The sequence below is a fragment of the Lacerta agilis genome, chromosome 4, assembly GCF_009819535.1.
Source record: "Lacerta agilis isolate rLacAgi1 chromosome 4, rLacAgi1.pri, whole genome shotgun sequence".
Classification (NCBI taxonomy): Eukaryota; Metazoa; Chordata; class Lepidosauria; order Squamata; family Lacertidae; genus Lacerta; species Lacerta agilis.
This window is the reverse complement of record NC_046315.1, coordinates 18,170,390-18,314,568: the sequence shown is the minus strand read 5'-3', so window position 1 is coordinate 18,314,568 and position 144,179 is coordinate 18,170,390. Positions and strand designations below refer to the sequence as shown.

The following is a 144,179-nucleotide window of genomic DNA, read 5'->3' as shown; positions in this document are numbered from 1 at the left end:
ACCTCTTTTGAGTGGAAATAGTGGAGCGAGAGGAGCCACTGAATAGATTTGGTCTCATAGTAGCAGAACAAACTCTCCCTCTGCTGCAACCAAGTACAATGGCAGGCAGCTAAAAGATGACAATATAGATGCATCAGGTGCTCCCCAAACAGGTCTAGGAGTGTCCAAACACTTTAAATTGCTGTTTCCAAACACACACACCCCACATGCCATTTGTCACATGGAGCATGCGCTGACGTGGAACCACATAGGGTGTGATAAGGGGAAGCAGCTGCAGCAGTGAGATGAACAAACACGGAATTATTTAGTTTTGACACCCTGATGCAGCACCTCATTTAATTTTTTAAAAATTTTCACAGGATCTAGCAATGTTAGGTGCTTAAGAAACATTTTAAGAAGCTCAGCAAAAGGTTCAGAGTTAGAATCATTTGCCGCCTTCAAAGTTGTCCTTATGCACTGCTAGCTACTTGGCTCATGTCTTTTTTGACCAGCCTGCACCAGAAGCCTCAGCAACTCTGTCACACATGCCAGTTTATACTTATGAGTAAGAGCCCAATGTAGCATACATGACATTATACTTAAATTCCTTTGATCCATTCAAATTTTTCACTCACATTGCACATGGAGTGCTATTGGACTCATGTGCTCTTTGTGGGCTTCCCATAGGGATCTGGCTGCCCAGTCAAGAGCACAATTATTAGAGTGGCTGGTCATTTACTCTGATCCAGCAAGACTTGAAATATATCCAACACACACACACACACACCTCACATCTTCCCAGCAGACGGAAGAGGGTTTAATTGATGCAGTACGTGGTCATGACTGTTTACATCTGAATCCTGCTTTTCCAAATAATCTGACAGCATGCATCAAGGGTGGCTAACATTTGTCCCTCCAGATGCTGTTTGACTGCAATTTCCATCTTACTGCCTTCTCGGTAGTGGCACCCACCCACCAGGTGTCAAAAAGATCAGACAACTGCACAACTTTCTGAAGGCAGCCCCATATTGACAAGGTTTTTAATGTCTAATGTTTGGCTGTTTAAGTTAAAAGCCACCCAGAGGGGCTGGATATAAATAAAAATATAATAATAATAATAATACACAATGTTGGCTGGGGCTGGTGGAAGTTTTGAGTCCAGCAGCTGCAGAACCCTAGCATATCTTACAGTTATTACATCGAAATTATTCTCACTTAGGGGCCTGAAAGATGGGTCACTTGCTATCTCAACACGATGTTATAACTAGATGGGGATTCAAATTGGGCAAGCCAAATGCATTATCTACTACAGATACGTCCAACCGGTAGATCACTGGGCATCTGTGGTAGATCACTGGTAGATCACTGGCTCCCCCCCAAAGAAGCTCAACAACTTTGGCTCCCCTAAAAAAAATGATCAACATTTTAGCCCTTAAATACCCCCCCCCCCGAAAAAACAGGCCATTCCTCCTGCCCCAAAAAAGCTCAACTCTGACATGAACCCCTAAAAATGGGCCTTCCTAAAAAAAGCTTAACTTTGACCTGAATCCCACAAAAGGGGGTAGATCACTGCCAGATTTTAACTCTGAGTAGATCACAGTCTCTTCAGAGTTGGCCACCCCTGATCTACGACAATGGCTATCAATTACCCCTCTCCTGGGGGGGTGATGCTAGAAAAGCTCAGGCTACTTCCAAGTAAGAATGTTTATTAGGACAAAGATGTAAAGCTATTGTTAAGTGAACTTTATTATCAAGGAGCACAATTCCAACAATATTGGAAGGTCTATATGGCCACTAGAAGGCAAATGCCTGAAATCAAAGGAACACAAGGGTGAGGGTACTGTAGCGACTAGCTATTGTTTAAACACAAGTATTTGGGAGCTGCATCCTAATTATGATTTTAAAAATGCATGTACAGATCTATAATACGGACTGGCATTTGTATGTGAAATCAAACCTGTCCACCAGCACCCGAAAGCATAAATGGGACGTACCAGTGTCTAAAACAGTTTTTTCTTCCCTTTAGTCACTGTAATGGAGCAAGTCTGAAAATGAGGCTGAAAATAAATTCCAACAGTGTTCCTTGAATAACTTTTACTATTAAGTTTATTTCACAAAGAATTTTTAACATTATCAGATCATGTATAAAGCAACGTAACACAAGCCTTTTGCATTGCACCTTGGTGGTATATAATCTGTCCTATGACCAACTCAAGCAATTCCTGCATAGATGCTTCAATGACCAAACTTTTGCTCATAATTCAGTCAGTTATCAGGGATGGGGAACCTGCAACTTCCTGGGAGCCATTAGACACCAGCTCCCCAGTCACTCACAGCCAGCAGGGCCTATGGCGAAGGTTAATTGGAGCTGCACTAAAATAACATATGGTAAAGCTACAGGTTTCTCAAATGTGGTCTATATAAAATATATTTTAGACTAACCAGTTATATGTGTCAGAAAGCTTCCCAATAGGTTAACAAATAATCAACAGCTACTTTTGTGAACCACAAACTGTAACACACCCTGCAAAGTTGCTCACCCCCATCTTTAGTAACATTTGGTTCCAAGGCACTATGGAGCTAGACTGGATTAGCAATCCAGTCATTTGAGACACACCCCAAAAAAGTGTCCACTGGGCTGCAGTGTGAGTATCTTGCTGATCAAACTCATCTTATGCCCTTCATGAAAGAAATGTCCGCACTGTACCCTTGATTGTCCCTCTGCAAATAGGGCATTTTCTAAGGGAAGGGGCACATTCTTTGCACACAACTAAGTGGCCACATGGGATGAAGACAATGGACACTTCCTTGTCCATGCAAACTTTGCATGTTCTCTCTTCTTGCAATCGTCTCAGCTGTTCTTCCATGGGCAGGCCTGCAGGGGAGAAAACATGTGTCATATATGTTCTGAACTGCTATATTTTACAATACAAAGAAATACCATGGTTTCCAAGCCTCTTCCCCTCCACCCCCCAAACTTCCTTTGTTTTCTTTTTCTGCATCCAACAATACATGTTGGAGTTATTCTAACTGACAAAGAGACTTCAAAATCAGAGCTATATAGTTTTCCTGGTGTACAGGTGAAACTCGAAAAATTAGAATATTGTGGAAAAGTTCATTTATGTAAGCAATTGTTTTCATTAGCTACTGGAGTTTAATGTATGAGATAAGACTCATGACATGCAAAGCGAGATATGTCAAGCCTTTATTTGTTATAATTGTGATGATTATGGCGTACAGCTGATGAAAACCCCAAAGCTGAGACTTAATTTGGGGTTGATAACAAATAAAGGCTTGGCATATCTCGCTTTGCATGTTGTGAGTCTATCTCATATATTAGTTTCACCTTTTAAGTTGAAAGAAATGAACCTTTCCACGATATTCTAATTTTTTGAGCTTCACCTGTATATGCCCAAAGGTATACCCATTCAGAAACTGCTCGCAAAAATGAGTCAAAAAGAAAATGTGAAGGTGTGCTTCATGATACTATTCTTGCAACAAATGTGAAGGTGCCATTTCCTATAGGGGAAAGAGGTGGAGGCTCCAGATAACAAACTACCAGGGATGTGCAGAAGGCAAGTTTCCATTTCATTCCTGTTACAAGAAGAAAGGACTGGAATTTACTCACAATCATGGCACCTGCCTAGACTTCTTAAACTGTGATTTCAAACTGCAGAAGTAGGAAAACTTTTATACAGTGGCACCTCGGTTTTCAAATGTCTCGGAGGTCAAACGTTTTGGCTTTCGAACACTGAAAACCCGGAAGTAACTGCTTCAGTTTTCGAACGCTTTTCGGAAGCCGAACGTGCCATCCGGCTTCCAGATTGAGTTTTCCGGACGTAAATGCCTCCGGAAATGCATGCTTCAGTTTTTTAATGTTTCAGAAGTCGAACTGCCTTCTGGAACAGATTGCATTTGAAAACCGAGGTACCATGGTATATGGTGCTTCTCTATACCAAGTATCTGAAACTATTTAAAATGCAAGTTTTAAAATTTATTTTTATAAGCGATCCTTATTATTTCAAATGGTGCCCAATGCTATTTTAGTGAATTCAGTTTTTACCTGAAACATCTTCTGTCGGAATATAAGGCATTTTCTTCTCCTCTAAAAAAAGAAATTAAAAAAAATAGTTATGCTCAATAAATTTAAGACTTCCTGCAAGCACTAAGCTGCCATACTAATCAACAGGGTTCTATGGTTTCCGGCATACAATCCCTAAAGCAAGGCCAATGAACTCTATTACTGCTCTGAATTATAACATGCTATGGCTGTCATCTCTCAGAGAAGTGGCAATTAGATGTTAACCAGCACATTCTTTTCTCAAACTCACCGAACAAGTCTTTGTATAATACAGAATCGCACTCTTGTAAACAGTTTCTGAATATGTTTGCAGCTGTGTTTCCTTTCACCAAGATGGTATCAATCAGTTCTCTTGCTTGCAGTGGTGTCTGGGTTTTTTGTTTAATAACATGGTATTCAACGTCAGTTATTACTTTGGATGTTAATAAACTTTCAAGGATAGGAAGCACACATGTCAAGCGCTGAAACAATGCATTTCGGTTCTTTCTGATTAAGGACAGATCTAAAATATAAATAATGAAAAATGATTATAGTTCAATTTGTTTAGCATTGGAAGATTTAAGGAGAAATTTTGAAATCACAAGAGGGTGGGGGAGAATGGAATTGAAAATAATTTATGCTTCTGAAACAAGTTTAGGTATGATACAGAAAATACAACATTTCAACGTTCACAAAGCCTGCAGGTCTTCCTCCCCAGCCTTCCCTCACCTGAAAAATGAATGTCCCAAAAGGTTGGAAGAAAGTTGAATTATGTTTAAGAACAATTTTCTTATGTGTTAACTTAGCATATAGAAGAGTATACTGTCTGGTGTACTGATAAAATGGATTGGGAGTGAATGCAGACAAAGCATTTGCATTTTATCATATTTACCTAGCTAGCCTATTTTGGACCAACTGAAGTTTCCAGGCCATTTTAAAAGGCAGCCCCACATTTAATAAATTGCAATAATCCAACTATGAGGTTACCAGAGCATGGATAACTGTAGCAAGGTTCTGTCCAAACAGGGCTGACACTGGCAAATCAGTGAAAGATGACAAAAGGCACTCCAAGAGCACTTCAAGTTATGAGTCTGCTTCTTTAGGATTAGTACAATCCTATCCAGAGAAGACTGATCACTACCTAATTAGGTAAACCAACCACCAAGCAACAGTACCTCCAACTTGTCTGAACTGAATTTCATTTAGGCTCAAAGATAGAATAATAGTTTCCAAGTTACAAGAGGTAAAAGTCACAACTTTATTTTGCATTTATTTGACACACAGAGTCCAATGCCAGGTACCACAGTTTAAGAAGAATGTAGAAAAAATAATGATTTTGGAGGGCAACAAAGATGGCTAATGTTACTGGAAGTAGGTCCTATGCAGAAACACTGATGGAACTGGATATACCATATTTTTCTGTCTTATTAGAAAAGGTTTCTCAACTAAAAAATCATGTCAAAAAACTGGGGTCATCCAATACATGGATAGTGGCATGGGGGGGGGGGGAGCGGCGCACCGCCAACCAAATGGAGTGCGGCTTCCCCCGATGCCACAGCGAGCGGGGAGCGATCTGGGGGGTGTTGCGTTTCCTGCCTGCAACTGCATGGGGTGCAGAAGCTGCGCACTGCCAGCTAGCTATCTGACGGGCATGCAAATTCACCCAATGCCGCTGCACACAGGAAGCACTCCCTGGATCGTTTCCCATGCATGGCAGCATCGGGGGAGGTTGCGCTCCTGCAAACCGGATGGCTGGAGGGAGCGCAAATTCACCCGATGCCGCTGCACATGGGAAACAATCTAGGGAGTGTTTCCTGTCTGCAGCTGCGTGGCGGGAGAGGCTCAACAACTTTGGGCCATCTCCCCTCATTTTCTTAAAATTTAGTCACCCCAAATGGGATGCGTGTCCGTATACAAGGGGGCGTCTTATAGACAAAAAAGTGCGGTATTTAGCTCAGAGGTTGACGGAAGAAACAGTAAGACGATTCAAATACCTGATGGATTGTCATCTAGCAACGCTAGATGGCAGGACTATATCTAATGAAAGCAATTTGATAATGGAATCCTTGAGGGCTGTGGGCTCTTCCCTTCTGGGAGTCTTCCAAGTGGAAGCTGGGAAGCTATTTTTCAGGGATGATTATGAAGAGAATGAAGCAACATACCAGATTCTATCACTAGAGCTTTTGACATACCTGATGTCACTTCCTCTGCTTGCACCACCTTCTCTTCTTCATTCTTCTCATCTCCTGCAGCAATGAGGTCGGATACAAGATCATTTACAGTTTTATAATTCTCTCCAGTTGCTAAGATTTTACTCTGAACAGTCTGCTTGACTAGTCTTTTGCTGAATCCCATCTCCAAGGCAGCTTCAACCACTGGGGTTTTCATCATGATTGCATCTTCTGAAGCATTCTCACCAGGTCCAAAATGAATAACTGCTCAGAGAAAAATTCATGACATTGCTCATTAGATCCATATGGATTTTGAAGATTATGTTTTAAATTTAAATTAAAACAGAATAAGATCATGTCTACATCAGGTTCTATGTCTAACACTGAAAAAACCTTTGCTTTACTCTTATGCAAATTAGCTTTTTATATTAGGCTATAACTAAAGGCTTTTTCACACAAGAAGCTTATGGATGTGAAAATATTAAACTGTTTTATACTAAGTCAGACCACAGATCCATTTAGATTAGCAGTGACTCAGAACAGAAATACAAAATCTCAGCAAAGGCTTTTCTGAATTGTACTATCAGGGACCTTTTTGACTAAACGTACCAGGGACTGAATCTGGAACTGTAGGCACACAAAGAATGTGCTCACCTACAAAGCAATGAGACCTCCCCTTCAGAAACATACTGACCCTATATCTTGCTGCAATAGGCAAGAACCAGCCAGCTTCTACTCCATAAGTAGAAACACTAACCAACTTACTAGGTAGGGTGTTTGTAAGTTACAGCAGCTGATATAGGAACTATGCTTGACAGCAACACTAATTAATTCACTAGCTGTATTACTTTGGAAAAGCAGCTTTTTAAGGTCCAGAGCAAGCTATCAAACAAATATTTCTAGCCTCTATTATACAGTCTCCATAAGCGATCTTGGCTTTCCCCAACTTAGGTCAGATCAATTCACAGGATGATACCTAATGTTGATCATATTCAAGTCCATTGATTTCATTGGGTTTACCCTGAGTATAACTTATTTGGATCACCCAAAGTAATTTCAAAGCTATCCACAATAATTTTTTGCACCACTAGGGGGCCCCTATGAAAATGTTGAGAGGTTTTGCTAGCAATCTCAATGAAGACCTTAAGACGAAAACTACAGTCTTATCTAAGTGTGCATTTTCAGGAACTGCTCGTTGAGTTTGGGGTTGTTTTTTTAGTGTTTGCCATTGTTGCTGAATTCTCATTTTTTGCAGTTTTTGTTATTTATTATACTTGTTGTAAGCTACTCTGAAGGTCCAATTACAGGTGGAAGAGCAGGGAAAGTTATTCATTATGTTCTTGCCAAGTTGTGGCAAGATATGAGCTGCATCAACATTCCACTTAGTAAGCAATGCAATGCAAATGAGAATAGGACAAACAGAAGTCTCCTCATTTTGAGAGTACAATACTAAGTGACAAAAAAGTTATTATTGTTTATCCATATTTAAGTTGCTTTGTAAGACACAATTGTTGTTGTTGTTCAGTCGTTCAGTCGTGTCCGACTCTTCGTGACCCCATGGACCAGAGCACGCCAGGCACGCCTATCCTTCACGTAAGACACAATACTTCTAGCTAATTGATTAAAACCTGATAGTGTTAAGTGTTTTTGGTATTCCCTATTTAACAAACAGTGCTTTCATATTCCAAGTGTCCATACCAACTTAAATATCTTGTAAAAAATACTTACTTGGATCAACATTTTCATCCACTGGTGTATCTGAAGTGGATAACAGCTACAAAACACAGAAAGAGTGTTTTAAAATGAATGTAATTTTTGCGTATCAAAACAGCAATGAACACAAGAAGTTTGCCAAAATTTAAACCACTTCAACAGTCACCCTAAACATCTGCATGCACACTGTCCTGAACACGACAGCAATGTTCTTGTTAGACAGTTTGAAGGCCGAACTGTTGCTGTCACAATACATTGTCAACTGCCAGAAGAAAGAGGAAGCCCTCATCATCATCACTGCTTATAGATCCTATATGCAACTTTGATTGTTAGCTGCAGTGAGCACAGTAATAGATCACACATCAAGCAGTTTGCTCAACTAGCCACTTAGTCACTCAAACTGTCTTAGGAAACCATCACAGTTGCCATGTGAAATTGATGAGTTTCTACTGAATCACAGAAAACTCAGATGCTCTCTAGAAGACCATGTCCTTTGGCCTTGTCATTTAATCAATTTACACAGTACAGTCACACCTTTATTTGTAGCCACTTTCAGCAAGCCTAACACATGGTCGGCTTTTATGTGATTAGGGGGAAGAGATTAAAATTAAAGGCTCTCCTAGAGAGCTTAGTTTGAAAGTGTCCAATTTATGTATTTATGAGGTAATACACAAGAATACTGCTGAAATGAGAGCAAAGTAGTCATTTGAATACCTGTTCAAGAAGATGGGGGAATCTCACTTGGATTTGATGGACAAACTCTTGTCCTTTCATATGCTGCAGGTACTCACATCTAGAAGATAAAATGCAGTGTTTCAATTCTAATATACAGATTGTACATTGCTCCAGATACATGCAGACCGAGGTGCCTCAGATAAGCCATATGCCGTATGCATGCCCAGTTCTAAATGTTTACACTCCTCTTAAAATAGATCTCGTTGGGATACTAGTTTTGCCTTTGAGTTCCAAATATATTAAGATTAGGACCATAATTGCTATTTCAAAGAAGTTTAGATGTACCTTGGAAACCATTTAGCATGTTCCACCCATGGATCATCCCCAGACTCCCAACACCTGAGTCCACCATCACAGCAGAAACATTTAACATCATCATTGCGACCTGAAGAGGGGAGGGGGAAAACAGTTTATATAATATTTTTACAGATACATTCAGCAGTCACTGATTAAACTGTTTAAAAAAAATTAAATAGAGTCCAAGTGACCAAAAATAGGCTGCTCTCTTACCCACATAATAGAAGCCAGCATCTGCAAGCCGCGGTGGCTGAACTGGAACTGCAGCTGGCCAGGTTTTGAAAGTGCTGAGGCGCATTACGTAGGTTTGCATGCTCATATTGGAGACTGTGAAACTGGTCTGGTCACACATTTGTTCCACAAAAGGGCAGTTTGGAAAGTGCCTCCGATGTTCCGACATGGCATTATCCTTAGGCTCCCAGTTACTCAGTTGACCACCACAGGCAAAACAAGCCACCCTGTCCACAGGCCCAATGTAATAAAATCCAGCTTTTGCCAAAGAAGATGGTGACAGAAATGTCAGTGGCCATGACTCAAAAGTGCGCAGTCTGACTTCTTCTGTGCTCATTGCATAATTGACTGTTTTAGGTCTCAAATGGGACAAGTCTTCAATTGCCCTGGATGTGACTGGATCATGAGGAAAGCTTGAAAAGCTTCCACTGAAATAGCCAACTTGATCCATATTTGCTGGTGGTGTCGGGGAATGTGAAGAAGAAAAGCCAAAGGCAGTTGGAGGTGAAAAGGCAGAATTAAATGATGAACCGAGATTGTTCAATGGAGTCAAACTCTTAACAAAGCTGCAGCTAGGATAGAGTTGCTTATGCTTGTCCAGAGCCTTGTCACCTTTTTTCCAGTTATCCAACATCAAGCCACAACTAAAACATTTTACTTTATCTTTCACACCAGTGTAGTAGAAACCGGCGCGGGCGAGACTCCTTTCAGATACAGGTACATTCCGAGGGAAAGTCGAAAAGGTGGACATCCTGTAGAGTTCACACGACATATCGTATGTCAGTTCACTTACATCACTGCTATTCCTCAGTTTGGACGGGAATGAATCATATATGTTCATGACGATGAAATAAGATAGGAGAATGGGACGAGTCTGAAGCCTGGGAGATAGTTTTGTGCAAATCTGATTAACTTCCAGGCCATAATAAAATAAAAACCTGAAAGCAAAACATTGCATGCAATTTCTTTATAAAGTATCTTTCATTCAGTACTTTCATCTTTCTGGCTAAACATAATTTGTTCTCTTTTTCAAAATACACACTTCCTTAAAACACTGTAGTTCCTTCTTCCTTACAAGCACTAATGTTCCCCTTCTTATAATGGCAGAAGGGAGGAAGCCTTAAAAATAAAATGTCAAGAAGAAAACTAAATATTTAGTCCATAGCCTGTAAACTTGGACATGAGTCCCACCCAAATCAAAGGAAGTCCAAATAAACTAACTTAGTGTCAGGCTGCAACATTAGTTTCCAAATCCTGTTACTATGTAGAAAATAAAAGTGCAGAAATGTAGGGTATTAAGGAAAAGTGGAATCTGTAGGCATATGTATGACTTGCTTGTAGTTGGCTACATATGCTGAGAAGCCTTTTCCCCTTTAAAGTCAAATTAAACTAGGAATTTATGGGTTGTACCCAACTACGTTTTACTTAGAGTAGACCCACTGAAAGTAGTGGATGCAAATCTCCATTGATTTCAGTGGTTCTACTCTGAATTTGACAAATATAGGATACCACCCCGTGTTTTGAAACTATGGTACATAAATACATCTGCTCCCTCTTAAGATTAGTTTAATTCTTGCCAAGAAGATACTCAAGGATTTCCCCTCAAATACATCAATGAAGTTTTGGAACTATTAAGCTAAGGGTGATCTCGCCCTGGACACCAACAAGCTTTAATCAGCCCCGGAACATTTTCTTTCCTTATGTTGTTGCTGAAGTTTTATAGCATAATTTTAACCAGGTTGCTTTAATATTATTAGAAGTTTATTGTGTTTAACATAATTATATTGCTTAGGAGAGGAAAAATGGAACATCGGATGAAGGGTTGTATAGAAATTTAATAAATAATAATAATAATAATACTCATTAGCTAAAATATTTAGGCAAGTCATGTCTACTAAATAGTAGATGCTCTCCTTAAAAAAAGCAAAAATAATTTTAGTATTTATGCACAAAACTATCTCCCAGACTTCAGACTCAAGTCCCCTTTAAGGGGCTTAGGCAGCCATATTGCAATATTGGGTCAAGAAGGAGAAACAGTAAATGTAATGTGTGATAAAACACAAGGTTACCAAGACCTGCATGAAGAGAAAAAGATATATGAGCTTCTTTTAAAAAGTTACAGTATACTGTATGTGTACACAGCTGTAAAGCACTACAAATATTCAATGGCAATAAACTTGACTGTTATATTTTTAGCCAGAGTCTAATAACTTGTCTATGCCAACTGTTAGAATGGACTGGTGTTGAACTGAAGCCAATTTAGACCACAAAGCATCCTTTGTGCCTATACTGAAAGACCATAAAGGAATCAGTGTTAACACCACTGATGTATAGTTGAGCAGTTCAGGTTAGCTGCAAATTTCTCAGAATGGGGGTGGGGTCAAGATTCCCTGCTAACTGTACACAAGAGGAGGCCATGTATGAAGGCTCCCATAAGTTGATATTCACCTGCACATAGGAAGCATTCATATCTGCCAATGTGTAAACTTTCTATATAGGGATTTTCATGTGGAAAACAAGGCATCCTCTGAAAGCTTACTGACATTGATGTCAATGCTTCCAATTGCGCTGTGTATTTAACCATTTCAAAAGTTGTTTGGAATTGGCTGCAGATTACTACAAGTATTATTACACCAAAATTATTTTGGTTCACAGTGCTTTGGTCACAATCAATCAATACTTTTCAGAATTCCACCTAGTTCTCTTTTGCACCCTAGATCACATAGTACAAAATTATGCATTTGATTGTGCTTAACATGTGACCTTTTATACACAGACTTTCCATCTAGGAAAGTGCCTGTGCTGCATGATGTATCATACACCATCATGGAGTGAACACGCACATATTTATATCCAGGGCAGAAGGAGATCTTAAGTTCACAGTTCTTCAGAACTCAGAAAATAGCATTTCTGAAGTATGGGAACACAGAAAATTCATGAGTTAATTAGAAAACTAAACAACCTGTTAAGTAGTATCTAAATGAGCTAGCAGCCGTAAATTAAGTGCATCTCAGCTACTGCCTCTTTGGAGGAGCTAAGGCATATTTTAAGTGCCTGATGTAGGAAGGCATCCATAATACTCAAGTCTCGCACATCTACACTTTCTGAGTAATTAGCAAATCATTTTAACACAACAATACACCATTGGCTGTCAGCAGGGATCACTTTTTTCCTATGACAGACAACTCTAAGATTATGTCAACTTTCAAAAATAAATGGCACTTTGGATTTTTAGCATCTTCAAATAAAGTTATTTTTTATTTCCTATGACTCTGTCTGTGGTAGTCTAGATAAAATCCCATACTCAAATATATTAAATTACAGACCCTTATTAGCCTATTCCATTATTTGACACCATAAGGCTAGCACATGAACTGCGGCATAACCTTTCATACATCCATCAGATGTTTGAAGAGCCAACTTCAGAGGCTAGGTATATAAAGCACATAGTGTATGAAGAAAAAAAGGTATTTTAAAAATAAAACAAACTGAGGTCAAAAGGAAAAATGTTACAAGGGATGATTTACAGAATACAAAATGAGATCTAGGCAAAAACAATAAAAGATCCAGAATGTCTAAACTAGTGATGAGCTGACAGTAAAAGAACAGCACACATTAATACCCACAGTGGGGCTTACAATAACAGAGATATGGAAAGTCTATCAAGTAACCCTGGCTGTGCTACAAGTACATACCTATGTGCCTATACTGTGTTCCTACTACCGGTATGTGAACCGCCCTGAGACCTCCAGGTATAGGGCGCTATATAAATTCAATAAATAATAATAATAATATTTTAAGATGTTTAAGTATACTCAGCTGAACTAAAATGGAACAGCAGTCTAGGATATAAAATAGCACCTGCTTATTAGACTTGCACTGCAGGATTGCAAAATAACAGTGCAGTCCACCTAGGTCAAAGGAACATCAAACCAAAGGATTAAAGGTCTGGTGTGAGCAAATGGAAAACTACAAGTGTGAGGCCATTACAGGAGGAATGAATAAAATGTTAATAGACTGTGTTACATTCCAAAAGTAATAACTAAAAGGAGCAGTAGAATCAAAGTACCAGCAAAGTTTAGTAGGTTTAGTAGCAGTTGTTAAAGCAGGATAGCAATGAAGTGATAAGGTACCCATCATCTACTGCTACCGGGTATCTTCATGTCCTGCTCTGAACCACTGGAAGAGTATCTGGCAGCTGTTATAAACAGAATGCCAGACTTTGATTTTATCATTTACAGGTAGGTAGCCATGTTGGTCTGCCATAGTCAAAACAAAATAAAATAAAAAATTCCTTCCAGTAGCACCTTAGAGACCAACCAAGTTTGTTCTTGGTATGCATGCACACAAAAGCTCATACCAAGAACAAACTTAGTTGGTCTCTAAGGTTTTATTTTGATTTTATCAGTTGCTCCCATCAGCTGATAATGTGAACATGTGGCTCTGATCTAGGTAGCCACAGAGACTGCATGCCACTCTGTTTAGCATTAGCACACCAATTTCTTTTCATCTCTGAATCCAGCTGTCGCATCAATAACAGCCTCCAATTCATGTCTTCCACTTTCATGTCCCATTCCTAGTAATTCTCCCTAGTCATCACAGAAACATGAAACCACATTAAAACTGTTCTAGGAAACTTATCATTAACTACAGACAAACTTCTCAGAAAAGAAATTTGGCAACCTCTAACTAGCATTTTCCTGCAACGCAGGAAGAGAGGCTATGTCCTAAGACCCTAGTCTTCAAATGACTGCCCAGTTGCTTATAATCTCATTCTGTTTGTAAACAGCTTTGAGGGGGGGGGCTTTTTAAACAATCAAGCAGCATATAAATTATATTAAAAATAAAAATAAATGAATGTTCAAGTTAACTTTGTAAGCTAACTTTGAGATGACTCAACAAAATAGTACGCTCACATAACTTACATAATATGCTTACTCACCTAAGCCCCACTGTGCTCTATGGGGCTTTGCTCACAGGGCAGTGTGAAGACTGCAGCCCCACCCCCGCCCCTTTCTCTCTATCAACTGCCGTGCATTACCGATTTGTCAACTTTGTGGCTAAACTGTGAGGCTTTAATTTCGTAACAGCCCCCCCCCCCGCAAAATAAAAATAAATGCACACCACGCCTGTTTTGATCGCGGCACAGCACTTACGTGTCTCCTCCTACGAGGCTAAAGTTTCAGCTCCCCGCCCGGTTTAAATCGCGATAGTTGGCAGTGGCCCGATTTAAAAAATAAAAAAAAAATCGCTTATGCAGCTGCGTGTGTCTGTTTAAAATAAAACTGCTCCTAACCGCCGAGTCCATCGCCCTAATTCAAACGCTTTGAGGTTCCTCCTTTTAAAGCTCAAGCGGCACAAGGAGATATATGCATGGTTCTGCACTTAAACCGAACTTCGCATTTTTAAAGCCCTGGGAACGTCGTGTGAACGAAGGGCGAGCTACAGATGATGATGATGATGATGATAGTAGTAGTTGTAATAATAATAATAATAATGTATAATTATAACAGTATTATAATAAAAAGAACAGCAGTAGTATACTATTATACGGTAATATTATTAGTATATTGTTATACAGTAATAAATGATAGCAGCAGCAGTAGCAAAGTGTAAAAAGAACAACCCCCCCACAAACACCCTCCAGCAGATTAAGATCCCCCACCCCACCCCGACCCCTCGGCCCCACTTACCGCCAGGCCCACCCAGGCGGACTTTGAAGTCTCCGCCGGGCGACTCCCGTCCCTTATATACCGGGGGAGGGTGGGAAAGGCGCTCACGAAACAAGAGAGGCGGAAATAACCGAAGAGCGGGGCCAGGAGGCCGAGCGGGGCCCGCCCCAAATGAGGGAGGGGAAATAACTCGACAACGGAAATTCCTGTCACCAACCGCGATCTCTTCCTCCTCCTCCTCCTCCTCCTCCACAGGCCTCGGAAAAAGCCCCTCGCAGCAGAACGAGCCGGGTTCTGCGGCCGTTGCGGCGCATGCGCGATTAAGCGCCCTGCGCGAGGAAGGCGTTTTAATATTTACCTCAGGCGGCGGCGGCTCGGCTGGATCCGAGGGAGGAGCAGCGGCGGCGTCCTGGGTCATGACAGGAGCTGAAGCGACGCCTGCCCACAGCAGCGTCGCCTCAGGTGGACGCCAGGCGCTTGACGGTGGTGTGTGGGGTTTTATTTTTTTATTTTATTTATTTTGCCTTCACGTTATGTTTTGCTTTGCTTGCTAGTTCCCGAGTGCTGCTGCTGCGTTTGTAAGGGGGACGCGGTTTAGGCCAGGAGGCGTTCCGTTTCTGAGGGGAGGCTTTTATTTATCGGAAGCCGTTTATGAGGAAGCGCTGCAGGCCCAAGACCTGCCGCCTGAGGCGGACCACAAAATGGCGCCTCTCCTGCCCCGCCGCCAGGGAAGAAGCGGAGAGCGAAGATCGACCTCGGGACCCTGCGGACCCCCCCGCCTGAGGCTGTCGCCGCCTCACCTTGTCTCGTGGGTGGGATGGCCCTGATGCCCAGTCACGTTTAAAGATAGAAGCCATAATAAAGAAGGGGAAGCAGGAAGGGCGTTGATGTTGCCCATCATGGGTGAGCAGCTGGACGGCAGACTCCGCAGCCAAATGCAGGTCACATAGTTCCCCCTCCGTGGTGAGATATATCCTGCTTCTCTGGATTGCAGTTGCTGTTTCTACATTTGTGTCTATGTAAGACCAGGAAGCTGCCTTATACGGAGTCAGACCTATTGAGGCATCTAACTCAGGGTTGTTCTGCATTACTGACAGCTGCTTTCTCCTTGGGGTTTCAGGCAAGGGGACATTCCCATCCCTGCTTTGGAGTTTCTGCATACAAAGCAGATGCTCTGCCCCTGAGCTGTGGCCTTTCCCAAATGTATAATGTGCAAGTCTTTCCCCCTTTCTTTTGGTGATAGCTTTCCTCTTTTTTTGTGCGTGTAGTTTGAGGCTGAATTCCAGTCGTTGGATTGGGAGCATCACCCTCAGGCTGCATGGCTAGTGGTCAGGAATGATGGGAGTTAAGTCCAGCAACATCTGTTGGGACACAGATTCCTCACCCTAAGTGCATCTAGTCCCATTGAAATCAGGGTGGTTTATTTCTGAATAGACATACAGTACTGTACATGATTGCACTGTAATTCTTTTAGGGGGAAGGGAGGTGTGTGTGTGCTAAATTAAGGTTGGCAATGCACTGGGGAGGACCACAGGTTGTTATGAGAGACAAGAAAAACAAATACAGTGTAACACACTCTTGCTCCTGTCCAATTTTCCCTACCCCTTTTCTTGAGAGATTCAAAGTATATTTTATCAATTAAGGCTAACTGCACCCAACCTTGGTGAGTGGAAACCCCTACTGAGTAAGCATGCATAGGATTTGGCTGTCAGATTCTAAAATGGACAAGACCCAAGAGTGGACACTTGCAGGGGTGAAGTGGGAGTTGATCTGCTGCTTTTAGGAGATAAGGAAGCAGTTAGCCTAGTCATGTAGTGTCATCCTGCTAACGGTGCAAGGTTCTTTCTGGAACCTAGAATCCCCTGCGCACTGAATCAGCCTTCCTGCTGCTCTATCGGCAGCCTTGAAGCAAGGTCATTGCTCTGTGTAGGTTGCAAAACTCTGCCAAGTTGCAACATACCTGAAAAAACAGTCAATTTTTAGTTGCCTGAATTCTATATATGCCCAAACGCATGAAGTTTACATATGAAGACATGTGCAGCTGTTAATTTTGTGTGTCTGTGACATAACTGGAGGAAGGAAAGGCAGGGGGAGGACTCTATGGGTGTAATGCTCCTAGGCAACAGTGATTATGTACATGGACGCGATAGCTTAACCTTGACAGGTGCAACCTGTGTATTTCTTGGTGCAATTCAAAAATCTTTAGTTGTAAATCATTGTAATAACAAGATAGTCATTACAATATTTTTTATGTCCCTGTAGCATATTTATTCTGTGCTCCAAGACATTTCATTCTCAAGAATCCCAACAACCTTGTAATGTAGGCCAGTGTTACTGTCTGCATGTTATAGATGGGATGGGTCTTACAGTGAAAGAGTGGCTTACATATGGCTGCCCAGTGAGTTCATGTGAAATTTTCCTTTCAGAAACTGAGAAGAGTTCTGGTGAATACAGTACAGTGAAAATCTGTCACTGCTACATAGTAATAACAAGGAATGGGGGAAATTCAATTGATCATAGAAAGTAAACACCATTATTTCTTTTAAATCAATGCAAATTAATCTTGTACCACTTTGGCAGTATTTGCCAAGGACATTAGGTACTTTTTGTCTAGGGGAAACCCAGCTGAACTATATTTTCACTTCACATGACCTTTTACGAAAGGGGGAATTCCACTCACTGAATTATTTCCTGTGTGTCATGCTATTCTGGCAGACAGCCAGGTTTGGGGTTTTTTCTTTTACAATGCTGAAGATTTGTTTGAAATGACATACAAAAAGATTGTCTGACTACCAAAAGTTTCTTTTTAATAAAATTCTGGACTCTCCCCAGTTTTCCCTTATCCCTTTGGTTTCACAATAATTTTTCTTCCTTCAGTATCTGACTTCATGGGGTTTTATATGCAACAGTGAAAAGTATATTTAAGATCTCTTATGCTAGTTGTGAATTATTGTTATTACTCCATTTCATACTTCCCCTTTATAAGGCCCAAGAGTGGGTTACAGTAATTAAAAATGCAATATTTTAATTGCTGCCGCTGTTATTTACGTTTTTTTACTATCCTTCAAATTTTAATGCATCTGTAGGACAAGGATGTGGTCTGAGGCAAATCACCCATTTCTCAGCCCATATTGCCAGGAAGCTTGGCAGAGGGAAAAGAGAGTTTTGCTGCCATGTAGTGAACTTTAATCCTTCTGGCACAGTGTCAATCCTCCCCCCCCCCAAAAAAAAACCCATAAGGGAAATTTTGATCAACAATAAACCTTTTAAAAGGATCACTGTAAAATATCAAAATGAGAAATCCAGTAAAATAGAAAAAGCAATCTTGTGAGTAGATATTTTAGACAAAGTTTCTTCCTGCATGTAAGATTTGGGGGAAATTCCATGACAGAGCTCAATGTAGATAAATGATTATAATTGTGTATTTTTTAAAAATCATTAAATAAGGCACATTTTTAAAAGGCAATGATTCTGTATAGATAATTAAAATCACAATGTAATTTCTTGTATAAATATGTGGCTGTTAATCTGACACTGATACTTGAGGCCAAATCCCATCTCTCTTTAAAATACAGACAGTAGGTTTGCCCAACTCAGGTGTACCTAAGACATGACTTAAACACTCTTAGATAATGAAGTAGCAGATTTCAAGTGTCTAGCCCGGGGGTCAGCAACCTGCGGCTCCGGAGCCGCATGCGGCTCTCTGACAGGTCTCCCGCGGCTCCGGCATGCCCCCTTTCAATGCCCTTTCAATAATAATTAAATGGTTATCGGCAAAAAAAAGGGCCAAAAAAACCATGAATAATCCGCATCAACGTTGAACAGCTGGGCGGTCTTTCTCAGCCCTCTCGGGGTTCCCGAGGACAGCCCCAAGATTGATGTCCACCTTGACCACTCCCAGAGAGAGGAAGCGACTTCTTCACACCAATAAGCGTGTGGGGAGGGCTGAGCTTTTACCACCTCGGCGTGCCGATTGGCAGGACAGATCGCCCGCCTTGGCGCATAGGCTCGGAGCCGGGGCCTTACCGCCGAGGTAGCCACTGAGGATGAAGGCGGGAGGCGGGCACGGGAGAGCGATGCTTCGTCCAGCCAATGAGCCGCCGGGATGCCTGTTCCTGTTTGAGGGGAACATGCCAATGAGGGTGGCGTTAGGGCGGGGAGAAGAAGGAGCTGGGCTTTGCGAGTTATTGAGAGAGAGAGAAAAGAGTCGGGATAATAAAGGCGGCGGGAGGTGGCGGCGGCGATTGGAGCGGCCCCTGTTCTGAGCGGCCCCTGTCGGGCGGAATCCTTTTCAAAGCGGCCGGGCGGAGCAGGCGGGCCAGGTGTCGCCGTGACGGGAGGGCGGTGATGGACGCCGACAGGATGAAGTAGAGCTGCTTTGGGTGGGGGCGGCGAAAACGTCCGGGCTGCTTCTGAAACCTCCGCCAACCGGTGCTTCGCCAGCGCTCGCTGCGGGCGGTGTACATGCTCAAGACGGCCCCAAGGGCGGCTCGGGGGCCCGGAGCCCCGAGGCCGGCGCGCTGCAGTGCCTGCCGTGATCCCCCCCCCCCAAAAAAACCTGTTTTTTGCTTTTTGGCTTTTTGCCTTGCTCTCCCACCCCCCTCTCTTTTTCTTCCTCCCCTCCTTTTTTAATCCAAGGGGAGAAATCCCATTTTTAAAACAAACAAACAAACGAAAAACAAACAAACACCCCCCCACTGCTGCAGCCACTCTATTTGAATTTTTATTATTACCCTTTTCTCCCTCTATCCCCCCTTTTTCTTTTCTCTTCCCCTTTTGTTTTTGTTTTCAAAAAAAGGAAAAAGAAGAAAAAGATTTTCCCCCTTTATTTTTATTTTTTAAACTACTACATATTTTAATAGATATTCTCCCCACCCCACCCCACCCCCAATTTATATTTTTCCACCCCACTTTTCCATTCCCACCCCCCCTTTTTCTTTCTTTATTAGTTCGCTTGCCAACCTATCTTAGAGGGGGAAGCTCTCTCTCCCACCCACCACACCCCCCCAAAACAACTTTGAGCTGAACCCCAAAAAACGGGGGTAGATCACTGCTGAAAGTAGATCACAGTTTCTTGGGAGTTGGCCACCCCTGGTATAAGACATGTAACTAGAATAAAAATTTAAAAAAACCAAGCAAATAATTGTAATAACTACTGTAATAAAGCACTGCTATAATTATATATAATTTCCCTAAAATTTTGGTTTCATTCGCCTTTCCGTGCTGAAATATCACAACCTGAATGACCATGGCTTGCCCCCCCCCCTAGTTTTGATCCTGGGTACACCCCTGAGTCAATGCAAAAAAGTAATAACTTATTCTTGTTGTTTTTACTAATTATACTTTGCATTGGCTCCTATACGTTATTTATTATTATTGCATTAAGGTAAGAAACAATATATGCAGCGTTATATTTGTTTTAAATGTCGCAATGGTTTTGCGGCTCCCAGTTGTTTTTTTCCCTTTGGAAACGGGTCCAAGTGGCTCTTTGTGTCTTAAAGGTTGCAGACCCCTGGTCTAGCCAATACACTATTTGTAGATTCAAAGGTTTAGAATAAGTGGGCTTTCAAAAATTTGATGAGCTTCTTCAGTATTGCCTAATAATTTCTGTAAATAATTTACTACTCTGTAAGGGGACGACAGAGGATGAGATGGTTGGACAGTGTTCTCGAAGCTACTAACATGAGTTTGGCCAAACTGCGAGAGGCAGTGAAGGATTGGCGTGCTCTGGTCCACGGGGTCACGAAGAGTCGGACACGACTGAACGACTGAACAACAACAACAACAACAACAACAACAACAACGTCCCAGCATCCTATTGTAACTGTACCTAAGCCTAAGTACCGGTACAACTAACCAACTTGGTACCTAGTGCAGCTCTTTCAAGAGTGGTGTAACATGGTCACAGTTAGGTGCCTCAGTCAGTAGGATAGCTGTTGCATTCTGCACCAGCTGCAGCTTCTAGGACAGCCCCACAGGGTAATCTAGTCTGGAGGTGACCAGTGCATTTCTGTCCAGGGATGATTATAGCAGTGTTTTTCAACCTTTTTTGGGCAAAGGCACACTTGTTTCATGAAAAAAACCACGAGGCACGCCACCATTAGAAAATGTTAAAAAAAATTAACTCTGTGCCTATATTGACGATATATAAAGTAATTTTTCAATTTTTCCCACGGCACACCAGGCAACATCTCGCGGCACACTAGTGTGCCACGGAACAGTGGTTGAAAAACACTGGATTATAGTTGTGTATCAAAGCAGCCAAATATAGTAGAAAATGCTCCTTGCCACTGAGGCCACCTTAACCTCCAGTGGCAATGATGGGTCCAGGAGCACCCCCACACTACGGTATGTACTTGCTCCTTTAGAGAGAAGTGCAGCCCCATTTCTGAAGGAATTACCTACTGTATATTCTGGTGTATAAGACTACTTTTTAATTCAGGAAAATCTTCTCAAAAGTTGGGGGTCGTCTTATACGCCGGGTGGAGAATCTGCAGTCGAGTATATCTCAAACTCTATATTTTAACTGGAAAAGTTGGGGGTCATCTTATACGCCCAGTCGTCTTATACGCCAGAAAATACGGTAATTCATGGACAGAGAATCACAACCCACAGGATCTCCCATCTTTTTGGGATTTAGCTTCACCTAATCATTCTTCCATTGCATCCAGGTTCTGGTCCAGAACTTGTACAACCTCACCTGACTCAAATGGAAGAGAGAAATAGAGCTGAGTGTCATCAGTATATCAATGACACCATGTTCTAATTCCCCTAATGGCCCCTCCTAGTGGTTTTATATAGATGTTAAACACCATTGGGGACAAAATGACATTTTGTGATACCCTATAGTGTAACTGCCAGGGGCCTGACATAGACTCACCCAACGCCACTCTGGAACTGACCCAGTGGGTAGGAGTGGAACAAATGTATGCATAACTGCATGCCTGCAGCTACCAACTCATGGAGTCAGTCCAGTAATAGCCCATGGTCAGTGGTATTAAAAGCTGCTAAGGGAGCAAGCAAGAGCAGCAGGGTCACACATGGTGCTGTACAGAAAAGGAGGAAACAAAGGAAAAGGAAATGTAACAAAGTCTTTGTTGTGAGTTCCAGTTAAATGACTAGCAGAAAACCGTGCACTCTACATTTCTTGCTAGGAAGCAACTTTGTCATCTTATTTATTTGAAATATTTATAAACTCAACATACAGCAGTGTACAGCAAGAAAATATAAGGCAAAACAAACTGTTTCCAAGGAGCAATTTGATACTATCTGCACACTGATTCATTCTTTTGAAGAAAAAGAACTTTTAGCATCCAGTGGAATGTCTACTGTGTTGGAGATGGTCTAATTTCAAAATGCTCTGTGTTGGAGATTGTCTAATTTCACAAGGTAGGTGCCACTGAACTGAAGGAGCAACCACCATGGATTGGCACGGCACCACAAGGGAGACTTCCTTAGATGACCACGGTAAACAGGTAGGTATAGAAGGGGTAAAGCAATCTCTCACATCCTGGTCCCAAGTTATGTAGGGCTTTATACAGTAGCAGTAAGACCTTACATTTGGCTCAGTAACATAGTGGCAGCTGGTGAAGTTTAGTGCTGATGTTATTATGTGTTGACAGACAACAACCCTAGCTGCAGGGGCAGCCCAAGACCTCACTCATTTCACAAAATCACTAAGAAGGTGCCTGCACATTTTGCCCCCATTTCTTTCTTTCTAGGAAAGTTAGACACTTCTTTTTTTAAAAAAATGAAAGCTCAGAGTCTGGGGCACCTGCCCTGGGTCACTAATGTAAGTCTTCATGTGTGCCAGGATGGCAACCCCTGTCTTAAAATGATGTTTTCATTCTCTTTGATTAGTCATTGATTGCTTCACATGTCTTTTAAAGACTTACTGCTTTTTGCCCAGACTACCTGACTCATAAGATTTGGCCCTGTTGTTACTGATTTCATCTTCATTATTGATCTTCATGGTGTATCTTTTTTAAAATACTGCATTTTTTGTTTACCATGTAGAGATTTTTTAATATTAAGCAGTTTGGAAATGCTTTTAAATAAATAAATAATCTATATTTACTCTCTGTGCCAGTTTTGGTTTGTGTTTTACTGGATTCAATGTCATGTTTGTGAATATGGTTTTTTGTTTTTAAATTTCATTTAAATAAAACAATGAATATAATAAAGACTAACAAATACAATAAACAAGCAAACATGCCAGTCCATATGCCTAGAACAGCCACCTCTCAGGTATGTTTGGTTCAGCCTCCCAAAATCCCGTGTTGCTTTCATGTTACCTGTGTAACAAATGCCTATCCTTATCTGTGGTCTCTGTACCTGTGCAGAGTAGGCTTAAATTGAATTTCTTTTCAGGGTGTAATTTGTGCCTCAGCAAACGAGATTAGGGATAGAACTCTTTATTCCTGGGGTGTAGTTCTGGAAAATGTAAAGCAATAATAAGTGATTTAGGCCGTAGCCAAGGGCATGCTTCCTAATACAGTAGCATTAAGGCACGTGACAAATGGGAAAGCATCATACAAATTTGCATAAAGACTCCATGATGTGCATTAGCCATTCTCACTGGTTGCAGAAGGGGAGGTGGGGATACCATAATGATTAGTCATGTCCACATAGTCTCACAAGTATTTGCTGCCCACCCAAAAGGTCATTAGATGCAGATTTAGGAATTTTTCCATTACATGTCTTGCAGTGCAGGTCAAATGCTCCTACACAAATGAACGCCAGGCACAAATTTTATATTTTCTACTTCCCCAACTGGTAGTGGGGAAATTCTTGAGGATAAATTTTAAGTAATAATAAAGAAACTGGACATAAATAATGTGTGTTTCGAGTTTCCTGAGATGACTAAACATTCATGCTTATGTTAAGAAATGACCCTCAAATTTAAAATAGTGCATTATTATTTTATATTTCTGAATTAAGATTTTGTGCCAAAGTGATGGTCCTTCTAGACTAAATGTCCATTTATTCATTCTCTCTGTTTCCTGCTACTTAGCAAATTCCTGATCCACAAGATGATCTCTCTTCATATCCCTTAACTGCTAAGCTTACTCAGGAGTTCTTGATAAGGACCAAGTACACTATCAGCTGAATCATCTCTATTTATATGCTTGTTGACACTTTCAAAGAACTTGTAATAGGTTTGGGAGATAGGGCTTGCTTTTGCAGAAGCCATGCTTGTTCTTCTTCAACAATATTCCTTTTTTATGTGTTTAGTTATTTTATATTTAAATACATGTTCCACCTGTTTTCCCTAGGCGGACGTTAATCTAACCTGTAATTTCCAGGATCCCCAAATAGATCCCTTTTAAAAAAGGGGGTGCAAGTGGCGCTGTAGTGTAAACCACTGAGCCTCTTGGGCTTGCCGATTGGAAGGCTGACAGTTTGAATCCATGCGACAGGGTGAGCTTTCATTGCTCTTTCCCAGCTTCTGCCAACCTAGCAGTTCAAAAGCATACCAGTGCAAGTAGATGAATAGGTACCACTGCAGTGGGAAGGTAAACGGCATTTCCGTGTGCTCTGGCACTCATCGTGGCACCAGTAGCAGTTTAGTCATTCTGGCCACATGACCTGGAAAGCTGTCTGTGGACAAAGGCCAGTTCCCTCAGCCTGAAAAGCGAGATGAGTGCTGCACCCCATAGTTGCCTTTGACTGGACTTAACTGTCCAGTGGTCCTTTACCTTACCTTTGTTACCCTTTTTGAAAATAGGTATTGCTTTGGCTACTTTCCAGTTATCTAGTATGGAGGCTGATCTGGGAGAGGAGTTACATATATTTGTTAAAGGTTCTTTGATCATTTGGGGGGTGATGCCATCTAGACCTGGCGATTTCTCAGTTTTTATTTTGACTATTAGGCCTAGAGCTTCATCTCTTAGGACTACTCTGCCTCAGTTCCTCAGATTCCCCTCCTGCAAAAATTAATTCAGTTAGTTGTGAAGACAGATGCAAAGAATTCGTTAAGCTTCTCTGCAATCTCCTTTAGCACAGGTTTGACTCCCTTATCATCCAAAGGTCCAAGTACCTCCCTAGACTGTCTCCTGCTTTTTGTTTGCATCTCGAGAGACAATAGAGTGAGCTTCCAGAAGTGAAGTCAGACAGCACCAAAGTGACCTCCCTGGGAGACTTCCGGCTGGCGACGCCATAGCGGGTGGTCGGGGCTGCTTCGGCTGCGAGGCGCCCGATCCATCCCGGGGGTTAGGAGCCGCGCTACCGCAGCGCGCGGCTCCGGTTGGGGTGCGGGAAGAGCGTCCCGCACCCTGGGCTCCCCGGCTGTGCCCGCGGAGGCTCCGAACCCTTCCCCTACCCCCCTGTAAAGGGGGAGTGGGGGTGAAGGGACAACGGAGCCGGGCTTACGGGGATATGCCCCAACCGGGATGCAAATGCGGCGGCAAAGCCCGCGGTGAGCGTCCAAGTTCTACCTGTGAAGAATGGAGCTAAAGGAACCCGGTGGTCGTGAGTAAATAATCTTGGCAGAAATCGTGTTTTTGGAACGATCCGGGGGGAAGGAGAAAGGCAGCCTGCCTCCCTCCCTTCGAGCCTAAGAAATTAACCAATTTGAGGGATTGCTGCCACAGAACTGGTTATAAAGTATCTAAAATCGATACATGAGACTGGCAAACTTTTTTCTTGGGAAGCTAACTAGCGGAAAATATCTCTATTTAAAGTTGCAGTGTTTGCGCTCCAGCTTAGGAAAATGGCGACGAACAAAGAGACAGGAGAAGAAATATGATACCCACTTCCTCCTCCTCTGCCAGTATGCTGGGTTTCGTCCTTGAACTGGTATTGAACTCTGGACTAACAGATGAACAAAGGCTCACTGCCTTGAAGGTGGAACTAATTTACAGAAAAGTCAAAGTCTTGTGTGGGGGTCTGAAATGGAACCAACTGCCCACAGAGGAGGCTAACAAAACTTTTGACACTTTGGAAGGAAATCTTGTCAAAGAGCTGAGAGGATGGATGGAAAGATGGGAAGAAATGAATGAGCTACTTCGGAGAAGAAATTCGCTTGTTGGGGGTGGCAGCCCCAAGGCGATGTTAAGATTTGCTATATCCAGTCCCCGAGGTGTGAGCTCGGGGGCCAGGGACAGAGAATTAAGGTATTTACAAGAAGAAAAGGAATGCTACAAAGAACCGGAGAAGCTGAGAGAGGGAGAGTTGGATACCTCGGAGCTCGTGGCAAGGAGAGCTTTGGACTGTGCCTGGATCTGTGGACGTTGGGAGAGGGAAGTTGCATGGAAGTTCAGTGCTGATGCCATCAGGAGAAGAAGAATGGACAGAGGGGGTGTGGGGTGAAGTATTAAGTAAAATCTAAAGCAATCTGTTATGGTATTTTGAAATCGGAGGGTGAACACTGTCAACAATAGTTTGTTTTATTATTTGTTTGAATATGAAAAGAGATATTTCAAGTTTTTATGTTATCAGCAGCAGTTCAAAGGATAGAAGAGATAGATTTGATGAGGATGATTTGTGAGGACTTATAAGGATGTAGTATAAATGAAGTCATTTTAAGTGGTTTAAGTTTATAGATTAAGATGATTAAGACTAAGATGAAGATTAAGATGAATGTTTTACTTTATATATATAATTAAGTTTAATTTTTTTTTTTAAATGAAGAGGTTAAAAAGTAGATTATGGATATAAACTCGAAGGTGAAAAGGCAGGGGAAGTCAACTGTCAAGATTGGAAAAAGAAATTTTTTTTTTTTGTAGATGTCTAATTAAGAAGAAAAATCATGGCAATTTTTGTATAAGATGTGTAATTGTATTTGTTTTGTATGTGTATAAATGTAGGTGTGGTTAAGGTTGTATGTTGTTATAAGTAAAAATGTCAATAAATTCTTATAAAAAAAAAACAAAGTGACCTCCCTGGGGTCCAAAGGAAAACAGCAATACATTTGGTACTAGCTTGGTTGCAGGAAGGAGGTGTGCAAGGCGCCATCCAACTGTCTTAAGGACTCCACTCTGGATTTGTGTAGGGTTTACTTCTTAGCCTTTCTTGTGAAGATATCCCACAAGACAGCGGAGGGGAAGGTCTCCTGCTACTAGCATATTTAATAAACATCTTGTTGTTGGTCTTAATGTGGTTCTGCTCTATTTTTTAAAAGATGTGTAGGACCAGTCTTTAAAAAAAAAAAAAACTACCAGTATATGCCATGGGGAAAATTAACACCTGCAGACAAAGAGGGATACATGTATTTAATTAGGTTTATTCATAGGGAGTTGGGCAAATACCGTACATCCTTGCCTGGGTTTAATCTCACAATACAACTCTAGTTACAGATAGGTAGTAGTCTTGGTTTGCCGTAGTCGAAACAAAATAAATTCCTTCTAGTAGCACCTTAGAGACCAATTAAGTTTGTTATTGGTATGAGCTTTCGTGTGCATGCACACTTCAGAAACACGAAAGCTCATACCAATAACAAAGTTAGTCTCTATGGTGCTACTGGAAGGTTTTTTTTTGTTTGTTTGTTTGTTTTTTGCCTCACAACACAACATAAACTGGGGTCTGCTTTGGTCTATGCTGTGAGCCTGAGCTTGGGTCTCCTGTAATCCACACTTGGCATACTGTAGCTTTCATGATGACAAATGAAGGTGATGATGGGTGCTAAAGCTTTCGCTGGACTTTTTAATGAGCAAACTCTTGACTTGGCCTAAAAATAATTTTGACTAAGTGGAAATTATTTGGTCTACTGTCCCCTCCCTCATGAAAGTTAATCAAAGCTGATGAGTATATTTTTAGTGAACTGTTGTTAAGCATATCAGTTGCAGCCTTCTCAATTTTAACAGTTTCCTTACATTTTAAGAGCAATACAAACTGTCCCTGCAGCTTAAACACATTTGTAGGTGGTTTTTGTTCAACAGTGAATAGGTTTCCTTAACTGAAAATAATAGATTTTTTAAAAAATTGACAGGAAAATTATACCATGCAGGAAATGTATGACAAACATAAGGGAGATTTATACATTTTCCAGGCGCCTTCCTTCATGACATTTAACAATATAATTAGATGGTGATGTCACTGTGGAACTGGGTTGGGAAAAGGAATTGAATACACAATTGCATCCTGCACATTTCAAGCCACACCTATACAGACCCACCCATCCACAGCGTTCAGGACATTGTGTTTCATAAAAGGACAGCATGATACTTCCATGTTCAGCAAATGGGACAAAAAGTGCATGTGGGCAAATAGGATGCATTGGTAAAATGTTAATTAATTAATCTGGTAATCAGTTTTGCAGATCTATTATACACATAGATATGGCAGTGAAAATCCACAGTAATGATTATTCTGCACATTCTGCATGTCTACAATAGCATTGATTTAATAATCTACCCAAGGAAATAAGTGAACCAAATGCCATCCGTTAGTTTCGTTTCACAAATAATGACTTCAGGCTGAGGAGAAAATGAAACTAATGTGATGTAATCAGTTGCAAGACACAGAAAAGAAATGCTGGTGTTGAATTAAGGCAATTCTTTTCCCTTTCTCTTTGGTTTAGTCATTCTAAAACGGCTGCTTACAAAAGGGCCGCCATTCAGTTGATGTAGGGATAATTTTTGATTCTATGTGGTGAAATGCCACAGTTTTTTGACTAAACCTTCATTAGTAGATACAAGCAACAAGATAAATACATATTTCTACATTAAGTGTGTAATATTTCTTTGTGATTATACTTAAGACACATGCAGAGAGAATGATCTATAGCTTCTCCTTGTTACATCAGTAATAAAATATACAGGGTTCGGTTGGGAGACTTTCAGGTAGTTTGCTCTTGTATAGTAGGACAAATGTCAGATACCTTAATGCTAAGTCAAGAAAGATAGCCACAGCCTTATCCTGATAACTATGGCTGGGAAATTGCTCTCAGCACAGAAATGTACATGCATCCTTGACCAATGTGGAAGAAAAACAGCAACCTTTGTATGTTGCTGACCTCATCGCTCTTAAGGTTTTTGCATCTAAGTTTAGAAAATGCAAACTGAAAACTTGGTAAGCTGTTGAAAGTCTCTTGAGCCAGGCTTGGATACAAACAGCACTGGCTCATAAAACCCCTACTTCAAAGGAGAGGCAAGCTTCTAAATCCCCTGAAATATTTGCTTCAGGTAGAAATCCAAGCCAGAGAAGGATTCTACTCCTCCCTACCAGCACTCACTGTCCCCAACTCCCCAAACTCTGCTGTTCCCTGTCAAGCATGCTGCTACCCAGTGTGTCAGGGTGTGTGAGAGAGAGGGGGGTGGGTGGGGACATAGGTGCCAAGTCTAGGGGGCCAGGGTCACTTGCCACCCCTGTTGTAAGGAAAAATCTGCCCTTATTCCCTTATGGGGTACACATGAGCCCTTGCAAAGTCCTTTGCAGATTCTCCATTGGTATGAGTAAAAATCAGAGGCCAACCAGAGAAAATTGAGAAGCAAAGCAACTAGTAAGCTTGATCTTTATTGAACGGTGTTTTCAGGGAAAAGACCCAGAACAATGCAGGCATGCTCTTATAAAGACATTTCAAAATCCCTCCTGGAGTCTAGCCCACCCCCAGAAACATCATCCAATCAACAGAAGAGATGTAACCCAAGACCAGCAACCCCCCCCCCCCCCGCATACATCAGAGCTACATCACAAAATAGGAGGGTCAGAGGAGGAAACTTGGGAATTTTCCACACCTGTGCCATCTCTCCTTGACCCCTCCCAGACACAGATTTCTGCAAAACAAAAGGTTTCCTGCCCTGGCTGGTAGGGCTAATGGCTGTCCTTTGTGAGGGAAATGGCCCATATCTGGCACTCAGGCAGAGACTTTTCACCTCCTCCCTGCAGATGTAAACACTTGGCCAGCTAGGATCAAAATGGAGTGTGGCCTGTCTTCCTGTGCTGTTTTCAGACATGTGGCCTTATTTGTTTGGTACATTAATAACAATTATTATATATGAAAGACCTTAAAATTCTTATAACACCCCTAACTTTTTTTTTCCTGTGGACTCGGCACCCTTAATATTTTCTCCCCAACCTGCACGCCTTCCTGCCTCCCTCACTGACTGAGGGCAGCTGACTGAGGGAGGGAGGCTGAATGAGTGCCCTGGCCATGTTGCCAATGCCCACACTGCCACTGACCCCTATGTTTTGTTCAAGTTGGCTCCACTGGTGGGGGGGAAGGCCTTCCTCCAGAAGCATTTCATCACAGCAATAACTTCCTAGTATCTCCTGTGCAGCCTCTCTCTGTGTGATTGCCATTCCCACCACTACTTAACAGGGCAAGGGAGAGACTGTGTGTGTGTGTGTGTGTGTGTGTGTGTGTGTCCATATGTCCATGTGAGAAAGGATTAGCAGGGAGGAATTTCGAGGTTGTCAAGAGCTGGAGTGGATGGGTGACAGCATTTTCTGAAATCCCCAGATTGACTTGAGGAAACAATGGGAGTTTCTTTGGAAGATCCGTATCATTTCCAAGTTAATCCAATGAGAGATTTCAAGAGCTTGCTCCTCTCTACACAAAGCCACTTTATGCCAATTTAAGAACCCATTGGTGGGGCTGCTTCAAATTCTTTGTTAGAGATCCCTAGTTGTCTGAAAGAACTACCATTGTCAAGGTTCCCTCTGAACAAGTTTAGACAAGACATTTAAAACTAGTTTAAGCCCGTACGGTAAATAAGACCTGGACCGCAATCTCCTGGCTGCCTGCTGCATGTTGACAGATTCTCCATTTGCCTGGTAACGCAAAGGTGGTTGGAGTTTGTGAGGGTAAAAACTCCCTTTGCTGTTTATAGCAACGCTTAGGAAATGTCCAGTCCTTCTTGGACTGGACTGGTTCCAGAAAACTCTTTGTTGGCAATTTGTTAAAGTCTTTCCACGTAATGAGTTTCTAGCACAACTCACAAATTATTTATTTCTTGTACCCAACCAATGTTGTGGTAACATTACATTTTCAGAGCAACAGTTTTCTGAGATTGCTGTTTTTACTTGGTACATGGCAGGAACATGAATCTAGTAGACATTATTTTCAAACATAATGATGTAACTCTCTATGTGTAGATATGCACACCCACATAAATCCGTAGGGCTTAGAAAGTCCTAGTACAAGAGCACTCAGCTAGCGCTAAAAAAAAGTGGAGACTGAAGCAACACCCCATAATTTTGTAAAATGCAATATTTTTATTAACAGGCCATTGAGCTATGATTATTCAAAGGCAAGTACCACACAAAGTCTAAAATGTACGGTAGTAGAGGTGTGTTTTGAAAACTTAGATGGAAAAAGCTTCTAGTTACAAAACAGAACACCCAAGTTTACACAATTAAGGAAAATGATATATATTCGAAGAGAAATATGTACTAAATCCCAAGGACAGAATGTTCCTTGCTGCCATGGGCTGGGGGGGGGGGGGCATCGGTATTTCTTTTACACAATATTGACAAAGTTCACGAGGGCAGAGGAGAGTCTAGTTGGAAGTTCATATGTGTCGCAACGCTGATAAACGTCTTAGAAAGATGGCCATCCCTGTACAAACTCCTGGGGATAAGAATGGAAGCAAACCTGGAAAGAACTCAATGACTTCTGCCTGTTTGACAGAACTTCCCTTCCTCCCTGCCCCCAACTCTGCTCTGGATGGCTGGGGCACAGAATGTGTAGGGAGATTCCTCAGGAATGCAGAGTTGGGGGCAGGGAGGGCAAACAGGCAGAAGTCATTGAGTTAATGGGATTTTGGGGTTATTTGTTGGGGCTTTTCTGCCTAGCATTCCAGATAAGAAATCTGAGGAAGTTGATACCAAGAGGTACAGCCTGGCTACTTGGGGTATTCCCCGATAGTAGTATTAACAGAATTAGGAGTGTCTGTCATTAAAGGGGAAGGGGAACAGAGCCGTCCCTACCATTAACCAAAGCAAGGCAGCTGCTTCAGGCACCAGATGGAAGTGGGGATAGTGGAGGCATTTTCACCTTGTTCCTCCTGAGGCCATGTGGCATGACTGACTTTTTGCCCTGAGGTGTGGTGCAGGATGCTGCCCCATTGCTGGTGCCGATGTAAGGTTTAACTGCAAGGCAGGTCAATTTCTGCATCTGGAGTAGGGGGCAGGATGTAACATCATTTGCCTCAGGCAGCAAAACGTGTTGTGTCAAAAACTCTGGCAAAGGAGAGAAAGGAGCAGAGAGTACTGGTACTGGTAGTTGATAGGGATGGGGCTTACTGACCCAGCTCTTGTCTTATTTGTCCCTCAGAGTTTCTAGTCCTTATGCCAGGGAGGATAGTCTCCAATCACCCTGCAGATTTTGCTCTGCTTTTCTTGAAAAGGGATGAAATCTTTCAATCTGTTCCAATCTTTCACTGGTTAGTTAATCAAGGGTGTGTGTGTGTGTGTGTGTTTTCAATTGGTCAAAAATAACCCATCATCATGAGACCAAAGACTCTCTTCTTTCTTCTGTGTGGCTAAACTGATCCTTGAAAGGTCGTTTTCAACTTTAACACAGGGTGTGGGTGTGCATTTTATGGCGCCAGGAAGATGTCTGCACTATACTGCTTTGTTTTAGCACCACCATGTGGTGTGAAAGAATAAAACCAAAAGCAAAAGGAAATTGCTGGCTAATATGACTTCACTATTTAGAACATGAAATTTGAAACCAAGTGTCACTGTATCATAAGAAGAAAAACAGGTTCTCCTTCTTTGGCGATCACTCGTAGCCAAATAAGATTGTCTTCCATGAACACGGTCTTAACAGTGAGTCCGTAAGTGACTGTGGAGGCTAATTCTGGATCCACAATTCCTTCCACAGTGGGGACATAGGTTTTCGGGTGGGAGTTGATCATGGTGAGGATTTGCCAAACGTGCCTTTCTCTTAGCTCATTTCTCCTTTTCACCCTGAGTTTGAGTGTCTTCAAAGTCCATGACACCTTTGGTAAAGGCTGTTCTCCTATTGGAGCACTCACAGGCCAGTGATTCCGTGTTATCAGTGCTTATACCACATTTTTTTTATATAGATTTGCCTTGAGAGTGTCTTAAAACCTCTTGTTGTCCATCAGTATTTCATTTTCCATTCTTAAATTGGGAATAGAGTAGTTGTTTTGGAAGACGATAATCCGACAACCAAACAACATGACCAGTCCAATGAAGTTGATGTTGCTAAGTATAGGTTACTGAACTCCTCAATAAGATCCATCCCCACAATGATAAGGTGACTTGAAGACAGATCAAAAGAGATTGTCAGGTGCAGATGGTAGCTTACTATCACAAGTCTTTCACCCTTTTGTTAAGCAAACAGGAACAGGATGAACAAAGATAGGCAAGGTAAGAATTAGGTAGGGGAAACTGGATTATAGAAATTGTAGGAATCGCTCATTTCACAGCCCCCTCCCATATACACTGGCATGACTTGGCAAAAATATATTTAAAAAACTGGAATCAAAGGCTAATTAGCTGTCCTAGCTCCTTGGGACTCTGCACACTTTCACTTTACTTTAGGGACAGGTATATTTTCTTCCCCCCTTCTCCTTCTAGTGAGGGTTTATTAAAAAATTGCCATGCCTATGCTTCCGTAGGCCTTTAGAATAGTTAGGGAATCTTTTACTCTTTAATCAAGGTGTGTATGTATAGTAATTTGTTACCTGCTTAGACTGTAACTTTGCTGTCCAAAGCAGCATTTTTATATATTCTGTCCCTCCTATTTTCTATAATAAGCCAAGCTTTATTTGTGTGAGAGCTTCTTGCGGGCATAAGATTAAGGGTTGACAGACATCCATAACAAGTGCCTGTCATAACGCCAGCAAAAGATCCAAAACCTCTCAGCAGTATGTATATGAACATACATGGGGGTTGGCTGTGCACAGGTGAGTTGAGGTACACACTCGTAACAGACATGGACGATTGTTCCTGGATGCTACTCGGAGAATTTCCTCTCCCAAATGCAGGTCTTCCTCAAGCATCTGAGGAAGCTAAATAAATTCCACCACCCAACAAATCATGCTGCCTTCAGGATCAGAGATGGATGGCATGCCTCTGAATACTAGTTACTGAAGAGCATCGCTCCTTCATGCGCAGCTTCTGGGCTAGTTGACCACTGTGGCAAACAATATTGAACTAAATAAGCACTTTATCTGATCCAGCAGCTTAGCCATTTAGGATTCTGCTTTCAGTTCCTGTTTTGAAGGTGAAGGAGAGTTGGGGAAATGTATTCCCTCGACGTCTTTCTCATCATCAGGGCACATTGACAAGAGAAAGGGCTTACAGTGCCATCCTCTGGATGCTTGCTCAGAAGTGAGCGTTCAGTGCAGCTTGATCCCCAGTTAGTATGGTCAGGGTGCAATCTTTAATATAATGGGATTTCAGAGTAGACACAGCTGGTGGTAGTATTTATGCTGTCATCAGTACCCAGAATCAAAAGATTAACAATGTGAATTCCTTCTTGCGTGGACCACTTCTCTAAGTACTACACATAGGAAAAGCAGATAATGTACCTTGTGAACTGCCCTGAGATCTTCAGATGAAGAAATAATAATAAAACGCTTCAAAGGCCTACTTTCTGCATTTGCCCTCTCGTCATTCTTACTTACCTCCATTCCCTACACAATGGCTTTCCATGCAAACAGAGCCTGCCGCTTCTCTGATTCATTCAGCAATTTCACAAGCCTGTGTGACCTTCGAGCACCCAATCCTCCCTTGGGAACCAGCTGATTAAAGAGAAGAGTGACTGATTGTGTTCCTACCCAGCTGTCTCCCAGGAACCAGAAAGACAATGTAGGAGAGGACTGAGCACAATATTGCCATTGTTAAAACTTGCCCAACTGTAGCAGTGGCTTCTCAGGATATAAATGGTTGCAAGTTTCCTTAATATTCTCTATAATGATCTTTGAGAGATTAAAGGCCAGAACATGACTGGCTGCACCAGCAAGCAAGAATTCAGAAGGGTGCTTGAAAAGCCACTGTGCAGGTGGAAATATTATAAGCAGCGATGCTATGAGCCTATCAAGATCATCACACAGGTGCCGCAGAATGGGGTACTAGGCATCATGACTAATAGCCAGTGCTTTTCAATAGCAGCATTAGATAACATACTAGTTCAGTGTTGGATAGATGGTGGCAGAACAGGAGATACGTTTTCTCATTCCAGCACTCAACTCCCAGCTGAGTTCAATTCCAGGATCAGCTCAGTTGCGGAGAAAAGCACCTCAAGGATAGTGGGGTTTTTTTTTTTACAACCCTTGGTAATTTCAAAACTGGATTGCTGCAATACAACCTAGGTGAAACTTCCCTTGTGGAAAATGCAGCTGGATTGCTGACAGGAGTGGGTCTGTCGGCAAAGTTCTGTATCGGCTGCCGATTCTCTACCGGGTCAAGTTTAAGATGTTACTATTGGTTTGCTAGCAATTCATGGACTGCCTTACCCCATACTCAGCTGTTAGATCATTTCAGTATGCAGAACTTGCAATTTTTTACAAGTGTGACCCTATCTCTGTCAAGTGCTTGCAAGGGGCTGCCCCATTTTTGTGGCAGGACTTGAGCTCTAAAAATCCCTGACTGTTGACATTAGGCATTACTATACTCTTTCAGACACCTGTTAAAAGTCTCTAATCACCCTACCAAATTAAAGCACAAATTTAATCTCTGGGAAACAAGTAACATTGCATACTCGCCAACATTCCTCCTATGAAAATAGGGACGTCCCATTCCATAATGATAATTTTACTATTTATACTCCACACATCTTACTGGATTGCCCCAGCCACTCTGGGCAGCTTCCAATATATGAAAACATAATAAAACATTGAACTTAAAAAACCCAAAAACCTTCCCTATACAGGATTGCCTTCAGACGGCTCAGGAGTTGAATAACTACATACCCGCCAACGTTTCTCCAATGAAAATAGGAAAAGCAAGACATTCAGGGATCAAATCAGAAACCAAGACGGCTTCTCTAAAGCAGGGACGTCCCTGGAAAATAGGGACACTTGGAGGGTCTGCCATTACCACTACACAACCATCTGTATATTATTTCTTGCATTGGCAAAAACGTTTCATGCGAGTTAAGCTATAGGCTATCCCCCCACAACAAAAAAGGCAATTACCAGGCATGGTTTGCAATGTTCCAGCCAGGCCTAGAAGCCTTAGTTGCTCCTCTGTGTGAAATATACATGCATATGCACCAGCTGTGTGTGTTGCGTTTGCACTGGTACACAGAATAGGCTAGTTTATGGGATGGTGGGGGCAGTCGGGGCACGATCAGTCAGTCACACTTTTGGTGTGTGCGCTTGGCCCATTTTCAAGGTGTAGTTTCGTCAGCTTACAAGGTCGAGGGATAGCTAAGGTGGAAGAAACAAGGATATGAAATATGAATCCATGCCTAGGACAGGGTTTGCCAAACTTTTTGGACCAGAGGGCACATTTGTGATTTTTGAGAAAGTGCCGTGGGTGCCAGTCATAAAATGGCTACCCTGGGGTGTGTGGCGTAGCACGAAAGGACTCCCCTTTTCTGAGTCAGACCTTTGGTCCACCTAGCTCAGTGTTGTCTACCTGGACTGGCAGCAGCTCTTCAGGGGTTGACAGGAGACATTCCCAGCCCTACTGGGGTCAAAATAGGGACCTTCTGCATGCCAAGCAGATGCCCTCAAGTTCTCTTTGTGGGCTTTCCTGGTGAGCCACTATGGGAACAGGAAGCTGCCCTAGATAGGCCTTTGAAACGATCCAACAGATTATATTTTTACGTAAGAACCTAAGGAGAGGCTCCTGGATCAGGCCCAGGGCCCATCTAGTCCAGCATCCTGTTCTCACAGTGGCCAACCAGATGCCTGTGGGAAACCCTGCATCTTCTGAAGGTGGACTAAGGGGTGCAGTACGTCTTCAGAGCTTGGTTATTATAGGTTTGGGAGACACTGACACAAATAAAACCTAATCAGTTCAGTGGGGAAGAAGGAGAGTTTGTTTAAAGTGGCAGCCCGTCTGAGGAGAGCAGTAGCACTAACAGCTAGGCCTGGTTAGGCCAACATGTCCAGACCTGATGTTTCACCTTTGGCTGTTTGTTCATGGAACATTTGGTTCACAAAAGTAAATCTGAAGGGAAAGGAAGGGCGTCCTCCTGAAATATGTTGTTGCCCATCTCCTTTGTCAGCTGCACAAGAGGGAAAAAGGCAAATAAATAGAAACACAGCTCAGTAGGCGGCTCAGAGGGTTAGTGTGCCTTAAAACCACTTTGGGCAAAGGGCTGCCTGGCAAAATCAAGAACAGGCTGAGCATGTTTTTAAAGCACAAACGCAGGTTCAACAAACCCATGAAGGGGTTTGTGGACAAGCTGAGAGCCTAGTGACCCCTTTGGCCTTCCACCATCTAACTATCCTCCCAGATGGCTTTGCACAATAATGCATTGCAATAGGTGCCTGCAAGCTGAACGAGGATGTTGCAGACCACGGCTTTATCAAATTCCCAGTCTCTCCTTCATCGCTCTCCTGCTCTGTGAATCCAACCTGCTGTTGCCTGGTCTCTGGCTAGGTGCATAACTTCCTGCTGCGCATCCCTGCCTTTGCAGCCCCATCTGAAAAATTAAATCTGCTGCTGTACCTGTTCTACTGGAAGACGACCAAGCTTTCTCACACGGTGACAATACCTACAGAACCCAGCCCTTTCCTGGATTTGTGGTTTCTAGAACAAATGTGTTTCAAGTCAAGAGGAAAATGCACTTACTGCAATACAGCTTCCTGAAACTTTGTATGATAGGGATGGCAACCAGTGGCCCTCCAGCTCCCCTGTAGGGCCAGCCAGTAATCAAGGATGGTGGGAACTGGAGCCTAAAAACAAAGAAACCAAGCCTTATGAGGAATGGTTTAGGGAACTGGGTATGCTTAGCCTGGAAAAGAGACTTAGAGGAGATAGGATAATCATCTTCAAATATTCCAAGGGTTGTCACATGGAAGATGAAACAGGCTTGTATTCTTCTGCTCTGGAGGATATGACCCGAACCAATGGCTTCAAGTAACATGAAAGGAGATTCTAAGGAAGAAATTTTTCAGCAGTTCAACAGTGGAATTGTCTCCCTTGAGAGGTGGTGGACTCTCCTTCCTTGGAGGTTTTTAAGCAGAGGTTGGATGGCCATCTGTCATGGATGCTTTGGTTGAGATTCCTGCATTGCAGGGGGTTGGGACCAGAGGACCTTTGGGGTCTCTTCCAACTCATTTTATGATTCTATGAACATCTAGAGGGCTCCAGCTCTGCCTTAGCAGGACGTGTGAGAAGCATCCCTTCCCCAGCTGAAGTGGCTCCTTGGGTCACTTGGTGGGACCTTCTATCTCCATCAGTGGCATGTAATATAATCTTGCCACGTAATCAATGGCAACCAACCCTGATGGCTTTGTTCTGCTTCCACCATTGGAGGCAGAATGCTCCTGAACACCAGGACCCACAGGTGTGCAGAGTCCTGTTGTACTCAGGTCCCATTTGCAGACTTCCTAGGAGAACAGGACTAGATGGACTGCTGACCTGATCCCACAGGCTCCTTCTTATTTCATATGTCATACTTCAAGCTGCACTTTCCATGGGTTCACCTCCTCCCAGTCAGAACACAACGAAGCAGAGCGCACCCTAAAAAGGCAGTGTGCTTTTTGACAAAATCTCTCCTGCTATAAATCTGGAAGCCTTCTTGGTACACAGCACGGCCGTCCACTTGAAAATGCCACACACGCTTGTTGTGCTGAAATTTTTTAACAGCCCCGCGGTTCTTGCCAGGCCTGTCAGCGAAGCAGCAAGTTTTACAACTCTGTTGCTGTGCAACCAGATAGATGTCAGCTTGCTTGTGTGTTCTGTTTTGTCTGAACCAGAATTCTTGGCAGAGGCTGTCTGGCTGCCCCATCCCAAATTCAGCCTTGAGCTTCTTTGGTTGAAGCGCCTCTGGATAGGCGCTTCCAAAGCAGTGATAGCTGAAAACCTGAAGAGAAGCAGGAAGGACCTCATAGGAGGCGGGGGGGGACAGACGGACTGCCAGTAAAGAGGTCCAGAGTAACTGGGTTTTCACAAGAGCTGCTCTGTGCCAGCATGTGAAACATCAGCCTATTCGACATCTGGCTTGCAGGTGCCAGGCACCTCTGAAAACAGAATCACTTGATAAACCAAACATCTGGAAGTCTCCCTAGAAAAACATCTGCATCTCCAAACACAGTCAGATCTCTCTCTCACCCCCCCCCCTTAACAGTTATGTCAAAACCCAATTCAAATGCAACAAAGGAAGTCAGGGAAGCAGAAGGAAGAGCATCTCACTTTTTTCTTTTAAAAGTTCCACATTCTGGGCCTAGAATTCATTGTGCTAACTATGTCATTTGCATACATGTAGTTATCATATAGTTCTTATTCATAATTTGAAGCCATGGGGAAGAACCGGGGGGGGGGGGGATCCCATGCGGAAATATTTTTTTAACTTCTTTCTCAATTGCTTTTCAAGGTTGGAAACTTTCCAAGGCAGTTTTCGATAATAAAAGCAAACATACCATTTCATAGAATTGTAGAACTGTAGAGTTGGAAGGAATCTCAGCTAAAACAGCGATGACAGGTGGCCACCCAACCTCTGCTTTAAAAAGCATTCCAAATATATTATTGTTGTTATTGCTATATTTAGATTAATACAATATAATATAATGCCAGACACTGAAGTGAAATAGCCTGTTTAAAAGGTAAGGTGGCTACTGAAAAATGCAATTACGAACTTAGCCAAGCCCCCAAAATGTAGGAAGATAGGAAGCTGCCTTATACTGATTCAGACTGTTGGTTCACCAGTCTCATGATTTTCTACACTGGCTGGAGACCTGAGTTTGGGAAACCCTGGTTGAGACTGACAGGCAACGGCTCTGCAGGGTTTCAGCCAGGGGTTTCTCCTAGCCCTATATGGAGATGCCAGGGCTTGAACCTAGGGGTGAGCTATGGCCTCCCTTCCCCTAATTTAAGTTAAACCAGGATGAACGCAGGAACAGCCAGATAAAACAAATAGGCCACAATTGATGGAGCCTGTTGTATTTACACCTCTAGATACGACAAATAAAAAAAGAACAAGAAATGCTTGCTTACAGGACACAGATAGGACACATCCTAAGTAATATGATTGTGTAGAGCGAGTAATGCTTCTGAGCTGGGCTTCTTTCAAAATTGCCCACAGGAGCAAGAGCAGAGGTATTCCTTTTGCTGCAGACGTGTTTATTTTGACATTTCAAACAGGGGTGTGGTCAACGGAGTAAGGACTTGGGAGAGGCACTTTTTTTAAAGGTTGCTTCTTATTCCAAGTTAATAAAAACAAATGTAGCCCTTATCTAGGGAGTTCTGTGTATTAGTCATGCAATTGTTGACAGTTTTATTTAGCCCTGATAAGGTTTCAAATTATTTAGGGCCTTCCTGCAACTCAGCTGAACGTCCCGCTCCCCTTAGAAGACACGCCAATAGCAAGGCTGATGTCATAAACGTGGTCAACCACGTAAGGTTTCAATACTATGAATTCTGGAAAGGAAAAAATAGAATCTTAAGAGGGATTTTAGAGATTGTCTAATCCAAGCATAGGCAAACTCGGCCCTCCAGATGTTTTGGGACTACAACTCACATGATCCCTAGCTAATGGGACCAGTGGTCAGGGATGGTGGTAATTGTAGTCTCAAAACATCTGGAGGGCCGAGTTTGGGGGTGCCTGGTCTAATCTAATGGTCTCCCAGAGCTGGAAATCCACTGCAACAACATCCCTGAAAGGGAGTACAGTGGTACCCCGTGTTACGCACACGATCCGTTCCGGATTGCACTACGTAACACGGGCGTGCTTAACACAAACGCCCCCCCCAAACCACGGAAGTAGTGCGATTTGAGCATGCGCGAAGTGCACAGAAGCGTTCTGCACATCCTGGGGGTCGCGCGCTCCAGAAACGCTTCCGGGTTGCGGGCGTTCTTAACTCGAAAGTCCGCAACCCGGGGTATGACTGTAATTTTAGTAGTGCAGTTTTATGTAAAATTTGATTGCTTTTTTTTTAAGTATTAAATGTCTAAGGATTCTGCATTAGCTGTCAAGACCTGGTACAAAATTCCTCATGCCTCTGCATTACGATATGTTTAAACGTGGAAAAACCAAACAAGACACTGTAAGCGCAAAGTATATATTTATATCATGTAAAACAAAAAAGCAATGGGGGGGGGAAACGTATTACATAAAAGAAAATGTAACAGAATTTACTACGGTACCTAACAGAGGCATGCTCTATAAAGAAAATATAACATTCATAACTTTATATATATTTGCAAAAATTGAGTTTTAGGGTTCTCTAATAGAAAACATTTTAAAATATGGAAGTTTTTCACCCTAAAGTGTCATTTTAGACACGCACATGCACGCACGCACACCTGCATCTTGTATAAAAAAATCCCACTATGATTGCAAGTGAAGTCGTTTTAATATGGATTCTCCAGATGTGCAAAAACTAAGTTACCGTTAATCACTCCAAAACTGTCTTTTCACCTTTTGCATTGCTTGAGCTCCAACACTGACTGGTACAATTTTTGATCCATATGATTTATAGAAACAGTACACATTCCAAAGAAGTTATGCTGTCAGACATACACAAGAATTCATAAGCTTCAGTTGCAATCTGAACATAATTGTACTTTAAAAAAAAATCTTGAAGCTATAAAGTTAGGACAGTGATCTGTTTAAATATATACACCAATCAATACAAAATACTACTCATAACACTTTTCTTCCTTCCTTCCTTTCTCTTTCTTTCTGCATTTCAATACACACACAAAAGTTAAGCCACTCTGTCAAGTGATCAATTCGAATAAAAATCTAGACTGGCTTGTTTTTCTTCTCCTGTTAACGGTACAAATAATCTCTAAGGCACATTTCCCATCAAATGAAGAGGCTTATAATGTAACTTGCGTTAAGTTCTACATAAACGGCTTAGTGTTAAAGAGAAATTCAAGAATTCCCAGTTTTATGTCGGTACCTCTCCAGCAGTGCTACTCCAATACAGTATAAGCTGTGTAGTGTATGTACAGCAAGGGGGAAAAATAATTAAAAAGTTCCAACCTTAAAGCTGTGACCAAGAAAAGCAAACAGAAACTGTTTCTGTGCACTTCTATGCAATACCCAGAATAGGAATTCAGCAATTTCTACTTGAGGCTCAAAACAGATATAAGTGGTCCTCCAATATCTGGATAGAAATGAGCTCACCGAAAAGCAGGAATTCTCAATGTCCAACTTCTCTTCATTTATACAACTGCTAAAGTCCAATTATATTTTGTGTCAGTTTGCCTTTTGAAAGGATCTTTGGGGAAATGTGGGGAGAATAGGAATAAAGGAATCCTCTTAATGGGAGTATGATGTGTTCTTCCGGCTACGTCGCAAGTTATTGACTTAGGAGTTAACATGATGTTGCAGAAGGGAGCCATTGAGCCTCTTGGCCAAAGCTTCGCTTTTAGGTTTCATCCCACACGTCAGCTAGGGAGTGGGGTAAAATGAACCTAGGAGATATTGTTGACATTAAAACTTAACACACAAAGTTTCAGCCTGAAAGGTCTTTTGATGGCCAGGTTATAAACCCTTGAAAATAAGGACAATGAATGAATGGGAATGTTGAAAGATCCAGATGGTACTAGCTGGTGCCAACACATTAAAAACTTCATAGCTTATACTGTAACATTGATTCATGCTCATTTTGTTCACTTAAAAATACTCTTTGGAAAACGTCACAATTCCTACAAACAACTTCGAGGACAATAATTTCTGGTAAAAATAGTTCATGGTTTCAAGACGTACTCGGCTCCTCGACTTCAGTGCTAATCTCTACTACTAAAATACACTACTACTTGCTCACGTTACAATCTAACACATATCTTTACAATCTTCTATATGCACCATGGGCTTATTCGTCAGTATGCTTCTGAATGCACCTTAACTTTTAGTGTTCATGTTGCTAGTGTTGTAAACTCAAGATGACAGTGCAGGTGATATCATAAAAATAACTATACGAAAGCATCTCCGTTTTTTTATCCATCAGGGACTTTAGAATCTCAAGCCACCAATTTCATCAACATTTTAAAAAGCTCTCTCAAAAATGGCAAGAGCTGTCCCATGATGAAGAACCATAGTATACTTTTTTTCCTGTGTTTAAAACTCATGATAAAAGCCATACAGGTTGGTCACTCTTAAGCGGTAGTCCTAAAAACATTTTGATGGATGTAAATTCCTCTGAAATTATTGGTGCGAATATTAGGAATAGTGTTCAGTAGGAGTTCCAACTTTTAAAATTTGCTTTGAATTCTGGTACAGGCACAAAAGATAAGCCACCGGTCCTTTAGTCTAATAATACATTCAAAGCTATCTTTTAAAAAGTTATAAGCAAAACATAGAACTATAGATATTCACTGGCTATACTAGTTAGGTATAAAAAAGTCAACCATTTCAGACTTAAATAAGACTACGTGAAGTCAGGAAATTTAGTTTTCATTATTTAAAAATATGAAACAACAAAAACACAAAACTGAAAACAGTTAACTTCTTAACCTACTGCTATATTTTTTTTTTTTAAAGAAGGCCTAGAATTTGAAAAAAAGCTAAAATAAGAGGCAACAATCAAGATTCTAATGATTTTTTGTGTGTAAAATGAATCAATTATGGTGCCATAAAATGTGAACAAGCTAATAAAGAGAACTTTTAAGTAGATAATGATGGGCTTAATCCAATAGAAAAATCACTGCTGTGCATATTTCATTCCTTTCAACGTTGATCAAGCAGCCATAGTGTCTGATGGACTGTGCCCAATAGTAAGATCTCAGCCTTCTTCTGATCCTTATCTCCAAATCCGTATTGACTTCTATTCCATCAGATACATCATTTTTGGCTTACTGGACCAGTAAGTCACTTTTTTGTGTTTTTGTTTTTGTTTCTTTGCAGCTTGCCACAGGCAAAAGAGCAAAACTCCAAGCAAAGCATAGCCAGCTACAAGAAGGGATGTGCAGAGTTGAATTCATAAAACATCTGCATTATTAGATAAAAGGGCATACAAAACAGATAGCGGGACAAAAGGAATGGCAGTCATCATCCAAAACAGGGCCCTCGCCACTTCCCCATCCTTCCCTCTCTCCATTAACGACCATGTGGAACAGTAGTTGCAACAGCAAAAAAAAAAAAAAAAAAAAAAGATATAACAAAACATCTAATTCTTCAGAGTCAACTGTGAAAGAGGTCAGCAGTAAAACAGCAGCGTTTGGACAAGGAGGAACAAAACATTGGATGAAAAAGAATCTGGAGTATTTTGTTCATTTACTTGTTTTCCTCTCTGATCATAAGCCAAGAAGCCTTTGCCGTACAGGCTTGTTTTCAACATCAGGTACGTGTCTTATCTCCTTAGATCCTTCCAAGATTTCAAACTCCATCTCCCTGAGGCCCCTATAACCAGGTAAGAAAACTTTCTTTATCTAGCTTGGTGGCTGCCAATACGGATTCCATGTCATTAAGGATGTCAGAACTCAAAGCCTCCTGTAGGCTTGGCATCAGTTCCTCTCCTTCTATATTCATTGCATCTCCTTCCAGTGTCCCAAGGTCCACGTTTGTCCCCGGAATGGCTTCAAGGTAATCTGGAAAGCGGTTCTGATGGGAGGGTATGTTGCTTTGGTTGATAGTGTCACCTGGGTGCAGAACAAATGCAAAACAGGAACATCACATTCACCGAAAGAGATCATCTAACGTCATATGAGCTGGAGAAATTTGAGGACTTGGTCCCAACATGGAAGCCAGCGAGCTGCATCACATCTCCAAAGACTCTCGACTGACCCGTTCTCTTCATTAACCTTTGCACTCTACATATGGGCAACATAGGTTTTTAGGGGGGGAAACAACCAACCTCCAGTGGCCAGACTTGGAGAAAAGGTAGTGGTGGACAACCTTTCTGGAAAGCAGCTTGTAAGAAAAGACCACATGCAAATCCAGTACATAAGTGTGTGCCCCCCTCCCCTAATTTATTGTGATTTTGCTGCTAGTCTACAGCGGTTTGTGTGAGTCCGCCGCAGCCAGGCCATGGGCCTCCGGGCTGCTGTGGACAAACGGCACACTTCCCTGCTGTCTTGTAGCACCATGGGGCAGGCCATCTGCACAGCTGGCACCAAATGCATAGGTCAAGTATTTCCCACAGGGGTGGTGGGAACCACTCTATGACTCATATTCACAATTCAATCAAATTCAATCATATTCACAATTCAATCAAAAGTTTCGCATCAACCTTAATTTATATATGATGCATTGTTTAAAAAATATTTAAGCAAACAAACAAAAGCTAGAAGCAATATTACCTACTGTAAACCTTCAGCAAAGGGTCAACCCACCTCCCTCCTAGGCAACTGTTTCCCTTATTAAACTGCTCTTATCATCAAAAACCTTTACATGTTCAACTGAAGCCCCCCCCCCCCGTAACTTCAGCCCATTGGATCTAGTCCCCTGGAACTGGGCACAGCAACGGCATAAGAGAATTCTGACATTACCTAGAAGTGCAGTTTTTTCTCTCTCTCTCTGTTACAAGTCAGGCAAGCTACCAAAAAAGAAAAAAATCTCAAGATTTCTATTAGAAGGAAAGGATGCAAACCTGTATCCATTTCATCCACACTGTTGAGGAAGTCATCTGGAGTTCTGGGGACGCTGTAACTGCTCATGCTGAGGCCACTGTCTGTGCTCTCATCTCTCGAGTGGTAAGTTCCACTGTAAAGGGGAAATCATCTTAGTTTTAACCAAGAACACTGAAGCACTCATTACCCCCAAAGCATAAAGGCAAGTTTAATTCTGTTCTCACATTTTTAAAGAAAGACATTACAAAAACAAAAAAGAAGTTTCTTTGGCTTCTCGATTCTGCGCGGAATATTCAGTCCTGCAGCAACAACAAAAGCACATGTATCCATGCCTAAAGCTAACACCAAAAAGGACCCGGCATTTTTTTGGAACAATTTCTTCAGGCTGTTCAAGTGAAAAATCCAGCCCCAATGTTTTTTTTGCTGTTGTTGTGGATACAGTTTGGTCAAAGTGTGGTACCTGTGGTGATGGGGAGAGGCAGATTTGGAATGTGGATTTCATAACTGGTTGTAGATTGTGAACCAAAAAAAGAGGTGGGGGTAGAGGGGGCGTTCCCTGAGAAGGGGAAATGTGGCTGGTAATTGGTGTGGGAAGGACATAGGTCTCTTCCTGGGATCCTTAGGATATGCCAGCACTTTATGTATTTCCCTAAAAAATAACTGATATTTTCATGTCTTCCAGACCTAAGTAGCACGCCCTCCAATTAAAAAAAAAAGTTCCCACATGTGTGTGTAACACACTTGAGACATGCGGGACACAGATTTCAAGTAACAAAAGGCAGGTCCTTACAGGCCTGCATCACTCTCGGAATGCTCAGGCTTCAGGATGCTGTGGCAGAAGGAAAATGAGACCAAGACAATGTGGCTTTGGAGTTATTTAACAAAGTGATTCTACTAGTGCAAGGACTTTAGGCTCCCCTTCCCTCTCATCTCCCATTCTTCCCCTAAATCTGTTCTGGGTTCCTCCCGCTAACTCCCGCTTTCTGGTGCAGATTCGGGGAAGTGTGCGGAGAAAAGGGACGGGAACTTCTGTTGCGCATCCGAAAGTCCTTGCGCTGGTGGAAGCATTTGGTTGGATGCCACCCGAGAAGTGGACAATGTGCTTACTTTTGCTGTGCAGAGGGGACGGAGCCAGTCTGCTGGGATCACACCCTCCCACAGGACCCTAAAGAACATATTGTGAGGCTGCCGTAACTCAGTGTGGGCCCCACCTACAGTGATGGAATGTGAAAAGCTGCCCAAAGGCCAAGCAGGAGAAGGAAGCAGTTGGAGAAAGGCATGCCATTCCCTCCTACATCCCCCAACTCTCAAATCCTTGCTTAGAGCCACCTGACAAGAGAAAGGGAGAGAAAGGAAGGGAAAGGAGGTGGCAGAAAGAGAGAGAGAAAAGGGAAGACTCAACATCTCTTCATAGAAAAAAAGGTCTGCTATCCCTGAACTAAATAATGCAAAAATGGCTTGCAGACCTTTCAACACACACATGAAATGCTATAAGCTACAATATCCACATTTATGCTCTGGAGTTATTGACCATAGCAGGAGTACATTGTAACATAGACCAGCGACAGAAAGTCTGCATATTCAGTCGTAATGGATATAATCTGCACATCCTGTGTGTGGGAAGGAAGAATAAGGCAACAATTTGCACTGTCCTGGCATCTGGTACTGCCAACATCCTATAGTCAATGAAATCGATTAGGCTGTTGAGATACCAGGAAGTTCTACTGAAATATATGCAAATGTGGTTATGACTGAGAAAACTTAAATCAGGCCTCTGAATGTCATGTCCTCAGTGTAAGACGTCAGGAGAAAACTTATATACATATATCCCCCATTTTTCTGAGCTCCTCAAATCTATATATTTACCGTTTTCAAGTGTATCTTTGCAATGATGAGGGCTAGGGACATTTCTTTAAAATTAGATGCACAAAACAGTTCACAAGGATCTATCTGAACAGGCTGCACAAACGAATGCCCGCCAAAATACCCTGTTAGCCTGTAAGCTCTGCAACTTGATATGTAAAAACCTTATCACTGTTTCCTCTGTAAATGCTACAAAGGATAAAAATAGAACCAGGGCTGCTGCAGAAATTTCCTTAAAGTGAGCCCCGCGTTAGATCTCATTGCTAAACTTTTGAAAAGCTTTTCTGAGTCAGTAATTCTAAACGGCTGTTCATCAATTGACTTGCGCCGGGGCAAACATGTTATGACTTTGAAGACGAGCCCTTCCTACAAGTCTGAACAGTTGGCTTCCTCCCGCAGGAGACAGCTTTTAATCCTCAACTTAAAAAACAAAACAAAACAAAACAAAATCTGGACTTTCCATTTAAGGAAAGATTCATTTACAGCTGTGGTTCTTGGAAAAGACAGATGTTCAAAACAGACGATTACATGCACCAAACAGAATCTGAAAATGATATTTCTCTCTCTCTCTCTCTTTGCAAAGCAAAACCACCAATAGTAGTTACAGCTACTAACCTGTTAAGAAAAGGATCCGAACTATTTGTGGTCATTGTTCTCAGTTCTTGAGACATTCCAGGAGAGGACACTGGATTTTGCGGAACTCCATCCTGTTCCATGCTGGGAAGCTGACTGCGAAGAGCCAATTCCTGCCGACCAAGTTGTAGCCGCGTTAGTATATTCTGTGTACAAAGTTCAAAATCCATCGGCACCACTAAAGAACAGGCAAGAACAGGCATCCACACTATGCACAACCAGAAGGGTGCCCATTTCACCTTTGTTTCACATTGTCCCAGCACATATTTTAATGCAAATCCTGCAATAACAATAACAATTATTATTTTATCAATTATATGCCGCCCATCTGGCTGGGTTGCCGCAGCCACTCTGGGCATACCTATGTAAGAGTACAAATATAATTCCTCCCTCTAGTCTAGAATTCTGCATCTCGTCGCATACCTGCATTTGCAAAATGGTTCAGAGCTACACATACATATTCCAAGTAAATCTGATACAAATTGCCAAGGGAAGGGAAGGAAGGTGATCCTGAGATGGGACTGTAGAGTCAACAGGTTCTAACAACACGAAATAGGGGTTTAGCAGTGGAGGCACAGAAAGTCCATGTCTGCCTATTTAGCCAATGGCAGACAGGCAGGCTGTGGCACTAGCACAATCCTTTCACATAAAGAAGAGAGATTTCCAGGAGGGCTCTGAGTAAAAAAAATTTGGTAGGCCAAATAAGTTTGAGAACCTCTACCCTAGCCACTCATTGAACTGCTATGTTACAGGAGTCTGGAAGTTAAAATTGCTGGAGTTCTGGTTTAATAATTCCCACTTGAAACAAACCTGGAGAATTTCAAGAGCAGCAGCCAATGCAGTGCTCTTCAGATGTTGCTCTGTGATTTTCTAACACAAATTCCTAATGTGTACAATATCCTCTGTTTTTAGTATTTTCAGGAAGGGGGTGGATCTTAGACAGCAGTACTTATTATTCTGGGAGTAAATTAACTCAATGGGGCTTACTTCTGAGTAGACATATATAGGATTGCACTGCTGGGAAATGTATGGTACGTTTTTATTTCAACACTTCAAAAGCATATTGGAAAGGTTCAGATTTTTGTCCTTGTTTCAAAACTATGTACTATTCTATATATAAAACGTAACATCTGAAAAAAAATATGGCTGAAAACTATTTTTATTTCTTCATTGCTTTTTAAACAAAAAAAAAACCTATGTCAAACTTTTCTAACGGCCCTTGGGAAAGAAAGAGACTTAACACTCATTGTTAGTACAAAATTCTAATTTTGGATATTGAAAAATGAGCCAAAACAATCCATCAACCCCTTAGAGAAGCTACTCTAAAAATGAGGTTAGCTTTTTGAAAACTATCCAATTGGTCTCTTAAAGGCATTTAGTTGTGTGTGTTTCTCTCTCTCTAAAGAGTCAGAAGGTCTACATAACTTTACTGCTAGTCCCTAAATGTGAAATCCTTAGCTTGGTTTTTAAAAAAGGAGGGGAAACAAGCGTCTTCTAAACATTTCCTTTACTCAAAATTTCATTATCTGGCATTCCACAGTTCTGGCTTCTTGTATATTCATTAATAGATGCTACAAAAATCTGCACAAATGTCACAAGTAAAATACTTCACAGGATCAAATCCCCATGCTTCACTCAAGCTCAGCCAATAAATAAGCAAGTGTTTGGCTAAAGCCCCGTCTGAGCCACACCAGGAACCAAATTAGAACTCTGGAAAAACATCTACTCCAACGGCGAAGAAGTGAGCCTTCAAAATATGACTTGCTGTTTGTTTTGGGGGTATCTGACAAATCCAATTCAACCCTCACCCTTTAATATTTGCTTTAAAGGGTGGAATGTATTCCATATACTGTATAACAATTGCTATTTTTTAAAGTACCTATCTTAGTAATTAACATGTGCAAATCCATTAAACTATGTACTGTATCTTCCTCAGTTTGTCGGTGTCTAATTGCACTCAGTTTTTCCAAAACAAAATAAAAAATAAAAAAATTCCTTCTGCTGAAACATTTGCTAAAAGGCTTCCCTATTACAGTAACTCTGGATTCTTTAATGGTGCTGTTGTATATAAACGGACAAATCATTTACAGCCCAGCCAAAAACCAGGATTAACCATTCCCAAAATAGTTTTCCAATACTGGTTGTGCTTTTTACATGCTCCACCACAGGTGGAGAGGAAAAATCACATCGGGCAGCCTGACATTTCCAACATCAGAAAACAGTGGTATGATGTAGCCTATTAAGTTTTGATGGCATCAGATACCATCTATATAACACTTTTATATTTAACTTCTCTCGTAGTGAAGGAGACATTCTATCCAAAGCATTTATGGCAATCTACACTAATAAAGTGCAAGTGTCTCTGCGTCCAGTCCCTGTGCCCGTGGGATTGCGCTACTGCGCATGTGCCCCACGGACAGCCGTTGGGACTTGGAACGCAGAGACTTCGCGCCGCGTGCCACCCAACGACCCCGAGAGCAACTACGGTGCCTACCAGGTGGGAGCAAGGAAGCGCAGGGGCCCCGGGATCTCCGAGGGATCGAGCAGAAACCCCCAGGCGGCTCTTTCCTGGGGGCGGCCCAGCCACGAAGCATGGTGGGCGAGGCAGAGAGGGAGCCGGCGGGCGGAACGGAAAGGCCGCACGGCGAGGGAGCCGGGGGGACCCATGGTGGGAGCGAGCGCGGCCGGGCGGAAGACCGGAAGGTAGCGAGGGAGCACGGGTGGAAGCGAAGCGGCGGAGGAGAGAGAGCGATGGAAGAGACGCCGGAAGGAATGTTCTAGCGCCCGTTAATTTAACGGGTTTAAAGCACTAGTGAATACATAATTTATATCATTCCCATAAATGCTCTGAAATCACAATTCTTAAATCTTTGCACCACTGGATATTAAAAATTACTGCTCATGTTTGCAAATTCATCAACGTACTTTCTAGGACTTAAGCAGGCTCCTTAAATTTCCATTCCTAGTAATTTTTCACAATGGGACACTGGATACAACCCATAGTGATTTTTGCAGGAAGTGATCTCAAAAGCTGGCAGGAACCTCATATATGGTTCTATTGCCATATTCCCTGCAGGAACAAGAATGCAAAAACCAAATGCAAAACATTTTTCTATCAGCATATAGCAACATATAAATTCTCACCATCAAGACAAATAACAGGTGATATTAGATGGGCTTTAACAATAAGCTGTCTTCGCAAAACTTAATAAAAACATCACCAACAACAATTTCCCTTACTTATCCTTCACCATAGGGTCCCAGGGCGAGTTACAACGACGACATAAAAACAGCTTAAAATCGGTTAAAACAATTTACAACCAGAAGAATAGGAGAGGTCCTAAAATCCATCTCAGTTGTCATAGACCAGGATCAAATTGTGCATCTCAGAATCATACAACAAAAGCTGTACAATGAAGGTGCCAAATGTACCTTTGTGGGGAGAGATCGCCACTCCTTGTGGGCTTCTACAGAGAATGCCCTTCCCTGGGCTACCAACCCCTCAACTTAGAGGGAACTCTGCGGAAGAGGTGGTCTTTCAAATATTTGGAGGCTATATCTTTAGGCTTTGCAACACTAATTAATTTGAGCACTTTTTAATCGGACCCAGAAACAAACAAATAGATGTTCTGAAACAAGTAATAATAATAATAATAATAATAATAATAATAATAATAATAATTTATTATTTATACCCCGCTCATCTGGCTGGGTTTCCCCTGCCACTCTGGGCGGCTTCCAACAAAATATTAAAAATACAACAACACATCAGACATTAAAAACTTCCCTAAACAGTTGTGCAAGTTCTAAATGGGGTCCAAGCTTGTAATCTCGGATCAGTTGAAATTTCCGAGTCATTGTCCAGGGCAGCCTCAAAGAGAGTGTGCTGCAACAATCCAATGTGGAAGCTGCCATTGCATGGAATACTGTGGCCAAGTCACCTGTGGCCAAAGATGACCTAACTGTAGATGGAAATAGGCACTCCCAGCTAGTGACAATGTTCGAACGATACAAGTACCTTCATGCTAGTAGGAACCTGTTTCTTCAAGGGGAGTGCAACCCTATCCAGAACAAGCAGTCTACCCACCTTTCAGACTCAAGAACATGAAAAACAACCTACCTTATCAAGATTCAGATTCAATCTGCCCTATTCAATAATTATCCAACAGGAGTGCAAGGAAGGGACCTTTCCCTCCCTATGAAATAGCCTCTGCAGAGGGGGGAAAGTGCTGAAAGCTTACTTCTCAACAGGAAGTGAGCTAGATTCCACCTTGGTTGAAGGACTGGCCAAATGCATGTTCTAGAGAGGTTTATACTCTATTTTGTGAATGGAATCATGAAATCACACAACAGAATAAAGCAATTGCATATGGAATTGATTTACAACTATGTTTATCACGGCATACAGAATGCTAACCAATTCTATAAATACAGTAAGCCAACTGTAGGTATGTATCAAACTTTATTCTACTTTTTATGTGTCTGAATGCCACAAGGAATACAGTTGCCAAAAATGAATGGAAACTTCCAAATTACTTTCAGCAGAACTGCAGAAGACTCTCATTTCCCATAGAATTGGATTATGTAAATTTGATCCAAAATAAATCCACCCTACTAATGGCCCTAAATCTTTTTAATGCTATTTCTAAGCCAGGCATCCCAGATGTTTTGGGACTACAACTCCCATCTTCCCTAGCTAACAGGACCAGTGGCCAGGGATGATGGGAATTGTAGTCCCAAAACAGCTGGAGGGCCGAGTTTGGGGGTGCCTGTTCTAAGCAGCGGCTGTGGAGAACTAGCCCAATGCCAGGTAGGGGTTAAATTTTCTGACAGTTAGAACCCTCAGGGGCGGGCTCAGCCTGGGTATAAAACACCCCTCCCAGTGGTCAGTAGAGTGAGAAGTGTGGAGAGTTAGTTGAGCAGTGTGAGTCAGGAGTGAGAGCTGGGAGTTTAAGAGTCTGAGGTGGAAGTTAGCAGAGAGGATAAACAGATTGTGAAACGTGTTGTTATTGGCATTTAGTTAACTGTTAGAGGTAATAGGCCGGTATCATTTAGAGGTAATAGGCCGGTATAGGACAACTGTTATAAGCTTATTGAACAACCTTTTATTTATCAGCAACCACAAGCTTTGTACTCAATAAACAACTTTTTAGTTCACAATATCCTCGTCTGTGGTGAATGAAGTAAGCAGGATCCAGCTAGTAGTCTGGAGGGCTGCAGCTGGGGACCGTTTGTCGTTGGTGCAGCACTCATAGACCGTAAAATGTCCGGGGGTGGGCTGTACAGGGCGAAGGGCCCGCGACAGCGGCCCCTCTCTCCTACTGGTGGCCCATTTGCCCTGGAAATGACTGAACAAAGTTTCAGGGTTTGTCTGCATTTGAACAGTAGCAGATTATTTCAGAGAAGGACTGAGGTTCAAGAAATGAGGCCTGGATTATTCTACAGGATTATGTTCAGCCACACCCTTTTCCAGCATCATTGGGCTAGTTCCCAAGTCTTAAGACAACGAGCCAGTGATTGGCTAGTGCTAAAAAAAAACTGCTCATACCAACAGTCCACACACATGGCCAGTAAAAGTACTTTCCATTTGAAAGAAGCTCTGACCTCACAAGCCAGTTTGCATCTTCCATGTTTACACACTGCTCATGCCAGGTAGTTTAGCACAAGTCAGCCAAGGGCATTTGGCCAAAGTTACCTTTCTCTGCATCTTCATCCATGCAGACAGAATGCTAACAACTTCTCGCAAAACTACAATCATCTGCGGAGTCCTAAGACTTTCTCCTGAAACAAAGAGGGCGACCCACTTCGGTGTCATGGTGAAAATAGTTCACAGATGCTGAGTACTACCGTATATACGTGAGTATAAGCCGACTTTTTCAGCCCATTTTTTGGGCTGAAAAAGCCGCCCTCGGCTTATACTCGGGTGAAGCGGGCGGCTGCAAAGGGACAAGCGGCAAGAAAGGGATCCTTTCTTGCTGCTTGTCTCCCCTGCCCTGCCGATCCCCCATCTGTGCCTGCTCTCTGATCCCTCGTCCTGTGCCTGCTCTGTGCGAGGATCGCCTCCTCCTCCTCCTCCCGTCCCTTCTCCCCGAAGGGGAACAGAGGTAGCGACGGGGGCAGCGGGAGCAGGACAAGTTCACAAGTATCGAGCAGGCGCGCGAGCCGGCTCAGCCCCAGAGAGCCTGTTGCTTTTGCCCCCATCCCATCCCAGCTCAGTCCGCCATAGAAACTGCCCACCCTGAAACTACCCACCCCTGAAACCTTCCCAGAATCTGCTCCCTTAATTCCTCCCTGAATATGCCCCCTCCCCCTGAGCCCTCCCTGTAAAGAGACCCTTTCTTTCCAAGCCTTCCCTCTTAACCCCTGCCCATCCCAGCTCTGCCCACTGTAGAAACTGCGCTGAGACTCTATGATCCTGTGCCTGCTCTACCCCTGCCCATCCCAGCTCTTCCCACTGTAGAAACTGCGCTGAGACTCTATGATCCTGTGCCTGCTCTACCCCTGCCCATCCCAGCTCTGCCCACTGTAGAAACTGCGCTGAGACTCTATGATCCTGTGCCTGCTCTGCGCAACGCATCGGGGAGGGAAAAGTGGGGAGAAAGTGCTCCTCGATGCTTTTCCTCTCCTATGCCTTGCACAGAGCAGTCACTGCTCTGTGCGAGGATCGCCTCCTCCTCCTCCTCCTCCCCCCCCGTCCCTTCTCCCCGAAGGGGAACAGAGGTAGCGACGGGGGCAGCGGGAGCAGGAGGAGGACAAGTATTGAGCAGGCGCGCGAGCCGGCTCAGCCCCAGAGAGCCTGTTGCTTTTGCCCCCAGCCCATCCCAGCTCAGTCCGCCATAGAAACTGCCCACCCTGAAACTATCAACCCCTGAAACCTTCCCAGAATCTGCTCCCTTAATTCCTCCCTGAATATGCCCCCTCCCCCTGAGCCCTCCCTGTAAAGAGACCCTTTCTTTCCAAGCCTTCCCTCTTAACCCCTTCCCCCATCCCAGCTCTGCCCACCCTAGAAATTACCCACCCTGAAACTTTCCCAGAATATGCCCCCTTGCCCTTGATGCCCTCCCTAAATATGCCCCAACCACCCCTGAAACCTTCCTAGAATCAACCCCCTTCCCCCTTAATCCATTCCAGAATCTCCCCCCTTAATTCCTCCCTGAATATGCCCCCTCCCCCTGAGCCCTCCCTGTAAAGAGACCCTTTCTTTCCAAGCCTTCCCTCTTAACCCCTGCCCATCCCAGCTCTGCCCACCCTAGAAACTGCCCCCATCCCAGCTCTGCCCACCCTAGAAACTGCCCACCCTGAAACTTTCCCAGAATATGCCCCCTTGCCTCTCATGCCCTCCCTAAATATGCCCCACCCACCCTGAAACCTTCCCAGAATCTGTCCCCTTCCCCCTTAATCCATTCCAGAATCCCCCCTTAATTCCTCCCTGAATATGCCCCCTCCCCCTGAGCCCTCCCTGTAAAGAGACCCTTTCTTTCCAAGCCTTCCCTCTTAACCCCTGCCCATCCCAGCTCTGCCCACCCTAGAAACTGCCCACCCTGAAACTTTCCCAGAATATGCCCCCTTGCCTCTCATGCCCTCCCTAAATATGCCCCACCCACCCTGAAACCTTCCCAGAATCTGCCCCCTTCCCCCTTAATCCATTCCAGAATATTCCCCTTGCCCCCTGAAATGTACCCACAATATGCCCCCTTACCCCCTGAGCCCTCCCTGTAAGAGACCCTTTCTTTCCAAGCCTTTTATTGGTATTTATTTTTATTTTTGAAATTTACCAGTAGCTGCTGCATTTCCCACCCTCGGCTTATACTTAAGTCAATAAGTTTTCCCAGTTTTTTGTGGTCAAATTAGGTGCCTCGGCTTATATTTGCGTCGGCTTATACTCGCGTATATACGGTATATACTTGAAGCTAAATTTCCACTTAAACACACAGCGGCTCCCTTGAAGCCCAATTTTTCATTCAAAAAAAAAAAAAAGTGCTCCTGGCTTTTGAAAATATTTTTAATAAATCAAGTGTTTCAGATTTAAATACGAGGGACTGAACATAACTTAGGCACAGAAAAATAAAAGAACACGGCAAAAGCTAAAGAATCCCACAACAGTATCAGTTGCTAAGCACTCTTGATTTCATCACACCACATGTATTCAAAACCCTAGACATGTTTCCTCTATGTTTTAATTTACTCCGTATCACACACCTTACCTGTTCCATTGTTCCATTGTAATTTGTTACTGGCATGTTTCCTGTTTTCCATCACAAGAGAATCAATAAAAAACACATATATGTGAAAAATTAAAGTGGCAATAGCCACAAAAGATACAACAGTTAAGGTGGATTTGCTTTTCCAGTGAAAGCTAACCAAAATCGGAGCTGGTACAGAATCTTTACTTAGTCATAGCACCAAACTATGTTTATGCTTTGAGGAGCTGAGTGCTCCTTCACCTCCCTCCCCCTCCCGGCAAACACATAATTCAAGCGTTTAGAAAAGTGCCAACCTATGGTTTGCCTCAAGCCAGACCAGGAGCACGGAGTCACCACACGCAAGCAAAGGAAGCAGGAGGCTTCTCAAAAGATTGCACACATACCACCAAATTATGGTTTGGCAGCACATGAGAACAGTATGAAGCTTGCTTACCCATGAAAATAGCTGCTTATGTGAATGGACTAACATGGAAGGAGGGGATTCATGAAACAGTGCAGCTTCTCTTGAGCAGTTAGAAAATATATTGCCTGCAAATAATTGCTCACACAAGTGATCTGCTCTGTGCGTTTTTCCAATCACAGGAGGAGGAATAACAATCTACCAGGAGTCTTTCTGTGGCTATACTATTGACATGAATGGGCCATTCACATGAAACAGGTCGTAGTTAACTCCTGCCCATTTCACAATGTATACATGCTTCTGTCAGTCAACATACTGCTTTGAAGCTAGCTACATAGGACTCACTTTCTCCCTGGGGGGAAAAAGAGAGAAGAAAGCCTTGTTTATTTTTCTGAAGCACTACCTGTACGTAGCCATTTCTCTCTCTCTCTCTCCAGAAAATAACTTCTTAGTGTTAGATTGCATCAAGCAACTCCTTCATCAGTTCTGAACAGCCTAAAAACTGCTCAGCAACCCGGAATGAATAGTATGCGCTTCTGAGGTCTGGCAAAGGCTTTGAGCCACATTGGGAGAAGATGGAACACCATGACATCTGACTCAAAATCACTCACTCACACACTTATTAAAGCTTTATTATTATTATTTTGCTGGGAAACTGAACACAGAAGGGCTCAGTTTTGCACTGAAGTCCCGAGTGGACACACAACCTCACTATTCACAACACCACATGTAATATATGCAAACACATTGGGTGGAATATGGATAGACTTCAGGTCTGGGCTCTGGCGCATTCGCTCCAGGTCCATGGTTTTAGTAACAAGTAAAATTTGCCTAGTCTGCCAGGCCCACAGCCAGATGCAGGCGAGCAAACAGCATTTCAATAAAAAAAAGGTTATCAGAAAGAAGTCCAAATACTTTTAAGATAGATGTCTACCCATACTGGTTTTTACAAATGCAAATTCCTCATTTCAACTAACCTTGGTTAAAAGCATCAGCTACTTGACAACAGGACAGACAAAAGGGAATTACTTTTTCACACAGCACATTAGATTATGAGTGGCTGTGTGTTATGATGATTTTGCTATGACAGGCAGTTGGTGGGGAACGTGACCAAAATACTACTATTGCACTTACGTCCTTCTTGTGGGCTTCCCACAGGCACCCAAATCGCCAGGCTAGGAACAGAATGCATGGCTTAGATGGGCCTTTGGATTCATCCCAGAACATCTGTCACCATCCATTTGAAGCACATTATTATAGGGCAGGCGATGGCGACGATGTCCTTTAGTCCAAGAGCTAAGCTACATATTATGCAAATCGATGTGGTGGAGTCCTTCCTGGATTGCACTACTTTATAGACTGCAGGTAGGATATCGTATTTTACAGCTTTAAAGGAGTTGCTGCTGAATTGCCCATTACATCCAAACTGGCCAATCGGTTTATTCTTGGGAGTACATACCAACACAGCAAGAGCATTAGTCAAGCAGAGGCTAATGGCTATCGAGAGGCAAAATGACTTAAGTAAAGTCCCTCTTTTTTTAACCCCAGAGGAGCGGAGATACTTACAACTCCCAGCTAGGTATTTTACTCAGCTCGAGGTCCCATCCCACAGAAGGGCGTTCACACTGGCCCGAAATCATGTCCTGCCATCTGCCGTATTGGATGGGAGGTATAGGGGGGTTCCTTTGGGCGACAGACTCTGTCCATGCGACTCCGGAGAAGTAGAGACTACAGACCACGTACTTCTCCGTTGCTGCTTTTATAGGGCTTTACGGAATGAACTTATCTCTCCGCTATTATGTGAGTCTCCTGGATGTCCCGAAGAACACTACGCCCATTGGCTCCTCTCAGATGCCAACCCTAAGGTCACAGCTGCGGTGGCAAAGTTCTGTGCTGTCACTATTAAGCTTCAGTCCGCACAATTAGGTGGCTCCTGATCCTTCTTTTGATTTAAGTATTATAATAATCTGAATTGTTGACTTTTTAATTAATTTCTAAATTTATTCTTTTAAAGCAATAATTATTAATTTTAATGTACTTTAATTTTAATACGGCCAACCCCTTTTAGATCAAATCTCAGATCAATTTTAAATTGCACTTATTATTGATTCTGTATGTGTCTTTTTGTGTATGTATGTTCTGGTCGTTGACCGTAATAAAGTACTTACTTACCAAGATACGAAAAAAGGATCAGACAGAGTCTGTTGCTGATTTGCATCTCCAGCAATGAACATATTTTAGACCATACACTTTCTTAAAAGCGGTGGAAATTTAACACAACTGATACATAATCTTTCTGTATTCCATTAATTCCATTGTTTTCCTTGATAGGTATTTTCAGTGATATGAAAGAGCCTGTTTTACACACATTATTATTATTATTCCCCTCCCCAAAAGGACTGTCCTCTTAAGGGCACATTTTAGCCATTTTGTTTCAAGGCTCAGTAGCCAGCACAAAAGGCTGCAAGCAAGGCAGCATGCAAATGTAATACAGTGATACCTTGGGTTACATACGCTTCAGGTTACAGACTCCGCTAACCCAGAAATAACGCTTCAGGTTAAGAACTTTGCTTCAGGATAAGAACAGAAATTGTGCTCTGGCAGCGCAGCGGCAGGCCCCATTAGCTAAAGTGGTGCTTCAGGTTAAGAACAGTTTCAGGTTAAGAACAAACCTCCAGAATGAACTAAGTTCTTAACCCGAGGTACCACTGTAGTATGATAGTAAGCCCCACTTAAGATTTTGATCGCTGCATCACCTTAAGACCTGCTTGTGTAGACTGACAAAACACAGACTGATGACGTACAATCCCACTGATGACGTACAATCCAGGACAGACTAGCATAGATTAGCAGAATGTATAATGGTCCTCAGCTAATACATTGCTTGTTACAAGCATTTTAATATGGTAGACTGTTAAAAGGGGGGGGGTGAGGCTTGTAGTGGAGATAACTTAAGAGCTATTAAGGTAAGCAGGCCAAGCAACTGCAAGTAGAGCACAAAATCTTCAGGTCACTAACCAAACTGATGTCTGGGGAGTGGATTCCCCCCCCCTCCTTCACAGTGTGTGGCAAGGAGTGAGTTTACTTTCATTGTAAAAACAACCACCACTCTACATAATGACTTCCACCTTACGATTTGATTCTGTGTGCTGCAATCCAGATTCTATCCCAGGCGGGTATTTTTACTGGGGGTGCAAAACTGACTTCACTCTTCTAGCTGTGGCAGAGTAAATGTGTGCCAAGTCTACACCAGACCATTTCCATTTGTTTGAGGTCAATGTGCACGAGCCCAATAGCTCAAAAATGGAAAACATTTTATTTCTGCAAATTAATGGCATACATTAACGTGGGAGGGGAAGTGAATCACCGATTTTATAACACTAGGCAAGGACAGGCACCATCAAAACAGGCTGCTGCAGAAACCTAAAGGAGAAGAGAGGCGGTGCTCTGTTCCAACATTTTAAAGAATCAGCATTGGGTTATTTTGCTCATCTGCTTGCCCTAAGGTAGGATATCTTACTTACCTAAGCATTCAGTAGACACCTGCCAGCTCAGCCTGTTTTTCTTTAAAACTTTCAAGGAAAGGTGCTCTCTACAACTTACCTGGGCAATTAATTTTGTCGCCGCCCCCACCCAGCTTCTGTTTGAACCTTTAAAAAAATCTACCCCCCTACAGTTTCAAACAGTTACTTCTTGACCCCTGTGATCAGTAGAATGGATGAACAGTTGTTTAAGAGTTGTCTAACCTTAAAATGTTTTTTGAACAAACGAACCCTGTCAACATGCTTCCTTAATATTTCTTTAGAGCAAATATTTGCTGAAACCCAACTTGCCAAAACCTCTGTATGCTGCTTGTGGGTTTCCTCTGCGTTCTTTCAAACGACTTTCTTCAATTAGCCAGAATGGGTTATACAAGGACCTAGTACTTATGGCAGTATTACTTCCCTGTTGATCCAGGTAAGAAGATATAAGGAGCACTAAGAGGGAGAAGGGATTGGACCACTTTTGGCTCCTGACACATGAAGCCAGGCATGGAAAATCATGACTCACTCATTAAAATGGGTAATCATTTGTATAAGATTAACTTGAGGGGTAGCCATTGTGGTGTCCCCCTTTCCCGATGTTGCTGGACTACAACTCCCATCATCCCTGATGGGACTTATGATCAAACAATACATTGAGGGTATCACTTGGCTACCCATAGTTTAGCTGTTCTTTCCTAAGCCATACATCATATACAGGTGAAACTCCAATAATTAGAATATCGTGGAAAGGTTCATTTCTTTCAGCAATTCAACTTAAAAGGTGAAACTAATATATGAGATAGACTCATGATATGCAAATCATCAGCTGTACACCATAATCATCACAATTATAACAAACAAAGGCTTGCCATATCTCGCTTTGCATGTCATGAGTCTATCTCATATATTAAACTCCAGTAGCTAATGAAAAGAATTGCTTACATAAATTGACTTTTCCACAATATTCTAATTTTTCAAGTTTCACCTGTACATGGCACAATGCAGTCATACCTCATGTTACATACGCTGCAGGATGCGTATGTCGGGTTACGCACCGCGGCGACCCAGAAGTAACAGAACGCATTATTTCTGGGCTCGGCGGTTCGCGCATGCGCAGACGTGTCAAATGACATCATGGGCAGAAGTGCCAAATCACACTGCGCACATGCGCAGACATGGCACTTCATGATACGGACATCACGGGTTATGAACGGGGCTCCGGAACGGATCCCGTTCGTAACCAGAGGTACCAATGTAAAAGAAGGGCAATTAGGGTGTTTGTTTGTCTCAAGTCAGAGATTACTTTTGCCCAGCCAATAAGCCAATAATATCTCCTGAGACTTGTTCCCACATTGCACCAGTAATGTATGGGGGGTTTAGATAACCTAAGTCAGTGGTTTTTGTGTGTGTGCACGCGCACACAGACACACATGTGTGGACCACTTGCAAACTGCTAAGCACTTAATGATTTTTTCTGCCTGCTGTAGAAATTGTAATGTACTGTTCTAGATGCTGTGTGATTTTTAATTTTATTGCTACATGTATCGCATTCTATTGTATTCCAGAGATTTCAAGTTGTAATACAATAACATACAATATATGAAATAACAGAAACAGTGAAAATGCTATTAAAATCATTATGACTAGTTAATGCAATGGATGTGTCATTTCCTGTCTTTAAATCTGCAGACTCCTGAATGAAGCTCATGGATCACTGGTGGCCCAGGGTTCAAGATTTCAGAACCTCGGACCTATTTTTTCCCCATGCAATGTGCTTCCTCCCTTTGCCATGGGCAGATGATGCAGGCTATCCTGTGACAGGAGAACTAGACTTGTTGTGCTGACACAGTAGAAGAGGATGGCTTGACTTTGTGGCAGTTTGAATAAAGCACACAGCAGAATTCCTACCTTTCCAAGGAAAATATAATATAAGCAGTTAAGTTAATAAATAAATAAATCTTGGGTTTATGGTAAAGCTTGGATCCAACAGCTTTGGTTCTCACACACATTCAGAGAAGGATGCCAAAATGTGCAAACCGCAGGAGTTGAAAGGCCTGACAAATGTATTTGAAGGCAAGCAATTGGCTCATGATGCCAAACTTGAGAAGATGGAAGAAACTGCAGAGCCACTAAAAGGTACAGAAATGAGAATGGAGGTGGCAAGGACAGAACACAGCAGACAACACAGTGTAGTTTTGCTTTGGTTTCTGTCCCTTGTCTGTTACACCGAACAAAGGAATTTATCAAAGGAATTTCAAGCACCTTTAAATATAAAAGCTTAAAGTTTCTTTAGCTAGCACCAATATGGAACATACAGCCTACTGGGATCAATGTTTCATGTCTTGCAGCTTTAAAGACAACTGCAAATATGAAAGGTATATTTGATATTAAGAGTTCTGCTAAAAAGGAAAGGAGGAGGAGAAAGAACTCACGTGGATCAAATTTCCTTTTCCAATCATGATTTAATCAATCACTTTATAGATCTAGGAAGTATTTCTTCTCAGATGAGACAATTTTGGATGTTGTGATCTTCCTTTCTTCTATATCACCTTGTTCACAATCTTATCAAGAACTTAGCAGAATTCTACACTTATCTCTAATTCCTGCTACCTGCTTACAGCACAAAGAGAGATAACCTATCAATTCTATGATTCTATCATGGCCATTATTGCATAGTGGATCTTGTACTAAATAGCTTAATATGTGAATTCCAACAGGAGATGAAGCTGCGCTTTAGATCTCCAAGTGCCTCTGAAAATGTTAGACCAAAATCCTTTTAAAACACAAAATGCTAAATCAACAGGATCTCACTAAAATGTAGAAATCGGAGTCAGCATCACTAAGAATTGGAGTCACAAACAGAAGCAGTGCTCAGCAAAAGATAGCTCTAAAACTAACAGAAATATTAGGCTGATTATCTCTAATAAAAGCAAAAAACCTGATAAAGGGTATCAGCATTGTGATGTCCCAATTCTCGCAGTGAAAGAAGGAAGAAAATATTGTGCACTTTGCTTAGTGATGCTCCTAAGCTTTACAAGAGCCTGCAATGGGAAGTTTAAATTGGCCAAATCCAACAGCTTGCCCTGACAAATAGAAGGCAGCTCTGAGTATAAAAGCTCTGGTGGTAACGAATTCCAAGCAATAAGGGCCTTGGTAGATTCTCCAGAGCTAACAAATGAATTTACTGAGCCAGATTCCACTATTTACTAGAATCGGATTATTAAAAACAGTATGGGGCGAATAAAGCACAGCACTGAGGTTGAGTATGTTGTTCTGCACACAGAAAAACAAAACTTCATTGCCTGACAGCAGAGCAAAGCCCATGAACTGATGAGATAAAAACAAACTACTGGGTTGAAGCAGCAAGCCAAAGTGAGTTGGAATGCCATGTGATGACACATAAAAGATCATGAAGACAAAACCAGTGTGCTGTAGCAGATGGAATGCTGGCCTGGGCCAAGGAGATCAGAGTTTAAAACCCAGCTCAACTATGAAGCAAAGCAAATGATGTTGGTGAAGCCACTAACTCTCAGCTCCATATTTCTGAGAATTTTTTTGTTTAAGGGACAACCACATCTATGTCCCCCTGAGCTCCTTAGAACGAGGCCACTTCTATGATGAACAGAACAAAGTTTTCAAGAGTTCAGCTTGCATGATGTTGTGTTGCCTCGCTCCCGCTGTAGCCTATAAAATAATAGTTTTACTCAAGGCTCTGCGGCCACCACAAGAAGGTAAAAGAATCCAGGTCTGCATCAAGCTGATGTTATACCCTTTTCACTGAACAGCTAAAATTATGAGGCATCTCAGCTGCCACAAAGGGTTTTTGTGAGATATCAGATTTGTACAGCAAATCTAAAAATGAGGGGAAAGGCAGTTAATATAAAAGCACCTACCAATCTTGATATTTAGTTGAGCTTACTTGATAACTGAAGTTTTATGGCTGTGTGTCCATGTTGAAGCGAAAGGAGCTAGAACACTGTTAGAGGAGGAGGAAGATTTGCAAGACTGACTGGGAGCCATACTGAATAGTGCTGATGCAACATATACTCTTGAAGCTGGAACAGAAATCTTGTCTTTTCTTCCTACTGGAACATTTTAGGAGTGCTGAGGTCTCAAGTACCCAAGAGAGAACTTTACAGCAATACAGCTTTGTCTTCAGCATTATTCCTGGCAGTGAGAAATGCTATCTGGGAATCACAGCATCATGTTTGAGGAAAAACACAGAGCAAGCAAGACGGTGTATTTTATTCAGCCAACTAGCCAACTAGAGCTCCTTTTTCAGGCATGCTGAGGTTACTGGCAGGCTGTGGTTCATAAAATACAAACAGCTTCATATAGCCCAAGCACCATGTACAGCTGATCTAAGTTAAAAAATGTTTCTTATCTTGCTGAAACATTTGTTAGGAGCCTACCTGACGTTTTGGAGAATTTGCTGTGCTGGGATTGATATTCCGCAATGCCTAAGAGTAAAAGAAATAAGATGGGTAAGCATTACTCTTTTTGTCTTTTCTTTTTTTGCTGAGCGTGGTTCGGGTAGCTAGGCTGATTTGACAGACACATCACTCTCTTAGCATTCTGACGAGGCAAGTTCCTGAGACTGAGACAGCCAAAGATGACAAAAGGGTAAGGGAGTTAAGAGCTGACAAAAGCTGCTGCATAATGGAACAAGACACTTAGGGGTGCTTACAGAGCACACGAACACATGTCATTTAACAGATAGGGGACATCAAGGTAGAGAACACGGTCTGGCCTGAAGTTAGTCAACTTCTCAAGAGGAAGTTACCAAAGAAGAAATCCAAAATTAGAAGCCTTATCTAAAAGCATGCTGGCACTGCGGCATATGAATTTGTTTGAGGATTAATAGCAAAGCAGTTATAGGAAAAGCTTAGACCATTTCAGCTGAAAAGACCCTTCTTTTTAACTTGTCCAGAGAAAAGTCATCATCAGTTTTGTTTTTAAGGAAGTGACACACATTCTGCAATAATCCAGTTTACACAAAGTAGTTGTGCCTGCAAATATTCCTTCGGTACAGAATGTAGTGCGAGAGTTAGACTCCAGAATAAGGGCAGTTAAAGCAAGAGGCGATGAAGTCAAAAGCCTGAGGAAGCGATCTCCCAAGAGCATGAAAATATTTCATGATGCAGGACCCATCACCCAAAGGGGAAAAGAAACTGAAAGAGGTTAGGATGTCTGCGATGCCCCATAACCTTCACAAAAGGTGATGCCAGACATTTGAGACAAGGAGCTAATCAATAATTAGCAAAAGATCTAGGACAGGAAGCGCTGATTGAGAGCGACAGTTCTAGAAGGTAAGCTTAATTGTCTCTTTGGGGTTCATGCCTCCAGGGTTATTAAAAAAAAATTAATGCGAAAGCAGCAATCAGCCTACAACCACATTGGAAAAACCATTAAAAGCTTTTAAAAACTAATTAAAACTGAAGTGAAAACACTCACTTAATCCAGTTTGCTTTTAAGAAAGCTAGGCTCTTGAGAATAGCTTGCAACATACACATTGCCTAATGCAGATGAATTCTCGCAGCCCACCTTTCTGTCTCGTAAATCACAGCGAAGCTGTACATAATGGGATGCGTGTGTGTGTACCATTAGCACACTCACATCAAGAATCTTTATCCAGTGCCAAGGTTTAGTAAAATGCTACAGTGACAAATTTCACATTTGCTTAGGGGGCGGGGGGGGGGGATGAAGTGGTTGCTCTTAAATAGGTATTGTGAAGTAAATCCATGGTGCCCAAATCATGAATCCAGTGACAGAGTTCATAACCTGGAGTTCTCATGAACGGTTCTGATTTTGTCAAATCGCAACTCATACTTAACTTACCACTACAAGATGTGATGATGGAAATAGGTATGGATGGCTTCTTTTTTTAAAAAAAAAAAAAAAAAGGTGGGGCGAACTCTAAAGACGTGTCTATCAATGGCTATAAGCTACGAGAGCTAAAGGAAACTTCCATGTACAGAGGCACTATACCTCCTAAAACAAGGATGCTAGGGACTGTTAACAAGGCCAATATCTTCATGCCTTGCCTGCGAACTTTCAGAAAAACTTGGTTGCTGATGGAAACAAAGCAGTAGACTAAATAGCCCTACAGCCCAACTGCAGTTCATATGTCCTTATGGACCGCTTTGTTTTTACAGACACTGTGGGAAGCATTTTAACTACAAAGGAGTTGGAGGCCTCAACCCAACAAGGCCAATTCCATTTTACAGGCTCCATCCTCTGTGAAGCTGGAGAACTCGGTAGGACCAATTTTTCCATGCAGAGCATTAATAGCTTTTGCAAAGCATCTCAGCAGGTTGCAGTCCACGTGGCAGAGTTTTAAGTGCTGAAAAGAGTGCCAATGCTAGGAAGCATTGCAGGAGAGGTTGGGGGGGGGGAGACCCACCTTGCAACAGACGTATTCTGAAGAGCCAGTTGACCCTGAGATACATTCACAGCTGTGATGGTCCTGTCTGCTTACAGCAATGTCACTTTGCTTGGGCAATTTAGTGGAGGAAACATTCCTTAGAGTGCATAGGTCTGAATGCATACCTTCCACACGAAAACAGGTACCTCTTCCTTCCTCCAAACTATTGATGCTTGCTGGAATTAAAGTGGGTGAGCACAACGCCACCCACACATGCACAAGCAGCAATTTATGTTAGAGTGGAAGCGCTTGTCTAACCTGCGGCCTCACCTGCCGAAGCAGTTCTTGGTGTTTCAGTCGCAACCTCTCTTTTTCCATCTGTAGTTGCTGTAGCCTCATCTGCTGCTGTTGATTGGAGTTGCTGCCCCCCAGCACTCCACCAGGCGGACTTTGGGGGGCTATTGGGGGTGGCTGCTTCACGGGAGCGCTTTGGCTGATTCTCTGGCTCATTGCTGTGGAGGCAAGCAATAGGGCAGACATTTTAAAAAGCAACTTGAAAGCCGTAGTTCAGAAAGCTATCCATTTGTGTTTCCAAATGGATTTAAGGTAGACATCCAAAGTAGTACAGTGGTACCTCAGGTCTACGAACAGCTCTGTTAACGAACTATTCGGGAAACGAACTCCACAAAACCGGAAGTAGGTGTACCGGTTAGCGAACTTTGCCTTGGAAGACGAACGGAAGCTGACTGGTGAAAGGGCACCGGCAGCGGGAGGCCTCGGTAAGGAAAGTGTGCCTCAGTTTAAGAACGCTTTGGTTTAAGAACGGACTTCTGGAACGAATTAAGTTCGTAAACCGAGATACCACTGTACATTATCATGGCCCAAAATGTGATTGTGTAACAGGCTTCATGGATCATTTTGGCATAAAGGTATAAAATAAGTAGTGGAGAGTTTCATTTCAAAATGGCAGAAGCCACAGACAAAGATATGGCTCAACTCAAGCTTGTTGCTTATTTCTACTTGAGGCTGCTTAGATTCTGACAATTAAGCTTGACAGGTCTTGCTTCATTACTTCTACAAAGTTTCTAGCCCTCATTGCTGCCCGTGGTTGAATACATTCATGTAGCATCTGTGGTGAGCTCTGATAGAGCAACATTTGCAGTCCCCCTATTCATTCATTCATTTTTGCTTTCTACCCATCTAGTCATTTCTACCCTTTTCTAAATTCCAGTGCTACTGAAAACAGCTGTTGCCGGAAGAGTACCAGTTATACACTGCACAAGCAATTTATGTGCAGTGATAAAAATATTGTAGTAGATCTATCTCAGTCCATAACTTTCCAATACACATTTATTGTGGGTTTTTTATATACTCTGAGATTTTTCAAGTACCCAGTATGTATTTATTATATTCCTGTGCCTCCCCATAACCACTGGGCAGCATACATAAAATGCTAAACATGGTTTAAAAACCTAAAACATTCAATTCTACTACAGAAGAAGTGTTGTGGGCTGTTTTCTATTTTATTTATGCTGACAATTCTTTGAATGAACTGGCAGGCCACTTAAGACTCTAGATTAACTTTCACATCTCAAATATATATAATAGAAGTAAACACTGAAGCACCATTCACAGCATCATCCCAAAAATATCAGCCTTATGGTTGCTCTAAATCCAAACTGCGAGGAAGGTGTTCAACAGAATGGAGCATTGTAGTACATTTTCTCATCACAGTTTCTCAACACATTTAATGCCAGAAGTTTAAAAGGAAGGAGATTTGCAATTATGGGTGGCAAATGGTAAACATAAGATGATTCTGAGATGAAGTACAGTGGTACCTCGGGTTAAGTACTTAATTCGTTCTGGAGGTCCGTTCTTAACCTGAAGCATACTTAACCTGAAGCACCACTTTAGCTAATAGGACCTCCTGCTGCTGCTGCTGCGCCGCCAGAGCACGATTTCTGTTCTTAAGCGGAGTTCTTAACCTGAAGCGTACTTAACCTGAAGTGTACTTAACCCGAGGTACCACTGTAATCTGAATTTAAAGCAGCCTCTCGCCTGTTAGTATGCATTAACTCAGAGAGCCTCTGTTCTGAACACCTAGACATTGTAACTAGCTAGAATCCTTGCATATCTTTCCCCCTTTTTCATTTTCTTTTGCATTAAATCATGGGCAAATCATATACAATTGCTGTGTGCTATAATCACAAGCAGAAGTGGAAATGGAAAAGGAAGAAAAGGAAGACTTCCGGCTGGCGACGCCATAGCGGGTGGTCGGGGCTGCTTCGGCTGCGAGGCGCCCGATCCATCCCGGGGGTTAGGAGCCCCGCAACCGCAAAGCGGGGCTCCGGTTGGGGTGCGGGAAGAGCGTCCCGCACCCTGGGCTCCCCGGCTGCGCCCACGGAGGCTCCGAACCCTTCCCTTGCCCCCCCTGTAAAGGGGGAGTGGGGGTGAAGGGACAACGGAGCCGGGCTTACGGGGATATGCCCCAACCGGGATGCAAATGCGGCGACAAAGCCCGCGGTGAGCGTCTTAGTTCTACCTTTGAAGAATGGAGCCAAAGGAACCCGGTGGTCGTGAGTAACTAATTTGACCAGAAATCGAGCTTTTGGAACGATCCGGGGGGAAGGAGAAAGGCAGCCTGCCTTCTTCCCTTCGAGTTAAAGAAGCTAACCAATTTGAGCAACTGCTGCTACAGGACTGCTACAATGTGCTTAAAATTGATACATGAGACTGGCAAACTTTTTTCTTGGGAAGTAAATTAGTGGAAAATATCTCCATTTAAAGTTGCGGTATCTGCGCTCCAGTTTAGGAAAATGGCGATGAACAGAGAGGCAGGAGTAGAAATTTGATACCCACTTCCTCCCCCTCTACCAGTATGCTGGGCTTCGTCCTTGAACTGGTACTGAACTCTGGACTAACGGACGAACAGAGGCTCACTGCTTTGAAGGTGGAACTGCTGTACAGGAAAGTCAAAGTCTTGTGTGGGGGTCTGAAAGAGAACCAATTGCCCACAGAGGAGGCTTTTAAAACTTTTAACACTTTGGAAGAAAGTCTTGCCAAAGAGCTGAGAGGGTGTCTGGGAAGATGGAGAGAAATGAGTGAGCTACTTCGGAGAAGAAACTCGCCTTTTGGGGGTGGCAGTCCCAAGGCGACGGTAAGATTTGTTATATCCAGTCCCCGAGGTGTGAGCTCGGGGGCCAGGGACAGAGAATTATGGTTTCTACAAGAAGAAAAGGAATGCTACAAAGAACCGGAGAAGCTGAGAGACGACGAGATGGACATCCTGGAGCTCGTGGCAAGGAGAGTTTTGGACTGTGCCTGGATCTGTGGACGCTTGGAGAGGGAAGCCACAGGGAAATTCAGTGTTGAGGCCACCAGGAGAAGAATAATGGACAGAGGGGGTGTGGGGTGAAACATTAAGTAAAATTTGAAGTAGCCTGTCATGGAATTTTGAAATCGGAGGGTGAATACTGTCAACAATCTTTCTGTTTTATTTTTTGTTTGAATATGAAAGGAGATATTTTGAGTTACTATGTTATTAGCAGCAGTTTAAAGGATAGAAGAGATAGATATGATATAAATGATTGGTGAAGATTTCAATGGAAGAAGAATTATGATGAGATATTACTACGATGATGCATTGTTAGTTAAATGTTGAATATATAATTGTGTGTAACTATATAATTGAATTTGAATTTCAGGAGAAATGGTTATAAAATAGATTAAGGATATGAACTTGAAGGAGAAAGGGCAGGGGAAGTCAATGGTCAAGATATGGAAATAGAAATTTTCTTTTTAAAGAAAAGATGCAACAAGAAAACTAGACACTGTTTGTATTTGTTTTATCAATGTAGTTGTTTTGTATTTGTTTAATTGTAGGTGTGGGTGTGGGTATATGTTGTTATAAGAAAAAGGTCAATAAATTCTTATAAAAAAAAAGGAAAAGGAAGAAATGCAAAATTTAGGAAACAACAGCACAAAATAAATTCCTGTTTGAAAATACAAATATGTGTGTTTTTTAAAGAGAGAGAGAGAGAGAGAGAGAGAGAGAGAGAGAGAGAGAAAGGAAAAGGAAAAGGAAAAGAAATGCTTTTTGAACGTCAAAATGCTGAAGAAAAGGACAAATCCTAAAACAACTCTGTCTTGGGTTGTGTTTTGGGATGCACCCACACCCAGAACTTTTACCAACCAGGGATCACAAAACTGAAATCTTCTCTTAGCTGATAGAGACCATGGATTTAGATAATCCAGCGAATTCTCACAGTGAATTCCACAACAGGAGGCCCTGCACTGCTTGAAAAGCCAATTCTGAAACGAGGAGGAAGTTAAAAACTAGTTGCTCATACTGTACGAACAGTGGGCTCTTTAAAAATAATAAATAAATGAAAGCCTCAATATGCATGTTCAACTTTCCTTGTGTGCATCAAAGGCAGCTGTTAAGATCATGGCCACAACACAGTTTTATTTTGATGTCTTTTAAGTATTTTGTGATCCAAATCTCTCCCTACTGCTGAGAACAACCATCTTCCCATATATTTTCAACCAGAGCAGTCTAATAAAAGGGGAGAACAAACTGAATTCAGAACAGCGACGGTCGGGAAGATAGAAAGCAGGACGCCGAGATGACAGTTCCTCCCTGGGGAGGCTCACTTCACAATTTGGTTTACATCAAGAGCTCTCAAAGTCAGTTTAAACTAACCAAGCACTTGGGCAGCAAGGCTGCTATTCCGATTACACGTTTTAGCCAACTGGGCTGCTCCTAGGTCATAGAAACAAAATACATTTGACGATAAATATAGGCTCATGTAGAAATTGTGCCAGTTTCCATTTCGGTTGTAAATAGACAGCCATCGGCCAGCTCCACTGGGCTGTAGATCAAACCCAGGCTATTTATAGGCATGTGGCAAAAAATAACCAAACACTTTCAATTCCTTGAACATATTCTCAGCCAGTTCCAAGACACTCAAATGATTAGCATTTATGAGCGCAATTGCTCCAGAAACATCTCCTACAAGAGGCAAAATAAAAAAGTAACAGGGTGAGATTGGGGGGCTAGAGGCACATGGGGACTGCCATGATTTTATGAAAAAAAGGCAATGCCCCCAACACCTTTGCAGTGCAGAAGGGACACGTTGCTTTAAAAAATAAAAATAAACCACCCTGAATGAATACATCCAGGCTTATCTGAAATCTACCAGGGTTCAGTCTGCAAATGGAGCACATAAAGAAAAATTAAGAATGTCTTCATTGCGTTATGGGTTATTATACAGCTAGCCAGGGCTATTAAAAACTAACCAGGGGTTCAGCTTTGGGAAACACATTTGTCTGTGCTATTAAACATCCTACACTTGGCAAGCAACACTTTTTATTGGGGTGGGGGGATAATCTGTGACCAATCAAAGGAAGAGATGTTGCACAGCAAAACCCATAGAAATAAAGCCTTAGCTGTGCAACCATCATATGGAGCGCCCATGTTTTTACGTACCTTCAACTCCACTTTGGAGGTTCGAGAAAGACATCTAATGATCTTTAAATATTTAGCTCATTTTTAAAGTCTGCCCAGACGGAGAAGGTGGGGGAAAGGCAAAATGACTTCCTTTATCTGCTAGAGCTAGGATTTAACCAGCTTCCTGTGCCTTACTTTCATGGGTATCGAGGAAGCATTTAACTATGAGGCTCAACACCCACAAATGGGGCAAGTAACAAAGACCTCACAGGCAGACAAGGAACAAAAATGTCTTTATTTCAAAGAGGAAAGAGAGGGATTTAGGAGGAAAGAGGGATTTGGGAGTAAGGAATGAGGGGAACAGCATTTTATAAGACATACCATTTAGCTACATTATGTTTCTTAACAATCACACTTTAGTAAGTTAACATTTTAGGGCAGAATACAGTCTCTTCAGTTTTTCTACTCTACATCTGCATCTTGGATGAAGTTTTAAGAATATTCTATAATCAGTAGGAATCAGGATACTAAGAATACCCCACCCCTTTCTATCTCAAAAGCAAGGACTGTGTCGTTCTTGGTCATATCGATTGGTTATCTTTACAGAGAGTGGGACAAAGGGAATGCAAACTATTATTTATTAAATTTCTATACCGCCCTTTGTCAGAAGATCACAATATTTAAGACTATTAATATTCTCTGCAATGCAAAATTCAGCAATATCTTGCATTTAATGCAGGCTGCATTTGCTCCTTTCAAAAATACAGAGCAAACGTAGGCAGGACCCTGGCATTTTTGCTCCTTTTACATAAGGCTCTCACTGTTTATATAAATCAAGTAAGAACTGGTCCCCTTGTATTCTCCACAAAGGAAGAATAATAGAAGTTATGACTAAGCTGTTTAACTTTGAAGTGTCAGCATAGTACACCAACTTCAACTGGCAAATCTGCAATTTATATTTTGCGTTACAAGTATACTATAACTTTCCATCCTCACATAGGAACTGTGCATGGCACCAAGAGCAATTAAAATGCAGGGGAACTTTTGGTATAGTATTTCTTTTCATTATGTTTAAACAATACCTTAAACATTTTTGCTTTTGAGGGCAAGCCTGACCCAATGCAACCATTCAATCCTTTGCACTGGGGTAGGAAGCAGCTTGGGTGGGTGGAGGTCTCCCTCTGTCCAGCCCCAAACTGGCCTTTGTCCATAGAGTAATGCTAGCATCTCTACTCCAGGTGCAAGATGGTGGAAGAAGCAATGATTTTCATCACCTGCCAAAAGCTCCTGAACAAGGCATTTGGGAGGCAGGGAGGGGCTGACCTGGCCCTGGATCCAGAGCCAGCTGCACTGGCATAATTTGGCAACATTGAGCCCAATCCATACCTGATTGCCAGGCCAACACTAGCTTTGGTGCAGCCGAGTAGGGTTTTGTTTCACTCACTTTTCACACCAGCTGATGTGAGTGGCAGGACGAGGATGCAGCGGAGGCTACACCATTCTGTCACACACACACACACACACACACACACACACACACACACACACTTCTGCCCAGATGGGATTAGGATTAATATCATGTGACACAGGGCTACTTACTTTGGGGAACTTGAAAGCACCAATTTTCTAACTGTCAACCCCCTCTTGTATCCTTTGAACCACCAGCAGTACAGTCATTCGTACCTTGGTTGTCGAACGGAATCAGTTCCGGAAGTCTGTTCGACTTCCAAAAACCAAGGAACGGCTTCTGATTGGCTGCAGGAGCTTTCTGCACTCAATCGGAAGCCACGGAAGCAGCGTCGGATGATCAACTTCCAAAAAACGTTCGCAAACCAAAACACTCACTTCCAGGTTCAGGCATTCAGGAACCAAAACGGAAGAGTACGAAGGCGTTTGACAATCAAGGTATGACTGTACTTTAGAGGTACAGTTCTCTGAATGTGAAGTGTTCCTGTTGAAAGACGAGGGGTGTTTTCCTGTTCTGAGTACGTGGCCCTAGTCCAGGGATCAGTAAACTTTTTCAGCAGGGGGGCAGTCCACTGTCCCTCAGAGCTTGTGGGGGGCCGGACTACATTTTGAAAAAAATATCTGAACGAATTCCTATGCCCCACAAATAACCCAGAGATGCATTTTAAATAAAAGGACACATTCTACTCATGTAAAAACACACTGATTCCCGGACTGTCCGCGGGCCGGATTGAGAAGGCGATTGGGCCACATCCGGCCCCTAGGCCTTAGTTTGGGGACCCCTGGCCTAGTCACATGCTGCCAAACATGCATGCTTGCCACTTCCCTATGGTTAGATTCTACTCCAATGATGTCTTGAGATAGCAACAGGCTGATCGTGCAGGTACAACTCATGCCCATGTATCCTAGTCACTGACACTGTGCACATATCATAAGCATGATTTCTTCCTTCAAGCATTACAGCAGCAGGATGGGATCCAAGACAAAAGGAACTGGCAGTTGTCCTTTTCTAATAATGAGAGGCCTGGCCTTGCTCCACTCACCTTCTGGGCCCTCAAATTATCATGAGAATTGAGCAAGTGTTACCTCTCATACACCCTACCTAGTTATACTTCACGTCTGCTGCTACTTTACTTGGAGAGGCTTCCTACAAAAACCACATATACTGTAAAATGGAGATGAAGTACCCAGACATGTTGCATCTTTCTCCAGCCAATGTGTCAAGAATTTATAAAGAAGGTCATTAAATTTTGAACGGTTTATGTAAGACTACCCACCTAAGCAGCTGAAAGGGTGAGCAGCTGAATCAAAAAGAAGCTGGAATGTGCAAACAAGATGCTTCATTTAATTACCAGTGCTTGTATTCCACTGAGAACAATACAGGGAAATGAGGACCACTTCGTGATCCCACAAGTTGGCAAGGAAGGGGAATTCCTTGGTGGCCGAGTCTCAATGTGTTTGATTTCTCTTGTTCCAAAATGCCTGAACAATTGGGCACATGCTACTTGGTTGCTTTATTTATTTGTTTGTTTGTTTATTCATACATCTTATGTAGTAATAGAAGCTTCCTGTGGAGGAGGGTTAATTTCTGAGTTTTGCTCAGAAATTACATTTATTTCTCCTCCTTGGTGCACAACGGAAAGCAGACTGCAATGAGAGTCCATCTATTCTTGCGAACAAAGCATTTTGAAGTCTCCTAAATCACTGACTTTTTTAAAAAATCTACTTTTAACCTAGAGTTGCTAAAAACACATTTCTTAAAAGGGAGAAGGAGTGTGGTACCTCAGATGGAAAACCCACATTCCCCTCAACTTAAACATGGTGCTCAGTTTACCAAGCAATTCATCTGCATGCTCTGAACTGGAAAGAACAACAGATGAACAGCTGTTCATTTCAGCGGGTGTTGTACTGGACATCTATTCTACATTTATATCTGCAGAACTCCATACCATAGCTCACACCTTCCAAGCGTCTCCCAATCACCTGCAGCAGATTTTTATTTTTGTATATTATCATGGGGGGATCCTGATCTGTGAAAATTGACTGTTTGATTTGTGGGAAGGAAAGTTGAGATTCAAAACACTAATTTTGGATTTTCATATGTGCTGTGAGCCAGAAGGGGGAAAGGTCAGGCGAGAGAAGGGTACGAGCAGAACAAATTCCCTTGGCACAGACATTTGAAAACTGAAACACAGCCATCATTAACACGTAGAACTTAGAACGTTTCAAGGAAGCCTCCTTTCTCTGTTCAATAGCAGGCTGTCTCCCATTTGCCATCGCCCTCAATCAAAGAAGCCCACATGCTTGTGCTTCTCTTCCCCCTTCCCCCTTCAGCTGAGCTCTTTAACTGAAAAGGCCTGGAACAGATTAAAAGTTCAACCACAGAATAATTTTTTTTAAAAAAAAAAATCTTCTGGCGTGTACTCAAGCCTGTCTGCACTAGGCGTACACACTGGGCCCAAAAAGGGAAACTATGCAGTGAAAAAATAAAACAGCTGTATGCCTCTCTTTTTCGGATATTGAAGCTTTTGAGTTTAACTGATACAGCACTTCACATCTTAGGAAAGGATGGAATGCTTAAGACAAGTAGTTGCATTGCTCGGAGTGAGGAGACACCACTATTCACAGCAGACTGAGTTTGTTTTCCCAGAGGGAGATGTTCCCAGCTTGTGACCTTTGCTCTAGCTCCTTATTCCAGATAGCCTTTAACAACTCTTGCAAGTAAGAGGTAGGAGGAGGTGGGGGAGGGAAAGAGATCAATGCATGGGGAAAAGGAGCAAAAAACGAAACAAAAAAAAACCCCAACCCTTTCCTTCTCAGATCATCAACACATGGCCCAGACATGACACTTTGCAGATCACTCTTTCCTGGGAGAAGCAGAGGTTGCCTGACCCCTACCAAACATGGTTTGGTTCTCAGAGTAACACAGTTCTAAGAGCTGCAGTTCTAAAATCATTTTGGTATGATCACCAAAAAATATCTGAGCTGCCAGCACTCAGTGATGGGCAGGTAGCCATTCAATGTGCCTAAATAGCAACCTGCTTGGTCATGATTTCTTCCAGGTAATCAGGCAAGGAAAGTTTCGCAACCTAACAGTTGGTTCCTCTTCTACTGCCTTTCAGGTCACCGCTGAGCCACACAGGGTGGGGGCCGATTTAAAATTACAAGGCTATTTAAATCAAATCACAGGGAAAGGGGCCAATTCATATCAAATTCCCCATCTTTTGATTCATCTATTTCTTGAACAACTATGAATTTTAACTGGTTACTAATACAGTTAAAAACTATCTGCTTGCCACTAAACAGAACATTTTACTACATAGGCACACTGTTAACAGTTGTTCTGTTACAAAGCCCACTAAAGATATAAATCCATTAAGAGGAGTAATTGTGAAATTACGAGTTTCCGTTTGGCTTTATATACACATCCAGGCACTAAACAAGATCATTTACAGTTAAGTGCTCCAAACTTCCCAGAAGTAATGGCTGGTAATATTTTCATGGTATGGAAAGTGTCCATGCTAGTCTACATTTTCAGTTCACACAATAAATTATTCCACTTTGGAGCTAGCTATCTTAGTGCTTGAGCTTGGGACAATTTTTTTATTTTATTTTTGCCTCAGGTTCATCTTCCAAATAAGAAAAAAATCAGGCTTTTAACTCAGTGTACCTAGTAAGGCATACTTTCTGCAGAAAAGCGTTCTGGGGTGTTGCAGAATGTAATATTATATTATATATTATATTATATTATATATTAATATTATATATAATATTATATTACATTCAAAAATGACAACATTTGTGCTTCAGGGTATTACACTAGGCATAGGCAAACTCGGCCCTCCAGGTGTTTTGGGACTACAACTCCCATCATCCCTGACCACTGGTCCTGTTAGCTAGGGATGATGGGAGTTGTAGTCCCAAAACATCTGGAGGGCCGAGTTTGCCTATGCCTAGTGTAATACCCTGAAGCACAAATGTTGTCATTTGTGAATATAATAAAAGTACAAAGAAAGTTTACTGCATCTGTGAGCAAGCACCCTGCTTTTGAAATTACCGGTATATAGCTCTGAAAGCTTTTGCAACATGCCTAAAACTTGACAAGTTAGTTCTAATTCCTAGCTGGCATTCACTCTTCAAGACATACAGCCAGTTTAACTCTAACTGCAATTATTCAACTCTCCTACAAAGACCTTCCAAGTGACACAAGCCAATGGCAGTGGTGGAACAAAAAATGGTTTTCTGATCTCCATTCCACCTCCATAAACACCCTGCCCCCACCCTAACAAACAATGACCAAACAATCACAGGTACAGTTATACCAATCAGATTACAGCTCCTCCTATACAGCCACCCTGTGAAATCATAGCATTTCTGGGGAGTTTGATGCTTGGAAGGATAAGTGATTTCTCAAGGGTTATCAGCTTATTTAAAAAGAGAAATGAAGGTCATGTGGGATCAGCCTTCAATGGTTTAAGATTTCCAGCAGGGGTGGTGGATAGAAAAATGCATACCATGATGTTTTTGAAACTCTTTCCCCATACTATACAATGTCGTTTCAGAAGTGGAGGAGGCGGGAGCACCCCTTTCCCTTTCTTGCTCTCCCCATTTCTTCTATCTGGCAATAAAGTGGTTAGGCCAGGGGTCAGCAACCTTCGGCTCTCCAGATGTTTCGGACTACAATTCCCATCATCCCTGACCACTGGTCCTGTTAGCTAGGGATCATGGGAGTTGTAGGCCAAAACATCTGGAGAGCCGAAGGTTGCCTATGCCTGGGTTAGGCTGAGGCTGCCAGGCAATCCTGCACTTTACCTATCTAGAACAGAGCAGGAAGGCTTTGGGTGCATGGGAAAGGAGAAAGGCATCTCTTCTTCCTTCCCTGCTGCTGAATGGTCCTCTTCCCCTAAGTTCTCAGACATCACTGCAATGTTGCTGCTTTATCCTAGCTGGAGCTCTGAACAAGAAAATTCCTTAGAACATATTGCACTATTTTGTTGCGGTTCATCACTTTTTTTTAAGTTGCACAGAGCCTCAAATTTACTAGGTGATTAGGCAGTCTGATGTCAGAATGCCACTCATACTGAACTGACCCAAGATCTAAAGATGAAGGACAGGAAACTAACTAACTAACTATCTAATTAATATGATGGCATAGGGCAGGACACTAGTATGGTGTCTCACTGACAAACTCTTGAGCTCTCCCCCAATCTTTTGCAATCCTCAGCCTTCTTCCTCTCCACAAACAAAATAGGGCTGTTAAACGTTTTGCCTTATTTAACTGTATCATGAAGAATCAGAAGGCTTATTTAGCGTTCAAAGGTGCAATTCTAACCCTACTTACCTGGGAGCAAGCCCCACTGAATTCAATGGGACTTACCACTGCGCAGGCATGGTTAGGATTTTGCTGTAAAACATTAAAACACAAATACGAGTAGTGAGATCTAATATGGAAAAAACAAGAGCTGTCGAGTCTTCCAGCAGTGTGCACTTGTGAAGTTAATGCACCTCCCCGAAGAGGCCCAAAGCTGTTGATAGGTCAAAAGCCCTGTGAAGCTTCAAAGCCTTTTGTATACCTTCAGCCTGACCTACTCAGCGATCTGCACATTATTTTCGTTTCACTGCACTAAGGCTAAGACAAAACTCCAGAAGCCACAAATATCTGCTCTCTTGCCAGTATCAGGTCTGTTGTGTGGTTCTTTATTAGTACATCTGTACAGGTATAACATTCTAAAATAAAGAATCAACCAACAGTTACTGCATTTTTAAAGAGTATCTTAACTTCACATAGAAGGGACGTGGGTGGCGCTGTGGGTTAAACCACAGAGCCTAGGGCTTGCCGATCTGAAGGTCGGCGGTTCGAATCCCCGCAACGGGGTGAGCTCCCATTGCCTGGTCCCTGCTCCTGCCCACCTAGCAGTTCGAAAGCACGTCAAAGTGCAAGTAGATAAAGAGCTACTGCTCCAGACAGGAAGGTAAACAGCGTTTCCATGTGCTGCTCTGGTTCACCAGAAGCGGCTTAGTCATGCTGGCCACATGACCTGGAAGCTGTCTGCAGACAAACGCCGGCTCCCTTGGCCAGTAAAGCGAGATGAGCGCCACAACCCCGAGTCTTCTGCGACTGGACCTAATGGTCAGGGGTCCCTTTACCTTTAACTTCACATATCCTGCTTTCCTTTACAGAAATACCCAACAGCTTCCCTAAGTTTCCAATATCCCTTCTAAGTACCAATGAGGCAGAAACATGCTCATCTTTAACAATGTGGCATCACCAGCAGCCTTCAGAGCATTCCCTGGCCCTAGCTGTCTATCACACATTAGTGGCCCTATGCATGCATATTTAACATTATTTTCTCTTATCCAATATTATTATATCCTTACTAACCAAAATAAATTAATAAACAGGTACCCAAATAAGCCGTGGTACAGCCTATATAATATTTCATGGAGAAATTTCCATTTAGGCCAAAACAATTGTTTTTAAACACAACATGCCCATTTTTTGCATTATTTTTTTTTGGGGGGGGGTACTGTCTAGTGAATTCTAACCAATTTCAAAACTGCAATCCTAAATACTTATTAGTGAGTAAACCCCACTGGACACAGTAGGGCTTTCTCCTGAGTAAACACGCACAAGATTTTTCTGTGTGTGAAACTAAAAAGTTTACTCTCAAGTCATTAGAAACTGCTCCTTCTGGAAGCCGGTTCCAAGTTTTGATTTCCCAGTAAGCTACAGGAAGATAGAAAATGAAACCAAAAGGATCACAGACAAATTCTAAAGGAATTGACGTGGGGAGGGGGAGGGGGAATATCTGAAAGGGTCTTAGGCAGGTCAATTGAAAAATCACATTTTTGTAAGAAAAAGATCAACAACTTTTGGGGTGTCCTAGCTTTTACTTTTTCAAATATGGCAGCTCTATAAATGGCCTATATAAAACTGATTGTCAAAAAGCATGGCCGCAAACATGGTTTGCAGCCCTGTTACCCACCCACCCACTCCCTTCCACTCCCCAGCCCCAGCCTGGCAAATAATCCCTTATTCACCAAGTATTTCAGCATCCTTCACAGCTGTTCAGTCACCATGCATTGTAAAAGGGCATGCCTGGATCTCTCAACCATGCCAACAGATAAGAAGAGACAACACTCGTGTGTTGCTAGATTTGGAACAAACACTACAGTGCACCCAGTTCTTTGCTATAAACAAGTTTCCAAAGATTTATCCATTATGTATCTGCTGAGGGGTTCTCCCATAGATCATTACAGCAAACTATAGTACAAGGTTTATAACAATGCAAGTTATAAAACAAGTCTCGCTGGCGCAGCAAGAAAAATAATAATAATGATTTTATATTAATGCAGACAATTATATGGCAAGTACTTCTACTGCCAAGTAAATCCATGAGTGCAACAAAAACTGGAAACCCTTAAGACAGAGATCCTATAAAATCCTGAACCTTGGCATTAAAGCAGTTGTCACCTGTAATCTAATCTTGGGTGCCAACCATTGGCTGAGGCATTGTGACATCACAGAATGTTCACAACAGTCCTACTTGCTGAGAAGAAGGGACAGTCACGTGCCTGAAATCTTGTTGCTGTGTAAGGAGTGGAAAATAAGTCATGGAAAAGCAAAGGCACGCATTGATTAGCATAAGGGACTGAACCAGAGGCGCTTTGAACATCAAGTCCTGAGAAATTGAGGGGGATTTACTTCAAGGAAAAGTAAAGGCTGAAAAGCTGAGTGGAAAGAGGATTCATGAGGCAGATCAGCTGTCCCTAATCCCTTTAGCATATAAAGCTAGTGTAGATAGAAGCTTGGAGACCAAGCCATGAACTAGAATAATTCTGGGTCAAATTGTTTCCTTGAACTAAGCAGCCTAAGCCCTCTATGGGCATCATTAGGCTAACCTTACAGAATCATTATAACAATTGTCAGCGTAAGTAAAGCATGTCAAACATTGTAAAGATGCAACATATTATTCAAGGAGGCTGTAATACAAGAATCTGAGGAAGGGGTGGGAAGGAGGCAGCAGAAAACTCAAATGTGGTGGCTAGCGGTGTCAATGAGAGGAGGACACTGGGGGAAAATCTATTCCATTGCCTAGGGATGGGAGTGTTATGTGTTAACAGAAGTGGGCAGAGGCACAAGACAGTTAAAGAGACATGAGGTACGGAGATAGGTGGGGGTGAATTTTAGAAATTAATCTGAAATACTTAGCCAAGTCTTTGGCTACAGGTAGCCAGTAAAAAGGGGAAAAATTTGTTATATTTACCTAAGTACAAAGGTGTCTTAAGGGAGGGGAAACAAAAAAAGAGTCTTAAGTGAGAGGAACTTTTACCAAAGCGTGGGTCAAGCCTTGGATCTAGCCAAGATGTGGTCTTGTTCTTATGGTTTATGTAGTAAATTTCTCCATCCTGGGTCATGGCTTGTTCCCATCCATCAGGGAGCGGGCCTGTAACACAGAAGGAAGCAATTCATAGTAGGCTCTGTTTTGCCCCTACTGAAAAAGTTAGCCAATTTTTATTAAGAACCCCCAAAAATGATTTACACAGCACACAGCACACATGAAACTAATAGTTTCAGTCTCTAGTAGCTCTGGGGGTCTGGGGGACAGAGAGAGATGCTGTGTTATAGTAACACACTCGTTTCGCACATCTGGAGTGAAAAATCTCAAACTACCCCAGAGTTCACCCTATTTTTTATTTACTCAAAATTTGCCCTATTCCCAAGATTTAACGCATGCAGTGGAGACCAGCCTCTGGGCCCAAAGTCCTTATTGTCTGTATGTATAAAGCAACTATTTCTGTCTTTTGTTTCTCCTTTATCGCAGTTTAGGAGCAGCTGAACGTTCAATATTCCAGAAGCATTTAGGATCTACTTTTGGCTTCCTTTGTGTCCTTGTTTAGTTTTTCTAAATGATTCCCCATATGTTGCACTTCATTTTTTAAAGAATGTGAGTTGGCTGGCAATTTGTGGAGTCATTAAGAGGGTTGCAAGAAGTGTTCCGAAACTGTAGCAGGCAGGCTATTAGCGGCTCCTGTATTTTCTCCTGGACTCAGTGAGGGCCAGGTATGGGCCATACTAAGATGGACTTGGGCTGAGTAGACCACAGTCACAGACTCACTAGATAAGATGCCTTGCCAGATACTTTCTCCGTTACTATCTATAGAATGGGAACAGTGATCACCCACTTCTTTCAGGACTGACAAGAGCATAGATGAACTAGAAACCGTGATGCATTTTGTACACTAAAATAACTATATAGACTGTTAATCATAAAAGCATTTGTTTATTGGCGGGAAATAGCAATGTTCTATTTTTCTTCAGTGTCCCATCTTAATGAGCAGTGAGCTAATGTTCAGCATCAAAACATCACAGAAGCACAACATGCTCCACTTATCTCCAATGCGAATTCCAAATACGCCCATTAATTATGTAAATGTATGCATATGAAGTAGAAAGTGAAGAGGGTTAACTAATAGGCTTTCAGTGTTGCTCATCCACTGAGCAGAGAGAATGAAGTCTTAAGTTAGAAAGGACCACCCAAGATAGCACATATGGAGAGATTTGAAGAGTACGTTAAAGAGGAAAGTTTATTAGTATTACGCTGCCTTTCCACAACACTCAAAAGGAAGGGGATAAAAATGGTATTTCACAATAACTCAGATACAGCCATGCCCACCATCTTTGCACCTCCAGTTCTTATCCTCCCTCAACAGCCTGAAGGTTTCCTTCTCTCTTTCCTCTTATTATCCTTTGCTGCCTTTTATGCCCTGAAATCCCTCCCAGATTTTCTAGTGTCATCTACTTCCCTTCAAAATCTACATTGTCCATGAAACTGTTATTGACCCTCCATTCACCCAATTTCAACAAAATCAAAGTACCTGTCCCCCCCATGTTCTAGACTGTCAACAAACATCTGGATGAGAGGATCCAGCAGGCATCTCAAACTGGAAAGCTGCAGGAAAGGGGGTTCTGCAAGGAACTCCACTGGGACCAGTGTTTTCTAACTTGCTTGAAAAAGGATTCTGAATTAGGAGTTTGCAGTGAGGTAACCAAGTTTGATGGTGATGCCAAGGCGTTGTACTACTACTTCCATCATAGGAAGCAGTATGCCTCTGAAAGCCAACTGCTGGGAACTGCGAGTGAGTAAAGTGCTGTTGCAGTCATGTCCTGCTTGTGGGCTTCCCATTGGCTTCTGGTTGGTTGCCTCTGAACACCAGCCTCTGGGGATCATGAAATGCAGTGGGCTATCACACTCATATACTGCTTGTTGGCTTTTCATGGGCATCTGGTTAGAAACTGTGAGAACAGAATTTGGAACTAAATTAGCTTTTGGTTTAATTCAGCTGACTCTTCTTATATCCCCCTGTTCTCTTTCAGCTGTCAACTCTCGGATTGAAAGCCACCAGGGCCAGGATCTATTTTAGCTCATGCTGCAAAGCACTGTATGTACATGGTCAGGAAGTATTTTAGCAATTAGAAAGTCTTGTTATTTTTATTTTTTTAATATAATGGCCAGCCCAAGATTACTTAATAAGTTGCATTGCTAAGGATGAATTTGAACACATCCAGCATTTTATCCTGGACACTACACCAGGATTTCCACAGTGCATACGCTGTAAAAAACTCCCACCTTCTTCAAAAAATGCATAGGTGTGTAATAAAAGAAGGCACAGGAAAACAGAAACATAGCAGAAACATAGTTTGCTCCTGTTCCACTTTCAAAGCAGCATAAATCCCTTGCATAAATAGCGTAGCGCCGTAGGCAAAGCAGAAAGTATGCCACAAGATTTGAAAACAAGCTATATTTATGCCAGCTTTTACTAGACCAGACCCAATGGTGGGTCTGTACCAACAGGAGTTTGCAAGTGCAGGAGGTATCACTGGCTGTTGTAATATTGCCCATTTTTGCCACAAATTCTGCTCATTGCAAGTGGAGACACAGAATCACACTGCACAAAATGAGTGGACTACATTTTGTCATTGTGGTTGCAGCTACATCTGGGGTAGTTTAACACTGTTATGACTCCTGTCCCCTCCCATTCACCCCAACACCCATGTGTCATGCTCTTTCCATATTCTTTGATACTTTTAAGTATCTCACTCCAGGCAAACCACTTAGTAGCTATCATTATTAACCCAAGGAATTAGCAATATGCATTACTGTACACACACACACACACACACACACGTATACACACACACACACGCTGAATCAAGACTACCATGAAGCCTTTTAGAAGCATCACCACTTTCCAACTGAGGGCTTTGAAAGGGAAGAAAAATCACAACTTTGGCCCCCCCAACCTTTTGGTGGATAGAGTAATTGACTGGTTCTCAATTTGATCTTTTGTTGTGGCTGCAAGTATGCCTCCCCTCCCACCATACAATCAAACACAGTACCAAATGTGAACTTCTCCTCTTTTCTAACAGATCCATGGAGTCATTGCAGTAGTCCTCCCCCCAAAAATTCCAGTTTCTCTCTCATCCATGCCCAACTTCCCACTTCAATCATCACATGAAAAGTTGCAACCACCATCATTACTTTTGGTAAACTACAAAAATTAAAGCTGCAGAAAATGACAGTTCCTACATAATCTGAGCTCTTAAAAGTCACCATCCAATGTTATGTGATCCATTTGTAATCTTTATTAAAGCCATGCGATTTCACATCCGAGAAGCCAGGTGTTCAAGTTCTTAAAATGCAGTTGTGTAACTCATTAATATACAAAATAATAGCTAGCACAGAATTCAGAGCTACAGTACCCCTGACAGCTTGTTTGGATTAGGGATGGAGAACCTAAGGCCCTCCAAATATTGTTGGACTACAACTCTCATTGTTTCTGTATATTGGCTTGCTCAGTGGATCTGATGGGAACTAGAGTCCAACAACATCTAGAGGCCAATTGGTTTCCCGCCCCTAGCTTAGATAAAGCAAGAAGTGGGTATACAATAAGAAAAACAATGGCAAGGAAAGTTGCTTTGCTCTGTCTTTCCAACAAAGAATCAGCATGGCACAGGGAACTCATCTTAACACTGCACCTATGTACAATCACTACAATTGTTCCCCATCTGGCATTCAGACAGCTGAAGGACTAGCATAGGTTAAGGGCCTGTATCTGCATGGCACATGACTTAAGAGTTTAGTGGGTTCCCCACTTCAGTCAACCTCCATTAATTGGAAAGTGACAGAAACTGCAACACAAGGGAGCCAGACCTAGCATTTTAATTAGTGCCATGTTTTAAAGTAATGCCTGTAGAGGAGGAACTTTGCCTTTTTTAAATGAGAGATTGACTGTCATAGGCAAGTATGGGTTGTGCAATTACTGAGCCACTTCCCAAAAAGGGATTGAACAAAGCAATGTTAGGAAAAACACCATGAAATCACACCAGATAGGAGAGAAATATATCACGATTGTAATAAAAATGAAGGCAGAAAAAGGCAGAAAAGATTTAAGAGGACGAGAGAGAAAAACAAGAGAAGGGGTTATGCTGACTAACATGTATTAACTAGGGCAGCATACGAACTTTGATACTGTTTAAAAGCAGACTTGAATATTTCAAAAGAAACAGTTGCATCTCACTTCTCTATCTTGGAAGTACAGTGGGTCCCTTGTTAATTATACAAATCTGTATTATTTTTAATTGGGTGTTCCACCTCCTTGGTGGAAGCACCAGTACATAGCAATTATATGGGACATAAACTATTTAGGAATTGAACCATACGTAGTAATGACAGACTGCACTTCAGCAATGCATAACTTTTCACTATGAAATACTAAACTGCTTGACGCAACTTCACTGAAGATTTTGTTGATTTCTCCTTACCAGTTGCTGAATTCATGATGCTCTGTTGCACTGGAGGACTTGTGGGAGCTGTAACATTCATCTGAGAAAGGAGGGCCTTCCTTGGATCCTGCCATGTTGTTGTCTGATCAATGTGACTGAGACAAAACAGAACGAGGAATTTAGACAACATGCTATTGCAATACTCAAGTTCACAAGCAACTGGAAAAGCAAGCACCAGAACATGAGGCCACACAAAAGGAGCATCAGATGATTTGCTCTTCACAAAGAATAGCCCCAATCATTGGAGGCATGGGCTGGCATCTAAAAAACTGCATAGTTCAACATACCCAACGGGCGTTTGGCTTGAGTGCTCTGCCAAAAGCAGGTTCCCATGGCATATAAAGGTAAAGGGACCCCTGACCATTAGGTCCAGTCGTGGCCGACTCTGGGGTTGCGGCGTTCATCTTGTGTTAATGGCTGAGGGAGCCGGCGTGCAGCTTCCGGGTCATGTGGCATATATATAATGAACTGTTTTTGAAACAGAAGCATCTTGTAATACAAATTTGTGGTATGGCATGGGAGGGTCTGCTGTTTAAAGGCCAGAAACAATCTCACCGGAAAGTCTGCAAGAGGGGCGTATCTAAAACGGCTCTTCGGACCTCCGCCATATCATGTTGGTCTGCTGTCAAACAATACAGGTTCCAGCTGCTTTGGCGTAAGGATAAAAATTGTCAGGGGAGTCAGCTAAAACTAGAGCGCTACACAAGGACGGGGACTACAGGAGATAGCATCAATTATGAATGCAGTCAGCTGAGGGTTGACCATCTTTGACATGTTTCCATGCTTCCAATGGTAACTGGGAGTATAATTAGCATTCTTATATAAAAAGATTTTTCCAAATATAAATTTAACCATGGGGGGGGGGGAAGTAACTGTTTATAGATAGGTATCCAAAAAGAACAGTATTATTTTGGATGGCACAAAAACCTAACTATTTTCACGGGGGTGGGGACTAGCCACATTTCACCTAGATACTGTATTAGTAATGTTTTGTTGTTATGCAACTGCCCAATTATAATGAATCTGCTACCAACAAGGCAAGCTAACTGATGCATAAAAGTTGCTTTCTCCCAACCCGCCTTTAAAGAGTGTTTGCTACCTGCTTCATTTCCACTTCCTCAAATCTGCTTACTCAGAATTCCAGGAACACAAACAGCAGAGAAATGCACTTGGGATTAGATATCAGACTGCTCTAATGAGCCAGTTGTCATTCTTTGGAACATGTGTGTGCCTGTTGCATCACAGGCAACCCTCCTGAGAAGGCCAGGAAAAGATTACACCAGTGTACACAGACACAAACTAATTTTCATTTCCTTGCCTCCATTCTCTACACACACACACACACACACACACACACACTCCCCCCCCTTTTGTCCAATCAGCTTAAGCTTTCTTTCACCAAATGCTTTTGGCCCAATAGTAATGCTGCTGCAACCCACAGTCCTCTGTTCCATTTAGTACGTTTGTGATTTTTAGCCATTTTGGGCACACATTTTAAGTAAGCCCCACAGGAATGGAAACAAGACAGCATGGTTCTTCTTGAACTTTTTGTGCTTTAGATAACCATTTTAGTTTGTAGTGGTTTGCAGACAAGCACATTTATTTATATTATTGGTTTTCAGCCACTATGGCGTGGTACCTTGGGGTGCCTGAATGATGGTCAGGGGTGCCGCGGTAAACACTGGCCTCTGTCCCTCTTTCCTTCCCTCCCCTCCCTCCTCTGGTGCCCTCTTGCGTCTCTGCCTCCCAAAGGCTTGCATGGCTGTTTGTTGCAGCAGCCCTGGCTACAAGCTCCCCAGGTGAATGGTGCCTCTGGGGCTGGCCAGGGGGTGCTTCCCAGGCCCCTGTGGAGCAGTGTGAGGAGACACCTCTCTTTGGTGTGTGGGGGGGGCAGCCCAGAGACCAGGGGTGGCAGCTACGGCTGCCCAAAGAACTCCCAAGAGAGAGGGGTGCAGAGGCTGAGGGAACACTCCACAAGAGAGGGTGTTCGAAAAGGGGTGAGGGGCTGCCAGCTCTGCAGGCAAGTGGTGACATAACTGGGCTCCTGAGCCCCACGGGGTGCCACAGAAAGAATGTAGATTGTCAAGGGAGCCGTGGACTCAAAAAGGTTGAAAACCTCCGATTTATATTATTACTGCCACAGCAAGGCCACTCAAAAGTTGTTCGTGTATTCAACACAGTGATAAACAAAAAGTGCAAGCACAATTAGGTAGGGTAGGGGGCATGTTTGTGCACATCTGACAACACATAGATTTGTCAGACAAGTCACTGCTATTCAGAGCCAAAAAAACTATCCTGGCCAAAACTTTCAGATTTACTTATTTATTTAGCTATTTTCAACATGGTCATGCAGACTTCTGAGTGCACAATGATCTTTCTCAGTTCAGCTTTAGATAGTTTCATGTTTAAGTCTTCATGAAGAGGGAGTGCCGAAAGTTCTAGATTATTTTTCCAATCCTCTTTTAATAAACATCCATTAAAATAACAACTAATCCCCACCCGCCCTTCTCTCTCTCTCACACACAGTGGAAAAAGAAGCTCAGATCACAATAAAGCTTTTGAAAAAATAATACTAAAAAGTTAGAGCAACTGATGAAGCTAATGTACATTTGTGGCAAAATGTATCAGCGATTTCTCCCTGATCCCTCTAGAGCCAAATTAAATATTTTGGACTGCCTGCTCTGTGCTGTTTACAAAGAGTTTGGCTCCCACTCCTTTAGTAAAGACTGTTCTTCAGAGGCAAATCTCTGGCTCCCTACTCAGCTTATGTCTCATGTTACAGTTTCCATAACCAACTTCTTTTAGAGAGGAAAGAACAGAGCATTGAGAGGTTAAGAAGTTTCATGACTTTTGAAACAACACATTTATTCAGCAAGCAAGAAATAAGTGCTAGGTAGTGGGCCTTAAAACACACTAGGAAGAGAAGAAAAGAAATGCATAGGGAGAAAAGCAGGCATATACTCAAGCTATCGTTTACCACTATTTCTAACAATTGAAGAGTCTTGTGGAACCTTGAAGACTAACAAATTGTTTTTAGCGTAAGGTTCCATGGACTGAATACCACTTCATTAAATGCAGGCTTGAGTCCATGAAAGTTTATGCTATAATAAATAGGTTAGTCTTTAAGGGGTGCCATTAGACTTTTTATTTTTTATTTTTTATATTTTTTGCTACAAGAGACTCCCAGCTAAGTTGTAGGGGGGTTTGGGTACCTCTACAGCTAATTGCACATGCTGCTCCCCTTTACAATGCTTTGCTGGGCAAATCAGGGTTCAGGAAACAGCATGGAGGTCAACTAGGAAACAGTACAAGTAGCTGTGCTCAAAATATTGACCAGATTAACTGGGCTCTGTAGCTCCTGAATAGTAACCATCTCTTATCTAAACGTGGGATGCGCGTGGCGCAGTGGTCTAAACCACTGAGCCTTGGGCTTGCTGATCGGAAAGCCGGCGGTGACGGGGTGAGCTCAGTCCCATGACGGGGTGAGCTCAGTCCCAACTCCTGCCAACCTAGCAGTTCGAAAGCACATCAAAGTACAAGTAGATAAATAGGTACCGCTCCGGAGGGAAGGTAAACAGCGTTTCGGTGCACTGCTCTGGTTTCGCCAGAAGCGGCTTAGTCATGCTGGCCACATGACCAGAAAAAACTGCCTGCAGACAAACGTCGGCTCCCTTGGCCAGTAAAGCGAGATGAGCGCCGCAACCCCAGAGTCGTTCACGACTGGACTTAACTGTCAGGGGTCCTTTACCTTTACCTTATCTAAAGGTCCATTCTCAATTGACCCTTTATTTCAACCATATTACCATTTTTTGGGGTAACATAGTTTTTATTCATTTTCATCTTTAAACTATCAACACGGTTGCGTGTGTGTGTGTGTGTGTGTACACACACACAGTCGTACCTCAGGTTGCATACTTTTTGGGTTACGAACTCCCATAACCCAGAAGTGCAACCCTCCGTGCATGCGCAGAAGCGGTCTGCGCAAAGCACGTTTTTCAGGTTACGTACAGCGACCCGGAACCAATTAACCCGAGGTACGACTGTACACAAACACACACACACTCACTACAGCATTTGACATGCAACAATTACATAGAATTAAAAACAAAATGAAGCAAGAACACTCAGATAAACATTTCTGAATATATCAACAAAGTTGTGCCAAAAGTGTGGATAACCAAAATTATTAGTCATTACATACAGTGGTACCTCGTGTTACGCACACGATCCGTTCCGGATCGCACTATGTAACACGGGCGTGCGTAACACGAATGCCCACCCAAAGAAAGAATAAACCCGGAAGTCCGTGCGTTTTTGCGCTTCTGCACGCTCCACGGAGGACTTCCGGGTTGCGGAGGTCCGTAAGTCGAACGTACGCAACACAGAGCGTATGCAACATGAGGTATGTCTGTACTGTATATGAAATGATGTGTTGTAATATGCTTAGCTTGGTGACCGTAAGTACAAGTTATTTTGTATCAATAACAATGAGAATTTATAGGAATGTGGAGGGTACTGTTTTACCATATCCCTTGTTATTTGTATAATCAATAGTCACACCAGACTACATAAAAATGGTTGTGTTTCTTTTGGCCTCTTGCTACTTTTAATTTTAGTTTTTTTTTTTTTTTTGTTTTTTTTTGCTGATACAGCCAGCAAACAAAGGGATATTAAGGGGAGGAGGAGAAAAGCTTGAGGCCCAGCTGATAAGCACCCACTCCCCACCCCTGCACTTTGTGTTCACCTCTGGCCTGTCATTAACAAAAAAATTAAACAAGGATACTCACTCACTGAGATGATTTTTCATCTCCTATTCCAGCTCCTCCTAGTCCTCTCTCTTTCACACACATATTGTTTAGGCAAAGCCATAACAAAATTATGCAAGTGTAAAAGCAAGTTGCAGCCTGACTCTCACTCACTTTCTTTAAAAAAAAATGTGCAGAGGATTGGAAAACGCTGCAACTTGAATTGGTTGGGGGCACAGATTATCTCTTTGCTAAACTTTTGTGACCTTCTGAATGCTAACAATTGGTGGAGGCAGGAGAGAAAGGGTTAGCAGAGGAGTGTAGCTCCAAGCAAGTTGACTACCTGTATGTTTTCCTGGTTGTCCTGCCACGCCTCCCCACCCCCCCCACACACACACACCCCCGGCCGCCGCCAGAGGTGGGACTTTGCAACACACACTGATTGCTCTTTGAATTCTTATTGGCCAGAGACTAAAAACTGCTCCCAGAGATACAGAGTGATTTTATCAATGAACATGTGAGGTAGTGGAGGCATGGGAATCATCAAGTGTTGCTTCTGGCTGGCAGACTAGCCAGTCTTCTTTGATGTAAAGATTCATTTACCCTGATAGTGAAAAAATTAACAAGGGTGGGCGAGAGGCAGGAAGGACTGAGCTCTTCTGTCCTTGGGGTTCTGGTATTTCAGGGGTGGCTGTGCCCACTTGCCCAAGCTGACCAGCCATCCTTGGCCAGAAGAATGCCATCTCTGCACTTTCTTCCAACCACAATACTGGAGAAAACCAGAGGGTGCTGACTCTCCTTTCTTGGAGGTTTTCTAAGCAGAGGTTGGATGACCATCTGTTATGGATGCTCTAGCTGGGATGCCTGCATTGCAGGGGGCTGGACTGGATGACCCTCGGGGTCCCTTCCAACTCTACATTTCTATGATTGTAGGAAGCCTTTCTCCAAGTCTCCCTCTGCCCACCTGTATGTGTGACAGAGTATCATTTCTTTTCATATCCAGATTGATTTCTTCATAAAGTGTGCTTACCCCTTTGTATTCCTCCTCTTGCTTGGAGCAGAAAATTCTAGGGAAGATTAGGGCGCACAACCACTTCTGCAATCCAAGTTGCATTGCCGTGTCAGGGGAGATATGCCACCTGTTGCATTCCACAGCCCTGCAGTCCTTTTTCCTGTATATGAATCCTTTGTATTGTGGGTTTTTGTTTTTAACCCAATGACCCCATTTCCCTTTATGGAAACAAGCAAGCAGTATAGGCTGAATCCATGAAGCAGAACGCTGCAAAAGATGGCTTTGACAACAGAATAGTTTTTTAGCTCAACTCCAGCTCTCCTTAATTTTCTCGCCAGCAGTCAATTCAAAATAATGCAATGGGCAGGGCTGGCATTTAAAATGCTCAGCAGGCTGACTGCTCAGATTTATGGCCCACTTACCAAGCCTATGTTTGTTGTGAAATTGTTATTTATAAAGTCACATGCTAGGGCTTGTTCCCAAGCTTGCTAAACCTACACGCTTAATTGACTTTCCGGACAATGCTTTATTGTCAGCTAATCTTTCTACAGTTCCTCACACAAAAATGTATGATCTCTTGTTTGGGTTACGCTGTTTGCATGTTCACTCTTGTCTATTTTCAGAATTGTCAACACAAAGTTGCAACTCATTACAGTGAAAATATATGAATGAAAGACTACAATTATTAATGCCACAGCCAATAGGCAGGAAGTCAGTTTTTGATATGCGACTATTTCTGCCACACTACCAAATGTAGCAAAATAAGACTGATGAATTCTCAACCGAAAGTTCATTGACGTATTGATAAGCACACCCCTCTATCTAGAGTTGTGAATATCTGGAAGCAAAGATTAAACAATTACACTTTAAATATTTACTATGCCTAGAACAGGAAAGGCATCGCCTTTAAAATAGCTTGGAAATCATTAGCCTATTTATAACCAGGGTAGTAAACCTAGGTTCACAAGGGCAAAATGAAGAAACTTATCTATGGCACAATTCCAACTAAAGTTAAGCATTAATGGGCTCTTTTCCCTCTCCAAAAACTAATGATTAACAAGTGGTATATTTATTACTTCATTGTTATTGGGGTTTGTTTTAAAAAATAAAATAAAACTTCATTTCCCCCCCAATCTACATTAGAATAAACATGCCATTTTTGTAAAAATAATAATAATTGGAAATACCAAGAATTTAAACTGTTGGTGTTGTCGCTTGGGACCTTAAATCTAATTCTGCCTTTCTTTACCAAGAGTTCAGCGAATGTCGACACCTGCAGCACACACAGCTAGGGATAGATAAACCGTATTTGCAGGATCACGGGCAGCGTTCATACACTTGGCAGAGAACACGAACAGGCAGTCTACTATAGCGAAGTCATAGCAGTTTGCAGCCAACTGGGGGTCAAGTCAGGAAAAGAGAGACGAGAAGGGGGGAAATGAAGGCAAAGGAGAATAGTGACTGGGCTGCAGGAACAAACACAAATGTAAGAGAAATAACTGGACTGGCAGAAGGTGTGCTGAGTAAAGCGACCAACAGGTAGATGCAGCATAAGGAGAAACCAGAAGTGAACTTAAAAGGAGGATCCTGCATCAGAGGCCAGAACAACAGGTAGCAATAGCAAAGAGCTGATGACTCCTTGAATCAAACGTAAGTACTTGTCTTACTGGTCCACAAGTTTCATAAGAATAGAAAGAAATGCCACAATCACTTAGATTGGTGTATTGCAATAAGTACTTGGGCGCAACGTCACCAAGTTTTTCCCTGAGTCAACTTGCAGAACAATGAACGGACATTCTATTTGCCACCTTCAGGACTGCCCAGTTAATATGACTTCCTAGCAAGCAGTTGATCCTCCTTAGTCAGTCTGGGCTCAGGGAGGGGACTGAGATTTCTGGGACATGGTGACACATGATGGATTTCCAAGGCACAACCTGCATTAGGGAATCCTAGTGTCTCCATATACTTCCTTCTTCAGGGTATCACTGCCCCAAAAGAGGAAGGAATTGAAACCACACAGGGCCTCCCAACTCCAGCAGGCATAGAATGCTGGATGCATGCAACGTGATGAATTAGTTCTGGAAATGGGACAGGGGAAATTGCTTAAAATGATTATTTTAAAAAAAAATTAAAAACTTACACCACATTTACCATTAAGGCACTTCAATTTTTAAAAATTCATTGCAAGTCAGGTTACATGCATATCCATTTACCCTGCTCATTGCTGAAGCCATGAATTGTCAGACAATTTTGCTTTTATGCAAGAGAAAGAAGGGTGGGGGGGAAATGTCTCTCACTAATTGCAGATCCACACCAAGGGCCAAATAAAGGAAGCACATCCCTGTTGGGTCTGCTGGACTCCTCAGTAGAGTTTAATACAATTGACCATGGTAACCTTCTGAATCACTCAGGCTAGGATAAGCTTCAGGCACAACATTATTCAGTTCTAGTACTTCCTTGCAGGTCTTTTCCAAGGGATGCTGCTGGAGGGGTCCTGTTTGATGCCACTGGCACCCCACAAGAACCAGTTCTGTTCCTCATGCTTCTTAACATTCCCAGTAGAGAGGAACTGTGCAGGGATCTGGACTGTGCTGTCAATGTGCAAATAACTCATGGGCATGACTTTTTTTTTCAGCTGGAACTCATCAGAACTGAGTTCCAGCACCACTTTGGTGCCTCACTCATTGCTGGGGGCTGTGTGCCAGAAGAGGCGGGCAGCACAGTGCTCTGTGTTGAACAATGGAGGCTGTGGGCATCACGGCGCTTTGTGTTGTGTGGTGGATGCTGCGGGTGGCATGGCGATCAGTGTGGCATGGCTGAGGTGCCACAAGCAGGCAAAGAAGAAAAGCTTTTTTTAAGGGGTGAGCTCAACAACTTTGGCACCTCTTTTTCTAGGGAAAAAAGGCCCTGCTCCTGGCACACTTCAGTCAGTAGAGCATGAGACTCTTAATCTCAGGGTCATGGGTTCAAGACCCACATTGGGCAAAAGATTCCTGCACTGCAAGGGGTCGGACTGAATGACCCTTACAGTCTCTTCCAACTGTATACAATTCTACGACAATGCACCTCATTAGATATCAGGGGACCTGCCAAAGGCCATCTGGAGGTGGTAATAGACTCAAGGTGGGGTGAAGGTTAATCCAGAAAAGGTGCTCCATTTGAAGACAAATGCAAGATTCTGGAATAGGGATTCAGCCTGTTTCTGATGGGGCAGCACTCCCCTTGGAAAACAAAGGAATTGGGCTTGCAGTTTGTGGGTACTCCTGAATCTAACATTGCATCTTTATGCTATGTTCATGGTAACTGAGATATGAAAGCTAGGAGCTAAATGGCACCTTAAACCTAGGTCATGGGCACCGCAACTGAGAATGTAGGCACACTTCCTTATAACAAGAATACAAAGTTGAAAACGAATGAACTGCAGCTAAAATCTTATGTTCATTTTTCACATGGTCTAGTCCTTATCTGAAGACTGCAAAAAACCCCACCATATTTCACCTGCCTGCCTCCCTAATATTCTTAGGAGGGTCCCTTCTCCAGTCTTCAGAAAGTGGATGGAAGTGGGGAAGCAGAAAAAGGTCCTCTTTTCTTTCCAGCAGTCACAATCTGAAATCTTATGCGCAGTACTGCATCCAGAGCTCAGAAACTGCTCACATTAATGAAATTCCTGTCACAAAACACGCCTAGAACAATGGGAGTTTCGAACACTTTTCATGGGCGCCTTTGCACAGCTTACGATTGTGCCTGTTCCTGAGAAAAATCAAAACTGGCCACAGTAACATGCCTTATTTAAATTCAGATTGCAGTGAATTTTACTTGAAGAGTCTTCAGAGACTTCCAACTAGTCAAGAACATTAGTGGATGCTCACCGATGGGATAATAATATACCTGTTGTGCAGCAGATGTGCCAGATGCCATTTTGTTTGACAGGACCATACAATTAAAAACTTATTACCTATAAAGATCTAGATGGCTTAGAACCAAGAAAACTCTCATGATCCTGTCCACTTGCTATGATCTATATAAGAGGCTCATCTCCATGCATACTTTGAGTCTCAGAGACTGTTCCCAGAGTCTGGAATATCTGACCCTGGAAGATGCATTTGGTTTCCCTCGAACTGGTTTTTACCAACAGGTTAAAAAGTTGGCAAGCATTGGTCTTAATGGACAGTTGATTTTTACATGGTAGGTTTATATTTGAGAATTTTTGTTTTTATGCTTTTTTAAAAAAAGGACAGTTGTTATAAACCACCATGAGCTATGCAAATGCATTGTAAGAGTGGTATAAATTTTCAAAATAAAAATAAAGCATTATGGGGATCAAACCTGCAACCTTGGTGTTGTTATCAGCCCAAGGCTCTAACCAACTTAGCTAAACAGTTCAATAGTGTGTTTACTGTGGGCTTCCTACTGAAGCCAGCAGTGAGCAAGCTCCAATCCGACAATATCCTTCACTTAAGGACAGAACTACTCATGCAGTTTAACAAAGGCCTAAAGCTACAGATCCTGAAGTTGAGGCTCCAGTACTTTGGCCACCTCATGAGAAGAGAAGACACCATAGAAAAGACCCTGATGTTGGGAAAGATGGAGGGCACAAGGAGAAGGGGACGACAGAGGATGAGATGGATGGACAGTGTTCTCGAAGCTACTAACATGAGTTTGGCCAAACTGCGAGAGGCAGTGAAGGATAGGCATGCCTGGCGTGCTCTGGTCCATGGGGTCACGAAGAGTCGGACACGACTGAACAACAACAACAACAAAGCTATATTGGCTGTGAGTCTAGGAAGACCTGCTCCATGCCTTACAGTCCATTTTCTACCTTCCCTGGGAGGGCAGAGCCCTGATTGACTCCAGCTACAAAAGCTGAGGCTGCTGAAGAGGTCAGAGACCACCTTGGCTGTCTCTTAGCGCAGACCCAGGTCATTGAGACTGAGATTCCACAGCTGCCACCCACCATAAACCACCATTGGGCAGGACTAGCAGCAACAGCAGCAGCAGTTATGTTCTGTACAGTGGACCCTCCTGATACGAATTAAATTCGTTCTGGGGGTCTGTACTTAACTCGAGAAGTCCATTAACTGGAGGTGCCGCTTCTGTGCGTGCAACCCGAAAGTTATGTATCCAGACTGGTACGTAACTCAAGGGTCCACTGTACTTACAATATTTTGATCTCTTATTATGTTGTTTTGAATGTGCATTTTATATTTGACTTCCTTTACTAGTGTTTTCTTTTGAAATGTTTAAGATTTTTTCTGTTAACGTTGCTGTGTTAAATGTTCTGTAGCTGATCTCGTTTGTAATGTTTTGTTTTGAAATCTTTAAGACAATATTTTAGGTTCCAGTTAATTATGTTGCTTTGAATATATGCCTTATATCTGACTTTCTTCAGTAATGTTTTATTCGGTATATCTTTATTTGATATTTTAATGTGCTGTAAACCCCTTTGAGTTCCCCCCCTTTAAAATATAAAGCTGTATAGAAATGAAATGAGGAATAATAATAAAAGTAATCACAGGCCAGTATTCATGAAATGCCATCTAGTATCACACCAAAATAATCCAACACCCCCCACCTGGGTGATTTTGTGGTATTTAATACTCTGTAATTACCATAGTTTTGCAGTATGTGCAGTGAAAGTTCTGAAAAGTTTATATATCAAAACAAGGATATTTACTTTAGCTCTCATGAAAACAACACCACATATTTAAGGGAATAATAAGAATTTGAATTTGAAATAATTATGTTATTAAAGTATTGCTTAGTTGTATTCATTTTTGAACTGGAGTCTTATTGATGTCAATCAGCCAAATGCTTAGTTTACTTCACTGTAAACTAATCAGCAGACAATACATACTGCTATGATATTGGTAGTTTGCTAGCTTTTTGTCACACCTCAAACATGAATGGCTAAGATAAGGTGGGTTTTCCTGTATCATTTTAGGCCATGCGGCTGCAAAGACTAACATTCATATTTCAAAAAGTAAGTTGATAAAATCGAGGGCATAAGGGAAAATATAGGGTTACAAGAAAAGTGAAAGCAAACATGATGTCCGAACCAACAGCAGGAAAGTGCATTCAAAGTTGCCTTGGGCTACTAAGTCACTTGGCCAATATTGCTCTAGCTACCAAACAATATTACAAAGTCAGCACTTCCGATGGAAGGATATGTGTACATTCTAAATACCTGTAACAACTAAACACATTCTCTGAAAGCCAATCCTTACAAAGACAAACTTGCACCATTCACACAAAAGACAGGCATCAGCAGATTTGAGGGAATTCATATGTTTGCAGAATACAATACAATACAATAAAATAAAATCTAGGCTATAGAATGCTGAGTGCCTGTTTTGGGGGGCTGGGGCAGGCAGGAATATCATGGAAAACAGCATTGCTGCTTCAAACCCTTGAAAGGAGCACTCCACACAGCCACCTCTCTTTGCAGTATGACACATAAAATTCTAATATGGGGGAAGAGCTGCAGCTCAGTGGCGCTGCATCTGCTTTGCTGCAAAAGCTCCCAGGTTCAATCCTTGCCATCTCAAAGTACAGCAGGGAATATCTCTGAAACCCTGGACAGCTGGTGCCACCTGGGGTGGACAAGTAATTGTTGGGTTTTTCTTTAGAGTGGACCCTCAGGTTACGTACCACTCTGGATACATAATCTTCAGGTTGCGAAAGCAGCAAACCTGGAAGTGTATTCTTCCAGGTTTCGCCGCTCAAGCATGCGCAGAAGCTGCGCCTCTGGTTACGGATTTTTTGGGGTGTGTACCGACCCCCAAAACGAATTAAATTTGTAACCAGAGGGTCCACTGTATCTTGAGATGGTCAATGGTGCTGCTCAGAGGTGCAGTTTGCAGTTTTGACCTGCTTGGCAGCACACCTGTGGTCTCTTGACAATTTGACTAATTAAAGGGGGAGTTTACTTTCTGCACCGAATGCAGGGATGGGATAGGGTAATTGATTATTTGAAAACTGTATTTAAGTTGATTAAATGTTTTGTATGCTGCTGGTGAGGAGGAGTGGTGACTTGCAGCTTTTGATTTATATATATATATTTGAAAATAAAAAAGCAAAGATATTGCGGACAGCCTTTTATTTCAACGCCCCAGTCTCTGCGCACACTCTGTTGGCGAAAAAGCCCAACAGTAATGAGCTAGGGCGATTATTGTTCTGAATTGGTGTAAGACAGATTTCTGTGCTCCTAAGTGACAAAGGTATTTCATAGAATCATAGAGTTGGAAGAGACCACAAGGGCCATCCAGTCCAACCCCCTGCAAAGCAGGAAACACCATCAAAGCATTCCTGACAGATGGCTGACAAGCCTCTGCTTAAAGACCTCCAAAGAAGGAGACTCCACCACACTCCTTGGCAGCAAATTCCACTGTTTACTAGACTTAGCCTAGGTTTGGCTTATGGGTCTCCAGTTGCTGATTCCCAGTGCCACCACCAACCAACCCAGGGGGAAAAAGAGGAGAATGGAAGGAATGACAACAGGCTGCTCTGAGGGGAGGGTCCTGGGACCCGTAGGCACACATGCCCCTACAGAGGAACCCACAGGACCCCCTACACCACCACACACTGAAATTACTCTTGAAATAAGCATTCTGTTTTAGACAATGGAAAAGGTTGTAGCGTGTGTTGTACAGTTCTTCTGGTTTGCAAATGTGCTGACATGCCCAGAAATGGTTGGAGACCCCTGGATTAAAGTCTACTAAATGTGTCTTTAAATCACATCATCAATACGTCCCTGAGATGTCAGAAGTCCAACACATGTTATGCCACCTTCCTGTCTCCTCCCATTTTCCTTTTACATAAAATCTACGCTAGCCTAAAACAAAACCCCAAGCCAAGTGTGTCCTTCTCTCACAACCCCACCAATTGAAGTTGGTCCCCAACTAATCAACACACACTTTATTAAAGTAAAGCTTGTCATCTTGAGTTTATGTATGTTTGAATCTTGAAAGTATGCAGAACCAAATGCCACACCAAAACATGGTTTGGCATCACACAAAAAAGGAGGAGACGCAGGCCTAAGGTCTGTGTACTCCCCCTTCCTTCATGAGCCAAACTTTAGGTGGCAATTTTTTGCAAACCATGGCCAACCACTTCAACTGAACCTGGCAGACTATAGTATTTATATTAGTATTTACATATAGTGCCAAACCACACATAGAATAACAGAACCGTAGAGTTGGAAGGCACCCTGAGGATTATCTAGTTCAACCCCCTGCAATGCAGGAATATGCAGCTGTCCCATATGGGGATTGAACCTGCAACCCTGGCATTATCAGCACCATGCTCTAACCAACTGAGCTATGTTCCTTGCTTTACAATGTTAAGTGAAGATAGGCTCCCACCCAAAAGAAGCTTACGTAACAAAATGTGATTAGGACACAGGAAAAAGAGGCACATTAGTCTGGTGCTTACATCTGCTCATTTTTGTAATGCCAGAACAAATGTGTGGCATGTGTGGCAAGTGGGTGCCTTGAAGAGGGAAACTGTTCATGCATGCTTATCCCTGCCAAACTTCCTAAAATTAGTAACAACAGCATGATGGGAAACCCATTACACTCTGCTCAGAGGATAAACATCTCCTGCTTTGCAACCACACAGTCACAAATTACCACACCAAAATTTACTTTAGCTTTTCAAAGTTCAGCAATTAAATAAGCAAGGTTAACTAGAGAAAGTGGTCGTGTACATCCTTATTTGGACATGCCCAAAAGTAACATTTGACTTATTAAGATCATTGGGTCAATTGACAAGTATGACCAGTCATGAATACTGCTGTACAGTTCAGCTCAGTAGGCCTGGTTTGTGTTGCATATTTGTTTCAGAAGGTATATTCAGACACACACAGCCACATGAAATGCGCATGTAAAAGATTGTGTGCACTCTATGTGTTTGCCAAAACAGCTTGATCTTGCCTACACATACACACCTCAACATGCACATGCCCCTTAATGTTCTGTTCTTTATCCTCAGAATTGGTAGTAAATATTGCAGAAGTTGGGTATGTAGGTGTAGATATGTTTAGATGTCACGGCAAAGCGCAGGGAGGCAAGACCACTTCCACTGCCTCATATTCAACATAAACAATTTATAGTTTATACGCCTAGTCTACAGAAGTTAATAAGCAACACCATGAAGCTGTGTGTGTGTGCACACACACACACACACACTGCAAAAAGCTACAAACTGCAAAGTTTACTGAATTTAAATATTTAGTTTGCTTTTCATACAGTAAAATGGAATGTAAACTTTGTGTTTTGTTTAGTCTTTCTAGAACAAGAGCACCATTAATTCAGCCTAACCTTTTGGGGGGGGGCATATATATATGTACAGAGAGAGAGAGAGTAACTTGCAGAGTGGAAAGAAAGCAGCTTATGATAATTAGGATGCATTTATATTATTGTAAAACAACCTGAGAACTTTGTTATTAGCCTACATGTAAATACTGTAAATATTTTTTTAACTTGATGTAACTGATACAGTTGCTCCTCCAACAGGAAGAGTTCTAGTAAGATGCCAGAGCATTGCACAGTTTCCCATCCCCTTATGAAAATTCAATTCTCAAGGTTTGTTGGAGCAGCACAGATGGAGAATAGTATCCAACACTGGCCATTCCCAAGAGTAGACTGACTGCAACTGATGAATGTGACTCACTTAGATCCATTGTGTAATCCGGGTACAACTTAGTAGTTGGATATTGCTATCTGTAATTTATGTCCATTTGCATTTGAAGTAGGGTACTACTCATGATCTGAGTCATAATCAATTATATTCTGAACTCAGAAGTACAGTGGTACCTCGGGTTAAGTACTTAATTCGTTCCGGGTGTCCGTTCTTAACCTGAAGCACCACTTTAGCTAATGGGACCTCCTGTTGCCGCTGTACCACCAGAGCACGATTTCTGTTCTTAAGCGGAGTTCTTAACCTGAAGCGTACGTAACCTGAAGTGTACTTAACCCGAGGTACCACTGTACTAGCATTCTCCAAGCAAGATGTTTGAACACAATAGTAGGAGCCTGCTTCATAAACAACATGTTAAAAAATCAAAGTAACGATGATGTATTAGTGAAGGAACACCCACCTAAAAACTGCTCCAACCGGTTTGTCTTTATGTTGGAATCTCTCCCTTCTTCTTAAGCAACTTAACGCTCTAAATTCTGTGGCCTCTGGCAAAGACACCATGCATTAACTCAGACCCTAACTCCCAACACGCACACACAAAATAGTCCAAAATGAATCTCAAGATGAATAGAATTTTATAGGAGTTCAAATCTAGGCCAATATGGCTGCTGGGCATTAAGTTTCATACTCCCTCAGGTTACTAGAACAAAGGCCGGGGGGGGGGGGAGAGGGAGAGTATTTCTGAGGTCAGCCATAACAGATCAATTGAAATATTTGCTGGGGGAAAAGACTAAGCTGTGGCTCAAAATGAATAAAAAAGCAATCCTCCGAAGGCCTTTGTACAACATGATGTATGATTTTCTATTTGGGTTTTCTAGCACATCCCTTACCTGGTGCAAACTTAAAAGCTGGGGCGGGGAGTGCTTATAGAGACTGAATTGCTCTTTCCTCAACCCTGCCCACGTGACCTCTCTAGTTATTATTTCAGCTAAGTTAACTTGCTTTGAAAGTTATTAACCTATTCCTCCCTACTTTTTGCTGGGAAGGCAAAGAACCGGAAGCCATTTTAAGAGAGCAAAGTTTACACAGCAGAAGTTTTGAACTCTTCCTTCAGCAGAACTAAAGGGTGGAGGAATCAATTAAGATTGCAAGTCAATCTCCACCTTCTCAGCAGCTCTGCATAAACAGGATTCAGGTTGCAGCCCTGAGGAAAGAAATGTAGTAGAAGAAAAAACGTTTAAGGTACTAATTGATTGTTAACAGTAAAAGCTAAAGAACTGTCAATGCTGTTTCAGAAAATTAATTTCAGCATGGATTCCTACAGATGGGAGATACTTGCAGGTTTAAAACATTTTAGTCGGCTCTGATCACGAGCCAGAACTGCTAGCTTCCAGTTTTCGCCCCTCTCCCATCAAAAGTTGGAAGGCCTTGCCATTAGTTGATGCACCTCAGGCAGCAGATTTTGGGTGCCATAACAAGATAGACCTGACCCTAAGAAGCAAAATGCAGTAGAAAGCACTCCTCCAAAATGAACAGAATCTGTATGAGAACATAAATCAAGAGACGGTTCTGCTAAAGATAATGGGGAATATGAAGATGCTGCAATTTGGATTTTCCACCTCAGGCATCAAATCTATTAGGGTAAATGATGTTCAAATAGAGTACTATAAAGACCTTGCAACTTGCATAGGGTCAATGACATCCCAGAGTAGAACGGTCAAGCTTGTTTATATTTGATAGGTGGGGGGTGGGGGGATACTCTTTGCCATTTTCATCATTTTACTTTCAGTGTGTAGCCTTCAGTAGCTTGGGCACCAATCCCTGCAAGATTCCTTCACACAATGTATAGGTCTTGGAATCCTATGCTACAGGATGTGATGATGGCCATATGTTTAGATGTCATGAAAGGGAGATTAGATAAGTTCATGAATAAGTCTATTGAGCATGACTATGGAGCCTCCATTTCAAAGGGTGTATATCATCGAATCAACGTTTCCAGGCAAAAAGGGTGGAGCTGTTGCCTGTGGCTCCCAGAGGCACCTGGTTGACCACTGTACAAAGCAGAATGCTGAAGTAGGTGGCGTTTTGACCTAATAAGAAAAGTGCCACCGGATAAGACCACCCCTTCCTCAACAATCCTCATGGCCTGCTAAGTGTTCAACAGTGCTAGTCACACCAAGAAAGTAATGAATGGCTGTGGCACAAGAGTTGTATTGGCTCTTCTCCAATGCAGGGCTTGCTTCCTCCCTGGTGTTTGCCGAAGCTCAAGCCGGAATGTTTTCTAGAGGCAATGTTTATTCTGGCAGGCATCTTACGTCCAGGGATGGGCATGGGGGTATCAGCAGTGTTTTCCATGATTTACAAATGCTTTTTTATTTTCAAATATAGTAATCTACCTTTACCTATTCAGATTGCATTTTTGTGTTTTCTTTCCCACTGTCTCCTCTTACCCGACACTCATACTCAAACTGTACCAAACAAGTTTGCAGATGATGCAATACTATTAATGGTCTGTATGCCTTCTTGCCCACCAAACATGCACAACTTTATCCAGCAGAAGATCTCAAGATTTTATCAGCTTTAGTTATAGTTCAACTTAATAACCTTGCCGTTGTCATACTATTAGCTTGTCCAATCCCCTTGATAATTTTAATGGCTATGCTTTTGCAAAAGACCACAATTAAATTCAAGTTGATTTGCCAAAGGCAAGTGGTATGGATACCAGTCTCAAGAGCCTGCAACTTTCCTAAGGTCTCTTAAACGTATTGAACTGCAAAGTTCAGTGAACAATTTGGTTTTGTAGGAGGTGCCAGACAGCTTAAAGTGAAACCCAATACTGTACGGCAGTTAGAGGGTTGGACCAGAAAAGTTCACATTTGGATCCAGTTAGCCTTTTATTTACATTCTCATCCAGTTTATAGTGGGGGAGGGGTGGACTGAGAGGTAGCAATGAGACCTGGCAGCCTTGGGAAAGGGTGAGGATGAGGACTTGATTTGCCAATGCTTTTGCCCATCTCAAAGTAGCTTTCCAATAAAAGCTAGCTTCTGACTAGGTCATTCCCAAGGCAATACAAAGACACAAATTCCAGTATTTGTCTCCAAGATCCAAAACTCTCACCATATCCACTGGGGCAACCTTTGAAAAGCAGCATTCTAATTATTTGGTAAGTGGTTTCCCTAAATTTGAAAGGCTTCTGTGTATCTATTGTTACTGAATTTTATGGCTGAGCGTTATTGTTGTATTTATATAATGAACTGCCCTGAAAACACTAAAGATACAGGTTAATAATTTAATACAGTACATTTACTCCTTCCGAAGTACTGAAAACTGGACAGTGCAATTACATTTAAAAGCACTTTTTACAGCACAGGTGAATGAACTGCTGTCTTGCCTTGGGGCAAACCAAGTCCTGGACATGCCTGAACTGTATTTTTCAGTACAGCCGAAGCATAAATGTTTTAGGTGCTTATTTCAGATAAATGGATGGGCTCATAAGTAGGCCAAGGGAGAGCCCTAGACTGGTAGACTGAAAGTACTGTAAGTGGTTCTGATCACTCCAAAAATAGCAGTGCTATATAGCACAACTAGGACAGACAGAGGCATTGCACTTGGAGGTCTCTGTTCCTCAAGAAAGGAAAAAGCAATGAAGGAACAGAAGCATAACAGCTCCTCCCTTTTGGCTGCTTGCATTTCAATGGTTGTTTGGAGAAGAGCAGGAAGAGGAGTCATATGTGGCTGTCAGGTAGGAAAACCCAGCTCTGCCAAAACACACCAAGGGAGCCCTGCCTCTCTTTTTGGAAAATCTGGTTCTGTGCGCACACCTGCATGAATTCCTGTTCTTCAGAAAACAAATTCCTGTTATTCCTGAAAGATGAAAGACGTTTCCTTTAACAAAATGTTTTAAATGAGTCTCCATTTATTCAGCCACTTGCAATTAGTGTAAATGGTTGCCAATTGTGAAATCAATGCAGGACAGGAAATGTTTTAAACAAGCCTTGTGCTGTTAAGCATTGGTCAGTATCACTGAAGCAGTCAATTTCTATTTAGGATATAGCAAGTCCTCAGTTTACGTGGGGGTAAATTCTGGGGGTCCTGTCTAAAGCCAAAATCAATGTATAATCAGAACACACAGCGAAACACAGTGCAAGTTCAAAATAAGTTTGCATAGCATGAATTTCAAAAGGACATTTATTTAAATATTTTCCTTTGTTAATTTAAGATGTACCATGAGACATCACATTGCTCATAAAACCATAAACCAGATGAGAACTAACCGGTTTAACTACTCTTGCTCTGTAGCCACATTGGGGGAGGGGTTGGAGAAGAAAATAATGAGACAGCAGGGTGAGGGGTTAGAGGAGCAAGTGCCATGATTTATAACCAACTCTTGTTTGCCTCTTGGGGAGGTCAAGACCTGAGCAAATAAAGGTGCTTCCATGGCAGCAGTATAAAGTTGCTAGAAAGCCCTCTGCTATAGTACTTGGGCAGCCGGAGACATGAACAAACAATTTCCGTTCTTTAAAGGAACAACATCCTGTTTCACAGTTGGAAGTTTTGATTTTCCTGTACAATGAAACCAACCTTAGGGCCAAAGTACACGAGTCGGCGGCAGACTGGGGTGGGATATCAATTTTTATAGCAAAGGGGAAATGTGCAGGGAAGAGGGGGATGAGCCCTCCCCGCACCTACAATTTAAATCTCTCCAAGTGAATACCAGAGCTTGGTTGAGGGGGGAAACCTAATGGCAGTGGTTTTAGCATCCCATCAAACATAAACTCCTTTTGTTTTGGGGCAGGCCTGGGTTTAAGTAAACTCATTTGCAGCAGTTTCTTATAGTCTGGCCTTAGAGCAAATGTGAGCAAAACTATGGCCCTACAAATGCTGCTGAACTACAACCATCAGCTCCAGCAAGCATTTTTCCATGTGCAAGACACCCCCATGTATAAGACAACCCCTATTTTTTTTAACCCTAAATTAAGAAATCAGGCCAGAGCCAAAGCCCAAACTCGAACCTGGGCCACCCGCGCTAGAGCCCCAAACCCAGGCTGCCCGCACCAGAGCCAGAGTCCAAACCCTGTGCATTCACCATCCATGTGTAAGACAACCCCCAATTTTTGACTATTTTATTTTTCAGCAAAAAAAAACCACTGTGTTATACACGGAAAAAATATGGTACACCTTTGTCCTGCTGCAGTGACTATTTTATCAATTTATATCGGTTTGTGTTTTAAATACAATGCAAACTGCCTTGAGAACTTTTAATTAGTAGGTGGGGTATAAATACTCCGAAATAAGTAACTAAAATCATGGCCACCACTACCTTAATGAAACAACTCTTTAGTATGTATTTATTTTCACTTATCAGCCACCTTGGAGGCCTGTTATCAAACAGGAAGGTAAGGTTTGTTTTAAATGAACAGAAGTACACCATCACACGCTGCTATTGACAGGAAAACCAACACATTTCCTAGGACTGCCCTGCTTTGAACTATGATATATTATGCTTTTGTGTTTCACCGAGTGACCTATATGCTCATAAGCATATCTGCTTAAAATCCCTCCTTTCCAATCTTCTCTTTCCAGCAGCTCTGCACGTAGCAGAGCGTTCACTCCAAGGATGTTATCAGTGTTTTGTTTTTTAAGCTGCAGTGTGGTATTTAGCATGTCACTCTTGCCTTCAATGCCCACCCACCAAGCTGCCAAGCGCTCCAGTTCTCTCATAGCTTTGCCTCAAGAAGACTAAGGCAAATAGGCAGACACTCCCCCAAGCTCCCTAGATAGGAGAGTTATTTTGCAAAGCTGCATTTTCCATAACAGCATTTCAACACCGATTTCTCTCAGCAAAATTTAAGTTTTTGGACTACGGACATCTTTTGCTCTATTTGTATCCGACAAGAACTTTACAACACAAACGTTTGCTGATTTTAAAATGTTTGTGATTATTTAGCAACTGCTATACAGTGGTACCTCCAGTTACGAATTTAATCCCTTCTGGAGGTCCATTTGTAACCCGAAACCACTTGTAACATGAGGCGCACTTTCGCTAATGGCGCCTCCCGCTGCTGCCGCACTGCAAGCGCACGACTTCCACTCGCATCCCGGGGCAAAGTTTGCAACAAGGGGCATCTACTTCCGGGTTAGCAGAGATTGTAAGCCGCAGCGTTCACAAGGAGGACAGTACGTAACACGAGGTTCCACTGTACAGTCGTATCTTGGAAGTGGAATGGAATCTGTTCGACTTCCAAAATGTTTGGAAACCAAAGCACGGCTTCTGGTTGGCTGCAGGAAGCTCCTGCAGCCAATTGGAAGCCGCGGAAGCCCCGTTGGACTTTCAGCTTCCAAAAATAGTTCGCAAACTGGAACAGTCACATCTGGGTTTGTGGCGTTCAGGAGCCAAAACGTTTGAAAACTAAGCTGTTCAAAAACCAAGGTACGACTGTATTCTTGGTATCGGAACTGAACATACCAGTAAATCAAAGTCTCATTGTGTCAAACAGATCCTTGGTAGCAGGACCATGCCACAAATATTACTCTGGATCTCCAAGAATTATACAAACTCTGGCAAATGGGACCCCTTGATCCCCAATTTTATATCACACTTCTCCTCCAGGAATCTCAAGGCAGTGAACATATGACTTCCCAAATACGGTGGTGCCTCGCAAGACGAAATTAATTCGTTCCGCGAGTGCTGTCGTATAGCGGAAATTTTGTCTTGCGAAGCATGGTCGGAGGAAGCGCGGCTTTAGGGGGGGAACCGCAAAACGTTTTTGTTTTGTGAGTCGCGGCCATAGGGAAATTCGTCTTGCGAGTCACCCTTTCGTTAGCGAATGCCTTTCGTATGTGTACCCTCATGTTGCATCTGGACAGAATAGGAGTGTGATCATACGAGCAATATGACATGATTTATGTTTCCCACAGAAAGATGTTTAGAAGCCACATGAGAATTCACCAATATCACCAAGACACTAGGAGTTGGTGGCACAGTCAGAGCTCAATGCACTTTACAAACAATTTATACCAGTACTCATCATCTGCTTTCACACAATCCAGTACTATGTACAAGTAAGGCACAACTTCAAAGTCACACTAGAGAATTTCAACTAAGTGTGCAAGAAATAAAAGGAAAGGCAAAAAGCAGGGTAGATGTGCAAGCTGCCAAATAATTGCCCGTAACACACACCAGCAAAGGATGAAATGGCGACAGTTGGCACAAGACCAATTAACAACACATTAGTACTGAGTATATGGAAAAAGTATTCTGAGAACTACATAAATCTATGTGGTCAATACACCCATAACAAAAACAGGAGCAATGCTAAAAGTGCAATTCATCTGCCTATATCTTCAGAAGTTGGCACAGATGCCTTCAGAATGAATGGAATTTGCACCAGAACATTCAGGACCAGATTGGTCTATGAACACCATACCAACTCAACTGAGCTCAGTTTTTAAACCGAGTTGCCAAATAAAGTTTTCCTCTGGTCACTTTTAATACAGTCAAGTTTGTACATTTGTACTCATCATGATTAGTCAGCTCAATTTAATTTTTTTTACTTGTATGGTTATTGAAGTAAGGCACATGGGCAATAACTAGTGGACAATATTGGCTGCTTTGGAAGGAAGGGCAGGATATAAATTTAACAATTAAATGAAAATGCATGGTCAGTGTAGTACCTCACTCCCTTCTGAATTAGCAGAAAGAGAACTGTGTGAAATAGTAAAGTTGGAAAAATGAATAAATCATTAGTTTGCTCAGGTACAAGAATCAACAATGTCTGGGTTGGTCCACGGCATCTTCCCATTTGTTTTAGTCCGGAACTGTTTATTCAACCTGGCAGTTGTTCTCCATGGACTTTCCAACTATCTAATCCTTTTCATAGGAGGATACCATTACCCGAGTTACTCTAATACAAATTTCCGATTTATGTACATAGCATAAACTGCCCCAGTGACAGTCTTCTGTCCTTTTCAGGTACAAACCTACGATTTTTGCGTTTTGATTTTATGAAGTTCTTGTGAAACAAGCCATTCTGTTTTCTTAAAGGGGCGATTATCACACATTTTGCCTTTGGCTTGCCCAGTTCATACACTGAAGGCATAACACACCTAGCAACCTCATCCGGGTTAAGTTCTAACACTCGGGTTGTGTCAACATCCCCAACAGCACCCACAGATACAAATTGAAAACTTGTGGCAAGTTCATTCAGGAAGCTATACAACAGCTGAAAGAGAAAATAGGAAGTTGTTGACAAACTCCTTGGAAGAGCAGTTTCCTGCAGAGAAAGTTAACTACAGAAGACAGCTGGGGTGATCAGTAACAGTTTCCTCAGCATGCGGCATGATTAATGAGTGTTGCAAGAGTCTGCACAGGGATTAGATGCATGAGTCTATGACGTCAAACCATCCAACTTGCTTCTACTCTAGAAGACACCAGCAAAAGCACACCTGGAAAAAAGCAACCTCCTCAAGATATGGGCCTGCAAATCATCATCTGCTGCTAATTAGAGCTTGCTTTTTTGTCTTAAAAGATGAAGCCAAACCCCCACTTCATAGTTCACTGCAATGTCAACTTACAGCTGGCCAACAGGAAGCATTTCAAAAGCAACACAGATGTCTGTTCTGCTTGCCATCTGCATGGTACACGGGCCCATCCCAAACACTCTTCTCCCAACACCCAGACACTAGAGGTACAAACCCCACCAAAACGATTGTGAGCTTAGCAAGACAACATTTCATGGATTGCACTCTTAAACTACCAAATAGCGAGCCTTGGTTAGCCATGCTGGCTTTCAATTCAACCATAGTTACGACCACAAAAGCAGTTCTCAAGAAGATTCGCTTCCAAGTCTAAGCCAAAACTGTCCAAGCCTAAGAGCCGCCTCAGGCAGGCAAAGGTTTGTGGAGTCAACAGAAAGCAGCCAAACGCCTTGCTCTTCCTGTTCGACCACAACTCCATCCTGTCCGAATTAAAGCTTTCAAAGCTTCGGCATCCATGGGGTGTACACACTGACCTACATCAGCATACTGGAAAGATGAAAAAGATACAATAAGTGAGGCTGTATCATGGAGGAACAGGAAGCTTTCTGTTGTAACTTCAACACCCAGTACTAGCTCTCAGAAATAAGCACTAACACCTTGCAGCATTTCAGTAGCACCTTAGAGACCAACTGTGTTTGTTCTTGGTATGAGCTTTCGTGTGCATGCACACTTCTTCAGATCTGAAGAAGTGTGCATGCACACGAAAGCTCATACCAAGAACAAACACAGTTGGTCTCTGAGGTGCTACTGAAAAGAATTTTCTATTTTGTTTCGACTATGGCAGACCAACACGGCTACCCACCTGTAACTTGCAGCATTTGCTCATCAACAAATATGTGAAAAAAGGAAAGGTGAGGCTGGTGAAGTTTCACAAACAGGTGATATACCCCCCAAAAGGCTGGCCCTTAAGGGAAGTGGAGAAGTTTGCTACATGGCACTCCCCCCCCCCCAGGGCCAGCCAACACAATGGCTAAAATATGCAGCCTTCCATTTTGCACTGTTTCCTGGTGCAGTCAAGGCACACCAACACATCTGACTCTCTTCTAGCAGCTCTCTGGCCCTACCTTAACTTTGAGGAACTCTAATACAAAAGCCACATCTGCTTATTAGAGGCAAAAATAGCAAACAATCAACCAAAAGCTGCCTTGGGGAGCATGAAAATTTGAGCAGAGAAACAGCTGAAAGAGGGGCTACCCTAAACACTTTAGGCATTTTCACACAATGCAATTTATCCCTCTGAACTACTTTTCTACCCACAGGGGGAAAGATACTGTGCAGCTACTACTCTGCAGAGAGCAAAGCATCCAGGCACTATTTCAAAACGATGGCCAGGAGGTATTTTATTTCTCTCCAGCAGTGTCATGGCAAGATTCACTCTCTCTCATCATTTAATAAATGTATTAGACTAATGTGGGATTAACTGAATGACATTAATGAATTCATATTTAGAATTCATAACGAATGAATTCTGAGTTGACGGTTGTTTTGAGTTATACAAGTTAAGAACCAACTGAACAAAAAAAATAGAATCACAGAACAGAATCATAGAATTGTAGAGTCGGAAGGGACCCTGAGAGTCATCTCAGCTAAAGTGTTCTTCTATGGAAACATTTTTTTAATTATCCTAATTATCTAACTAAGTGAGATAAACCTATTATCTATCAGGTTAGTCTAAATTTGAGGCACAAACTACTGCAAAGTTCTCCTGCACACTCCCCATTAAAATAAATGATAAACCAAACATGGCATTCCAATGGGGGTATACAAAAAGGAACTTTCCAATGGGTAGTGCTAAGCTCTTATAAAAAAGAAAACCGTATTGAATGTGTAGCATCCTATGCATATTGAGATGTTATTAGCCCTGAGAATCTAGTAGTCTCAAATCAAATAATTGCTTTAAATCAGTGTTCATCAATTCAAAGAGTTTTATTCCCCCAAACCTTACGATTCACACTATAAGGTTCTGATTCTTTTGACAACAATTTCAAAGAGTCATTTAAAGGACTATCAACATCACAATAGCTGGCAGAATACAGTAGTGTTAACAGAGATTGTCACATAAGAAATATTTTTTTTTTAAGTTTAAAGAATCCCACTCAACCTGATACAGTATTCTTTTTTTCAGCAGTAATACAGTAACACTTTGTTTTACACATAAGTAACACATCAGAAGATGGTTGGACAGTATTCTCGAAGCTACTGGCATGAGTTTGGCCAGACTGCGGGAGGCAGTGGAGGATAGGCGTGCCTGGCGTGCTCTGGTCCATGGGGTCACGAAGAGTCGGACACGACTGAACGACTGAACAACAACAACAACAACACATCAGACACAGCTTGGACCCATTGAAATCAATGACTTAGTAAAGTCCACTGATTACAATGGGTCTACTCTGAACAACCACAAGTTACAGCATGTTTAACTGGGAGCCATGCATTATTTTAAGACTTTTCACACTATTAATATTATTGGGACCAGTAGGTCTGCTTTCATTAAACACATTTTAAACCATATTACTGGGATTACAAACATTTTCTCCCAACTTGTATGGAAATATTTCTGTATAGAACATTTGCATGCCATCTCTTAACATCAAGTTACTTGTGTGATTTACCATAAGATGCTTCAGCTAGAAAGATAACTGTGGTGCTATTTCTAACAAGAGAATTAACTTTGTACATGATTTTAAGTACTGTCACTTGCCTGTTCGTTCATGTGCCATCACTGTCTGTCATGAGCAAACAAACAAGCAAGCAAATCGTTAATTACACCACTGTTTCTGGATTTCATTTCAGATGCAAAGTGACAATATCTATAGCCCACTTTTATTCCAAGATGGAACTCAAGACAGGATACCCTTATCCAGCTACTAACCAGTCTCAGACCTGCTTGTCTTCAGCAAGTCTTGTACATCTTCAAAATCATGCCCTAGGACCAAAACCACCATGTATCAACAATTAAAAACTGGATACCAAGTGTTACCTGTCTCTAGTACAGGTAATCATCACCAGTTATGACACTGCATTGGCGGACAATCAATACTCCATGCTAACTGTTCATTTACTTATAACTTAACAGCATTTGCAAACACACAAACTGCATTACTGTATTTCTGTTCTGCCAGAACAAATGAAACAGGCTGTTAAGTAGATTAATATGGTGCAGTAGCAGCTAGGCCAAATTGTACCAAAAACTGGAGATTATTTTTAAACAGTTGCTTTACATTTTACATTTTAACTTTATTCTGTCCAGCCAGCAATCAGGTCTCATTAATTCTGATGGTCTTGTTAAAAAGCTACTAATGTGGAACCTGTACTGATTAACATGTTCACCAAAAAACAAGGCTAGAGCCATGCTTTGCAGGTGTTCCCAATCTGGAGAAGAAACAGTACTTTTTCTATCCCGTACTGACTTATATTGGGGAATACTGCTTTTTCAAAGCACACCTCTACCCAACCACTTCTTTCCAGTAGGAAAGCTACAAACGTCTTCCTGAACTGTGCATGCTTTTTTCAAGCAGTCCACAGGGAGCAGCAATGAATATTAAACTGCTCTTGGTCAAATGGGAGTCCTGAAGTCAGAACAGGAAGCCAAGTGTCAGTGAAGAGCACCCACAATTAGGTTTCAGGTGGAGTAACAGAAAATAAAAAAGAACCCCCATATAACGTGCTATTTGTCTGCTTGCTTTGTCAGAGGAGCCGTTTTCTCCAGTAAAGAGGGCACACAACCCAGCGTGGAAGAGCCAGACATGTAGGTACCATAGTGCTGCTTCTGGACAGAACTGCAAAAGCTGTACACACAGCTCTGTCACTTTCTCTAACATTTTAAGGACTATATCCTGTGTTAAACACCAATTTGTGCAGACTTCCACTACCAATCCTAATTGATTTGGCACCAGCGACTGTCTCGTGGTCAGAATTTGGAAGATGTGGCAGTATGAAGGGTTGAGGAGAAAGGAAGACAAAGCCTCTTAACTCCCGTGATTGAGAGGCTGATTGTCAAGATTAAAAAGACTTGCTGTAGTTTAATGTGAGCAAATATTAATCTTAAAGTGCTCACATGGACGCGTTCTCTTTCCCTACATATATTCTATGTTGCAGACAATGAGAATATTATCATTTGCATTTCTATCAGGTGTGGTATTAAAAAAAAATTACTATGGCTTTAAGATGACTTCATGCATTTATTTCTGCTAAAAACAGAACTTTCAAAACAAGTTATTCTTTAAACTTGGGTAACCTAGGTTACAAAGTAATAAGAAATCATTTTACACAAAACAGCGGGTCTGGTACATCTCCACAACACACAAAATCTATATAGGAGTGTCTATGTTGTTGTTCTTCGGGCCTAAGCAGAACTTTCAGAACTGTCCTCAGATTCTCCCAAACCACAGCAGCACCCAAGGAAAAGCAGAAAGGAAAACAATTTATTAAGCTGTTTAAAATCTCCCCAGATCAGCATGTGACCCAGCAGGGAGAGGTTCAAAAAAAAGCACAGCCTTTATTTTTCTTCCTAACAACCTGGTTTGTTTCTACTCTTTCCCCCCTTCAAGACACATCCTTCACAGCTAGCAGCTCTTTCAATCATTTACTTTGGATGTCTGCTTGAGAACAAATGATCTTGCTCATGCAGATGAGTTTGCCAGACTTGTGTGTACTTTCCAGTCTCAGGCTCTTTATTGTCCTTATGGAAACCTGACCCTTTGAAACAGATACCAAGAAAAGACCAGTGAGAGAGGGAGGAGATCACTCATAGGAGCAGGAAGACTTTTCTGTAGTAATAATAAAACTGTCAAAAAAAATGGCCATGATCAAACTGTTCCTCTGCTTTCACCTAAATCTGCATAGGTTGGAAAACCAGTTACACAAAGGCATAAGTTCGTTTTTCTCCTCTCTTTAGAGGCAGCTCATTTTTAAAAAAGGAATTTTGCTGAACTGTCTACTACAATATGCAGTTTCCAAGTCCTATATTCTTGAACTGAATTAGATATACAGGGTGGAAATCAACGCTACTTCTACACAGGGTAAATCGACTGAGGTTAGATATGTCTAACTTAGTTCGGTTAATTTAAAAGGGTCTGCTCTGAGTAGGTCTTGGCTGAAAAGAACCCATAGACTGCAACCCTAAGGGAGAAAATCCATAAGAAGATCTGCTAGATGCTTGGGGTTAGGATCCAGTGGATTTCTGGCTGAACTGGGAGGCAGCCAGGCTACACCACTGTAACTTCCCAACCTCAGTTCAGCTGGGGATACATTGGCTTGTCTCCCCACATGCGGGCAGCCTGGTAAAGCCCTGGAAAAGGGCCATGGTTGGGGCAGGACCAGAGAGGGGAAACTCAGAGCAAATCCTAAGCACATTGTTTGGTCACGTGACCTGGCAACCCAGCAAAAAGTGGGCTGTAACTGAAACACCGATTTAAAGGCTTGTTTTCCTTCTGCCAGGCTTAGCAGAAGCCCCACTCCTGAATGGAATTTGGTACTTTTCACTGGCTTGCTGTACACCAGCATCTTGCTCCCAAAATGCACTTGAGTTGAAAATAACTACTGCTAATTTAATATGAATTGAGAGGGTGCTTTATACCTTATACTTACTGTTTTTGCGTACCCCACCCTTAGACCATTTGCTATAGGTAGTGATAGATAGATGATAGATAGATAGATACGATAGATAGGTGTAGATACAGACAGATACAGATACATATATAGATTAGATATAGATAGATCAAGTCAGCCAGCCAGCCAAATCAGACCATTGCTCCATCTAACTCAGCATGATCTTCACTAACTGGCGGGGTTTTATGCAATACTGTCTCTCAGACCTAACTGCAGATTCCAAGGATTCAAGATGGAACTTTTTCTGCTACAGCCTTGCCCCATGGATACAACAATGCGATCTTATTTTAAATATTTCAAAATCTATATGCCACCTTTCTTCCTTACAGCAGATGTCTAAGGAGGCCAACAAGAAGAATTAACCGCTACAATCCTTAATTTTTCTAAAGGAAAGGCAATGGAAAATCTGATGAGATGATGCTGTAAAATGCCCACACGGTCTTAAAACACAGGGCTGTTATTAACATGCACTAGATCCATGCACTGACTTACTCTTTACTCCCTTGAACACTGTCATTTTCCCCAATAACTACCTGGTGTTTTTATATTGCTTACTGCACAACAGCTTCACGTTCATTATCTCAGCAAACCTCACAAGCACCCTGCAAAGCAAGTCAGTTTCATATCCATATTATGAGCCAAGGCTTGCCAAAGGTCACCAGATAAGTACAGGCTAAGGAAATATTTTTAGCCTGGCTCCTGTGCTTCACTATTCACTTTCTTAACCACCATGACATTTTACAAGTGGTATGGCTGTCACAATAAACCATGGTTTATTGTGAAAAGAATGAACTGCATTAGATGGGTGGGATAGAAATTTCTATATAAATAAATATGTTTATGGGACTAGTAATGTCAAATGATAGGGTCTGATCAGGACGGATTAGTTGTGCACAGTGGCGTAGGGAGGGGGGGCGAAGGGGGCGGGTGGCCCCTGGAGAGGGTGACACTCTGGGCGCCCCTCCCTGGCTTGCCTCCGCCCAGACGGACTTTCTCGGGGCTCACCCGCCAGCAGCGCGTAACTACAGAGCACTGCGCGCTGCCAGGGGGTGAGCCCCGAGCAAGCCCTTCCGGGGCTCAGCAGCGCACCTCTCCCAGTGCACAGATGCAGTGTGTGTCCGACGCATGCGTCGTACGCTGCGCACTGGGAGCAGCGCGCTGCCGGCGGGCCAGCCCCGGACAGGCTTGCTCGGGGCTCTCCTGCCAGCACTGCGCCGCTCCCAGCGCGCAGGCGCAGCGTGCGTCAGGCGCATGCGTTGTATGCTGTGCCTGCACACTGGGAGCGGCGCGCTGCTGGCGGGCGAGACCCGGACAGGCTTGCTCGCCAGCAGCACGCTGCTACGGAGTGCTGCACGGACGGCGGGCCCTAAGCAAGCTGCGGAGCTAGGCTGCCCCGCCCAGGGCTTGCCTGCTGCCGCCATGCCGCTCCCAGCACCCATGCACAGCGTGCGTCGTACGCACACTGCGCATGCGTGCTGGGAGCGAAACCACGCCCCCGGGTGCTTCCGGGTTTGCCGCCCCAGTTAGCCGGACAGCTTCCTCCGCCCCTGGTTGTGCATAACAAGACCTGCTTTAATGGAACTTTCAGAACCAGGCGTCCATGAGGTCCCATCCTGTCCTACATTCTAAATGTATAGAAAGTATGCAGTGTCGGCCTACAATCAAGTGAGCATATGAACTTAAGAAGTAGGGATGGGCAGACCTATGGCCCATAAACAGTTAAAATTATCTACAAAATCATAGCTTTTTTTAAAAAAAAGGTGCTCTTCATTATTCCAGAGAAGTTGTGGTGGCAAAAATACTGTGTTTTAAGGAGGGGAAGAACCTGCCCCCCAACTCTCACTTTTGCTGTTCCTCGTTCTATATGAAAGCATGAAACTACCTTATCAGCCCACTGGTACTGTCTCTATTGACTTGCAGTGACTCTTCAAGATCTCTCACCTCTGCAACCCCAAGATCCTTTCTAACAAGAGACTCTGGAACCTTTCTGTTGTGAAACATGTGTAACCAAGTTATAACCATTCCCATATACTATCAAAATTCTTAAAATACTATGTCTTTATAAGTGATATGCAAATTGTTTAATTGCATAAAGTTAAAAGTATACAATTATTTTAAAACTGACAATACAATTTTCAGCATGACCCCACACTGTCAAACAAGGATATGGCCTTCAGATGAAGCACAAGGTATTAATTCTACCAGAATTGGGTTGTTGTTTTTTTAAGGACAAAGATTTGCCGCCACCTCCCCTTTCCCAGCAATTGTACTTACTTCAAAAAATATCTCTGGCCAGAAGGTGTCTTTGCCATCTCCCAACCCGGTGGTAGGGGCACATCATCAGGGATTTCAAAGGATGACTGGCGGAGATGTTGAGAAGAAGGTGCTGCTCCAGGAACTATGCCGGAAGGGGCAAGCCCCCCTGGAGAAACGGTGCCCAACTGCAACGATGCTGGAGAGGAGTGGGCACGGACATGCTGAGGTGTCAGAGCTCCTGCTGTCCCTGCATCTGTGCTGGCCTGCAGAGTTAAACAATTCCTTAAGTCTGTGATGATGTAGCCAGGTACCCATTATGTCAGCAGCATGCTCGAGAACCCCCACTTTTCATCTAGAAACAGTTGATCTGCTCCGAGGACAGGTGAAAGCACAGGACAATGCTGCTTCCAACACGTAGGGTAATAACCAAAGCTAATGTTGAAATGGGCATGAAACAAAAAATGAATTTTATTATTTCATACACAGTTGTTGTTTTTTAAGTCCGTAACTGCGGATGCAGTATTGGAATTGGACCAATACCTTTTGTGGAGGAGAAAGCTTTATAACCAGGTGAGGAACTTGGTGTCCAGCAACAACTGGAGTAATATAACTCCCATCAACCCCCAAAAGTCCATCAGCTGAAGAGTCACAGGCTTCTCAGAAGAACGTTTCTACTGAATGGTTTTATTTACATGTACATCTTTTAGAATTTTCAGGTATCCCTCATCTCTTTCTAATACCAAGCTCCTGCTTCTGTCTGCTCTGTCCTTTACCACCGCCTGCCCCCACCTCCATTGCTGTCCCACATCTTTATCAAGGGTTTCAGAGACAGCTGTGAAAGCTGTTTAAATGGTCTTACAAAATGGGACAAATGAGGTCCACATTGCAAACAGTAATACATGTCTGGTTTTGCTAAAATGTGTTCCAGATGACAAAAGATTGGGGGGGGGGGGGAGAGAAAGCATGATTTAAAGCAGGGCAGGGCAAATTACTCTTTTTCTCCAGGCTAACTTTTCTCCTATTACTGTATCTCCGAAGCAGAACTTTTCAATGCTGCCATTTTAGAATACAGCTGGAGATACAATCCTCACATCCCTTCTGCGATGTGATGGGATTCTACTATAAGTTGAACAGAGTGGTGTCTCTTAAACTGCCAAGATACACACACGAAACAACAACAACAACAACAACAACAACAGAGGGCGAGCCAATGAAGTCATACTTGGAGCAGACCCACTGAAAGCAACACACTTCATTAACTATTGATTCCATTTGGTTGGCACTGAGCATGACTAAGCTGGATACTGTCCAGAATGGTGTTCAGTGGTCATTGTGTGTTCTCAAGGAACTTTGCATTGCATTGCAGGCGGGGTGGACAAGATGACGCTTGGGAGTCCCTTTCAGCTCTACAATTCTACGATTCTATTATTTAGGACAGGCATGTCCAACAGGTAGATCGTGATCTACCAGTAGATCACTGGATGTCTGCAGTAGATCACTGGTAGATCACTGGCTCCCCCCCAAAGAAGCTGAATAACTGTGCCCCCCTAAAAAAATCTCAACATTTTACCTCCTCTCTGAAAAAACTCAACAACTTTGACCTGAACCCCCAAAAAGGGAGTAGATCACTGCGAGTTTTTAACTCTGTGAGTAGATCGCAGTCTCTTGGGAGTTGGCCACCCCTGATTTAGGACATTGGCTGCAGCTTGGGAAACTGGAGACTGGAGTAGAACAGGTAGAAAATATGGATTATTAGTTTGGGCCAGGCTTCCAGTATTTCAGCCAGGCCTGATCAATTTTGAAGTTTCCTACTGACTCACAGAGGCTGGTGTTGCAGATCCCGTAATCTCTTCTGCACCTTAGGAAGGCTATGAAGCCTGAGTTTGCACAACTCACAAGAGTTTATTAACCTAGGTCCCAGCCTTAGACTGTAATCCACACCCAGCAACTGCCAAGTCCTTTACCATCAGCCTAAGTAATTCTCAGTTTGTGTTAATATGCTGAATTACTGTCCACCAAGATCTGAACACATAGACATGAAGCTTGAAAACCACAGACACCTAGACACACAGATAGCTTTTATGCATTTTATGGTGTATATAGATGTATGTCTGCAGAGCTTTAAGGCCCAAGGCATGGAATTAAGTACACAGCTCAATGTGAAACTGTTTAGACAAGTATTTTAGCCTTTTGTATTCAAGCAGCACATATGGATTACACTATACAGCTATCTCCATATGGGAGGCAGCTCCAACGCAGATTAATGCCAGTTTGCAAATAAGTAAACCATGATAAAAACCACTCTCGTACTTGAAGCTGAAGATGGTTTCGGTACATAGCTAATAACTTTTCTTCTGCAATTGTCAGGGGAGTTAGAGATATTGGACCTACATGGAAAGTATGTGATAAGCCTGTACTACGTTAAAGTTCAAAGGCAGCAAGGCAATCATCTCTACTTGCAACTCTACAACTTCAAGTCTAGGCTTTTTTCCATTTAATATCTGTCAAGTGAATTAATGTTTGGGTAAGAGCTGTATGCCAAGGTTCAAGCAGACTTTTTTTTTAAGCCACACACAAAGCCAAGCCCCTTTTTAAGAGAGTTTTAATAATGGAAAAGCTGACATAATTGGTCACAGAAATATCAGAAGCGGTTGCAAAATAGTCACTTCTGCTGGCTGAATAGAATGACAATAGCTTATGATGAAGACTCAAAATATACTTCTCAAATAAAACCACACACAGAACACATTAAGTTGCCAAATTATTAACTTCCATCTTGTCTGTTCTAAATAATATTTAAATAATTATCCATAGGCTAAACTTACTCAGAACCCAACATCTCCTTTTCAGCTTTTCTCTGAAAGTGTTTATGGTCTGCAAGACTATGGCCTCAACACTTGGATTCAAGCTTCAAGACAGCAAACACTCCACATTACAGACATCAAAGTGTCAACAGTACAATGGCAATATATCCAAGCCCTGACATTAGGAAGGTTCATGCTAATGTCATAGGAATATGCTGCAATCTAATGCTCTTAAGGCACAAAACGGACACAGCTCTACATTTAGAAGTTTTTGGACACTCACACAACTCACCCCTCAGTACGCCAGTCAATAGCAATTACGAGATCAATGTCCATTTGCTTTTCTGAGTGATTAATTTCCAATATCACTTCAGAGACTTTAAGCCTTCTTCCTGCAGCAATGGCAAGAGCTCTGCTTAGGTGATAGCTAAAAAACATTGGTGTTGTGAAAACAGGCCTTGGAATGATATGAAGGGGGGGGGGGCCTTATCTAGAAAGCGCAAAATTCAAGGCTTCCATAGCTCCAACTCCTCCTCCTAGCTCAGAAAGAAATGACAGACTTTCCACAATCCTGGAAGAGGGAATGGGGGGGGGCATAAGTGTGGTGTGGTGATTAGGGGAGTCAATTAGGACCCGGAAGACCAGGGTTCAAATCCTCCCTCAGCCATGAAGTTCACGGGGTAACCTTTGGCCAGGTACTTGTCTCTTAACCCAACTTACTTCGCAGGGGAAAGGGGGAAAATGAGGAGGAAAGAACCATCTGCACAACATTGAATTCCATGGAGAAAATGTGTGCTGTAAATGTAACAGTAAATATAAATCATTAAAAAGACAAAGTGCAGGGAATGCAATATGCAAATGGCCAAGACAGGGGAGTTAAACCCCCCTCCCCTACAAATTACCAAAAGTTAAGGAATAGGGGGGGGAATGGAGTTGCCACAAGCATCTTAGGTCTTAGAGGATGGCATAGTTCGGGATAAGGATTAAACGTAGCTCAAAGGAAGGGATAGGAGAGAACTGCTGCTATCACTCCCACCTCCCCCATTCGCAAACAAGTGGCCAGGAAAACAAGCAAACAAAAAAACAGATTAGAGGTGAAGAAGAGGGAAGCTGGCCTGAACAGCTCCATCCAGGGATTTACGGGAGAATAAAATCGGAAGGTAGGTCAACACTTCTTCACAAGCAAAGACAAAATGGAGGGGTGTGAAGGGGCATTTCTACTACTGCAGAAGCAGGTCTATAATGGGCAAAAGTGAAAATTTCCTCATAGCGATGAACTCTGGAAGAAGAATGGAGGTGGATAAAGAGGATAATTATATGCTGGGAAGTGCTGTGGGGAGGAAGGGGGCCACCACCGAAAGGACTTCAGAGGGTAAAAAGAGGTTTCCGAGCTCTTCTAGAAAGGAAATTATCTTCCATCTCCTAATGCAAGGCACGGAGAGAAGGAAGTTTAAGTACTGCCAAACCACTACAAATGCACATCATTCTCCTAAATCCAACACTGTCTACTTGAAAATTTAGGATCATTAACAACTGCACCCCACCACCACAAGCTCAGAAGAACTGTGGAGGAAAGGCAAATGAAAAAAGTGATCACTTCATAACAAGAACCAAAAGCAAGGGAACAATATGCACCTATATAAGCACCAAGGCCAAGCACAGATTCAAGAGGAAGGAGATTAAAGTTGCATCTTGCGCTGCAGAGGCCCAAGAAAGGGACTGAAGTTTAGGATCCCAACATGAAAGCAGGGGAGAAAGCAAGATTCTACCCTATCTTTCCTCCTCCCCTCACAAAAGTGTCAAACTAGAACTGGGGAAATCCAGGTTCAAACCCCCAATTGGAAATGCCAAGCTTGGTCAACTTACTGGCTTGGTCCTTGCCTAAAATTAACCCATGGTTTAAACAAACTTGGGTTTCTTTGAATGTGCAAGTTCAGCAAGTTAACCATCATTTGATTTCTACCAATGAATGAAGCTGGTTGGCTTAGCAACCATGGCTTGTTTTAACCCGTGTCTGAACCCAACAACCATGGCTTGTTTGGCCAGTCTACGCCAGACACTCATGATGCTACACTGGCATGTGGAAACAGCAGCTGCAAAACAAGCCCTCCTGGGCTCCTTTGGGAGGAAGAGCAGGATATAAATTTAATAGCTAAAATACAAACCAAGCTTTGGAGGACAAGCAATGGCTGGTTTGCTCATCTGTGAGAGGACTCACATTTGGCTGAACAAACCATGCTTTAGCAATTATGTGCTAACTGTAATCACTCTCTTTCGGCCTAACTACTTCACAAGGTTGATGCAAGGAAAATATTGTGGTTGGGTAGAAAACCATGTATGCCATCTTGAGTTCCTTGGAGTGTAACAAAGTAATACAGCGGTACCTCTGGTTACAAACTTAATTTGTTCCGGAGGTCCATTCTTAACCTGAAACCGTTCTTAACCTGAGGTACCACTTTAGCTAATGGGGCCTTCCACTGCCGTCGCGCCGCCAGCATGTAATTTCTGTTCTCATCCTGGGGCAAAGTTCTTAACCCGAGGTACTATTTCCGGGTTAGTGGAGTCTGTAACCCGAAGTGTTTGTAACTCGAGGTACCACTGAAAATCCCTACAAGAAGCCACAGGCTTCTAGCATAATTATGAGACAAATTCTTCTCCCCTTTCCTGAAAAACTATGAACGGGTGTTGAATACCTCAGACAACTGCAAGGAAACAGAAAACTATGAAGTGCTTTTCACGTTAAAATAAAAATAAAAATTAGTAACTGAGTTTTATTATTGTTCTGAAAGAATACACACACACACACACACACACACTGGGTGTGTGTAGGCAACTTCCCAACTGGCAAAGTAGTCATAGGCGGGTATTTACGTCTTTAAGTGTCAGATACACAGGATCAAGCTGCGTGGAAGTCACACCCTCTGACCTGGAAACCCTATTCCTCAAGGCTCAGGGGCTGCCTCACCCACAGCATTTTTGTACACTCAAGTAGGAAAAGCAAACACCTGTACATACTGTTGCACATGGGAAGCATACAAATGTTCATTTTGCTACAGAAGCTCCATCTCTTCGAACCTTCTCAAGTAGGCCCTGAAAACCTATTTGTTTGCTGTGGCTTTATGGTAATGAGATTGTGAAATATGTGGAGCTAGTTTACTGTGACTGTACTGTAGTTTTAAGGTTTTACTGGGGACGATGACTGTAGTTGTAAGACCACTTACTGTGTTCAATGTACAGTGGTACCTAAGGTTACATACGCTTCAGGTTACAGACTCCACTAACCCGGAAGTAGTACCTCTGGTTAAGAACTTCGCCCCAGGATGAGAACAGAAATTGCATGCTGACAGCGGGAGGCCCCATTAGCTAAAGTGGTACCTCAGGTTAAGAACGGTTTCAGGTTAAGAACGGACCTCCAGAATGAATTAAGTTCTTAACCTGAGGTACCACTGTACTTTTGTCTACTTGCTACTTTCATAAATTATTTTGCTGTATATGCTTTACAAATTATTGTTCTTTATCTGTTGGGTGGAACCATGTACCTTGTATGTTGCCTAGTGAGTTTATTTTTTAAAATGCAAGATACAGATCTAATAAATCAATACATACCTGCACCCATCTCTTTAGCAATACTGTATATGGCAGCTTCCTAATGTGTACACATGGCAAAAATCCAGGTAAACATCATGCAAGTGTTCCACCACAAGAAATACAAGAAAAGTGTGTGTAGAGGCTGTCATCAGCCATGAAGAGGAGGCAAGGCTACACTTGTTTTTACCTGAAAAGCAATATGTAACTGCATCTGCCCATGATTCTTCTCCTGACATCCTTAACTCTGGTTTTCCTTTCCTCCCTTTATTTACCCTGTTGTGTCATCTTCTGTCAGCATTCAGAATGCAATCTCCTTGGGGCAAAGACCTGCCTTTTTTCATCCATCTTACCCAACGAAACATCACTTGCAAATGTTAGATGATGATGATGAAGAAGAAGATGATGACGATCACAGGCAGAGAGAGACAATGATTTATTTATTTTTTAATCATACTCCTACCACTATGGTGCAAGACAATCTGCACTGAACTCTGAAACACAGTATACCATTAACTTTGATTCATGATTTCGTACACCCCAATGAAACACAGAACTCTGGTCATAGGCTGAGCTCAGAACTTGGGTCACAGGCAAGGCTGCTCTACCCTAAGTGAGATTTACTTCTGAGTAGACCCCTAACAGTGTTACACTATAACAAAACAAACTAATCCCTATCTGGAGTTCATGGTGAGGTGCAAAGAAGGGAGAAAGAGAGAGAAAAAGGGGGGAGGGACAAAGAGAGCATGTTGCTACTATTGTTCTTAACTACTTTATTCTTAAAATACAGCCTTTTCCATGCAGCCCATTCAAAGGCAGCCAACAAAAGTTTATGGAAAGTGAGATTTTTTTTTGGGGGGGGGGGTTCAAGAAGTGGTGTGTGTGTGTGTGTGTGAGCAGAGGACAGCCCTTTCTCTACAAATATAGATATTACAGCTTTTAATCCATCCATGTTTGGTTGCTTTTAAATGATTCCCACCCATTCCCCCCCCCCCGCCGCTGTTTTTAAGATGCAGATTTTTGTAAGCCGCCTTGAGTCCTTGTGGGAGGGGGGAGGGAAAGGCGGGGCATAAACAAATAAATCAAACTATTAACAAATAAAAATAAGAACTTTGAATAATATCATTACCAAAAAAAAAACCCACCCACACCCAAACAGTAAAGTTTCTCTCTCTCCCACCCCCCACCTCCCCAAACCCTCTCTCACCTGGCGGGAGTGGGCCTTGGGCTCGGGCGGCTTGAAGAAAGAGTCGGGCAGCTTCCGGAGCCTCATGGGCAGCGTGTGGGGGACGTTGGCGCCCTTGGGGTTCATGACGGCGTTGAAGAGAGCCTCCAGGTCCGTCTCCGAGTCGCCGCGGACGTGCACGATCTGGTGGCCGGCCGGGGGTGGGCCGGGGACGGCGCCGCCGGGCTGCTGAGGCGGCGGCGGCGGCGCCTGAGGAGGAGGCTGCCCCGAAGAATTGGGGGGCGGAGGAGGCTGCTGCTGCTGCCCCGGTTGCTGCGAGGCCGACTGCTGGGGCTGCCCGGCGGCGTCCATGGCGGCGGGCTCCCGTCCCCCCCAACTCCTCTCTCTCTCTCTCTCTCTCTCTCTCTCTCTCTCTCTCTCTTTCTTTCTTTCTCAAGCGGCCGCAGCTCCGCGCTCTCCGTCCCGCATCCCCCGCCGCCGCCGCCGGTTTTGGCTGCCCGCCCGCCTCCTTCTTCTTCTTTAAAAAAAGTTCCTGCGAGTTGCGCCTCCTCCACACGCAGCAGCAGCAGCACAACGCAGCCCTTTCCGACTCCCTTCCTCAAACCGACACGGCGAGGAGAATGAGGAGAACTTTTATATACATATATCTATCGTATTTATTTCCGAGGAATCTCGTCCCGCGCGCCGCCGCCGGATTCGCAGAACTCGCGCACAAACACCGCCAAACAAAAGTTCTGAGACGCGCCCGCCCGAGCCAGCTCCGCCCAGCGAGAGCCCGCCCGCGCCGAATCCGGCGGGACTTTAACGCAGCCCAGCCGGCGAGGGTGGTGGGGGGGAGATCCTCCTCCTCTTCCCGCTGCTGGACTTCTCGCGCCCGGCCGCGCTGGATTTTAGAGAGAGGACATTCTTTCTCTCCCACCCCCCGCCCCTCCACACATACACACTCCCTCTTCCTCCCCGCCCGCCCTCCATTTTTTTTTCTCTCTCTCTCCCCCCCCCCCACAAACACACAGCACACACACACACACCCGGCGTGGGGTGAGTTTTCTCAGTTTACGCGCCCGCCCGCGCGGCTGTTTCCCGTCGCGAATGTGTCCGGCAACCGCGGTGTTTTACAGGACTTGCTTTAAAAGAAAGAGGTTTTCCATCCCTCCCACGGAGACGGGGAGGAGGGGAAGTTGGGGGGTGGTTGGGTTCCCCCTCCCTCTCCCGCACCAGAACGGGTGGGGGGCGATGAGGGAAGGAAACGGGACCCTAATCACAGCACAGGCTCCAAACCCCATACTTGGGGGGGATCAGGGCGCCCCTTCTTCCCTTGACAGCGGTGCAAGCTGCTGCAACGCCACCCCGTCCCCCAAAGTGGGCTGCAGAAAAAGGCCAGAGCTCTTCTTCGTTTAGCCCCCACCAGAACCAGAGTCACACGCCCACACCCTCCTTGACACGGGAGCTGGTGATGGTGGGGACGTGGGGAGGGGTGGAACAAGTGCAAGGAAAAGTTTCAGCCACACGCAGGCAGACAGCACTGCTAGCCTCTGCCTCCCGCGACGTTCCCAAACTTGTGGTCGGCCAGCTCCAGGTGGATCTGTTTTCGCTTTGGTTTGTTTCTTTTTCTGATAGCAGAGATTGAAGCCCTTCGGACCAAAGGCAGATGGCCAGAGGCGAAGAAAGAGCCCTAGGCCCTTGTGCGTTTGTGTTTGGTTAAAAATAGGGTTCTGGTGCAGTCCGATTAAAAAAAAAAAGTTAGAAAAGGTAAAGTAGTATCCAAATATTTCTTTTCTTTTCTTTCAGAGTAGTTGTTGTTGTTCAGTCGTGTCCGACTCTTCGTGACCCCATGGACCAGAGCACGCCAGGCACGCCTATCTTTCACTGCCTTCCGCAGTTTGGCCAAACTCATGCCAGTCACTTCAGAGTAGACCCCCTGAAATTAATGACAGTGACTTAAATTGGGTCTGTTAACTTCAATGGATCTACTCTGAGTAAAACTTAGCTTTAGCAAAGTGGTACTTCAAGCTAACAGATACTTGTACTACACTTGACTTCACAGACATTTGCTCACAAAACACAAATCCATCGGATTACAAAGATGGCAATTAAAAATATGACGTTATGAATAAGCTTTGATTTATACAAAGTGATTTTTTTTAATGGTCCACTGATACGCCTGTAATTTTCAAGTAGTCTGCAGGGGGCAGGAGTGTGAGAACCTTTGCTGCATTCTTGTCTAATTTACAGCCTGTAGTCCAAAATTTAAAATATGAAGCTGCAGTATATTTCAGACCATCTAGCTCAGAGTACTGTCTATTGGCAGTAACTCTCCAGGGTTTCAAATGGGGCATTTCCAGTCCCAGCCAGAGATGGTGGGGATACAGCTGGAGACTTTATTATTTATAAATAATAAACAATGCATCCATAAAATGACTGGCTACTTGAAAAGCATTTTAGGTAACAGCATAGGCTTTCTGCAGTCAAAGCAGCAACTGGCTGTAGAAGCTGTATAGTTTGCAAGCTATATTAAAATGATCGCATCCGAAGGCTTGGGGAATCTGCCATGTCATCACATGCAAATACATTGCAACTGGACAGTGATGAGCTGTTGATCAGACAGGCCTGCTACAATCAGAATATTTTTTTATCTATGTCATTTTAAATTGTGGTTGATATTAATGATGTATTCTTAGTTTTAGATTTTATCATTTATGTGGAAATTGTTTTCCATTTGGTTGTGTAATTTTTGATGTGTTTTATTTATTGCTTAAGACTTTTGTTATGTTGGTAATTATGTAAATCTTGTCATGCTGTAAGCCTTGAGCATTGTTTTAACTATGGAAAGACGGCATACAAATAAAATGATGATGATGATGATGATGATGATGATGCGAGTCCCTCCTAGTTGGGTGACATCAAGCCACTTACCCCAATCCTGGGCAATTATAGCTTGCAAATAAAACATTTTTTGTTTAGTCGTTTAGTTGTGTTCGACTCTTCGTGACCCCATGGACAAGAGCACGCCAGGCACTCCTGTCTTCCACTGCCTCCCACAGTTTGGTCAAACTCATGTTGGTAGCTTCGAGAACACTGTCCAACCATCTCATCCTCTGTCGTCCCCTTCTCCTTGTGCCCTCCATCTTTCCCAACATCAGGGTCTTTTCCAGGGAGTCTTCTCTTCTCATGAGGTGGCCAAAGTACTGGAGCCTCAGCTTCAGGATCTGTCCTTCCAGTGAGCACTCAGGGCTGATTTCCTTCAGAATGGATAGGTTTGATCTCAAGAGTCTCCTCCAGCACCGTAATTCAAAAGCATCAATTCCATTCATCACTACTGGCAAAACTATAGCTTTAACAATACGGACCTTTGTCGGCAAGGTGATGTCTCTGCTTTTTAAGATGCTGTCTAAGTTTGTCATTGCTTTTCTCCCAAGAAGCAGGCATCTTCTAATTTCGTGACTGCTGTCACCATCTGCAGTCACCATATTTGCAATTAATTATAAAATGGGGTTACAAAACCATCTGAACTCGCTCTTGGCCATCAATATGCCAGCCATGTCAATAGTGTCAGCAAAGCCATGCAAGAAATCTTCCAAAAGGTAATTCCCATTGTTTACAAGCAAATGGCGAAAAGTTTCTTTAAGGAGTGTGGGAGGAGAAACTGCCTGAGAAGTAGGTCACAAACTAAAGCACCAAAATAAAGTTGTAATCCAAGAAGTACCATTGAAATCAGTGGAGCTTACTTCAGCATATAAACATTGTGAGTTACTACAGGCAGTCCTGCCTTCAGTAACCTTAAAGGGATGGGTATTTTCATACAGAGAAACAATACTAAATAGTTTTAAGAAAATTACTACAGATCGGTGCAAGCCTGAACTATCTCATCATACTCTTTGGTGAAGTTACCTTCCTTACAGAGTTGTTGTAAGGATTGCAACTAGAAAATGCTTGTGAAGCACTTTGAGCACTTGAAAGTGTTATACGTACTGCTATTGTTATTATTTATTTATTTATTTATTTATTTATTTATTACGCCTGGGTAAACATAAATTTCTTGAGTTAGTTACATCCCTGATGAGCCTGAGTTGCCTTCTGTGTCTCCAAAGCAGGCTTCCTCAAACTCGGCCCTCCAGATGTTTTTTGCCTACAACTTCCATGATCCCTAGCTAGCAGGACCAGTGGTCAAGGATGATGGGAATTGTAGTTTCAAAACATCTGGAGGATTGGGTTTGAGGAAGCCTGCTCCAAAGGAAGGAGTTCTACATCTGGGGCCAACCACAGAGAAGGCCCTAACCTTCATCTCCACATGGATCAGCACTCCATGGGATAGTGAGAAGGCACTCCTCTTCCAATCTCAAAGCCTGGGCCAACTGGTATGGAAAGAGGTGCTCCATCAAGTGTCTTAAGTCACTCTCGGCTTTGTATTTTAACATCCATATCTTGAATTGGACATACGACAATATAGGCAGCCAGTGCAGATCCTGTAGAACAGGTTTTAAATGGCTGTGCTTTGAAGTGCAAATCAGTACCCTTGTACCACCATTTTGCGCTAGCTGCAGTTTCCATACTGTCTTCAAGGGTGCGTTAAGAGTAGTCAAGAAAAGTCATCACAGCTTGCAAATTGGACTGACAAAATCACAATATCCCTTTCAAAGTGCATCCTATTATCTCAAAATAAGAGACTTCTTTCTCACAGGAATACGAGTTTGGAAATGTTACACCTCTTAATAGTTAGAACAATATAGAAGGACATTCCATACCCCAAAACATGTTTAGGAAATAATACAGGCTCTTTTTTCAATCAGTAATTTATTAAGCTAGTTTTTTAAAATATAAAATAAATAAAGTTAAAATGTATCAATACAATAGCCTAGTTTTAGAAAGAAAACTTTGTAACGGCAGAATATTAGTCAATACAGGAACACCAAAACTTTTTAGAGAATATATTCTGCAAGTATTGGTATGGCTTTACAGTTTTCAATAATAATACAAATAGCATGTGTGCAAAATCAATTATCAGTGACCAATGTCTAGGTAAAACAGATATCATTGTAAATAACAGAATCCTGACAAGTTATTATTCTTTATTAAATATTAACATAATTCATTAAAGCTATACTTTAAAAAAAGAATCCCTCTAATAATCAAATATATCTGAGAAGTGAGGAGAGTCAATTATAAAAACAAGCTTCACCAAAAGAGTGGTACAAGACATAGATGTGTCGTTTCAAAGGATTCACAATCAAATAGGCAAAATTCTGTTCATGGATATTGGATGAAGGGTAACAAAGGCCATGAGCATCCTAGAAGACGAAATATATAGCATTAATATAAGGAAGTAATGTGTGATACTAATTCATCTCGAACACTGCAAAGCCTGATTTACATGGGATTAAGCATGCACAGCTCTTTGGCTCTGTTCTGTTTGAATTTGGCTTGTTTCAGTAAACCACATGCAGGAGATTGGATACTATTGGGGCTCATCACATCAGCTCTGCACTGCAGGTAACCTGAAAAGATTATCAGCACAACTGGGCTGGAAGTTGCTTGGACTGGTAGTGGTCAGTTGTCTCACACTTCCCCTGCCCTCATTTCTGCTATATAAGGAACAGAGGCAGCTGAGGAGGAAAGAGGAGACAAGAGACTGCAGTTAATGGGAGAGTGCTGGCAGAACCAAGTCCAAAGCCAGAGCTGTCTCCATCTCTTAACAAGAACTGCTGCAGGAAAGGGGACCATGGAAGCATCCTTTCCAGGCAAATGTCACTCAGTGGAGAGCTAGGAATATTGCAGGTGAAGGTGCTGCGCTGTCGGTTGTGGGACTACAAGGAGCTCTACAACTGCACTGATTAATGTCTTTCAACAGCAGGGACAAAAGTACCGTATTGGCTTGAATATAAGCCTCACTTCCCCCCCAAAAAAAATTCCGACCATGAAAAGGTAAAGTGCGGCTTATATTCACGGCCTTACGGTGTGCAGCCAGGAGCATGGGGCAAACAGCACCAGGAGTGCGGCAAAGTGGCACCCGCCCTGCGCGTTGTCCCCCGTCCTCTCCCCTAAGGCCAGGAAGGGAGAGAGCGTGGAAGGAAGGAAGGGGAAAGGCTGCAGGCACTCAGCATGGCTCCCCGTCAGGAGGTCCTACACACGAGTAGGAATCCGGCAGAGACACATGCCCGGCTGGCATGTTCTCTCCCTCCTAGTCGATTGTTCAGGAGACTCAATGTCTTTCTCCAGCCCAAACATCACAGCGGCTGCAGCTGCGAGCAGACGATCTCGGCACTGTCCATACGGCGCTGGAGCACCACTGCCGGTAAACCACTATGTACAGCGCATATCAAGCGTCGCTACGTACAGCACATGCATGTGATGCCGCACATGCGCTGTACATAGTGGTTTGCCGCCGGCGCCGCGATCCTCTGCTCGCGGCTGCAGCCACAAACGGAAGATCCTCCACATGCAGCGGCGGCGGCGCAATGGCTGCTCGCACTGCCATGAGCCCCTGCAGGGTGCCTTCTTGTCACCGCCGCAGACATGGCACCCGGGGCACACCGCCACCCCCCCATTGCAATGCCACTGCAAAAGGTACCAACTTTTTGCATGCAAAAGTTACCAACCTGGCATCTGTAGGCACAGCTAGGAAAGACCCCCCTCTCTCTAGACAGCCACTGCCCGGCACTATAGACAATACTGAACTACATGGATTGATGGTCTGTGTTGGTATAAAGCAGCATCATATGTACTTAAAGCATAGCTGTCAACTTTCCCCTTTTTTTAAGGGAAATTCCCTTATTCCGAATAGGATTCCTCGCAAGAAAAGGGAAAAGTTGACAGCTATGACTTAAGGCTCACAGTACTATAAATGATAATAATGTTCACAGTGGATTGAAATCTTGAGAAATGGGTTGGGTTGATCATTAACAGAATGATGAGCCAAACATCATTATATAGCTATTATACAGTCCTATTCAGCAAAGTTTCCACTGAATTATAAAGGAATCTATCATTTTAAACAGAAAACCTTTTATCATCCTCTTTAACTGCAGGTGGGTGGTCAACCATTTGTTACATGATTTGCACTCTGGGACTAAGGTTAGATTCTCAGCTGCTGTTAAAAAATCACATAGCAAGAGTAACCAAGACAGCTTTCTTTCACCTGTGTCTTACGACTAGAATATTTGTCATTTTCTATTTCTTATTTTCGGATGCAGACTTAGATACAATGACTCATGGCTGGGTTCCCACAAGCACTTGATGACAGTGAAGAGAAATTTATCAAAGAACAACTCCAAAACAGAAGCGGGACAGAAATGCAACTGTATTCTTAAATAGATTTTCTGATCATAAGCACGATACCCAGTTTACCTTGGAAGATTGTTGTGTAAATAGAAAAGGTTACATCCAAATCTGCAACATCCACTTATACAATCACATCAAGACGGTCCTCAGATTGACCAAAGTAAGTTGTAGTAATGGATGCAATCAAGTGCTGTAATATATTGGATGCCAACATAGCTAAAAGTACAAATACCCATCGTAGTTCTCATTCTTAAAGTTTATACAAAAACTGAGAAAAAATAATTTTTAAATATTGCAGAAAAATCCTCATGGTTCAGCAAAAGTTATGCACTTCTATGTCTCATTGGTTTTGATGCGAGTGATCCTAGCACATGTTTACCTCTCCCATTCTGGCCATAAGAAGTTTGTTTCAATGTCTAAACTAACAAGTTAACAAGATTTAAAGGAGAAAAAACAATACAACAATAATTTCTAATAAAATTTATGTCTTTTTTGACAATGACGTCACCCATGTCAAATTATTGTTTTGAAATGTTCTAAAAATTTGAACTAAAGTAGTCAATAGATGCACAATTTTGTTGGATGACTTCTCAGCTATTTGTAAAGATTTTTATTTATTATTTTATCTTCAACAGGTCTTTGAAAGATTATGGTTATTGAAAGTTGCATTGTTTTGTAAATAAAATTTCCTGTGAATTTTTGTTCTTAAGTGCTTAGTGTTATAACAACAATTTCACACATCAAAATCAATGGGATGTAAAAGTACTTTGCTGTGGCTTGATCATGGCCAAACAGTGTTTGCTTGACTGTCTTTATTCATAATTTGCTTGAAATTTGTATCTGAAAATATTTTTCGTTACATGATTAGTACCCCTCCTCCTAATGAAATACTTACATAAGCGCAGACTTTAAAAATGGTAGATGTTATTTTTATTTCCTTAGTTTCAGGATCCTTTTGAACACTGAAATTCAAAAAAAGTATAAACTGTTTTAATAATGACATCTGGAATAGTCAGAATTTACAGTCCAAGATAGACTGTGTGGATTGGCAGCTGAAGGGTTAATAGAACACAAGATCATGTGAGACCTTCAGGATCAAAGAAGGAGCAGTAGAACAACAAGTAAAAACAAGAAACATAATAAAAAAAGAGAAAGGAAACCTTCCAGAAGAGAGTGGTCAGCAAGTGGGTGGGAAAATATTGAAAAATGTCACGGCAGCCAAGAGTGAACACGGCCTTGCTAAGGGTGTTACGGCTTTAAGCTGCGTTGGGAGATCTGAGTGGGGAAATGGAGGAAAAGGTGGAATTAAGAAATGAAAAGGAAAGGGAGGAAAATGACTCCAGAAGATTTTAGAGTACTTCCAATATGTTGTGAAACCCTTATTCCCAAGCTTCTTTTTGGACTGATGCTCCAACTAGCCATGGCAAGGGTGGGAATTCTGTATGTTGCTGCTCAATTTGTAGGTTGCTAGAATAGGATCACACTCATAAACCTTATTGGGTATGCTTCCTACCTGGGAGCCAGCTTCTATGCATATCTTTTGTGGACAAGGTTGTTCCTTATAAGATGACAAGGAATAGACTAGGCATTGCAAACTTGTTCTTTGCCCAGCCCTGCTTAGATCATATACAGTGGTACCCCGCAAGACGAATGCCTCGCTAGACGAAAAACTCGCAAAACGAAAGGGTTTTGCGAGTTTTTAGTTGACTCGCAAGACGAATTCGTCTATGCCTGTTTTTCGCAAGACGAATTCGTCTGGCGAGGTACCACTGTAAGCTGGCTTACCTTTTCGCTCTGGTCGGGAGGGGTGATGTCCGCGCCCGCCATTTTGGATCGACGGTGCATGCGCAGTCGATCCAAAATGGCAGAGGCGGACAACATCCCTCCCGACCGCAGCGAAAAGGTAAGCTCCGCTGCCGGTCGGGAGGGGGCCGTGGGATCGTGCCCAATGTCGGGCATCATCCCACGGCCCTCTCCCTCCTTCCCGGAGCCCCGCCGCTGCGTTTTAAGACTGCAACGATCGTTGCAGTCTTAAAACTCGGCGGCGCGGAGCTCCGGTGCCGGTCGGGAGGGGGCCGTGGGATCGTGCCCAATGTCGGGCATCATCCCACGGCCCTCTCCCTCCTTCCCGGAGCCCTGCCGCTGCGTTTTAAGACTGCAACGATCGTTGCAGTCTTAAAACTCGGCGGCGCGGAGCTCCGGTGCCGGTCGGGAGGGGGCCGTGGGATCGTGCCCAATGTCGGGCATCATCCCACGGCCCTCTCCCTCCTTCCCGGAGCCCTGCCGCTGCGTTTTAAGACTGCAACGATCGTTGCAGTCTTAAAACTCGGCGGCGCGGAGCTCCGGTGCCGGTCGGGAGGGGGCCGTGGGATCGTGCCCAATGTCGGGCATCATCCCACGGCCCTCTCCCTCCTTCCCGGAGCCCTGCCGCTGCGTTTTAAGACTGCAACGATCGTTGCAGTCTTAAAACTCGGCGGCGCGGAGCTCCGGTGCCGGTCGGGAGGGGGCCGTGGGATCGTGCCCAATGTCGGGCATCATCCCACGGCCCTCTCCCTCCTTCCCGGAGCCCTGCCGCTGCGTTTTAAGACTGCAACGATTGTTGCAGTCTTAAAACTCGGCGGCGCGGAGCTCCGGTGCCGGTCGGGAGGGGGCCGTGGGATCGTGCCCAATGTCGGGCATCATCCCACGGCCCTCTCCCTCCCTCCCGGAGCCGCGGAGCTGCGTTTTAAGACTGCAGCGATCGCTGCAGTCTTAAAACACAGCACCGCGGAGCTCCGGTGCCGGTCGGGAGGGGGCCGTGGCATCATGCCCGATGTCGGGCATGATGCCACGGCCCCCTCCCTCCCTCCCGGAGCCGCGGAGCTGCGTTTTAAGACTGCAGCGATCGCTGCAGTCTTAAAACACAGCACCGCGGAGCTCCGGTGCCGGTCGGGAGGGGGCCGTGGCATCATGCCCGATGTCGGGCATGATGCCGCGGCCCCCTCCCTCCCTCCCGGAGCCGCGGAGCTGCGTTTTAAGACTGCAGCGATCGCTGCAGTCTTAAAACACAGCACCGCGGAGCTCCGGTGCCGGTCGGGAGGGGGCCGTGGGATCGTGCCCGATGTCGGGCATCATCCCACGGCCCTCTCCCTCCCTCCCGGAGCCGCGGAGCTGCGTTTTAAGACTGCAGCGATTGCTGCAGTCTTAAAACACAGCACCGCGGAGCTCCGGTGCCGGTCGGGAGGGGGCCGTGGGATCGTGCCCGATGTCGGGCATCATCCCACGGCCCTCTCCCTCCCTCCCGGAGCCGCGGAGCTGCGTTTTAAGACTGCAGCGATCGCTGCAGTCTTAAAACACAGCACCGCGGAGCTCCGGTGCCGGTCGGGAGGGGGCCGTGGCATCATGCCCGATGTCGGGCATCATCCCACGGCCCCCTCCCTCCCTCCCGGAGCCGCGGAGCTGCGTTTTAAGACTGAAGCGAGCGAACAGCAGCGCTGCTGTTCGCTCACTGCAGTCTTAAAACGCGGCTTGGCTTGGCTCCGGTGCCGGTCGGGAGGGGCCCCCGGACTTTTTCCCCCATAGGAACGCATTAATTAAATTTTAATGCGTTCCTATGGGAAAAGGTGCCTCGCAAGACGAAATTTCCGCAAGACGAAGAGTCTTGCGGAACGAATTAATTTCGTCTTGCGAGGCACCACTGTATATCGGGGTGACCAACTCCCAAGAGACTGCGATCTACTTACGAGAGTTAAAAACTTGCAGTGATCTACCCCCTTTTTTGAGCTTTTTTGAGTTGTTGAGGTTTTTTTTAGGAAGAAGGAAGGCCCGTCTTTTAGGGGTTCAGGTCAAAGTTGTTTTAGGGAGGGGGAAAGCCCCTTTTTGGTGTGCAAGGCAATAATGTTGAGCTTTTTCTTAGGGGAGACAAAGTTGTTGAGCTTCTTTAGGGGAAGCCAGTGATCTACCACAGACGTCTAGTGATCTACCAGTAGATCACGATCTACCTGTTGGATGTACGTGATATATATGATGTCATTGCAAAGCTGAAACCTGCCCCAGAGCATCTTCCATGATTACACCAACAAGTAAAACAAGTAAGTAAATCAGTAAGTAAATCAGATTCACATTAAAAAAGCAAAAACACATTCACCTCACAAGTTCTTTATATAAAGCCTTTGTGGTTTCTAAGTATGGACCAAGTTCATCTTCATATTGACAAAGAGCTCCTCCAAGGCAAAGATGCTTAAAAAGACAGAAGAGAAATTCCTCACGATCTAAATGGCTAAATAAGTCATAGTGGTCTGAATCTTCCAGAAGAAGTACCTATCATGAGACAAAGAGGAAAGACAATGTAATATGGATAATGTTTTATATATTATATTACAAAAACACTCTATTTTGTATTCCCAGTGGTTTCTGTTTATATATACATACAATAAATTTGGTAATTAATTTGGGTATAGTTTTTTTTTTTAAAAAGGTATGCAGTGCTGCAGCAGGAATTCCAGACCACAATCTGGCCCAATCACTGACCAAACTGCACAGTTGCCATCAGCTTTGAAATATGTCAAAAGGAAGCCCCTGTGTTGCAACTTGAACGAGAATTAAAAAAACACAGTAACACGAGACCAAGAGCAAAATGATAAGAGTTTTAAAGAGCTTTAGTATTAAGCATGAACATTCCAAGGGAAATTCCTCCTAACAATGTAACAAAATATAATGCATGTAAATAGTCTCTACTAACCCAACATGGTAAGTATTCCAGTGAAGCCGAAGTGAAGAAACTAGTGAATATAATATCCCAACGCTATAGAATGGAACATGAGAGGTGTATGTGTGTGTGTGTGTGTGATGAATTTTAGCATTGCACAGGGCCCAAAATCCGCCACTGTCTTAAGTCCAGCAACATCTAGCAGGCTATTCACTGCTCTAGCACATCTTAAGTTATCATTCTTCCTCGGGCAATGTCTATATAAACCAGCCCACAAAACCAAGGGAGGTAACCATCAGTCAAGATGCAGTAGCATGTCATAATTTTATCACGATGAGCTTTTTTTTGGACATAAAAACACTTCCTGGACCTCAAGCAGGTTTTGACTTTGCAGAGGCAAAAAGGAACTGAGCAACTGAATTTCTTGTTCTGCACCACAATTGGTCAAAGGGAGGAGTAGGAGTACGCTCCAAGCATAAAAGGCTTGTATATTTCACAATTTGTAATAAAACTGGCTGCAAAATGCAGTTCTCTGAAACTACATGTTGACATCATCAGATGATAGCAAAATTGAAAGGAAATTGAGAAAAAAAACATTGGGATTTAGTGCTGTTTATGAACAAAAGATCCATATGGAGGCTATCAATATTAGCTGTGATAACTATGTGGTTGCCCTGGCAAGAAAAAGTGACTAATAAATTTAATAAATGATAATTAAACTATAAAATAATAATAGACAGACGACAGATGTTAACCACACTTGTACTAACCTTTCTTAACTCATCAGCAATGAGAATATCATCGTGATATTCATCAAAACACTTCACAATACTTCCACTTTCTCGAACAACCCCTTTACAGTATAATCGGTCAAAAAATGACATGGAAACTTGCTTGCACAGAATATTCTTGACATCAATTTTTCTCACACTGGTATCTGAAACATATGGCAGAAATCAAACAAACAATCACAACAGCATTTACGAATCTGCAAGATTATATTTTCATATCTGAACAAAGTGGCTTAATACTATCAAGGTTACATTTAAATTTGCAACACTTTAAACCTATTGAAATGTTTCCCAACTTACTACGTATGAAAAATATGACTACCTTTAGACCCAGTGTGGTGGAATAGGGTAGAGTTTGGTTAAAAGAAAGCAAGATAAATTCCAACACAATTACAAGCAGGTCACAAAGCATACAAAAGTTGGCAAACCCCCCAACTTGGTGCAGAATTCTTCCCTCTTCCCTAATGTCTAGTCCAGCACATGGTGAAGTTATTTTAATGTGAAGCAGCCAATAAAATGGCGCAGGCATGAGGAAATGCAAAATGTTGTGACATGAGGACACAGGGTAGGTGGAACTAGACACTATGGGGTGGAAGGGGGGTTACATGGATACACCATTTTCAACAGCATTCTCGTGTTCTTTGTAAGTACTTTAGTTCCATTCCCAGTAGGGTGGCCTTTGTAGGTCATTTATCTCTCAGTCTAACCACAGGCTAAAATGTTGCCCTGAGGAAGAGCAGTATGCAAATGTAACAAGCACACATTGGGCATGATCAGCTTAGAACTTCTGTTCACTGGACTGGAATGAATAGGAACTATTGCCCAATTTTCTCTTATGAAAATATTGCCCAATTTTCTCTTATGTTCTCTTGCCCAATTTTCAATTATGAAATAATTTTGAACAGCTCATATAAAATTATTTATTCAGTAGTATCAAAGCTGAGGAAACCACAAAAAGGAAGCAATAAAAATGTCAATGCAGAAGGAGGAACTTTTACTTGGTCTCCAAAAAATTAAAGGCTATCTTAAAAAATAAATAAATCAGGAACTCGTTTGAAGAGACTAAGATGAAAGGGAAACAGCTGACAATGCATTACTGTCTGCAAATGCAGGCGATAATGTTCACCATATAAATTTAATACATTTTACATCACCTTTCAACAGTAAACTGACCTAGAAATGTATTAACTGACCACAAACAACAGTAGGAATTTAAATAAAAGTTTTAATATTGTTACTTAATATTTAACAATATTTTAATATTGTTGATTGTCATTTTATTAATGTATCTTCATGCAACTTTGGTATAAGCTGTATTGTAAGGATCTGTATCCTGGAAAGCAATATATAAATAACCGCTACCAATCACACCATCATTAGAATCAGCAAGTCATTTTGCAGGGGGAAAGGAAAATGGATTTAAAAGACAAGTTGTCCCAAATTTATTATTTTTACCTAATGTAGTCCATTGTCCAGAAGGTGAAATCAATTTCAAATTGCTGTTAACCTCTGGATGATTAAAAAAGGCCTAGAAGTACAGAGTCAATAAAAATTGTCAGTTAAACAGATTCTATTATCTCATTTGATACACGCATCAAATAAGATGGCTTTGGCTTGATTTAACACCATAAAAGGGCCCTGCACCAGAGGTCCATCAGTCCTATGACTAGCCAAACATATGCCTATAGGAAGCCCACAAGTAGGACATGAGAACAACAGCCCCTTCTTGTTGTTGTTCCTCAGTGACATGCTGCCTCTGACCCATCAGGTGCTACATAGTCATATTAACTACCGGTAGTAACCATTGACAGCTTCATCCTCTGTAAATTTGTCTAATCGTCTCCAAATGTCTGAAATTCAAGATTGCTGACCAAATTAGGGTTTTCATTCATGGAACTACGGCTGCAAGTCACTCCACTGATAAAAGTCTGGAACGTGAGAAGGATTTATACCCATGTCTATTTATAAATGAGAAATGTCTGCCCAGCTGCTTCTGAGCAAACACAATCACAGTTTGCAAGTTCACACAGCGGTATAATTCTTCCCCTTAAAACACACACACACACACACACACACATTATAGGAATGACCTGTAGAAGCACTCTTGTGAACAAAAAAAAGTATTGTGGGAAATGAGAAACAAGGTTTTTTTAAAAAATAAAAATAAATAAACATGTTGTCTTACTTAATCTAATATAAATTACTAAGTAGCGTACATAAAAACAAGAAAAACACAACCACATTCAATCAAATATCCTAAAAACCAAAATTTAAAAATGCAACTGTATATCACAAATTAAACTGAACAGTCTATAAAACCAGGGTTGGAAACAGAGTTGTATTTAAAATAATGCATGCTGCTGTTTTGCCCTATTGTGCTTCTAGCCATTTGATATTTTAATGCTGCTTCTGTTTTAGTATTATTTATTAGACACCACTTTGAACATTTTAATCAAAATTCCAAAGTGGCCTATAAATCTACAGACTACCTCAAAAGCTGGAGGACTCTCTCATTCACTGGAGGTTTTTAAACAAGAGGTCGGATGACCATCTGTCTTGGATGCAACAGCTGCGATTCCTGGGGTCAGCCTAGATGACCCTTAGGTGCCCCTCCCAACTCTACGAAACCCACTTTTAAACTAATAAGCAAGATTTGGTTAACTACCATAATGAAATCATCCCTCTGGTAGACTTTGAAGTTCTGATCAAAGCTGAATGCCTGTGCAGCGATTCTGCCATCCATGGACCTGCGGGATGTAGAAAAAGAAGTCCGTCAGGCTTGTGTTCTTCACGTAATAATAATAAGCATGAAGGGATTCCACACTGGGGAAAAAGGATAACAGAATCTTTAACGTGGCATAATAATAATAATAATAATAATAATAATAATAATAATAATAATGCGATTTAAGCTCTGGGGCGGAGCTGTATGCCAGCAATTATTTGCTGAAAGATTTCCAATTGCAGCAGTGAAGCCTCTCGATTAAATCCTGATCCTGAAACGCAACTTGCCCTCCCACAGTCCTGAGGGCAGCCTCTCTAGCCAGAAGACTGACCCCCATTCTCTTGCATTTTCTCTTGCATTTCACCCCACTTTCCCCTCCCCCTTTCCTTCCTCCCCGCCCCCCGCCTGAGAACCCGCAGAAGGAATGGCCGCTTCTCCCCACCACTTGAGGAGGCGGTCTCGGATGTCCCTGCTCTCCAGCACTGGGAAGCTTTTTTGCAGGAGGTGATGGAAAGCGTAGCGGGGCTCCCCGCCTCCCTCTCCGCAGGCGGCCATCGCCGTTTCTGCAGGACGCGGGCGGTTCCCATGGCAACGCGCTCTCCCTGGCCGCTCAGCGTTGAACCCTTTTTTTTAAATCCCCCCAGGAAACAAGCAGCCAGGTGACAACGGTTCCGCTTCTGCAACGCAGGAGATTTAACATCTGCAGTCAGCTGGTGGGGAGAGGTAGGGAGCGGGGCGGCTGAGCTATTTTCTATTCATATTTAAGTGGATGGATATACTTCGCCTTTCAGGAAGTTTTGGTCGCTCTCTCTCAATGCATAAGCATATATGTGTGTGTATTTGTGTGTTGCTGTGTTTTCATTAGTCTTTAAGATATATACACACACACGCCTGTTATGGTTAGTCATTGTTATATATATATTACATTTATTATGTCTGTGTATGTCTATTATAGGTAGGTAGCCCTGTTGGTCTGCCATAGTCAAAACAAAATACAATAAAAAATTCCTTCCAGTAGCACCTGAGAGACCAACTAAGTTTGTTCTTGGTATGCGGTATCTGAAGAAGTGTGCATGCACACGAAAGCTCATACCAAGAACAAACTTAGTTGGTCTCTAAGGTGGTACTGGAAGGAATTTTTTATTTTATTTTGTTTTGACTATGTCTATTATGTTCACAATAGCACATGGTGGGCACACTCGGCCACTTCCATTGGTGGAATTGGCGCTGCTACAGGTGCGACACCTATTTGTAAGTTTAGAAACCTCAGAAATCAGTGGGCGTATCAGTTTGAAAAATATTGTGGACATCTTTGACTTTTTCATTTTTTTTTTTAGCTTCGCGGCTAATCCTTAGCTGATACTCCATCTTGACTTTATGACTTGAACATCAAGCCAGCTTTTTGCTCACTGTTTTGTGACATTCTAGTTGGTCTTAATAAAAGTATTGCCACACACACTTGTAAGTTTAGTGTGGCAGCGCCTGCACTTTGCTTATTGAGACCAAGCAGGCACCTTCACTGTACTCTTTTCAGCACCTAAAAACATTCCTGTTTAGACAAGCCTACGCAGATGCTTAGAAAGTTGAGGTAATTTTACTCTGCATGATTGTTTTACCTTTTGTATGTTTTGAAGCAAAAATTTCTGAGAGTTGTCAGAAGAAGGAACAGTTTAGGGAGTTGGGTATGTTTAGCCTGGAAAAGAGGAGACTGAGAGGAGATAGGATAGCTATTTTCAAATATCTAAAGGGCCGTCACATGGAAGATGGAGCAAGCTTATTTTCTCCTGCTCGGAGGGTAGGACCCAAACCAATGACACCAAATTACCAGAAAGAAGATTCCGGCTAAACATCAGGAAGAACTTTCTGACAGTAAGAGCTGTTCGACAGTGGAACGGATTCCCTCCAAAAGTGGTGGACTCTGCTTCCTTGGAGGTTTTAAAGCAGAGGTTGGGTATCCATCTGTCAGTCATATGTGAGAGTCCTACATTGCAGGGGGGTCGTCTCAATGACCCTTGGGACACATCTAAGATTCTATGGGTTTTTTCCTTGATTTTACTGTTTTTTCTTTTGTAAACCGCTTTGAGGTTGTTTGTTGTCTTTACAATCAAGTGGTGTATCCGTTTTATGAAACAAACAAATAATATACATAATGATTCATCACTATGAAAATCACACGCACTATAAAAGCAATTCAGCATGTACAAATTAAATAACTATTGTATGAGTCTTCCTGATCAGTTTAGTAAACAGTAACAGTAGCATCATTATTATTATATGCAGAGTCATCAATGTGGAAGTGTTTCAGCACTTTCTGCATACACCATCACCTGTAGCCTATTCCACCCCCCCCACCTGTTCCTGATCATTACTACTAAGGGTGTATGCCACCGCCCTCCACCAAGCCCACTGCGCTCATCCCTGTCATTCATAACCTGTTCAGAATGAGGCAACAAACTTTGTTGGCTTCTTTGTATGTACTCTTTACTCCAGTTTCGTTTGACTGACAGGTACAGCCTGACTCAGTATTTCTCTCTCCCCATCTCCTCCTCCTTCCAAGGGATCGGTAACATTTTAATTGGATTGATTTGGGCTGATGCTCAGTGGTATCGGTCATGCTAGCAAAGTAAGCAAAATGCCAGCATGACTAAGGGTTTTTAAAGGGACCCATCCAATGCATGCTTCTTTGAAAGCATGCCTCACTGTAGGGATGTGGGTGGCATTGTGGTCTAAACCACTGAGCCTCTTGGGCTTGCTGATTGGAAGGTCAGCAGTTCGAATTCCCACGACGGGGTGAGCTCCCGTTGCTCTGTTCCAGCTCTTGCCAACCTAGCAGTTCGAAAGCACGCCAGTGCGAGTAGATAAATAGGTATCGCTGTGGCAGGAAGGTAAATGGTGTTTCTGTGCCCTCTGGTTTCCCGTTGCGCCAGAAGTGGTATAGTCACGCACAGGCAAACTTGGCCCTCCAGATGTTTTGGGACTACAACTCCCATCATCCCTGACCACTGGTCCTGTTAGCTAGGGATGATGGGAGTTGTAGTCCCAAAACATCTGGAGGGCCAAGTTTACCTATGCCTGGGTTTAGTCATGCTGGCCACATGACCCGGAAAGCTGTCTGTGGACAAACGCCGGCTCCCTCGGTCTGAAAGCAAGATGAGTGCCGCAACCCC

The 144,179-nt window shown here is 42.7% G+C and overlaps 3 protein-coding genes across 11 annotated transcripts; all 3 read right to left on the bottom strand.

Annotated features, from left to right (window-relative positions):
- Positions 1-2,600: 2,600 nt before the first annotated feature.
- LOC117045276 (inhibitor of apoptosis protein-like) lies at positions 2,601-14,931 on the bottom strand. 2 transcript variants are annotated; one of them, XM_033146183.1, is made up of 9 exons: positions 14,880-14,931; positions 9,169-11,261; positions 8,944-9,043; positions 8,638-8,716; positions 7,939-7,984; positions 6,232-6,474; positions 4,311-4,562; positions 4,043-4,084; positions 2,601-2,854 (listed from the first exon to the last, which is right to left on the bottom strand). In XM_033146183.1, exons 2-9 carry the CDS (start codon positions 10,142-10,144, stop codon positions 2,661-2,663), a joined length of 1,932 nt encoding a protein of 643 aa, XP_033002074.1. In that variant the 5' UTR covers positions 10,145-11,261; positions 14,880-14,931; the 3' UTR covers positions 2,601-2,660. The 2 variants fall into 2 exon arrangements, with proteins under 2 accessions (XP_033002074.1, XP_033002075.1); XM_033146184.1 differs by having other exon boundaries at positions 9,169-10,124; positions 14,880-14,901.
- Positions 14,932-40,937: 26,006 nt separating this feature from the next.
- On the bottom strand, positions 40,938-125,921 carry YAP1 (Yes1 associated transcriptional regulator). Of its 8 annotated transcripts, none has more exons than XM_033146174.1 (9): positions 125,556-125,921; positions 117,978-118,222; positions 86,141-86,256; positions 81,648-81,761; positions 66,717-66,910; positions 64,447-64,494; positions 47,889-48,019; positions 45,431-45,543; positions 40,938-44,480 (listed from the first exon to the last, which is right to left on the bottom strand). In XM_033146174.1, exons 1-9 carry the CDS (start codon positions 125,883-125,885, stop codon positions 44,242-44,244), a joined length of 1,530 nt encoding a protein of 509 aa, XP_033002065.1. In that variant the 5' UTR covers positions 125,886-125,921; the 3' UTR covers positions 40,938-44,241. The 8 variants fall into 8 exon arrangements, with proteins under 8 accessions (XP_033002065.1, XP_033002066.1, XP_033002067.1 ...); XM_033146175.1 differs by having other exon boundaries at positions 66,729-66,910; XM_033146176.1 differs by lacking the exon at positions 64,447-64,494.
- A 4,297-nt stretch (positions 125,922-130,218) lies between these two features.
- On the bottom strand, positions 130,219-141,606 carry CFAP300 (cilia and flagella associated protein 300). Its single transcript, XM_033146173.1, has 7 exons — positions 141,455-141,606; positions 140,953-141,034; positions 139,743-139,815; positions 138,267-138,433; positions 136,936-137,108; positions 133,705-133,771; positions 130,219-130,819 (listed from the first exon to the last, which is right to left on the bottom strand). Exons 1-7 carry the CDS (start codon positions 141,565-141,567, stop codon positions 130,688-130,690), a joined length of 807 nt encoding a protein of 268 aa, XP_033002064.1. The 5' UTR covers positions 141,568-141,606; the 3' UTR covers positions 130,219-130,687.
- Positions 141,607-144,179: the final 2,573 nt, after the last annotated feature.

What these genes read in the sequence shown, in the direction of transcription:
- LOC117045276 (XM_033146183.1), bottom strand. Translation starts at nt 10,144, where the DNA reads ATGCAATGTTTTGCTTTCAGGTTTTTATTTTATTATGGCCTGGAAGTT. An exon ending in GGATGAAAATGTTGATCCAA is followed by an intron (nt 6,475 to 7,938) that starts GTAAGTATTTTT and finishes TTCTCTGAGCAG; the next exon opens with TTATTCATTTTGGACCTGGT. An exon ending in ATTATACAAAGACTTGTTCG is followed by an intron (nt 4,085 to 4,310) that starts GTGAGTTTGAGA and finishes TTCTTTTTTTAG; the next exon opens with AGGAGAAGAAAATGCCTTAT.
- YAP1 (XM_033146174.1), bottom strand. Translation starts at nt 125,885, where the DNA reads ATGGACGCCGCCGGGCAGCCCCAGCAGTCGGCCTCGCAGCAACCGGGG. An exon ending in TTCGGCAGGTGAGGCCGCAG is followed by an intron (nt 64,495 to 66,716) that starts GTTAGACAAGCG and finishes TTTTACTCTTAG; the next exon opens with GCATTGCGGAATATCAATCC. An exon ending in TGTGGATGAAATGGATACAG is followed by an intron (nt 44,481 to 45,430) that starts GTTTGCATCCTT and finishes TTCTGCACCCAG; the next exon opens with GTGACACTATCAACCAAAGC.
- CFAP300 (XM_033146173.1), bottom strand. Translation starts at nt 141,567, where the DNA reads ATGGCCGCCTGCGGAGAGGGAGGCGGGGAGCCCCGCTACGCTTTCCAT. An exon ending in TTGCTGATGAGTTAAGAAAG is followed by an intron (nt 137,109 to 138,266) that starts GTTAGTACAAGT and finishes GTCTCATGATAG; the next exon opens with GTACTTCTTCTGGAAGATTC. An exon ending in TTATATAAAGAACTTGTGAG is followed by an intron (nt 133,772 to 136,935) that starts GTGAATGTGTTT and finishes TTTGAATTTCAG; the next exon opens with TGTTCAAAAGGATCCTGAAA.